This window comes from Varroa destructor, unplaced genomic scaffold, assembly GCF_002443255.2.
Source record: "Varroa destructor unplaced genomic scaffold, Vdes_3.0 BEIS01000004.1, whole genome shotgun sequence".
Taxonomy (NCBI): domain Eukaryota; kingdom Metazoa; phylum Arthropoda; class Arachnida; order Mesostigmata; family Varroidae; genus Varroa; species Varroa destructor.
The window spans coordinates 25,468,976-25,605,643 of record NW_019211457.1 but is presented as its reverse complement, the minus strand read 5'-3'; the positions used below and the strand labels follow the sequence as shown (position 1 = coordinate 25,605,643).

General features: G+C 40.2%; 7 protein-coding genes and 5 long non-coding RNA genes across 26 annotated transcripts; 8 read left to right on the top strand and 4 right to left on the bottom strand.

The window, feature by feature from the left end:
* Positions 1 to 3,766: 3,766 nt before the first annotated feature.
* LOC147756008 (uncharacterized) lies at positions 3,767 to 6,647 on the bottom strand. Its single transcript, XR_015326343.1, has 2 exons — positions 6,514 to 6,647; positions 3,767 to 4,218 (listed from the first exon to the last, which is right to left on the bottom strand). It is a non-coding gene; the product is annotated as an uncharacterized LOC147756008 (long non-coding RNA).
* A 35,812-nt stretch (positions 6,648 to 42,459) lies between these two features.
* Positions 42,460 to 44,871, bottom strand: LOC147756007 (uncharacterized). The gene is made up of 2 exons (XR_015326951.1): positions 43,895 to 44,871; positions 42,460 to 43,656 (listed from the first exon to the last, which is right to left on the bottom strand). It is a non-coding gene; the product is annotated as an uncharacterized LOC147756007 (long non-coding RNA).
* A 4,616-nt stretch (positions 44,872 to 49,487) lies between these two features.
* Positions 49,488 to 59,103, top strand: LOC111250073 (uncharacterized). 2 transcript variants are annotated; one of them, XM_022804712.2, is made up of 10 exons: positions 49,488 to 49,638; positions 52,160 to 52,363; positions 52,908 to 53,074; positions 53,350 to 53,476; positions 53,799 to 53,964; positions 54,181 to 54,361; positions 54,656 to 54,767; positions 55,301 to 55,570; positions 56,036 to 56,192; positions 56,866 to 59,103. In XM_022804712.2, exons 1-10 carry the CDS (start codon positions 49,618 to 49,620, stop codon positions 57,312 to 57,314), a joined length of 1,854 nt encoding a protein of 617 aa, XP_022660447.1. In that variant the 5' UTR covers positions 49,488 to 49,617; the 3' UTR covers positions 57,315 to 59,103. The 2 variants fall into 2 exon arrangements, with proteins under 2 accessions (XP_022660447.1, XP_086842159.1); XM_086986033.1 differs by lacking the exon at positions 49,488 to 49,638 and adding an exon at positions 50,558 to 51,306.
* An 805-nt stretch (positions 59,104 to 59,908) lies between these two features.
* LOC111249784 (putative G protein-coupled receptor B0563.6) lies at positions 59,909 to 78,859 on the bottom strand. 4 transcript variants are annotated; one of them, XM_022804086.2, is made up of 3 exons: positions 78,561 to 78,859; positions 64,590 to 65,853; positions 59,909 to 62,135 (listed from the first exon to the last, which is right to left on the bottom strand). In XM_022804086.2, the coding sequence occupies exons 2-3, from the start codon at positions 65,502 to 65,504 to the stop codon at positions 61,881 to 61,883; spliced, it is 1,170 nt and encodes a 389-aa protein (XP_022659821.1). In that variant the 5' UTR covers positions 65,505 to 65,853; positions 78,561 to 78,859; the 3' UTR covers positions 59,909 to 61,880. The 4 variants fall into 4 exon arrangements, with proteins under 4 accessions (XP_022659821.1, XP_022659824.1, XP_086842160.1 ...); XM_022804089.2 differs by having other exon boundaries at positions 78,606 to 78,859; XM_086986034.1 differs by lacking the exon at positions 78,561 to 78,859 and adding an exon at positions 74,467 to 74,548.
* LOC111249786 (uncharacterized) lies at positions 66,694 to 78,564 on the top strand. 8 transcript variants are annotated; one of them, XR_015325702.1, is made up of 4 exons: positions 66,694 to 67,225; positions 71,031 to 71,142; positions 75,503 to 75,541; positions 75,787 to 75,907. It is a non-coding gene; the product is annotated as an uncharacterized LOC111249786 (long non-coding RNA). The 8 variants fall into 8 exon arrangements; XR_002673085.2 differs by having other exon boundaries at positions 75,742 to 75,882; XR_015325706.1 differs by lacking the exon at positions 71,031 to 71,142 and having other exon boundaries at positions 75,742 to 75,882.
* Positions 78,860 to 79,474: 615 nt separating the features above from the next.
* Positions 79,475 to 87,920, top strand: LOC111249785 (uncharacterized). Of its 3 annotated transcripts, none has more exons than XM_086986036.1 (2): positions 79,475 to 79,596; positions 87,239 to 87,920. In XM_086986036.1, exons 1-2 carry the CDS (start codon positions 79,552 to 79,554, stop codon positions 87,809 to 87,811), a joined length of 618 nt encoding a protein of 205 aa, XP_086842162.1. In that variant the 5' UTR covers positions 79,475 to 79,551; the 3' UTR covers positions 87,812 to 87,920. The 3 variants fall into 3 exon arrangements, with proteins under 3 accessions (XP_086842162.1, XP_086842164.1, XP_022659826.2); XM_086986038.1 differs by lacking the exon at positions 79,475 to 79,596 and adding an exon at positions 82,300 to 82,329; XM_022804091.2 differs by lacking the exon at positions 79,475 to 79,596 and adding an exon at positions 86,984 to 87,118.
* An 11,706-nt stretch (positions 87,921 to 99,626) lies between these two features.
* LOC111249856 (uncharacterized) lies at positions 99,627 to 110,601 on the top strand. The gene is made up of 4 exons (XM_022804274.2): positions 99,627 to 99,709; positions 99,958 to 100,437; positions 104,346 to 104,882; positions 110,047 to 110,601. The coding sequence occupies exons 1-4, from the start codon at positions 99,701 to 99,703 to the stop codon at positions 110,407 to 110,409; spliced, it is 1,389 nt and encodes a 462-aa protein (XP_022660009.2). The 5' UTR covers positions 99,627 to 99,700; the 3' UTR covers positions 110,410 to 110,601.
* On the top strand, positions 107,424 to 108,199 carry LOC111248959 (uncharacterized). Its single transcript, XM_022802119.2, has 2 exons — positions 107,424 to 107,548; positions 107,726 to 108,199. Exons 1-2 carry the CDS (start codon positions 107,540 to 107,542, stop codon positions 108,125 to 108,127), a joined length of 411 nt encoding a protein of 136 aa, XP_022657854.2. The 5' UTR covers positions 107,424 to 107,539; the 3' UTR covers positions 108,128 to 108,199.
* Positions 110,602 to 113,794: 3,193 nt separating the features above from the next.
* LOC147756006 (uncharacterized) lies at positions 113,795 to 115,712 on the top strand. Its single transcript, XR_015325700.1, has 2 exons — positions 113,795 to 113,957; positions 114,101 to 115,712. It is a non-coding gene; the product is annotated as an uncharacterized LOC147756006 (long non-coding RNA).
* Positions 115,713 to 118,962: 3,250 nt separating this feature from the next.
* On the bottom strand, positions 118,963 to 124,920 carry LOC111249481 (uncharacterized). 2 transcript variants are annotated; one of them, XM_086986032.1, is made up of 2 exons: positions 122,081 to 124,920; positions 118,963 to 119,939 (listed from the first exon to the last, which is right to left on the bottom strand). In XM_086986032.1, exon 1 carries the CDS (start codon positions 124,677 to 124,679, stop codon positions 123,753 to 123,755), a length of 927 nt encoding a protein of 308 aa, XP_086842158.1. In that variant the 5' UTR covers positions 124,680 to 124,920; the 3' UTR covers positions 118,963 to 119,939; positions 122,081 to 123,752. The 2 variants fall into 2 exon arrangements, with proteins under 2 accessions (XP_086842158.1, XP_022659129.1); XM_022803394.2 differs by having other exon boundaries at positions 123,582 to 124,920.
* A 79-nt stretch (positions 124,921 to 124,999) lies between these two features.
* On the top strand, positions 125,000 to 130,185 carry LOC147756005 (uncharacterized). Its single transcript, XR_015325701.1, has 3 exons — positions 125,000 to 125,131; positions 128,162 to 128,334; positions 129,782 to 130,185. It is a non-coding gene; the product is annotated as an uncharacterized LOC147756005 (long non-coding RNA).
* Positions 130,186 to 134,092: 3,907 nt separating this feature from the next.
* LOC111249398 (uncharacterized) lies at positions 134,093 to 135,091 on the top strand. The gene is made up of 2 exons (XM_022803211.2): positions 134,093 to 134,243; positions 134,614 to 135,091. Exons 1-2 carry the CDS (start codon positions 134,235 to 134,237, stop codon positions 135,007 to 135,009), a joined length of 405 nt encoding a protein of 134 aa, XP_022658946.1. The 5' UTR covers positions 134,093 to 134,234; the 3' UTR covers positions 135,010 to 135,091.
* Positions 135,092 to 136,668: the final 1,577 nt, after the last annotated feature.

The window sequence follows — 136,668 nt, the reverse complement described above, 5'->3', positions numbered from 1 at the left end:
ACCTCAGGCTATTCCACCATCGGTAAAAGCTACGACAATTCCACTTACCTCTCGCCCTCCCTTTAATAAATTATCCAGGACGAATAAATGAGGCCCTACGAAGCGTCAAATAGAAATTTTCGGGCTGGCCTGCATTCACTCATGTCCGCAGTTTTGTGCTGAAGAAGCTTAGAGCTATCGAAACGCACCGCTGAATTTTCGCCCATACGTTTTCGGATTTTACGGAGCCAGCCGCACACTTGCGCTAGAAGAAAAAGGCTCGCGTGTCTAAAATACGGATTCTAGAGTGAGTGATCTTGCTTTAGGTAACCCATCTAGGTAGAAGCCACTACTCTTGAAAAATTACTTTAAATTTGCTATCTTATAGGTGCAACTGGTACGAATAGGTAAGTGGCCCGCACATTCACCAATTTTCAGCCGTTTTTTCGTTCTGCTTTAGCTTTACTTCAGCCTAACACGTGTGAGTTCCTGCTTTGCAATTTCTGGACCCACCGCCTCTTTGCCTTTGTCGAAATAAGAGAAAGATAAAAGGACAAAGAGGAATTTCATTAACAAAACAGTGGTAACGGATGAAGTTCGGAATATCACAACAGAAAGAAAGTCATCGGTGGCCAGATAACTTTCGATTACATACGTTGGTTAAACGGTTTCGAAAATGCATGGAAATAACATACGTTTTGTTCTGTTGTAGGCTCTAAATTTTAAATAACCTCTAATATCTCGTCTACGGGACGCAGAAGCCTGCTAAAATACGTTAGAAACCATCTACGGATGCACCACGCTCATTGTAGATGAAGGGGAGTTCGTTTCGCCAATCTCAATGTAATGATGGTACTTTAATTTAAACACGCAATCCGAAATGCGTAACATTGGCAATATTTTGTGAAGTTCTTATTGTATGCCCTAAATTTTGATATTAAATATTGAGTAATCAATGTGTCATCCGAGAGCTTTCGAAAATTTACTCAGACCGTCATGTTTCCATAAGATAAATTGACCCTAAAGGATAGTTCAGTCAATTACTCGAATCGATCGCTAACATATGAAAGCAGAGAATCGTGCCCCAAGCACAGCCAAGTGCTCCACGTACAGGGCAGTTGGGATTTGAACAGTGGGAACAACATGATGAAATTTGTGAATGAAAAATAACACGGTACTCAAAAGTTTCGTCTGATCGCCTATGTATAAACACCTGACTAGTTAGTTATAGGATGCGCTACGAGAAGCTAATACGGCTAATAGTCGTGCTTCGGATGTTTACACTTGGCTGCTCTATTGAGGCACTTTTCTTAACATGTGGTTGTTGATCCTCTATATTCACCGCTGATTGATGTCCTCAAAAATGGCAAATGATCCTATTGTGCTCAATCGGCCTAGAGCCGTGCGCCTATTCTTTGCTGCTTATCTCATAGTGAACGGTGCCCACGGCCCTGCAGTCCCGATCTACATCGGCTTCCTGTGATCCTATTTCCAATAGAACGATCTAAGCGGCGTCTTTCTCTGACTCTAATTTGTAAATGCGCTAAAAACGCTTTTCGAGATCGCAGGTCTATCAACCTAGTGCGGCCCTTGTATACCAGATGCCTGGCGTACACGCCATCATGTAAATCATAACCCTTATTAAACCACCTAACCGTTTGATCGTGCTCGATCTGTAAAATAAGATATAACGCCCTTTACGGCAGCGTTTAAGGCTTCGAAGAAGTTCTGCAAAGCTTTACGAAGCTCATGAATATTGTTGAAAGGACTATTCGACGCCAATATTGGTAGGTTACGACTTTTAGTATTTATGGGTAAAATTTCATAACAGAATGTCTACAGAAACCAGATACTGAGCAAGAATCATGCAAAGATCCATTCAAGCGTTTTCGCTTCAGCATTCCAAGGCGCTTGAAGACGCACAGGGGTACATCGAGGACGATCGTCATTCTGGAAAGCTTGGGATAGCGGTCAAGACAACGCGTACTTGTTAACTGTCAATTTAATGGACAACAGAATAAACTAACGGAAATAGCTGAATGCACGGCAGAAATTTTTTACCGCTCTGAAGCAACCAAACTTGTTTAAACATGTCATTACATAACAAGACGTAGCTATACCGCTGCGACGAAAAAAAAACAAGATACAATTTTTCGAGTTTCGATTCAAAAACTGACTCCTATTGAAGGAAGTCACACGATCCATGTCCGAAACCAGGCTTTTTTTCACGATTTTTTTCTATTGTTAAAGGATCGTTCATCATGAATTTCCGTCGTTTGGTTCCACGGTCACCAAGGGGTAATGTTAAGAAGCTTGTGGAAGGTTGCATGAGTCCCTCTGATACGACAGACCTGAACTGTGACATAAAAAAAATCCTAGGTCCGCTATAATAACAATACACTGGCCCTCACTTCGCTATTCGTATAGCAGTTTTTGTATAAAAAAATTCAAGGTTTGTGTTACCCAAACCTCATATTTACTACACTTAACCCTCTACGATTTTTTCTTATTTATGTGACAAATGAAAAGTTAAAAGGGTAAGCGTTTCGGCGCGCTAAGAGAAGTGAAAGAAAATTTTCTCACCGAGTTGAGACCTATCTCGGCAACAAAATTTTGAAATATTTTTGGGGATTGGAAACAGCAGTGGCATAAGTGTATTATATTTGGTGGAAATTCCTCCAAAAGGGGTAAGGCATGATATAAGGAGATAAACACCGTTTGCCTAACATAGAAAAGGGAGCTGTTTTTCGTACCGTGCACGTGTACTTATCTTCAGTTCGTAAACTTAGCTTGTCTACGGGAAGCTTAATGATCGTTAGAGAGAGATTAATTCGCTTTAGGGACTAGGAGCCTCTGATCCGAGACCCGCCAATGAGCAGCAAACTTAGCATCATAATACAGAAGGGTAACGTATTTAAAATATGAGCTAAGAATAACTGTTGCCAGTGTTTTGGTACTGAACAAATTCCGTTATGTTCTTGGTTGTTCGTGACAAACGATCTACGCTAGCGACAATTTCAATTTATGCCTAACAATCAGAGTATACGTGGGCTCTTGAAAGCATTCAATTATCCTGGTATTTTAGGCGGGTTCGTCTGCATAATAAAACAAGGAGTAAGTAATTAAGTTTTTTTTTTTTTTTTTTTAACTAATCACGCACTATGATTCGTCTAAAAAAATTAAACAGACATAAAAAAATTATACTTTCCAAGCGTGTCGGAAAGATTCGTCCAGCGACCGAGATGCGGATTTCAACATTAGCAGAGAATGATACAAAGAACCCATTCACTGTCACGAACTAATGGCACGGACATGCAGACCAGCTGGTTGTCATACTTGCCTTTTATTTAATCTATGCGCAGCATAGTATACGATACAATCTTCGATCATTTGTCGATACAATCGACAAATGAACCGACGGAAGTTTTGGAAAGTTTAACTTTCAGTTTAACGCTTTAAAATATTGTTTTTAATTCGTCCTTTATCTTGCGTAAAAATCTTGTCGTTTTCTGAGTTATTTACCATTGCACCGTTACGTCTCCGGTACGTATGTATCTGCCCTACCGACGTACCATCGTATAGAAGCCATTTGCCCACCGCGTTATGACTATACTGGTGCATTCCGATTGTATTGTATCATAAACGAAAAACTCTTTCTGATTTAGCTGATTCATAATACTAAAGGAGTCCATCGCTAGTCACGAGACTAAGGTTACATCTTAAACTAGTCATCATGTCCTCTTCTAGAATCGTAGAAACTATTTCTCGCCCATCTAAAACAAAGCAATGCTCAACACGAAAACTAATTTTATTAATAATTATTTAATGAATCACCAAGCAAAAAGCCGATTGTTTGACACTGCATAGCAGTAATACTATAATAGTTTGGTGCCAATATCTAAAAAAAAAAGACTGAATCAAAGGTAAAAGACCGAAGACTATCAGCTGAGCAATATCATCCCTATCACAGTTTTTTCCCTATGACGGTTCAACTATTATAGACTTGTCAGTTGTTCGTCGATTTAACGAACCACATATCGTCTTTAACGTTTCGAAGCGAGCAAGTTAAACAGCTGCTGTAGATCAAGACGGCTTTTGTTCTAGCCAAGAGCTCGAGCACAGTCTTTTTCTCGGCGCTTTTCTCGATCGAAAGCAGGTCGGGGCACGAAGAAGCGGAACTTCCTTATTTACTCTTTCTGTAATCAGCAGCCGAAACGTACGACAGTGCCACTGCCTATTCTGCAACGATACAACGAACAAAGCTATTTTGATTATTTGAGAATTTATGGTTCGAATACCCTGAAAACGTAAATAGCTAAACAGAGATTATTGTCGTTTTAGTATACACGAGCCCAATAACGTTCGACCATTTAAAACTATGTGTGTTTGCAAAAGAAAAATAACCATACTAGCTTCGGCGCGTTCAACATTTTCAATACGTACAAGATATATATACATATAAAAAAAAATTCCATTTCCGTTTCAGACCGTTCGCCCTCTTCTACGCCATGTCGCAGTTTTTTTTTGATCTACATTGTCAACAAGCAGAGCCTATTTGATGCATTAAATGTAAAATTATCTGTTAATGGATAGGTAGGACTTTACGATAACATCTGCTATGTAGTTGCATCAATGTAGCCAAAAATCTGCTTTATAGTCAAAAATACCTACTTTTGGCGAAGTCAAAATTGTTTTTTTCCCTGAATAACATGTACCCGTTTGGCCTTATTGAATTCACAACCGAATGCGTTCATCCAAAAAGTTCCTTGATGGACCTTTTGTCCTCTCATATAACACACTGTACAAGAGTCGCTTGGATGGGTTAGCGTTATGCTTGCCCCTGATGCATGGGGTGCGATCTTACGCTACTTTGTGAAGCTCTCGTAATGTGCACGAGCAGCAATAGCAAAGTCCTTAGGCAGGCGTGTCATGTAATGTACGTATTGAGCCGAAAAGTCCCTGTTTCTCGTGCTGCCCAAGAAAGAGCAGGTCAAGTTCCGCCAGATAGGGTAGGTAATAATCGTACATAGTGCTTTCCTTTTCGATAGAAGCTAACGGTAATGCAAACGCATAATATTATATCTGCCGTAGTTGATAGATCTGCTCATGAAGGCAAAGTGATGGTTTTGATGCCCATAGATTATTTAATGTCGAATGCATTCATGATGGAGAGGTGACATAAGTGTGTCTGATTGATCTAGATATGCATATACGAATCAAATTAAATAGGAACAGTAATACCATCGATCGTGAATTCGTTCTTTTAATTTTTACCAGGCTCATTATTTAGTTATTTTTGTTTGTGAGCAGCACGAAAGTGAGCAACATTTCGTAATTACTACCGTTCGTAAGCTTCGAAGCGTAAGCATTCTTAATCTTCGCCTCTGCCATTTTTCCCGCTTCTGTGTAACCAGCACTAAAACGCCGCTAACGTTCATAATTTCCGAAGCGAGATGACGTTACAGTTTCTACGGTGAGGACCAATAAGCTAAAACAATCATCATCGACCCAAGCGTAAAGAAAATGTCGAAATTTGCTGTCGCCGACAAATTTCTAAGGCAGATATTTTATGCGGCAGTCATCATTAACAACATTTACTGCGTGCGGTTTCGTTCATGTTGACGATCAATCATTTAATCAATCATTACAGTAATTTTTACACTAAAAGGAATTGCTGCTTTGAAGAAAAACAATACATCTACTCAAGTAAAATGTATTTTGTATGCATGTAAATTGCAGCGGAAACTAAAGTTCGCGGACTTCGAAATGGAATAGTCACGATGGTTACGGGGCTCTCGAAACGTGTGGAAAATAGTCCGCTCGTTAAGGCTTTGAGACCGTTAACTTAACAGCTGCAACGACCGACAATCAGCTTTCTGGATCGTTCGATATAAACGAGCGTAATAGAGGTTGTCCCAGGAATACAATTACCTCGAATTCGGTTTATACACCATATACACAGTCGTTGGAACTACTATAATTGAGATAGTTGGAGTGGGCACAAGATAAATAACAATAATTGAAATTGCATCCATATGACGTTTGCTTTGGTAACCCTAAATCTAAACCATTTTCGAAATTATGCCACGGCAACTAGTAGTTAGTTAATCACGCCAAACTCTATGACACAGGCCATTTTTGCGTCGACTATAGTTGCAGTGACACTCATATGTACGGTACCAGACGAGAACGTTCACGTTTTCCTTTAAGCACTTCATAACCTCGCAATATTCTCATGGAATCACCACCATTTTATTCTTTTATTCTATCTGACTATACACAATGTTGTTGCCACTGTGAAGCTCAGTTAACAATTGCAGAAGTACACGAGATAAGGGATTGTTTCTTTTCGTATCGGTTACAACCTTTCTGGTAGGATCAAGTAGGTTAAGTGAGTTCCGCCTTAGACGTATTCTACCAGTGGATATTTTCTGACGAAATCAAAAAGTAACTGCGTTCAGCAATTGCTCACCAATAGCGGAATAAGACTATGTACAATGTCACTTTTTCTACTCAATCAATACGAAATATTACCATCACTTGACTTTGCAGTTTTTTTTCTGAAGATTCAAGATAGATGTTAACTAACCCGATGCTGACAGCTCGTTCAGTTGTTTCGTAAAGCAGGCCTGTCGTCTGCTTGGACGAAGACGCAGTCTCTTACAAAAACAAGAACTCTTAGGCCATCCGAGGTTTACGCTGCCGCTGCTGCTTTGAAGCAACGGTAAGAACAGTTTCAGAATAGAGATGATGTTCTTAGCTCGTAGAGGGATTTTTCATCGAGAGCCAAAATAAGACAATAACAGTGTAGAGGTCTAAACACGATTTTTATACGCTAAATTAGCCATACAGCTTATTAACCATAATATAGTATAGTTTATGCTGCCAGTTGACGTTTAGTGTTGTGGTGGATTGAATGGTTTTACTGTTGACATAAATATGGAAAACAAGGCCACAGTTGAAACATAAAAGCAGTACCATATTCTTGTAGCGAATTGACTATTGAAGTACGCTGGTTCATAGATGATTACTGGGCATTTGAACGACATCTGCAAAGATCGAGAAGCATATTTCGAAACATACCCGCTAAATTATTGCTGTTTATTCTTTCTCTAGAAGTTACTTCTCTCAAAAGTAAAATAGAGAAACGTTTTTTTTTTCGCATAGAAGGTGGCTTATCTAACCAAGCTAGCGTTCCATTTGCAACGATTCTCACAACAGCCACTTTCGTATTAACATTCTTGAGATATTTATTGCAACATTACCTGGCTCACATTGTCTGACTTTACTGAAGCTTTTTTCTTCTCTGGGAGATTTTTCCTTTTGAGAGCTTGTGTTGCTGAACTAAACAATGCGTTCCTCAGAGTGCCACTCTACGAAAAGTTTCCTACTAGCTGCCATGCGCGTGGGTGATGCAAACTCATTAGTTAGCCTTATGTATAAGAAAATGGAACATTCATAGATTGTACTACAACAGACCCATAAATACTCACTTGGATAGCTGCGAACTCTTTTTTTCGTGAGATTTTAATAAAGAAGAACCAAACACTGTCGATATCTCAAAGTAAGATCTTCGTAAAGGATTCAAATGATTATTAGTTTAATGGTTGAACTGAAGGGGTTAAACGCTGTTAGCACTCAGCTTAGAGACTCTAACTAACCGCATTGCGGCCTTTCAAATCCTTTTCCTAAGCCAGGATTCTTGTTTTGGCCGACCTGTTTTTAGGGCTGACTTCGGTACTACTTAGTTATCAGGGGAGAAATTATCCGCTACAAATCTAACCAGATCTGGTTATGCTAATACTAAACGGGCCTTCTGAAAACAATCGCATGTTAATTTGGTAAGATGAATTCCCTAAAAGCGAGAACACTGTGGATAAGATTATTTTATTCATACCTTTTGAAACAGCCTCCCGCAAACATACGACGCATTATAACTTATAATTAAAATGATTAGAATTTATTTAGTTATTTCTAAGGAGCAAACTGCAAGTTATTGCGGTTGAAGTCTACCTTATTTGAACCAGCCAAATGTTTATCAAGCCTATCTGTGCAAAGTATAATATTACGCCGAAAGCCCCTGTCGTACAATTGCCCGCGGAGAAAAAATTTCAGTTTGTGCAGCGGTCTATTGTTGCTAGACCGAGGGCATACAGCCCGCGTACATATTCCACCGCAGAAATAACAATAAAGGGAACACACTCATAGTCCGTTTTTGCGACGAGATCTATCCTACCATACGGATTGTTATTGAGTTTTAGGAAATCTGAAGCCCGTGTCTGTGGGCTAAATCCAACTCAAAGGCAAAGTAAAAGTGTATTTTCTATAGAGAATTACATTGCTAGGGTCCGTTTTACATCGAAGTTGTTATACTGTACATTCAGCTAGTAGAAACCTCACATTCGTAAAGGGAAATATCTGTGCCTCTGATGATTCTGCATCAGCGCCGATGCGTGTGGCCAACGTTCGATAGTTGATCAAGTTCCCCATGATCGATGGCATTAGCCAACGTGTTATGCGCAGGCAGGCCATCAAGTATTTAGTCTAAGCTATGCATAGCAATACGAGCAAGTAAGGGTAGAAATACTGTTTATTCAATATCATCTGTTTGCGAGCGCGTGCCCTAAGCACTACTGTGGTTTCGTCGGTCCCTAAATTAGTCGGTTACTTACGACAGACGCTGCTTCTCTACGTTTTAACCTGAACCAGTTGATAGACTTCACTCGCACTTCATCTCAGTTGGCTTCAAGTCAACCTTGCTAAACGCCCATAAAGCAGGGACCTTGTCCCAGCAAGAGTACCAACATTTGCATGCTATTATCACCAGGGGCTGGTAGCTTTTAGTGCCTAAGCACACAAACACTCCTTTCTCAGTCTAAGGCTACGCGGGCCATCAATAAAAGAACAGTCGTTCGTATTCCAAGAGGCCTGTGGTTAATTTGGCACTCAAGCTGAACTGCCATTCCACGTACAGTTTGCTGGCCTGTTTAATGGGCCGGTTTCAACTTTTCCATGCTCTAATAATATTATCCGGGATTATTTCACTCGTCTTGTTGCAACCGCCTTCGTTACAAACCCCGCCCTAGAGTGAGTTATCAGGGACTGTGCAGCTCCGTCGGCGAATTTGAGATAGAGCCCCAGTTATGGAAACGATACTGCCATCTGAAAAGCCGCCGGTTGTATTTGTCGGCAGGCAAGTGCACGAAGGCACTTCAGTTACGAGAATACGTTGGGTTCGAAATTATTAAGCGTTTCGAAAGCTAGCCCTCAAATCCATGAGTGAGTACCCTTTCTCTCGATTCAACAGTTCAATAGATATAAATTTTGGGTCCGAACATGCAAGCTAATCACATACGAAACGAACGCTGTTTTCGAATAATAATAATAATAATAATAATAGGAAAAAGTCGAAAAAAATAAAAAAGTTACTCAAAACAAATTTTTTAGAAAAAGAGGTATTTGTAGCCACAGATTGATCGGCAAGCTGGTATTGGTGTCATTGTAGTAGGTGTTGAACAGCAACGAAAGTGTATTTTAATACGGCTAGAGCTGTTCGAGTGATTCAGTTAATCACGGTTGTACTAAGTCACATTTCGGCATGCAGTTGATAGATGATGATGATGATTTATCTTGAAACAGTCCCACAAGAGCGTCAAACATATTGTCAACATCGTTAAATATTGCCTCGAATACTCTGTTTAACCTAAACTACGAATTGTTCCTATTCCAACGCAAACCATTTACACAAATGAATATATACCATTTACCTAAACGAATAGATTGTTCTCTCTGGTAGCGTTTTACTCTAGTTCGTTGTCGCGACCCAAACTGAGCCCTGCTTGTAACGTCGTCATTAATAATTCTATGTTGAAAGCGAACAATCTCAACTTCTGGCGCGGTTGTCTAGTTTACTGGAACCCTGCCGAGCGAGCTTCCCAAACGACAGAGCCGTTTACAGTGAAGAAAGAGCACGTTACGACAACTGCTGGACGTATTCCACTGTAAAATACTGGATCCTTCCAAGGCTCTACACATACCATTTACATATCTATAACTCATGTACGGTATGCAGCATAACGTCTGTTGGACTGCCGCACTGGAAAAGTGAAAATCAGCTTTAGCAGGCAAAAACCATTTCGAGCTTCGAGTTGTCTTTGCTTACAGCAAGATAAGTGTAAGCAGTACAGCCTATGTTGCTCACAGCGAGGAGGTATAACGTGATACAAAGTACGACAGGATAATATTTGTTTATTTTTATCAACGTATATTCGTATCACAACTACATAGGCCTGCTGGATAAACTTTATTACCAACGTTGTTTATTTAAGCAGCTGAAATGACCTCGTTGAGTTAGCTAGAAGTTTTTAGTATTTTAATGTACCAAAATGGTGTCAGACGATCGATTGTCTGTCCCCGAAGCGGAAATTATGTATGTATGTATATATATATATATATCCTGAAGCAACGATCAACCCTGAAATGTCGTGTGGTTACAACAACAAGTTTGAACAGTGTCAACCTGAGGAAGTCGCGCAAAGGTTCTTTGCGTCCTGCTATTTTCCACCTAGGCTCATGTTTTCGACTATTTGCGATAGGAAACGATTGTTGAAGACGTTTAATCCTCACGCTGCAATGAGATTAGGTCTCAGTGCGACTAGGAGACGTTTGTGAGGCGCACAATGGTGCTCGAGCGTGATACAGCTTTCGGACAAGATAACAGAAATAATACGACGAGGAATCCTACAAGCTAAGAACTATACTAGCTTATAACTCGTTTTTGGGAATAGCCCGCTACATTAATTGTACTAAGGGCTTATAATAAAAAAAATTGACTCTTTCCAGGTATACGTAATTTTATAACTGCCGAGATACGTTAAATACGCGCATACTAAGATAATGTATGATATACCTTGCAAGATATGACTACTACGATGCCTTCGGGCGACTATGCTACAACTGTTTCAAAATTTCACGCTACGTATAAAATTATAAAGGTTCTATTTGTAGAGTCAAAGTTTCCTTTGCCATGATCTTTTCTGCCACTGCTGCATGTCGGTTTATAATTGTATAGTCAATTAATTCTTTCTGAAAATTACCACGGCGAATTCTGTCGGCACGTACTCGTATTTTCCTGCGACAACTACATGCCAGACAGTGTATCTCGTGTGTACATGTGTACAGGTAACAAGCAGCGTTTAAGAAATCGGTCGTCAGATCAGATGAGACTTGCACAGTTTAACTAAGTCGAAACTATGCTTATTACCAAATTACCAACCGGACCGCGCATGATTCCCTGTTTTTCGTGTCCTGATAGCTCCATCTGCGTTCCACTATCGGTCCACCTATATTACTAGTATATAGCATTGTATCACTGTTCTAACACAGACAGGCCCAGCGGAGCATAAGCACCCTGATATTCATGCGTATCGGCCATCGTTTACCGAGCCTGCGTTAAGCAGGACGGCTTTGATGGGCTTGCAGTAGCCTGACTGATTCTATCTCGATGGAGGCACATGGAGGCGATGAGGCGCGCAAATCGGTTATCGGTGTCGCTAGAAACAGTTTCCGATAAGCTTTTTGGTAAAATCACTATTCACGTTTTGCTAATTACTACAATATATATTTGCTGTGAAGTCCGATTGAATCAACGTTGAAAGTTTCAGTAACTCAATTTGGTAACAAGTGAATGATTAAACTATTTCTATATTATATGCTGAGAAAAAAAGAGCGTGCCTCCACACTGATCTACCATAGTCCGAGCAGTTTTACTGTGTCACACATCGTACGGTACAATGATATAGCGCTCTACTTCGAAAAGGCCTCTGAATAACCATAGATATTTGATTGCTCTGATCCAAAAGTGCTTCTATGTACAATTAATACTCATTCAATATACTCTCTCAAAATAATGCTGGACAACAGTGCGCTCTTCAATTTAACTCTTCACAGCGCATATTTTAAGTAATATTGTATTTCTTTATTAGCAAACAATCCCAATAAAATTAGTTAGTTTTTAAGAGTCACAATCGTAGAACCGTAGTTCCCATTTCCCTATTGTTGGATTCGTTTTGAAATATACAAAAGAACCCTTCAAAGGAGCAATGTCAGCTTAGTTTCGTCTTATTCGGACGCTTTTTTATGATGATTTTTATTATTTTACGGATGAAGCGTCTCCTTCACTGATCGCCCCCTACGATACGTTGAATTGAAAAGCAGATGCGGATCTCAGGCAAAGACTTTAATGAATTCCTACTTCGTTGACAAGGTTTCGAGACAATTCGGTTTTGTATGTAGATTGATCAAATGATATTGACAGGCGTGTCTCCAAACGAAGAGTCCTTACTTTGCTGTCACATCCTCCAGAAAACTTTACTTACGTCGGAAATGGGCCTACTGTTCGCCGACCGATGCCCTCTTATATCAAGCAGGCCAAATGATGTACTTATCTTAGAGTTTTCGCGTCTTCCCACATGAATAGTTGTAGCTTGTTCAATTGTGACAGGGCTAAATGTTTGGCTTTGAAAGACGCAAACAATTCGTTTGTCTTTTGCATGATCCTTGCTAGTAACGATACCAAAATAAATAAGTAGAAGTAGGAACGATCTGTTAAATTATATAATATATGTAGAGAAATAGGTTCGCCTTGGCTTCTGCGGTAATTAACTGCATCTTTTGGTTATCACACGGGTAATGCCAGAAGGCCCTATAGCTTTGAACTTCTAGATTAAAGATCGTTATTCAGTGCATGAGAAAACGGGTCTAGAATAGTTTCAAAGTTTGCTCTCTACATAGATTAGGGAAAACCCCGATAGTTATTTGCATAATGAGAAGACGAACGTCAGGTGGCGATTTCCCGAGGCGCAGTACAAAGCCTGTCGCATAATCGTGCACGCAGATTCGAAGGGCGCACGTGGTACCGCAGTATCTCGGATTTGTTTAAAAATTAAAGAAACTGAGTGTGTCCACGGCTATGGATGTCTTTTAAAATCAGCCTCTCACACCTTTTTTTGGTCGCAGATTTCCGCCCAATAGAATACAATATATGAAGGACAAAGGTTGTGCCCTAACAATTTGAAAGAAATCACATTCTTAGCATTCAGTTAATCCAGGATAACGCAGTCTAACCAGACGACACAATGGCACTTATATGCAATAAGCACTTCTCGCAAAAAATACATAAATTTTTTTACATAGGTAGGTAAATCAGTTTGGGTCCTGGATATTTATTAGACTAATTCGGTTGCGTATAGATACAGATGCATATTTTTCGCCTCTTTTTTTTATTTTAATAAGCTTTAATTATCAAGAAAGGCAGATCTTAATTCCGAGACAACATATGTTTAATCATGATTTATAAATGTAAAACATGATAAATTCTATATGATTTCTCGAATCGTGCTTATCTTTTGATTTTCAGTTAAGCAAAAACGTTACAACACCTTAGATTGACTTGGCCATTTAGACCCATTTACGGTGTAAATTGCACAAAGAGCCTCAACAACCAGAACAATCAACGAAGCTAGATTTCCTTATTAGGAATATCCTCTAGCAATAATATCAGCATGACCTTCACAAGCGTATTGCTTCGACCTTTTCAAAGGTTTTTTTAGCAATAACAACAAACGGATCGGCGTCAATACTTTTATTAATAATTTAAATATGTACTGTTTTCCAGTAGGTATTGACAGCTGCCGTAATCAAGACATTGTACTGCTTAAAGAGAGTGCGATTTACGGTGTATCTGCAGCGATACAGTCTTTCATGAACTAAAATTTGACTTCAGTTCAGAAGGATCATCAGCGAATCCGAAATGATGGCTAATTATCCGAATGAGACGTTTGCTGCCATCAAAAAGATTTGGCTCTCACTTATGCTAAACGATTTTGCCTTTCCGCCCTTCTGTTGGCGCTATTTTTTCGTTCGAAAATTTTTCAAATCCACTAGTAGTGCAGTGCCCGCTTAGTAGTTGAAGCTGGACTCATATTAAAATGATCTGTACGTTTGGCCATCGCGAATACCAAACGAGCGTACAAGGAGGCTCAGTGAACCACAGGGCACTGACAACATAAGCGGTACTAAGATAATCTTTAACATTTACATTGTACTATAAGTCGTTACGAACGATACATGGACAACAATCGCAGACCCGTTCACAGAGGACGTTACTTGGCTTACAAAAGCATTGGCCAGCAGGACGGGTCTAACAGTGTCGTCGACATAGCGTCCAGGAACTCCTAGCAGGAAGAAGCGCTAGAAAACTAACTATCCTAACAATGCAGAATACAGAAATCAAAGCGTTTATATATTCGACCTCGGCTGTAGCAGAGTGTTAAGTAACGAATAGTCGCCCTGTGCAGGCTTCGTAAAAAAAGGAACGACCAATATGCATTTTTGGCATCTACAAGCTGAGTGTCAAAATGGATCGATGACACGGAGGAATCGTATGTTCTATTTGGCTCGATCATATTGGCGTAGGTGTCGTGTATAAAAGGCATGTCGTATAGCCACTCATTTCCGCACGTATTAGGTCTCTTTTACGACAGACGCACTGCTTCAGGGCTCACCAAACACAAGTTTACCTTTCACGTACCTCTTTATATGTTACTGCCCTTAACAGCCCGAAGGGTTGGCTAACACGAGCTTGAACGCGAAAAATTACGCGAGCTAAAAAATCACTGTTATCTGTCTAACAGAGACTCCTTATTACGAATAGAGGGACGATTGGATATGAATTCGTGGTGTAAATAATTTACACAAGAACGTCTACCACAAATATTTTAAAAAAGCATGACCGGATGATTAACGGTTGGCTTAAAGAAACAGGAACGTTGTATAATAAAATGTTACCAACCATTATGCGCGCTCTAACGCACCGCCATAGGTAAAATGTCACGTTAGGAATAGCAGCAGCAGCAACAACAAAAACAACCTAAAATACAGAGCTGAAAAACCTGAAGTAGATCATCTGCAAAAAATGTCAAAAATACCGATAAACAGGTTCTCTTTTGTTGCACGGATCTATCATATTATAATATACTTTGCCAGTCGACATTTCAAAAAACCTCACGGACAACAGCCTACAGCTTTATAACTTTGTCGATTTGCGTCATTTTGGCCAAAGTTACAATAACAGCCAGACGTAAGCCCCTATCATTTCACCGTAGTAGATACACTCGTGGTGTTACTAACACGGTACGGTCATCACGACTGGTCACAGATTTTGTTCACAGCATCCGACGTTGCGCTCATAAATATTTGATCAGAGTCTGCAGGCCTCGGGCCTACCTGATCCGCAGCGGTCCTTAAGTGCTGAAGCAGCTGAATAGGGCTTCGCATCCAAATTTGTCGCGCCAGTTATAGGCTCGGCTATGTTGTTTCGCAGCTGCTGAACTCGTCATATGTGAGAGGAAGAAGTGCCTTTACACTTTACATATACATACATGTGTACATATATACATCGAAGGAGTTAAATATCTCAAAAAGCAGAACCTGCGTTACCGTCTTGTCAGTCCGTTTATTGTATCAGTGCCTTAGCAATCAGCGGTAGGGCGTAGTATTCCAGTTAATTACGTAGTGTATATGAGAACATGTATTTTAGTTAATAATAATTAAAGAAAAAAAAATATATATATACATATATATATATATATATATATAAAGGTTTCAGAGAGGTATTTATCTCGCATAAATTGTTCGATATTAGTTTCTATGTATAATCTGTATGCAGAAAGTGACTCGTAAACGTACATGTACAGGCTGATCAAGCAGCTGCTGTGCGCAATAGATGCTGAAAACGCGAGCGAACAATTCGTACACACCTTTAGCTTTTTTGCTTATTGTATAAACCTGGAGCGAACTATGAAATTAAACTTGCTTCCTTTGATTGGCCGTAGAAATCTATGGGCTCAGCCAATATAAAAACAAGTATATTTATCTAACGAAGTAGACGTATCTAACGAAGACGAATTACGCCGATTTGCCCGTTCAAGCAGACGGCAGATTTAGTGCCAAAAAGTGAATCCGACAGGCTTTGAAATTGCATAACTTTTAAACTAGTATGTGTCAAAGACGATGATTTTTTATTTCCTTATTTTTCACACACGTATCCCAACGCTCTGCCAGTTTCTGGACGATTGTAAACCCATCATCGGTGCTCTCAAATGTGATTCTTCTATCCATAGCTTCTTGAAATAGATTAGTAATGGCATATGCATACCCACTAGTTGCCTTTGTTAAAACGCGGACTTGGATCGGCAGAATAAGCGGGCTTTAGCCAGTGGTAAATATTGTTTTATACAATCAAGGAACTAACTATGCTATGGTGACAAGGTATACAGATGTCATCAAGTAACCAGGTTGCGTGTTTTCAATTGCCGTGCTCACGGTCCATGCGTCTTTTGTAAAAATTGAGGTATGGCTGCATTCGTTGTTTCATCTTCGCCGAGTACCTCACAGCAGCGGGTGTTCATTGCAAGTATTTCCATCAGCTTACGTCCGAATCTACCTGGCATTGTCACCAAGCTCCAGGGACATGATACTTTCCCATCTGGTCTCTTTCCGGCCCACTATATAAATTGAGTCATGTCTCGGCTATGATAAGTTTCTTTTTGACTAAATCTGCATCCCGCCCACGGATTATCATCCAAAAATAAACAAAACAGTAGGCCCTATTTTATTCGAACATGAATGAAATTACTAACGAGTAACAACGCACAAACGTAAACGGAGGCTTGACACCTAATAAACTGTTTGACGTATCTCATTTGCCACTTCTGAAACCTTTAATATTATACTCTAAAAGTCATACAGTACGTAGCTGAAGTGCATGCTGGCACTCAGTTCGATATTGTGATCTCGAGTGGGAAATACCTGCCTATGGCCCTACACCGTGCGAATAAAAACCTATCGCCTAATTAATATTTCCCAGATCGTACAGAGTTAGCTACATCGTTAAGGACACCGCGATACCAGCATTTAGCGATAAGACAATTCAAAGGCCTACCTACATGTGAGGCTCCGTAGCCTTTCTTTTCGGGTAACTGGCAACAGTCACCTTGAGATGTCAACGCGGCTACGTGAAATAGTGCCAGTTAATGAAACTTGAATTACTTGTCGCTACCTTCTCATTCGTAGCGCTTTCCCCAAAAATTCGGCCTATACAAAGTGATAAAGTGGGTCACGTTCATTAGGACAAGATCCGAGATTGGGACATGTTTCGGGTCAGAATGACGGGCAAACTAGTTTGTGGGCGTTTTTCATTCAGACCAAAACCGTACTTGACTAAATACTCTAATGACAATTTCGTTTAGGACAGCCGCTTTCTTTATCGCTTTGAATAAGCAAAGCAAGATAAAATACTTCATTCGACCTTTAAAAACGTAACGTGACACATGACGATCAAATGGCGGCGGACTTAAAGCTATTTATATTAGAACGAGAGATAAGATAATAATATTGACCATTTCCATAGCACGGATTTATATTTGTTTTCTTTTTTCTTCAACCAGCTATCGCGCTCCTAACAATTTTGTTTCTTTCTCTGCTGTAGAACTTACGTGACTTTTGACGAAAATAGAATTTCTATCTTTCGAACTTCTTTTGAGACCCGAGTGTCCTCCGGTTTTATAGGCAAGTACATTTGCTTGCCATAAAAAACAAATTTACGGTAGAGACACACACTGAGGCCGTCTTTACATGCTTTACCTAAACTCGCCTGTAAAGTAGGTCTACAGAGCATCTCAATTAGTACAATACTAATCGAAGTCACAGCGGACACAGTAGAAGATGCGTGGGATCGGCAAAGGAATACACTAACACGACGGTCTGCCGAAAAAGCTTTCTCAGATCATTTCTAATCTATACGTCTATATAGCGTCACGCAGGGTGGATTTTTGGATTCGACAGGCAACTTCGATATTGAGTGCATTGTTATCAGAAGATATTATATTGGGTCGTCCAAGGGATTAGTTCACTTCACCTAACTTCAATCAGAGCAGCTGGTATACCCTGGATACCTTTTACACTGGTGACCCCTGTGAATTTAATCACTAAGAGCGGGGAAAGGATACTTCACATGTGAACCACTTAAGCCATTTCTGGACGTCATGATACAATCATCGTCTCGGAAATAATTGATCTACGGACCGATACTTAAACTAGCCAAACATACGTATAAACTAATTATAATACAAATACACATTCATGTATTGGTAAGCAGGGCAACATTATCATATAACGCAACAAAAAACACATTTTTTTGCCCGTAATGAATTATCACTTATATCGTTAGTCGGGCTGCTCCCCAGACAACAACGTTATGAATCATTTCTATACGAGGAAATTCAAATTTCGCCGGTAGTTCGGTTAGCGTAAAACGTAAATGAAAAGCGGCTAGAAATTAAAACGACCTAATGTATATTGAGCCCCTACTACTGCCACAGTTAAACATTAAAAGCATATAGAAAGTACGAGACACATATGAACGTATATGGAATATGCGGCTCCGATAAGAGGCCAGCAAACAAACTGAAACTAACACGCGTCGAGATATGTTTAAAGCAAAACCGTGCCTTTAATGATGAGGTGGCAACTGTAATAAATCATCAATAAGACATTCCCTAGTTGGTCAGACTGGTTGCTTGCATTGGTTAGATTAATAATTAATGATTCCATATGACCTGTTCCCCTTTCATAGGAACATAGCGAATTTGTGGGTTTCACTTACACATATCGATGCTCGTCAGAGATTCTTGACAAATAAGCGGCCTAAAAAGAGGACTAAAAAATCAATGGGTACATTTAGATTATTAAAGATTCAACAATATTTCATCTTTCCAGCAACACGTATACTTTGGTAAAAACTAATTTCTGGCCAAAATTGTATTATACTAAATTGATATCTGCGTGTTCCCGATCCTAGAATCGATCAGCGAAGGGCGACGCCAATATATCACCTGCACTCAATAAACGCTCACTGTGCAGCCATACTTGTCAACGGATATATATACATATATTGAATACGAAATATTATTATGACTATCAAAACATGGATACTAACGTAATAGTTTCGCAATCGAAGCTAGAGCAGAGCAGAGCAGAGCTGTATACAGCGTGATATTTTTTATCTTCGTCTCGTATCGACAAACGCCTGTCGCGTCGTGCTATAAGCAATGATGATACCTATGTACAGCGCAACGAATCACGACCTATCGGTTCGTCCTTTTCGGTTTGTTTCAGGTGTCATCGGACATCGCATTCGTCAGAACGAACACAACGATGATTTGCACTACTTTAGTCTCATTTTTGTGAATAAACTGCTTGTGCACCGTGTCCTGATGCAGAATCGAGCCTGTTTTTTAGATCCATCACGAAGAATGGCGTTCGACAGAGTTATTAGGCCAAATGAATTTTAGCAGCAGCAGCGTGCGGTCTGAGAACGCAGTTTAGGAACGTGGGCCTAGCGGGATCCAGCCGGAGGAGCTGGTTCGCTGCCCGTCACTCCCAGGTTAACGAGATACCAAACCATGCTGTTAACGACACCTAGGTATCGAAATGGCTTTGTACGGTTTCAAATGAGGCCCCGGATGATTTATTAGCTAGTTTTTCTGCTGCCACTACTATAATCTCTCTAGTAGAAAAGGGAACTACGCCAAGGTACGTGAATGGCTTGACATATGGTTATTTTCTGATATCAAATTCGAAAATGGCTGACACCGCGAGTAAACCGTCTAACATTTACCTCCAATTCTAGGGTACCTACACAATACTGAAACGCGGCCAACACTTGCTAAAAGTGAAAGCGGTGTCACGAACGTTTTACGGGTAAAGATGACCTGAGAGGTGATCCTTCTAGTATGGGCGACCCGCAGCCTCTTAGCAGATTCAACTTGCCGTTCAAGCATTGAGATATGCTAGCGAGAAAACGACGAAACTTGCGATTTCGTCTTGCAATATGGCCATGTTGCAACTGCTATAGCAAAGACAGACAGTGATGGGTTTCAGAAATCACAGCTATTATATATATTTACTGTTCCTTCAGGCAGCCCAGTGCAGTGCTCGTGCTCGTGCTCCTGTTCCACCTTCATCACGATCTCAGTTTATGCTTTAACGTTTTCTTTGTCCTTTTTTTTCTTTTAAAATAAAAGGTAACTGTTTTTGTCAGCCAGGAGAAACCTGACGTTTGCTCCTGTTGTCAATCCGTCTACGGTCTGTCCGACTATAATTAGAAGAGGAATAATCGATAACTCGTTTAACATGACAACCTTCTTGTATTGTCACTCACCTTGTGCCGTTCCAGGAATTGTACTTAAAAAGGAAAACATAGTAACACCATTATGCAAATTAAAACCTAATTTTCGTGTGCGCAGCTGCTGTAGGACCCCTACAGCTTGTGATGAGGAAATCATTTAAATTACTCAAGAGTAGGTTAACTAAAATAACAGGGACCTGCAGGACATCATTAGCGAACGCATCCTTCTGTTGTTGTATAAACCGGTTCTGAAAAAAAAGTATAGTTTTATGAAAATACTATATATACAGCGAAATGGAGTATAATCTATAACTAGGATTTACCATGAACGAAATCATCTGGTCCTTTCAAAACTAATAACCTTAAACATGTCATTGGTGCTGGACGTTATTTACAGATATGGAATGCCAACAGACATATAAGTGTCCGCGCTAATAATATACAAGTTAAAACGTTTGAATACGTTTTTCGACATTGCAGTCTACCGTCTTGGTTAGCTTTGATTGTTGGCGACATCTGGCCATAAGTCTGCCATGCCCATGAACACGGCTAGAAACCAACTTAAGATCAAGCACTATCCCGCTACATCGTTCCGCTTTCCCTTCGCTATAGCTTAATATGAACATGCCCCAAGGTAATACATTACAAACAATGTTCTTGTAGCGTTATATCAATTAGTATCGAAGCAATTGATACAAACAAAACGATTCAGGGTGCCATTCCACTCTGTCTAGGAGTATTTAACAAATCACCTATATTCGCCAGCATAGACCGAATTGTCGTGTTCCCGCCGAACAATGATCGGCACGAGACGACGCAAATCTATTTTGCGTGATGATCCCGCTGTACTACCACCACGCCGTTGTTTAATAACGCTTTTTGCCTGCAATTACCGTGGTGGTAGTACGCGTCTCCATTTTTCAGGAGGAAAAAAAAAAAACGACGAAACGGTACGAATTTCCAACGGCCAAACAGCTTTCATCTGCCTAGCTTCGGCAGTAGAAAGAGAAATGGGACCTGCCACTGACATGTTGACCGATATTGTGACCAATGGACCTCTTAGTAAATGTTACTCACTAGTATGGCTTTCATGATACTTCACACAAACTGAGGCAGAGTTTTAAATCTCTCTTCCATTTTCTTCGTGTCTGTAGTAGAGATCCGAGTCCGGGGCTAAGAATGATAGATTTAGAATGCTTCCAATAGTTTGTTTCTACCAATCCGGGTATAAGAGGGAACTCTTAATATGTACGTCAATATTGCAAAAATGAACATTCATATTATATGACTAGGTTCTGTATTGGCTATTGTTCAGCTTAAGTAAAGGATAAGTTGAAAGTACTTTGTGACTATTACGTATACATGGAAAAAGCCTAGTTATATATTGTTCGAGAAGCTGAATTAGCGACCAACGCAGATTTTATACGCTGGCAATATGGGTAGTTGCGACAAATTAAATAAGCACCATAAATACGTAAATAAGAAATTGATTTATGTGAATCAGGTGCGTCAGCTGAAATCTGTCTATAAACACTGCGACTAACAACGAGTCACATGGAAATCTATGACAGAGTCTTTTGGCTTGAGCTCTCGTCGGAGAAAACATCTATCGCAAATTTTCAACGTTTCTATTGTTATAAGCAAGAACTACCCGCCAATACTAGAATATTTACGGCCATAATATCAGATCTATGGATACGATGAATGAAGAACCTCTACTATGATAGAAACTGCATGTGAATCACACCCGTATTGTTAAGTAACACGATTTACTTTCTGTGCTATACGTTTGCAATAATGACCCACTCCACATAAAACGAATAAATACAAATACCTTCGTTAATGCTACGAAGACAGGCTTAACCTAAAATAGCCTTGGCTACGAGGGCAAAGGTTGTGACCTTGAAATCGACCTCTATAATAATGAGAAATGGTGCAATTTTAGTACCTCCTCAAGGGGATCTTTCTCTCAAGGAAACTTTTACTGACTTCCAAGCAAAAACCATAAGTCAACTGTGACTTCACAGCCTGTAGCGCCCGCATTAATAAACATTGTCTACGCCGAAACGAGATGCTGGATTGTAAAAAGCCAGTTGGAAATTGCCCATAAGGGCCACCTTGACGAGGCCTGCTGCAACAAAGCGGTCCATCCGAAGCAATATATATAATATACTTGGCTGGTTTGTCGGAGCAGAACTTTGCATTTCCTTCGAAGGTAAGTATCTGTTGGTATCGTGCTAAAAAAAATCTGCACTGATTCGAGTTCCTCAAATCGACCTAGGCTAAAGTACCTGCCGAAGACACAAATTGCCATTTGTCGTAGAACCGCTGAAATAATATTTGCAGCATAATCAATTTTATCCTTTCAGAGATAGCCTTTCGATCAGTGAGCTCAGACGAGTAACTCGTAACAAACGATTCCTGGCCGGATCTCCTGTCCAGCCGCTAACTCGATGTTGACAAAATTAGCCCATGTATGAGTTTGTAATAGCCGAGTTATACACTCTACTATATTACAACCTGTTATTTCGTCATGTTCGGCAATTTGTACTGGAACAGAGATTTAAGTACTCGTAGAGAAATCGATTGAGTTGCTCCGGTAAACGAGGTTTGTTTTACCATTGAAGAGTTTGAACAAAGTAAGATTCCGTTACAAACGATCCTCTAAAGCCTCCAAGGCTGTGACTCTTCATTTAATTGACTATATCGGGCCCCACAATGGCATAACCAACAATGTTGCTTGCTACCGATGGCCGGAGTTCATCGATTTTCGTGCACAAGAGTTTCGGCTGTCACAAACTCAAGTATTTCTCTCAGTATGCTAATAAGACATTTATGCATAAAAATTTTCTGATCAACGCTTAACAGTCACCATCGATAGGCTGAGGAACATATATATATATATATATATATATATATGTTGTACTGTCAAGGGAATTTTGAAAACTAAAGAAGCAAGTAAGAAGAACATATTTATTCAGCTGATCTTGTTCGTCCTCGGTGCCGACCCGAAACTAAAATGTCGGATCATTTATAAGTGATATTAACAGAAGCTTATACATCGTGACAAATACCGTCGACATCATAACAACAAACGATCTAGTAATCCTAATTTGATTCCGGTTTTATACTATTCTAGCAATCACGCACGACCCAAACAAGACGTAGCGGGCGCCATTGTAAAACGTTCCGCTTTTCAATATTTTAAAAAGAATAATAGCTGTACATTTTGCACGAATTAGAAGCAACTATGCGCCCAAAACAATGGGTCGCCCAATAAGGTTCCCAAAAGAGCTCCCAAGTTGCCCTAAAGGATAGCACGTAAATAAGCTGACGTCGGGAACGCTGAGAGCTAGCCGACTAGCAAGGATTCTCTAGCTAAGGAACCCTCCAACTGAACCCTCTGAAATGCTGGAGAAACTTGTTTTCTCCTGAAACCAGACGTTTGGTAGGGAATGCCGGCATAACTATTTGGTGCGCGAATAGAAGGACTAACTATTTCAGATTTAAGTAAATGGCTAACTCAGCTGGTAGGAAATCGTACTTCGGTCTTGACTAGGTTTTTCCAAGGCACACTGTCACCATTAATTAGTATAGGCGAGGCAATAAGACAATTTGCATTCTGCAGGGTCGTCGGCTCAAAATATGTTTTGCCGGAAGCCGACAGTGATGGCTCTCACCGAGGCCGTGATGATGTGCTAGAATAGAGCGGGTAGCATAATCAGTTTCCTACAGGGAAGATTGAAAAAGACTACTAGGTAACCGCAATCAATGACAAGAGTTGTCTGTTCCATCTAACGCGTGGATGGCGAACAAAAAAAGCAAAATTAAGTTCACTGCGTTCAACTGCAGTTGATAGAAGAATACGGCCAAACATACGTTACGTGATTTTGTTGTTATCCAAGCTTTTGTTAGATCGATTGATGCTTTCCCGAAAGTCGCCATGTATCACACTAGTCCTAGTCAAACCGAGCAAACATGCAGAGTCACTCTCCAATGGGTCACCTGCTTTCCAAACATTTGCAGACCAGTATAGGTCGATACGTGTTGATTGGCGCATTTATTTATATTGATAATGATACGTTACGGCGAAGGACGTGTCATTATTACGGACGTAGGAACGTGCTTTTGTCGCTTGGTTTAGAGACTGATTTACTGTTTCAGGGTTCGGCCATCGATTGAAAGAAGAGTGACCACGATCGAATTGTCCTTCGTTTTGACCTTCTTAGGCATGCTTGGAATTATACGGAGCTTCCTCCTCTTCCGAGTTGACTAAAGTAATAAAACGCTGGATCACAGGTTTAGACTATTTAAACGATCGGCTAATTAGACCGCGTACAAGAAGAGGTAATATTTAAAAAAAAAAAATGTGTGCAATAAAAGACCGTCCTTTCAAGATAGTCGCTAACGTGAATTTAATTATAATACCTGTTAATGCATACTGTTGCTAAATAGTGCATCGTCGAAGTCTGCCCAAGGTTATATTTCGAGGTTCCATATTGTATATGTTCGCTCAAAGGATTTTTTTCGCTTGTGTACATGCTCGTCATGAGGTTCATATGGGGATTAACAATTAGGGAAGGTGCAAACCACGAACCCTTAGTGGATGATGCTATTATAATCATTTTGTATTATCCGTAGGATTTCAAGCCAGAAAAAGCTACAAGACGATGAAAGATAGCAAAAACAAATGACCTGAACATTTATCCCCCAACAACAAGACTGCCTAAGCCGTATCTTGAAAGATCCGAACTGATCTGTGATTGTAGAATTAGGTCAAATGAGCGTATTTATGAGCAAGTTAGTTTCAACTTTGTTTCGAAGTTACCAAATTTTCTAGCCAAAAGCTTATAGACGAAAGCCAATTCTCTTTCAGTCGTATACATATTTTTTGCCACGTGAATTCGGCAGAACAAATTCAAACGTATCGTTGTACCAATCATGGTGTCTGAAAACTGACTATAAGAGCCTGAACCGTTGGCACTCGAATATTATCCCACATTGTGCAAATCGATCGGAGGTCCGGTAAGGGTTGTTGACCTAGCGCTCACCATTACCGATGGTGTAAGGCTGCAAAAGCAGTAGATTACATTATAGTTCAGAGCAGAGCTGACGAAACGCCACGTTGATATTGATTTCAACCAGTGCGCAACCGTATCACTCAACCTCATGACTCGAAAACATGTATTAGATGGCGCCGCGTTCTCTGCCGGCGTCGTATCGTGATCTCGGTGTATATAGTCGTCACGCCGAACCCAAGCTTACAGACCTAGATCCTGGGAGGTAATTTTTTTAATTGTCTATCGAGAGGATCGAACTTCTATAGGCAATTTCATTAAAGCTTAGTTTTACCAAACGTTTCCTTTATGAACAGTCAAGGTACCAACAGAACCAAGGTACAGCTAAAATCATCAACGTGAGCATCATAACTGTGCAGTATTCCTTGTAATATGATTGTCCTTAGGCCCATATGAGGAGTGCAGGAAAAAGCAGACCTAAGTTTAGCATAGGCCGTGTAAATGTTGATCTGTATTTGTAAAATGGCATCAGCCTTAATTTGCACGACGTTGCAAAAGCCCAGCTTGTTAATAATCTGTTAACATGGCTATTAACGGACTCGCAATAATTGTAAAAGTTCTTTTTGCGTTTAAAGCTCACGTGAAAAAGTGCGTTGCATTGAATTCAATCTTCAAATTCATTAATTAGATCTAACAATGCGTATTGAACTATATTTACTGTATCCTCCTTAGTTTATGTTTAGAATTTAACGTTACGTATTTCTAACTCAGTCAGTCCGTTCAAACGTTATCTAGCAAAACAGTATGGCTTTTTCGATTAATTTAATTACACAACTACATGATTGGTAGAACGCTTGGTCAGCACGTGTTGGCAATTATTAGCGTCTCAATAAATTCTTCTATAGGACTAACATATGCCAATGGATATGAGACGGAGATGAGCGCTCACTGATTTTCAGTAAGTAACCACCACAGTCCCTACGCACATAACCCTATACGTTAACTCTAGTTAGACTGTTCTTCCTAATAGATATTCTTGCTATTTGCCCCTGGTAACTGGCGTAGGTAACTGCGCATAGCTTCCAATAAACAAATCCTACCGACAGGGCTAATACAACGGACGACGCGGACCATGTAGCCAGTTGCAACAATGATAAAATCGTCGGATCTGTATATCGGTCAGCGTTCGCCATGGGCTGCGCCTAGATTCTGGGGTTTGTCATGTTTATTGCCCTCAGCCGGCCAAACTAGGGTGTCCAAGATACTGGACCGGAGGAAGACCTCGGTGTAAATTACGAAATATGCAAATCTCATATTTGAAGTTAATAGTCGCATAGCGAAGCGCGAAACTTTTTGCGAGGTTCTCGTTTTTAAATTTTCTGGAAATCAGTAATAATATTTGTTTGATTTGGCACAGCCTAACTATGTCATGGTTTTACGAAAATATACGAAACGTCTAATGCACGTTAGACGAAAAGCACGCTGGCCATTATTTGTTTCCTATAAATTTGACATCCAGAAGGGAACCGATATTGATGATGGCTTCTGACGATATGAATAAACGCAGATTTTGGACACTTTTACTATTTATTTATAAAGGAAAATAATTTTATCACTAGATTTGTCTCTCGCTTAGAATAAAATTACTCACTAATGACGTAAATGCTATTATTAGCAAGGAGTTAGTTGGAGGAATTGTGCAGGCACCAACTGAAAAGTGACACGTACTGAATCACAACGACTGGGCTTTTCGTTGGACAACTGTTTACCATCCCCAAAAAATGATCCGGGCAGACGAAGCTGTTCGTTCTAGCTTACTCCAAATTAGATCATACCTAATTTCGGATCGTATCATGTTTTTGCAAGGATAATTCACAAGTCTGAGAAGATCTTCGGTTCATCTATGTAATTGTCATCTTCTGGTTTTCACCATTGACTTTGTCCTGCAGCTGTCCTATTTTTCATCGTCACCTTCATTCTTGTTAACATTATAATAAATTTATCATTAGTCATAATAATAATAAATCATGATCATCATAATTATTACAATCGATCATTTTGTTTTACTTCTATTGTTACTCTACCGTGTCTCCGCTACTTTTTCAAAGTAGCTACAAATTAAAATTGCCAAGAAATATACCTGTAAAACAAAGTTACTAAATCGCTTTAGTGGTAATTCATGCTTAGAGTGGGCTGCTTGGTCTTGGTTAGTTGTCCCGTCCAAAAGTGGTACCAGAGCACCATCGAAATAGTGTTCCTTCTATGGAACGACGGTGGTCGACTAATACACGTTACAGTCCATAAAGGGAATATATATATATACGAGCCGCGGCGAGTAAAACGGCCAATATTGCAAGAAAGTTGCCTTTAGAGTCTTTCAGTTAAAGTTAAAAACCTTTCAAAAAGACTCTCGACTTTGATACAGTATGCTGATGAACCATCTTTTTGCACTAGGTATCTACGACGATCCATAAAAGAGACCAGAACGGGTCTAGACTGAATAAATATTGAGAAAAATAGGTCAATTTTGGCTCCGCTCAGTCCTTAGTAAGCAACGAATTGACGAACTGGAGCTGAGGTGTCCTGATTTATTCGATCAAGCAACCAGCTGCTAGAAGAAGCTATTAATCTAATAGCGTACCCCATGTATATAGAAACATAAAAATAATTTCGAATTCCCTAACCATCAGAGCCTGATAAAATCTGACCGTGATAAAATCTGGTGGAGTCTCTTACGCTAGTGGAGGTTTGCCCATTTAACGAAATGCCTAGGATGCATGTATGCATCCAGCTTCCTTTATTGGCAGCTGGAGGTAATTTGCCAATAGCCTTATTCTCATACGTATACGATTGATGATCGCTACGCCATAACAATGTTTTTAATTTCAGTGTTTCTAGCTGCGTTGGCATTGCTAATTTTTAACTACTCTAAAAAAAACTAATCTTTAAAAAATGTTATTGCCTTTATCTGCATTGATTGTATAATAGTATTTACGTGTTGATAGTGAAATTCAAAGGAACAACATCCGACGTTCAACAAAATAACCCATTCGAAAATTCGAACCCAAAATTCGTGCGCTTACAAGAGAAAATTAATTTCAAATTTGACCACTGTTAAATTTCGAAAATTTTCACATGGGCACGAGAACTTTTTTCTTATTTAATAAGCTTCTCTTGATCGTTGAAGAAGCAGGATAATCAGTTCGCCTTTACACCGCAGCTTTTGCCATATCTAAAGTTACATTAAAAGGCAAACTGGAAACAAGTTCCGTTCATGGTTAACTTCTAGCGGTTATCGTTATGAGTTATATGAAATGGCCGCTTTGAGGGCTGTATGGGCGGAGGTGGGGTATATAGATTTGTATTGTACTCGGAACGTAAATTAAACTGTATACCATTGTCAGCCTTCTACAGAAAAGGGGGAAGAATGAAGTCACTTCAGATTGCAACTCGTACAAATAAGTACGAGTACAAGAGGATCACTTACCTGTATATAATGTAACGCTAGTCTAAAACTTGGTATTGTCGCACCTGCAGTACCGCGTGTACTTGTTGCCACCGAAGTACTTACTACACATGGTTACTTTTAGAACGACTGGTTTGCATAGCGATTTATTTGGGCAAGACAATCTTGTTGACATATCGGCCATATTGCAGGTAATCATAATCATAGGACAGAATTTATCATGGATAGCCACGATAGTTAGTGCGGATTACTACGGGGGATCCGTAGGCGTACCGGTGCTTGGGTTATTCAGTGTCCAGTTTTACGCTGGATAGACGAGTCTTAATAGACAAATAATAGACGAATCTTTGACCTATTCAACTTGGCTATAGTTCGAAACAGTTATAAAGCATCGTATTCATGGCTAAAATAACAATCATTGATATGAGACGAAATGTTTTTTCAGGTTTGTTGAATGACAGACCTCTTAGTACGAAATCATTAGTAATCCATATAGCCCCACCTATGGCCTATATAATTCCGCCTAGTAGGGCTATGTGGACTAACGGCACAAGTTTCTTCAATTGATGTTTTCTTGAAAAGGAGCAAATTGTAGTGAAGCCATTCAATTCAGACCATATAATAGACAAGTCTTTGGCGCATATACTAGCGTACTGTTTTTTTTTTTTCGCTCTCATGGCGCCGTTTATGTTCAGCGGTAGCGTTAAGAATATTTCAGCCCATATAACCGCATAGTCCCGTACATATAGCTGCTTCGATCTCATCGAAATGATCGTTCGCTTCCCTATCAAGAAGTTACAGTGAAGCGCTTAGTGGATAACGTAGCGAACTTATACGAATTTTGTTTTAAAGCGTAGGCTACACCCTCAGAGACGTTTTAAATAATCGATGCATACATAAACATCATAATTTTTCGGGTGGAACGACTCGGCCTTGACAAACACGATCAGTTGGCTATCAAAATGTACTTAAAATGAAATAGCTTACTAAGACACAATGAGACACACCATATGCGCAACGTGATAATCAGACGTGTGTGACAAAATAAGTGCGCTTTCACTGACCAGGTTCGCGTGACCCCGAACTCGCTATGGTAAATTATAAAGTTCTCGTTGTATCCGCTAGGCACTTATAAACACACTGTTTTTGAACGCCTACTGCTGCCTCGTATCTATCTTATTTACACCTTTTTCACGTATATTAATAGACATACTTGCGAGTCGGTAAAATAATATGAACGATACAAAATGAGAGACGAACTTCATCACGGTTTCGAGAGTTAGTTACAGCGTATACAAGTTCAAGCTAACGTTATCAATGAAATCCACGAGCTTTCACTACAGTCATTATCGCAGATCCTATTTATATACTTCTATTTCTATTCTTAATTTTCAACTATATAAACTTTTTCATTAGGTAGTATTGTTTCTGGAGAGTGATCCACTACTGGCCTGCCTTGTTCGTAAGCTAGCTTATCCACCATTTCAAAGATGCGGTTGAATTTATTTGTATTTACATATAGGAATTGTGCAATATAAGAATATGTTGCAATTACGTTGGATAAAAGGTTGTGATAGTTTGCTGTTCAGATTATAGTTGCAGATTACGACTATGCGACGTTAGTGTGCATATCTATAAGGCTGAAGTAATATATATTGGCCACGTAGAAATGGAACGGTTCGCATGGATCTCGACAAAATTATAGTTATCGTTAACGACCCTGATTGACGCTAGTGAATGGCCTATTTGCCGGCCTATTAATCGACGTTCTCGTAACAGCAGTATGATAATTCCAACGATTTTTAGAAGAAAGCTATTTCGTCCTTGTCATTTGAGCAGACGCACTCCTCACCTCGCGGCCTCGGATTTAAATAAGGCGCTTGATCGAGTGGGTGTTATCGCAGTTCGACGCAATGGCTGTCTTCATCGGCGTACGGCAATGAATCCGCTGAACATGCCGGAAAGCTAGTATAGACTATGGCTGAACTCGATTACACCCTATATCACTCGTTTCAAATCTATGATCTGTCGTTTATACAGACGCGAATCAGCCGCAGTGTCGTAGAGGTATTGACTCAGCTAGGAACCACTATCCCGACCTTTGTTAAAGATGCTGGTTAAAGAAGTTGCAATCAATGCTGCACCGAGAACAGCCGAAAAAGAAGAAAAGAACCCCATACCGCAACGTAAGATATATCCACTGCTTTTCAACTGAAGGCTATCACAAGTTTATGTGTGTGTCTCAAAGCTGGCGACCGTCGAAGTAGCGGCAAGGAAATGGAGCGTTCGACGACCGTTCAACACGCTGAATTATATAATGTATGATATACATGAGATGCGACCGAGCTGATTGCTTTTGCGTCGACATCTTAAGCCTGCAGTCTGGCTTTCGCTAAGCAGACACCAGCTAGAATAATTAGAAAGTGAAGAGACAAAGTGTGTTCGTACATCTTTCAGATTGCTCATACTACCACTGATATTACTGCATATGCAAAATTGATTCAGAATTTTCCGTTGTCTGAAAGAACATAAGGTCTGAATAGATCGAACCGACGACGAGCGAAGTCCGTTATGGCAACCTTGAGCTAAAACGAAGAATACTTGAGATAATATGTGAAGTTACCGGGTAGTTAAGATAGATGTCCTTGTTACTGCTACTGTTGTCCTAAATGAGGACTTGCACGACTTATATTTGCATGGCTGGTTTGTCACTATCGGAGAAGGCAAAAAGTTTTGTTTTGCGGCAAAACTAGCTCGGTAGTCACAAGAAACTACGTCTAAAGTGTGTTAACTAAGTCAACATTAGCGAACTGATGATAAATTGCACACATTGTCTGCTAATCACGTACCTAAATTTTAGACGAGCGCGAAAAAATATAGGGTTGCGCCTGTATCTGCAACGCGGTAAGTGGCGGTCGTATATAAAAGCAGCAGACTAAGTTAATTACTCGCTTGTTGTTATGAGAATTTGTCAATCGTGACGTATTTACGTTGGCCCGTGGTAGAGTAAAGCTGAATTTTTTTACAAGGTCTGAAGGTTTATGACACTTGCACCGATCAGATTTGGTCTAACTCAACGCTGGCTACTAGAAGAAGTTGCAGTTATGCTCATGAAAGAATAAGAATTGTTATGGTTACTCAGAAATTAAACAAGTGAAGGTCAAACAAAGTATAAAAATTTGCCGCTAAGACATCACAGTACATGAGCTCGTACACTATTTAACTAAATTTTTAGTTAATCACGTAACTGATTTCTATAGTGAAGGGTGTAGGATGAGAGGATTTGTTAGAAAAATGTTCCTCTGCATTAATTAGTCGGATGTAGACTATTCCCCTTCTGGTTTCGCTAGGTGCTACAAGTTGCATGCGTTCCGTCAAATTTTCCGACTGAAAATTGAGTAATTACGGCTACAAAAATCACTGAGAATAGGTTGTCTTCTGCTACTGAAAAAAAATTTAGCTCGGGATGTGCAGTTTGAGAAAATTATTTTATTACGCCCACTAGCAGAATCATTAAAATACTCGAAATTGAACTGTTAATATCTAACTTATAAGTCGTTTATTCGGTGCATGTATACAAACACATACATTTCATATCCCGGCATTTTGATTCCAATGAAAATAAAAATCTATCTTAACGAAGTAGTAGAGCTCGAAAACAGGTATCGCGTTGCATCAGACCGATCTGCCTGCTAGTCCGACTCAAGTGACGTCTTTTTGCGCGGCCCATAAGTTGACGACATTGGCCAGACGAATCCTTTAACGATCAATAGCTTAGCAGAGTAGCTGCTTATAAGTAGAAAAGTATTGGAGGTCATGCAAATGCATGTGTATATTGCTTGCCCTATCGCCGACCCATGGTTGCGAACGTGTTGAAAAGCCTATGCCGACGATTTTCGCCCCCTTCGCGTACAAGAAGCCGATGTGCGGCCTACTAAGCATGGCTGTTGGGGTGTACAATACGAAGAGTTTTTCTCGGAAATGAGATGGTATGCAAAACGGCTTTAATAGTAATATTTGCTTACTGACAAACCGTGATTTGTGTCAGAGAGGCAGCTTGGTATCTACCACAAGCATATGTATTGTATGTAGAACTTTAGTTGGGTTGTCAGGGTGACAGTGTAGTTAATATGCAGCTTACCACATTTTCCTTTGTTACTGAACTAAGGTTCAACACGTTTCGCGGGCAAACCCTCTAAAGACATTTACGAAAAAATTGCGGAAGATTTGATTTAATTCTTTTTTGTGCCAATATCTGTTTGCTAGGCATCAGTTTCCTTTTAGAGGTATATACGTGTAAATACTAGTGTCCGTTTTCAGTCTTGAAGTAAATTCAGAAGGTGATCCTTATGGACCATTCGAAATCGTTCCTAGAGCTACTTTGGAGAAACAGGTTTGTTTTTATCAAAGATTGGTCCGTCACAGTGCCGAAATCAGCATTGAATTTTGCCAACCTGCCTGTAGCTAATCTATCGAGACAAACTGAGAGCAACAAAATTTACCTTACATTGATAAAATGAATAATTTAGATAGAATAACGATAGGGCGGGTTACGAGCACTCGATTATCGATTAAGCTCTCTTTAGTCGAATCAGATCAGCATTACCCTTAACTAGTAATAGTAACGAACTGGCATCTGATGCGCTGATACTGGAACTTCAATCCGAAGAGCTTCCTAATGAATTATTAAGCGATCCTGTCGGGAAATGAATGTTTCTGCAACAGAGGCAAACTGGGCTCGTCAAAAGGGAAAGTTCACTGTCAAATATGCAACACTCACATAGATTCACGCCAGCCTCATCACGCAATTATAAAATTCATGACCTCGTGATTCGTTTAAGTCGTGCTGATCAGTAACTGTCTTGGCTAGACCCTGATGCGTACATTACGTCTAAAACACTCAAGTCAATCATCACCTATGGCTCTTCAATCTAAATGCTGTAGCCAAATGCCCAAAAATGATTCAATATCCTATGTACTGCTTAGCCCCGAAATGTATTTAAATGTGACAAAATTAGGTATTCTCTACTTATAAAATATGCCCGCCGCGAACGAACACCTATTATACTAAGCACGAGAACGAGGATATAGTCTTGGAGCGCCTCTTTCCATGCTGATTGGCAATGGCCTTTAACCAAAAATTACCCCCAAAAAAAAGGCCAGAACGCCTCAGAAGATTTTCTACGAATTGCTTTTATCAAGGTCAGCACGCATATTGTATTAAACATAATGATGTATCCGTCGAAATGTTTCGAATCTTCACTTCCGATACTGCTTTAGTAAAGTAGTGCTTCAAACGACCGGGTCTTTCCAAAGCAAGGTGAAGCCTATGTCTATGATACGACGCAGAACGCAGATCACACACAGAGTTGAGACAGATTACAGATGCAACCTCTTCTAGACGAGAAAAACACGATGTAGGACATTTTTCATTTTTCGTGGGTTTTAAGAATGCTCAGGGTCAGGTCGGTTATTCTTAGGGCCAAAATACGGGGCAGATTACGTCTACTGTTCAGCGCAGCGCAGTCTATAATAAAGGTTTCCAGTGCTTACATTTGGTAGTGTATATATTAAACATCACCGTCTATACCCAGTTTTGAACTAGAACCGGCACGTGTCATTAATTACTGTAAGCAAATACCTCACTAGTATACTATCAGGGGCATAGTGTGACCTGACCAGTGAACCGCTGTGAGATGTCAGAAACGCTGAGGTAATGCATTTCTTCCCATGCTTCGAAAGTAACCCGTAGAAGCCAATGTGAAAAAATCGAATCCGGGAATAAGGTGGAAAACCCGGCTAAGAGAACCCCAACTCCCTCCCTAGTTCAGTGGGATCAGCGATTCCTTTTTACCATCTGTGGTATAAACAAATGAAGATTTAGGGTGGTTTAGAGTGAGCAAAAAGAAAGGAAAAAGGAGTTAGTGGGTAATGGCCTAGACGAGGACAAGCCTAACAGCCGTGATGGAACCTTACATCCGGCCCACATAAAAAAGACTATGCCCTATCGATAAACCGTGTTACTAAGATTTTCTGTTAATATAGAAGGTTGTTATTACTGCAATATTGACATTTTCCATTCTATTGAACCTAGTTAGTCTAATAAATAGCTTAGGTTCGTACTCAGCCGCATGAATATCTGTTACAAATAACTGGGGAGCACTTTATTAGTGAAAAATACACACTTGCAATTAATTATTTAAATTCATTGAAAATATACTGTCCTGTTTTCATATTGATCTTAAGATATTTCCCTTGTGGGGTGTGGTTGAAACCCCCGATAGATTTCGCATGAGTAGTCCGGTGTGTGATGCGTTGGATGGCATAATAAAGGACGTGAGGAGAATTCGCGCAATCGATATTCCGGCTGATGATCAATGAGATCAACGAGTTCGACCTAGTCCTCTTACATTCGATGGGACCATGGGAATGGTTCCGAGGTATGTAAGTATGAACTAATGTGATTTCTGTAGCAAAGCTTCTGAGTTATATGCTTGTAGTAGCACAAGTTGAAGAACCTGCTTGGTTCCTGCTTGAAAGACCTGCTTGGTTCATTTGTAACGCCCCTACTATATATAAAACAATTGCCCTGAGTGTATGCCTTCTTCAAGGCGTATTTCATTGGTGTCCTTCTATTGAGGATAAAACACCAAAGGGCACAAGAGGATGCTCTACATTTTTCAAAAAAGCAACCTATTTCACTAAATATTAAAATGTTATTATTTTTCAGTAGGAAATATAGTTCGACTATGTATCCAGGGGCCTGCGTGTGCCCTCAACCTGCCATTGTCCACAGCTATACTAAAACTCTTAATTAGCCGGATCGAGAGGATTTCCTGCTGCTTATCTTACGTCCCATTTAAAGGCTTCAGTATTAATAATTATTGCAATCTCAAACTTCGCCCCCAGGTTAAGTATCATGCCTGGCAGTTACGAGAATACAAATTTTATTAGAACTACCCAAGTGATTCTAAATACAACATAACTATTTCTGAGATCAACAGCTCTTATTATAACAAGTTAAAAAATGATTCACTGACTCAATACAGATTTACAATGATTGGTTATCTAACCGGATATTTCATTAAAGCATTAATAAATTGAATATAATTATTCCGGTGTTGTTTTTATTGGGTGGTAGACGTCTTTTTGTGCCTCATCCCTAAATATGTTATGGTCGCTAATTTGGCTATACAACGACGCTCGTTCCAGCTTCCGACAAGGACATCAATTCGTTTCGCACCACCCATCTGGCTCGAAATATTTCTAGACTAAATCAGGTTTACCTGCTCGTAATCAGGTCAGAAATTTTCGATAACAGAAACAAGGAACCCGAGGCCTCTCGAAGAGGTTTTTTAATAGGACTTGCTGCAAAATTTGAAAACTATGTTTCATTACGTTAGCTATTAGCCAGGCTGGGTAAAAAATAATAATGAGAAGTGTTTTATTAACCAAAATTAAGTTTGGTTCATATTGCAGATAGCGCGTCTGTTTGGATTTAAGGTGGCTATACTATTATTATTACGTCAGCGTATATGGCAGAAGCGTACTTCGAGTCTTAGAACGAGGGCTTGCAGGTTTAGTATAAATAGATTCACTAGGGTCTATAATAGAAATCTATTGATGTTTTTAACCAACGGAAATTCGTTAGATTAGAAAAGGCTAAGCAACCTGGCGGCTTTTGTCTTATGAAGACAAAGCCCAATAAGTATTAAAAGGTTAGAATAAAATGAAATGGGTCACCAGATAAAACAGTTATTCCGATAGCTTTTCTACTAATCAATGTAGCAAACGTTATGGCCATCTCAAATGAAGCGGCTAAATATAACGTTTCTTTTTATTAAGTTATGGCCACAAAGTATCCCCAACACACGAGCGTCTTTTCTTGGCGTTTCGGTTGCTCGGGACGTAGCTATCATAGCGCTTCTATCCAGCAAACAAAAAACGAGTTTCTTGCTGAAAAACAATGAACACGTTGTCAATGGGGTAGATGATCTGCTACGATTTCCGAATTTGACCATTGTCGCTGAGAAAGGCTCTGCCAAAAAGATTCTTCGGTTATCTTCAGCTATTTACATCACAATCTTTAGATTCGAGAAGTCTCACCTTTGGACACAAGCTGCTACAAACCTGGACATTACTTTTGGTGGTACCATTGTCTAAAGCTTATTGATGTTTACATTTTGTCTTCATTGTACTATTCATTTGGTTCGATAATTCTATCACTGTTAAACCTGATGATGTTATCTACCTGGCTACAAAACCATTGTGGAACATTGCAAATCACGGACCTATAACTATACACTACTCTATAACTGTTGCTTTCTAGCTCTACTATGGGTTTAATATGTGAAAACCTACAAGTCGAAGCTACTGCGCTAGCCAATTAGGGAGCTTTTAACGCGTTTGGTTCAAATGTGTCTGAGGTTTCGGCATAACCATTACTCTTACACTGTATGGCTTCTGAACCTCGGAGCCAGGCTCATTGAAGCTCTCCTACTCAACAACCTTGAAAGTGTTTTCGTCCTTTCTAGCGCTGGGATCACACCTATGATAGAATTGACTCATAAAACTAATTTTCTATTGTTCGAAATCACTTTGACAGGTTTGACATGCAGTGTCTAAAATTCTCCCATATGGCGCTATAGGATCTTTTGCGGACATTTTCATGAAATGTTTTTTATTACCTTTTTTGTTGCGTCCCTACTCGACTACGTCTACTATTCGCGGTGGCGTTCGAGGACAAAAGTCAAGCGTGCTTCTATTCGATTTCAGTACGCGCTTACGGTATTTACCTCTGTCCTGTTGGTGCGTCATGCCACGGAAAATTGCGGTGTTACCGATAAGCCGGCCTCTAACATATTCTATTTGCAATAAACATATCTCAATCCGTAATGATACACGCTATTTAGTCGATAATTCTAGGATCTAGAGAGGTGAAAAACGCTACGATTTTTTGATCGGGTGGATAATTATTGTGCATTAACCTGAGTAGGTGAAAACAGTGTTCCGGTTTATTCTATGTTAGTCGCTTCCTCTGACAGATTGTTAATGAATGAAAGTACAAAATCAAATTTATGAAGATTACCTTGAGGTAAATGAATCAAAGATCGGTCAGAGATACATTTCATCAGCTCTAACGAGGCCATGGGCAAAATGCTAGTGATTTGGCGCTTCATGGCTCTCGAGTCTTTCCATCTGCTAGAATAACTCGAAACTCAGATTTCATGGGTTATTCAAGGGCGTACACACACTCGAAAAGATGTAGACATAAAAAAATAAGGTTTAAGCCTTTGACGGCAATGAATATGGCATGAATTTAGCCCTATATGAAAAAATCCCAAATCGAATTTTGGCTATTCATCAGTGATTATGGAAATCAAGCACCTGATAACGTAATAACCGGCCCAATAGAATATGTGGGTTATATGAATCTAGCTTAATATTAATCTATAAAACCTTAATTTGACTAATTTGTTGGTAATAACTGGTAGACGGCAAGACGATATGTCAGTTTAGTCGGTTCGTCCCTTCCCATACGTTGTTTGCTGTCGCGCGCGGATCAAAGAAGTATCCATCGATGTCTGCGACGTTTCACTTTCAGATCCTAAATTGGTTTTAAAGGGTTTAAATTGGTTTAAGCCTAAAAGGGCTTCTGTTTCTAAGAGCTGACGCCGGCGACGCAGGTCCTTGAACATCAATAATCAGTCGGCTAGGAGACAGACACGGCGATTTCAAGTTATGTTTAATTCTAGTACTATCTGGAAGAAGACTCTGACGCGATTTAATTGTTCGAGGTTTGCCGCTGTGAGATCCTCGAAAAAACGCCTATCTTACGCGTTACAATTGTAGCTATCCTTAGACGGAATTGTTTAAGTGACTGTAAGGGACGAACGATGACACGATTTAGTCGCGTATCCGGCCGAAATTGCTTTCCTGCATCTTTCGGGTATGTGCGCACTGAAACTTCTGCCGTTTACAGAGATGACATGCCCTAAATATGAAAACTGGAAGCATAAGCATGAACTTAAGCCTGTCAAGGTACAAAATGAAAATAACTGCTGTTTTGCTTTATTTTGTGGACTTTATCGTATCCTTCTTGCCTAAGTTTACCGTCATTCCCAATTCTAAGTGCCGTGTAGAACTAATCTAAAGTCTGTTGCACCCGGGGCCGGTTCAACTCGTATGTCTAATTCGTATACAAACAGAACAAAATCGATTAACTTTCTTGGTCCTCATATTCTGTTCTGAAAGAGCCTTCAACAAGGTAGAAGTAGGACTGAACCAGAATAGTTCTCTAAGCTGAATCGAAAACTAGTTGGAAATGGGCGAACACTAAACACAGTACAACATATTGCGTGGGGTGGCCATATAGCAGAGACGTCCTCGCAAACTTATAGCGAATCCAGTTCTTCGCAGACATCAGATTGCATTAATCCTGTAGAGGGGCACGCCTTGTTTCTCGGGAATGGGTACGTTGACATTAGCAAAACAAAGTTTAATTTCACTTGTTAAAGCACCTGATTTACACAACGTTCTTGTAATCCAAAGACATCGAAGCTTGAAAGGGGCCCGTCCTATGGTTACGCCTAACATAACCTCAATAGCTTTTGAGCGAATTTCCAAAAAATTGCGGTACGAAAAAATCAAGAATTGAATCCTTGCATGGTACTGGAATAAACATTTTTTTACATGGAAGTTATCGAAAGCTCTCGGTGAACTCAATCAAAATGCAATATAACTAAAATTGATATTTCTAAGTGAGAATTATGAGGACCTGATTGTTATATTAGTTGCCTATATAACAATTAGGCAAAAACGCGTTTGAAATGCAAATTTCTGATAATTAGTAAGTTTAGAAAGCTATTGTAAAGTTTAGTTTTTCGGGCATTATTCTCTAATTAATGTTCAATGCCCAAAACATTATTTAAATATATGCAACTATTTGTTAATAGAGAATAAAAGGCCTTAAGCCTTAAGCTTAAGTAGCGTCCCAAGATCAGAGTCAACATCAAAGGAAGCATATGTATATATATGTATACATATATATTTAGTAGGATATGCAACTACTCATAAAAAAAAAAGGGAAAGATAGAGAAAAATCCGCAGGCGTCGTTGACGCCTCAATAATAAAATAGGCTAGTAGACGCTAGAACAGGCAGACAACATCTAGAAAAATTGACCTGATTCAGATACGTACCTCAGAGTTCGCCAATTTAAAGTACGTGTGTTCCGGAAACGGAGTCGATCAACTAACGGTAAAAAAGCTTCGTATCTACACGGTAGAAATTTACCTATTTTCTAAAAACCAATGTATCATGGGAGAAACAAATTGGAGTAGATTGAGCTTCCTGGAAACAAGCTGGCAGAATAATTTTGGATGGGAAACTGGTTAAGTTAAGCAGGACAATTTCAACGGGATGACTGTTGGTAGGTATTTACAATAGTCTATGTTAGGTTGAGTGCAGCATCAATAAATCAACTAAATGAACCGAAACACAAGCGTGTGACGCCGCCCGCGGACCCGTCTATTCATTTACTAACAATACATTATCTCTCTCTACTATGCGAGTATATAATTTATATTGGTACACAAAGCTAACTTTCTTTGTTTGCATTACGTAGGCATATTTACGAAAGCATTAATTTCTTATTCTATATAATCCAGGCATATTTGTACATTAAAATCCTCTGAAATGTGAGGTTCTTTATCATGTCGCTGCATCTTATAGACATGTATCAACAACCGACCGTTTTTAATTACCATCGAGTTAGCTAAAAATGCCCATCAGAATCCTAACCTTCAGACCGGAGCGACGCCGTTTTACCATCTCCTAGTCCTGTAACAGCCTTTGGAACTGTGGAAGTCATACAATGCGGCAGATACGTTCCTGCCTACCCATTTACCTAGCGCTATGACAAGAACATTCGCGCCCATTCAAAGGCATAGATACGGACAACGTGGCTAGCACCATGAACGCTCGAACCGCTTGAGGATGCATTGCTGCAGATATTCTCAACGGAAATACATGAGATAGGTTTTCATTACTGAACACCAAACGTATCGCATATATCGTATTCCTTATCTTGAATAAGCGTTTGGTGCTTAAAAAACAATACGTCTATCTAATAACGAATATTCTGACTAAACTAATTATCTGAATGTTGTATAAGTTGACAATACAATTAGCGTAGATTGGAAATATCTAAAGCAAGCATTCAGTAGATGGACTTACCTACTTTTGGTAAGAGCTTGCTTGGTAAATAGCCTTCGTCAGTAATTATGCGAAAAATTTACACACGCTAATTCAGCGCTGATCTTAGAAGATTTCTTATTGTTTCATTAGCATTTATAATAACTATGCGTAGCATTCGTCGGATTCTCGTAGCGACAATTATAACCTAGGCCAGGACGTGAGGTATTGATTACTCTGCTTTACTCCACACACAATTTCATTTCTTTACGTTCCTTACCACCCCGCCGCCAAAAAAAGCAGTATTTTCACTGCCGATTCGTGTAACACCGGTACACCATTCCACGTACGAACTGGAATGTGACCGGCTGAAGCATCGTTCCTGACCTCAGGTGACTTGCCTTGTCCAGCATATCTTCTCAAAATGGAGAACATAGCAATTCCTGTTACAGCTCTGTCAGATAATAACATTCGAGTCACGCTCAGCTCCTCATGAAAATTCTGGGGGCAGCGGTCGACGCTTCCTGGGAAGATGCCCATTTCAGGCAACGGCGGTGAGCTTAATCTAACATTTTCCGTACGTCGAAGTCGACTTTTCTCTACGTACTTGCTCCTGTCCGAAGGACAGAGGTATCCACTGACGCCCTGCGCCCTCTTCTGGCATTGCAATGTGCCTAATCGCAAGGTCGGGTGCCAATTTAGCTTCGCTGGACGTTTGTTTGATATGTTAGGTTTGTACACCTATCCCTTTGGTCTAATTTTGTTTTCAGCATATGTCGTTGCGGGCGAGATCGCGTGTAAGTTTGGCCATTGTATGCGTTGCACTAGGCCATTTCAGCTCATTTCTACAATTGTAAACCAACATATTGGCAAACGCTCCTTCCACTTCTATGCTAGTCTGATAAAGCCCAATGCTGGAGGTTCAGCTGTAGATCCCAAAGCAGCTTGTCAAGTTGAATCACAGTGACATGTGGCCGTCTGTTGAAATAAGAGGCAAAATAAACCCAATGCCGTAAAAGTGATTCCGAAATCATACAAATGATTATTGGAAGTTAGCCTGTTAGGTGTCTTAATATAGCGTATGAACTTATCTTGGAAACGTTCGTGTGCCTTATGGAAGTCATACCGGCAGATAGATGCTACACTGGTCGATCCTTGACCAAACAAATATTTTCGCTTGAAGGAGACAGGCCTATCATATTAGAGAATACATAATAAAACTAACTAATAATATGATAATAATAATAGTATCTATTTGGTCCTGGTATCGATATTGTCATTAGCAAAACACTTTTGTTAGAAAGTTGTTCGAAAGGCGGCAGAAGAAATTAGGTAGAAACTTGATAGATCATTCACAAACTTCTGTATTCGCTAGATGATCAGATTATTGTGTTTTTTTTGTTTTTTTTTTAAAGACGACGCTTTTTTCTGTAAATCAATAGGTATCGGTGAACGAGTCAGCTGGCAAATTAAAACTTATACTACATAGAATCAATACGAATATTTCTACGTATTTCATCTCTGAATAGACTCTTCTAAATAGAACACTAATGATTCATTGCAACAAACCACCCAACGAAGTCAAATGCGTCTTTATTTCGTTAAATTTATATGATTTTCAGTATACGAATATTACGGTACCGTTACTGTGACTACCTGGTGAAAGTCAACATTTTGTCTAAAAATGACCGACAATGTCAAACAAAGTAAAATGTATCGTCAGAATTTAGCTAACCCTTTAAATTTGGCCTTAAAATTAGAACTGGCTAAGCATCCTACGAGAAAACGAATGATTAAATATATTATTTATTGCGATTTGCATAAAAATTTGTTTAGATTTATAAAGTAATGCACAACAGGATCGCTTAATTAATTGCATTTATAATGTCAATTTTAGAACTAAATTAAAGAGTTTTCACTGTTCGTAAAGCACACGAGTATTTCATAATTAGAATTTATAGCACAATTATATTTGGCTTGGACGCTACACACTTAAGCACCAATTAAGCATGTAGGCGTACCGTTTGGAAATCTCACTGATTGTATTTTAAACAAATGCCACGTTGAATCGTATTTGCACGATCATGAAGTCTAAGATCATAAAAATAACACGGCTACTTCGAATTTTTTTACGCGTCTTCAGACTAGCTAGGCACTCGTTGCCGAATAGCGAGTATAGAAATGCTTTGCTATCCTACAGACGGACACATCTCTTAGTCAGAAATTACCCGCACCTGCTTGAATTGTAATTGGTTTATCTTCGTTGAAGTGTGCTAGCATCAGTGTCTCGAGGAATCTCTTCGATTCGTGCAAAAGTTTGACGCTGTCGTATTTTACACGATGATTTTAGACAAGTTAGATATGAATGAGCCTAAAAGTCTCATTGCTCTTTTCCCATATTTGGCCGGTAGCATCTCTACTAAAGTCCATCTTCTTAAAATTTGCTTTTAGTCTATCTGTGCTAATGATGCGACGCGTGAACTTAGATTCTTAGGCACGGTTTGTTTTTGTCGATTGAAAGTGCTATTTGACATGCCCTTCCGAATACGGCCTCCAGACATCCCTAATGGTCCTCGATGGCTTTCTCTACGATGTGTTCTCTCCATGCAATCCTATCGTTTGCAGCCATCGCAAACGATATCTCTGAGCGCATCATAACACTGAATTGGACATCCTTCATATTTTCCTAAAGCAGAAGCGGTTTTCTGTCTGCACTGTCCTTCCAAGTCTGAGGTGCATGTTGATAGCGACCTATGAGTGTTCAGAAAATTGTACAGGCCTGACGTTTAGATCTGACAATTATTGACAAGTAAAATGACGTCATGTACTTGTACATAAGCACATGACGTCATTTTACGTATGTAATACTTTTGCTTTGCAAAGACGACATGAATGAAAGTGGGCATTGGATATCTAGGTCTTTCAGTGATTTTGTTGACTCTCTGAATGCTACTGACGAAATGCGAAGTGGCTCTATTATACGTCTCACCTTGTTCTTGACCTAGAATTTTACTAGCTGCAGTAACCCGTCCAGGTCCTCGAATTCATCTATCTCATGGGGGCCCAATCGACATTTTTCTTGTCCCACCGCTCCATTTACGTCTTCCTCCTCGCTCGACACTTAGTCTAAGGTCGAGGCATGCACTTGCAAATAGTATGTCTCTGTATTTTTGTCGATTGTTCAGAGTTTCACAATTTGTTTTGTTATTGCAATTTTGATCTTCAGCGCCGTCAACCCTACGCTTCTCACTTACACAGTCTAGGCACTGCTGTATCCTTATATGCACAGTAGCTTAATGTAGCTACTCAATCTTTTGTATGTCTTCAAAGTCATGGCACTGCACCTTGCTCCTGTATTGAGAACAGCTGTGATTCTCTGCGTTAGTCTTCGAGCTGCAGCTGGATATAGTTCTCGTTTGGGCATTCGACCTATCGTTCCTGATTGAATGAAATTGTTTTCTGAGTCAAATTTAAACTCTTGATAGCCGTCTGGCTGGCCTTCTTGCACTACCCTGACGATGTATTTTTGTTCCTGTCCCAACCTGCACATGCAAGTAAAGTGATTTCTTTTACTGTTTACGTTGCATGTTTGAACATTTCCTTACAGATGTTTACGTCCGCTTTTGTTGCACTGCTTTTCAGCTTGGAGTTCGCATGTTTATCTTACCTTGCGTTGTGTTTATATCATGCGCACAGCCGCGACTTATTCAGCAAATCCGTTATTGTATATGGTATCATGTAGATCCCCTTCAATCAGCTGAAGTACTCCATCGTTTCTCTTACGTGTCTCGAAGGCCTACCTCAATAGTTACATTACTATATCAGCTTCATTGAAAAGAGCCTTTCTGACCATATTGAGACTCGTGCCTCTATCAATTCGTCTCTGACAATGGTCGTTTCATAGTTCTCATAGGCACATTTCTTTACCTGCTGATTTATTAGCCCTCGCAATTTTTACTGTCTCGTTGGAACAAATATCTATGAAAGAATACATTTTGATAACACTTGTGTCGCCACGATAAGGCCTCAACAAGAGCTTTTAGAGATAAGCGAGGCCTTTTTTCGGTCAGGTGGGCTTTGTCCTCATTGTCGCGCAAGGCTACTCAAAAAGCGCCGATTTGCATCTTCGAGTACAGACCTTAATCATGCAAGCTGCAAACGGCGACCAAGTTTCTGTATATTTTTAAGCTGGACATAGCCGGTCCATGCCTTTTTGAAAATTGTTTAATTACCATATGGGCCACCTGTGGTGGTCATTGGTCGCCAAATGGTACAATTTTGCGACTGCAGTTTCGTTATTTATTCCTGTCAATAACCGTTATTTTGTTGCTTTGACCGCCTCTTGTAACTTCTCAGAATTCTAAATGAGCGCTCTGAGGTTCACTTCTACGCCTCCGGCTGCACCATGCTACAATACGCAACACGCAAAATGCAACTGACGTACGGACAACTCTCTGAAATCTAGTCTTATCGTCTGTTTTTATTCTCTCCAGCCATGTGTGCAAGTGGGTAGTTTGAGGATCTGAGAGCAATCATCTCTTAACAATTATCGAGAGATGGCATTCGTAGCAGGGTGGAGAAATGGACATAAAGATCCGGCCAGCTGCAGCCGACTTGCCATATGACTAGTATTTTACTCGAGAAAGTACCATGTCTGCTTTCACCACAAATCCCTTCGAGTGCTAGTTCGATTGACGCCGGCATGCAGACCTCAGTTCGTATAAATGCACCCCATATGCAGCACGAATCCCCCGCAATCGCATTTCTAGCCTTTCTGCTTACTTTATTTCACACGTGTTCTTGTCCGAGATAGTAATAAAAACCTTTCGCCGCCTGAAGCTGGTCGGTGCAAAAAAAAACTGCAAAAGGTATATGTGTAGCAGTTTACTTCCATACCCGTTTTCAGCGTTGGTTTTACAACATGCGTTAACTGGCATATAGCTGCGATGCACAGTAACACAGTAATGAATCCTTGCAGTCGGTTGGGACTGCTGTTTTAAAATACGGATCTAAAGAGTTATGCGTCTTTGGGGACCCTTTTTGTTCGCTCCGCTGTCTCGGTTGTCGACAAAAATTTTCCTCTTGAGGTCTCTGTTTTTTTCAGCGCTCTAACCGCATGTTCCCACTGATGTGGTATTTCTGTCAACGCAGTCATTCACTAGAGCCGACCTACAGGCGCGACGGTAAAAGGGAAAAGAGAAACGGCATTTTACGATGGTAAACAGTCAAGGGACTTTCCTTTTCATGGTTATATCTGCATAAGTAGATGGTATAAGCACAACATACGTACGGAAATCCTTCGATGAGAGGTTTGACGTGACAGCTTTCGTCATCTATAATAGGCATAAAAAGCTCTTATTTTTGTAGTGATTCTGAAGTAAATGGAAAAACGAGAATTATAGCACTTACATAAGTGATTCGATAAAATTTTATAAGTGTAAACCTTCGGAGAATTTGATCGAATGCGCACGGGCTTAATTTTGTGCCATAACAAACCTGATTTCTCGTTATTAAAATAGCTATAATTTCGTAAGCTAAATAAGAGTAAGATACTAAAAGTATACTATCCGAAAGAACCGATCTATGATACGCGATAATGAGCCATTCAGCGGATAGCATCGCCGTAAATTCAGATGGCTTCTGGCGTGCTAATAAACAATCTGAGACAACGATAAGCAGTTATGCTTTCAATATAGTTAGTATATAATCATATCATACCATATTATCTTTGCATAATACATGAGAGTGCGATTTCAAAAGACACGAAGTTAAGCCATAATTTTCCAAAAACAAACCTAAAACATTGAAATGTCAAAACTATTAGTCTCGAAATTTCATAGTGCTTTTACAGACTATTGATATATTTTATAGAAAAAATTGAGGTGCTAATTTCGGTAAGTTCAGATTCATTATACAAAAGAATTGAGCCAGAGACAGTGTGACAGCCAGCCACAACTATTTTTTTCATGCCCGACATGAAGTAAAGTTTGCTTCACAATAACATGCAACCCCCTTCTCTGTAGATATCTAAACAAGTTAATGAGTTGAAAGAGGATTATCTGGACCACGAAAGTGGATCGTATTCAAGATAACGAAAAATCCATTCCTAAACGAAATGAAATCGAAAGTACGGGTTACTTCATAGAGAGAGAAAACTAAAAAGTAGCCATAACAGGGGATCAGGTTGTCTGCAAGAACCAACCCTCTTCAGCTTTACATGAATATCTGGCTATGTTAAATACGAAAACAGTGCATTATTTTACAACTCCGCACTTTCAATGAAAACCTCAATTAGAGAAAGCTTTGTAAGTCAAGCCCGAGTAGCGAATTTTTAGGGAAATATTTGACCTATTGTCCATGCTATGTGGACCCGCTGCATGAAAACCTGCCCATGACAATAGAACTAGATCAATTTGATAAATACGACCGCAGTAATTCTCTCTGTCTCTGTCCAGTTCTTAAAACGATTTAGTAAATGATTAACGTACACTTTAGACTTTAATAAGGATGAAAGTCATTTAATCTTTAAATATTTTATTCTATTATTATTATATTAAGTATTATTATAGTTATTTCGCTTTTTAAGCATTCATTTTTTTTTTGCTGCAGGTGGTTAGTGACGGACCCGCTCTATGCATACCTCGCCTAATCTATCCAGATAGTTCGAGACTTTAGATCCTCAGCCTAAAGCATGGCTTCCTTGATGATTTGAGTTGACTAGTCAAAAAAGTATACGGACATGTGAAGTGTTTATTGCTAAGAGATTGAAAAAGCCTAGGCTTACTACGATTCCACTTCGGACTGTCGAAAGAGACAGGGAAGGACACGCAAACGGAAATGGAAACAAAAACAAAGGGCTTATTTTATTACGTTCGTTAAACCCAGTTGACATTTCTGTTCTTTCCCTAAGAATGTCATCTACAAACTGGCACATTTTCACTAATTTTTCTCTAGAATCTGAGATCATGAAGACACATTGGCCCTTTAGGTGACTTACTCAAGATTATTAAATGATATGTTCTCAAAATTCCGAGTTTCTTCTCTAGCTCATCTATTACGCGCATTAATGGCTTTATTGGTAGCATAATCGACATGTGCTCCAGCATTCGGTGTATTATCGTCAATTGCTCCCAAATATTTGATGTTATCAATTCGTAGGACTGGATGACAATGTTATTTAAGACTTATATTACCCACGTTCTTTTGCCTGTTGAATATTACCAGCTTCATCTTTTCTGGGGCTAATTCGAGGCCAGGGTCGTTGATCTAAGTGTCGACAATCTTACAGGCCTTTTTAAATGAAATAAAAGTTTTACACTACCTCTGCCTACTACTAGGCCATGAGCGAACGCTATCAGGTTAACCGAGCCTAGCTAGCCCTTTTTTAGAAAAGAAAGCCTAGCACTGAAGCCTTGGTTCTCCTTTAATCATACGATACATAGTGCCTTTGTGTATAATGGTACCTATAATTTAAGTAACTCGCGATGACCCTACGCTGCTAAAATTCCACCTGTTTTTTTCAGGTCGTTTTATTATGATCTATCATAGTATAGAGATGAGTGCCCTTCTAATGTCAGATGCCATTATGGTATATAATCCCCTTTCTAATCTTCCTTGTTTTTTCCGTTTCGACTCTTTCTACCTCCAATACCTCTGCGGCATCTTGATCGACTCATTTATAAACCCACATGGGTTATCTAAAATAGATTTTCGTGTTCTTCAATTAATATATTCGTTTCTACTAACTTATCAACTGCGTTTGATAGACGTGTCAGCCTATAGGCTAACAGGTTATTGATGTCTCTATCAGGTTTGTTTATTGATACATAACTAGCATACTTTTTGTTCGCAAGGAATAGCCCTGTCGCCCATACATCTCATCTACAACCTCAAAAAGTAGATCCACCTAATTAATACTTTACCAAGGCGCTGTCCGACCTTGAGGATGGTTACTTCTCAGAGGTTGCCCGAGTAATTTCCTCAGCCGTTGTTCGAAGAAAAATTATTAACGAGAGATATCATAAAAATGAAGCAATGTAACAAATTATTCGCGAAATAGACAATTTGTTCAGAAATGCCCAGAAACCATGCTGTATGCCTACGCTATGAGATACCTAACGGAATTTTTGGTGACAACAGAATGTTAGTTTGCATTCCTTGTACATACTCAGGCAGTGGTTGGCCTTATGAAGCTGAGCTTTCTATCCATGTTCTAGATTAGACCATTTAAAACTGATTCTTGAAATGCTGAATATAAATGATTACCAACAAACTCGAAGTCATAAAGTACTTTTATAATATGCTTCTGTATACGTATCTGTTACCATATTAATTTAATTAGCAAAATAAAGTTATACTTCTAATTCTCTCTGCGTAGTCTCTATAGTGTAGCCTAATTAAATAGCTTTAATGAGTCATCTAACTCAAGAGTATTCAAATAGTTAAGCTATCCTATTTATAACAACAGAGCAGGGCCCGCTTCAAAAAGATCTCCGTTGAAGACAAATTAAATGAGAGCGCTGTGACCGATTATTTGGCGCCATTTTTTCCGCGCGTCGTCTGCTAGTGTTGGTCAATAGGGTATTCTGTGTTACTCATCACTTCTGATTCCAAATATCCCTCAGTACATCAATACATAGCAAATGGCCGACTGTGTTTATGTTGTAGTGATTGTATAGTGCTGGTAGATTTTTTTAACAGAGGCCATCCAAGATGAGCGTTATACGTGGCCGGGTAAGTGTCAATTCGCTGCGAGTACGATTTAACGTCATTACTGCTGCTAGTTTAGCCGACATCAAACCCAAGATAGAAAAAAAGACATCTCCTTCACATTAGTGAAAATTCTATCCCGACGGTTCCGTTGTGTTACGTTTTGTGTATTACTTAGCTGATCCAATTATTACGTGGATTCGTCTAACTGGTGTTTAATTAAATACCTGCTATCATCAAGCGGTTATCTAGAAACAACCGATTCAAAGCGCATTGGCGTCCACTAGACTACCGACGTCAGCTGGGTGAAAACCTGATTGTTGTGCAAGTGATACGGTTTGCTTTTAGCATTCTCGAAATCACTAGTTTTGTTCCCAGTTATCCCAAGTAAGACCTGACATTTATATCGATTGAGAAATTGTATTAATATACTGTAAGCGTAGACAAACCTTCGAATCCACTCGCGGACCACTTTGGCGCCAAAAATAGGCGCTGGGTACAGAGCTCAAAGGCGTTCGATTTAGGCGCACAGTAGCACCGAAATGTAGATATACACTTAATTAATGCTGCGGCCTCCGTTCCGTTTGGCTCCGTTTCTAAGTTCGTTGGAAAGATTGGATGGTTAGTTAAGTCAAACTGACTCGGTCTGCTTTACTGTACTATCAGACCGCTCCACTCACATATCATTCCCTTAAACGAAACGAGAACGTTAACTTCTTTACAATATTTTTCTTCACTATTCATTCTTACACCGGATGTCATTCTACGAAAGTTCCAAATTTTCTCCTTATTTAGAAGCTTTCTGCCGCTGTCAGCGCCGCCGAAAAATCATCGTTATGGTCGATTAGCAAAACTGCGGTTTCTGCGGCACTTGCTGAGTGGCGAGACATGAAACCTAGAACCTCTATAACATTCGGCTTTGTCAGCACGCTTCCTTCCTGCCAGTCTGGTCTTTTTAATAAAACACAGTCGATGTAGTTACTTCTTTGTTTGTGAATACGCTATCAAGGTTCCAAAAAGGACAAATTTTTGTTGAGCATTCAAATCGAGAAACATGATTACATGCTTGTGCGCCTGAGGATGCTGTTTTTGTTAAGTTCTATCGGATTTTATGGGCAAGAACATATAAACTAGATGAACAGGATGGGAGAATTAGACGAAAATACACGTTGTGAGCGTGATTAGCCTCATAAATAAACACCGTTTTAATGGAGGGATCGTTTGAGACTGCAAGAAATGGATTACCAATTTGCTGGGCTTTTTATTGTTGCACAATGAAGTGGCCGAAAATCCTCCGCACCTGCCAATGGTGTCGTTGTGTGGTAGATCGAACGAAAATAATTTAACAAGTGTTTAATGATAGAAAGTGTGCGCTTCCATACAACCGGACTTAATGTTTTTATTAAAATTGCAGTGCGTATCAAGACGGGCTTCTCAGCTCGTTGGTCGACACTCTGAAAATCAAGAAGACGTTTTTATGAATAGTGATTCATTTAAGTCGGCAGGCTAGATTTGACGGCCACGTTATCACTTGACCGTGATTTCAATGATGGATTATTATATACGTGTCTTTGTTTGCATCGCAGTTCCGCAAAAAGTAGTGAATCTCACTCTGTTACTGGACGTGTATAGAACTCCATCGGCCAGCAACATGGATGTGGGCCATCGGAGTATTGATGTTGGCTTGTGCAAGTAGTATCATTACGAAATTCTTTCTGAAAAAATCGACGAAGTAGCCAATATATATAGTCTGCTGGTGTAGTTAGCAAGATACAGGATTAATGCTTAGATCAAGTGCAAGATATAATTTATCTTGTTTTTTTAGTGATGGCGCCTTTAATTTTACCGGAACATGTGATGTTTTTGTTTCATATGTATTCTTAATGCTTGTATTGGGTGAGGGTGCTCAACAATATACCACGTTGAGCCATTTGCATGTTTCACGCGGTTGCCTATTATAGAGTATCTCCGTTCCAAAAATCAATTATATTTCACAGTAATCTTTACTTCAACCGGTTCTGATCAAATATGGCACATTACTTATTTATTTACCATAACTTTTAATTAAAAAAAAAAACTGTAAACGCAAAGATAAATTAAAACATCAATTCCTGGTGATAATCCATTTTTAGCGGTGCGAATAGAGTTGAAATATCTATGAAAGTTGTAAAATAAATTTGAATAATACAAAAGTTGTTCTTTTCCTTTAAAACAGCTGTTATAAGCTGCCTAAATGGTTGTATAAAAATCCACTTTTTAATTGCTCCGGCCATTAAGCTTTGTGTTGAAAAAAATCTCTATAAAATAGTGTACCATTGTTACATAAAACGTTATCCTCAATGTAATCTAATTTCCCAGTCAAGTCCCAGTCATATCGTGTGTTTTACCTCCGAACGTAAAATCCTAAAGATTTGCTACATTTCCATACTTCAGTGCTTAAGCAAAAGATAGTCTAATTTTAAAGGGGCACATGAAATAAGTCAAGCATTTTATTATATCTTATATATTTTATTCTCGACCTATTTTCATAATACCTATGGAACAGGTGGCTGAAAGGTGCACTAGCCCGAATGAGCACGTCGAGTTAATTCGCGAGCTGGAGTCGCGGTACGCAGAAATGCTCAAACCGATCCGGGACCTAAACAAAAATTTTGCGGTGAGCCTTGACGTTCTAGAAAAATACATCCAGGAAGTGAAACAGATCTCTATCGACACTATCAATTTTGCCAATGCCGGTTTAATACTACAGGTTGGTATTTCGGGATATGCTACGTATCAATGGTTTGTTTCTTGAAATTTGAATTTATTGAAACATTAAACGCAAATGACATCCAAATGATTACAGTTATGGTTGTTTTCATCTTTCATTATCACGTAATTTTAATAGCAGATCCCCATACTGCATGCGTATTCAATTTGTTTTATTATACAGTCAGTTGGCCCACGTATTGCCGGTTGCTTGTTTACAAAGACCATGATTTTCCTACCTTTATGTTTTGTAGGGGTTATTGTGTTTACCACAGACAATAAGCTCAAAAACATTATAATTTAATCTCACTAACTTGTAAGATCTATTAGTTGCTTACTGTTTCATTAAAATGATCTCATGAAAGAAACGGTACACCATATCTTTATAGCATCGACAAATCTGATACTGTATTAAATTTGCCTTAATGAGGGGTTAACGCATTCCTCACGAACGATGAATACAGCCTTACCTCCCAATGTACTAGGGCTTACTGTTTTGTCCATTACATTAATGTGTACATTTAAACCGGTTTTCATTTTTTCAGTCGAGTAAAGAGGTGTATGCGCGAAAAGTTGATTATCTCGAGAAACTCTTTGAAGATCTTCAGAAAACAGCGTACAATGTTAAACGAAAAGAAAAAGATAACGAGGACAATGCTGATGAGAACTCAAAATCAAAACGGACAAGAAAGAGGAAAGCCATGGTTGACGGGTAATTATGCCATAATGGGGCCGAAAAGGCAACGTTCTACTAATTATAAACAATAGGAAGTCATGTCCTTAGTGTTTTCTCAGCCTCGAGCGATGAGATTTATACTTTGTGGTGGTTTGCATGTACACAGTATTTTCATAAGCCCCGCCTTGCACGAGCATTGCCATAAAAATAAAGTAGCTTAATTATCAATGCTTACCCCCAGAAACATTCGTGTTATTTAATTGTACCTGATATTAAATATTTCTTGCTATCATTAATATTTCTAATTTCAGTTTGGATGAATACAAACTGATATCGCCTGATGACATACCGCAGTTGGCGGATGGTGATGAAATGAATTTTAACAACGTCGGCTTAACTTATATTACACAACTACGTGCCTGTCTGCTCAAACCCGAGGTAAATTTTTCAAAAATGTTTTGCACTGAATTGAAAATTTTACATTATATAGATTTTTTTTTGTTATATTAAGCCCTGATCTCCATTAATTGGTGTTATAAGTTTATTCGGTCTTGACAGAAGTAGTCAGCTTGCATCCCTCCTAGCTGCTGCTTCGTTTAAAGAAGTATTGCCAATATCACAATACCTATAAGCCTTGTTATTCTTAATGCCAAAGCCCTAAGAACCCTTGTATTGTGTATATCAATATAAAATTGATCGTTTATATTTTCCGGAAGCAACTATTGTCTGGAAGTCCTAATAAGAAAACTGATTATTATAGGTTTCAGTTCACGTTGAACTACGCGACATAAACGGCGATCTGATAGGTCGCAAAAATGATTTCCGAGTTAACTGGCCGGTCAACCAAGACGGGATGCCCTGCGATCTGACATTATGTTATTACGAGGAACGTAAACGAAATCAGTCTTCGGATCTCATTTGTGGTGGTAAATAAAAGAAGAGATAATTTCAACTCAAAGTAGTAGAGCTTGGAAAGGTTTCCAATTCCATTATATCGCTGTTGTTAGGTTTTAGCTAAGATATTCTATAATAATCGGTTATCTTTTTCTGCCTAACATTTTGCGGGTTGATATGGGAATGGTTTCTGAAAGCTGTAGTCTTTAGCCTAATCAGCTTTCTTTTTTTCTAATTATTATCTGCAGATTTGTCTGATCGGGTAGACGATAGCATGTGCCACAACGACATGTCAGCAACTCCACCTCGAGATTCACCCGCTCAGTCGATGTTTGGACGTTCTGACCTCACATCAACGCCATCTGTTCCTCACATCGTGGGACTTACGGATCCATTGCTGAATTCTACTGAAACTGGCACGATTGCATTGTAAGTTTTAGTTGCTCAGACAGGGTATTCGGATCGCATTCATTTTCTTCGACCTATTCAGGTGACGAAACGAGCAAATTTTTTTGCCGCTGTTGACGTAGTTGCCTTACATATTCCTGTGATATGTTTCTGGAAAAAGGAGTTTAAGTTATTAACATATAGAACGTATACCAGTACGGTCAAAAAGTTAGTCATATTCGTTCTATATAAAATTGCCTATTCGGAATGTTGGCGGTTTCTGCCGGCGTTAAGGCGAAATATATTGTAACTTTATATCTCATTATGAAATTTTAGTAGTGAAACCCGACGAAAAACCCGAGGGAAAAAGCTTCCAACAGAAATGACCCTAGATGAGTTTCTGACTGGGAAGAAGCGGAGAAGCAAAAATGAAACATCTACGAAAAAGGTATTTGAGTCCTTTCATTTTCACTTATTTACTATGAAGTTCAGGTTTGAGAAGAACATTCGGAAGAAGTAACACCCATTGTGAAGTTAGAGCTAAACTGTTACAATGGGTTTATTAAACTTGTTTTTGTAATCGAAAATGGCGGGTATCTGTAGTATATCGTTTGACTGAGATTGTACCTAGATTTGAATTTCGAAAGGAAGTGTGAAGTAATGTTCGTTGATTTTCTGAGGAATTAAAACAGTCAGAGCAAGTAAACTAAAAAAGACAAGGATCAATTGTGTATAAGGCACATTAACGAAAGAGATAAATAGACTAATAGAAAAGACATGACTAATTCCTGGATTTTAGAAATACCTGGAATGAGTTTTTGTTCTGCAAAACGCATCGTACTTAATTACTGTCTTGAGATAACCTGAAGGACATTAACTGTCTGAGTGAATAAAGAAGTGGCTTGCTTAATATTATGCTTTTTGTTAGTGTGATTAAAAAATATTGCGTCCTTTTGCAAATTATCATTATTACAACACCAGCGGCATAATAAACGCAGTGAGAAAAAAGCAAAGGAGCTTGAAGAACAGCAAAAAAAAGCAGCAGAAGAAATTTCTACAGTTAACTGCGTTGCTAAGGGAGGCGTGAAGGAGGAAGGCGTCGTTCTTTCATTGGAGAAGTTGGTTGAGGGTTCGTCAATGGTGACAGGCGCTTCTGACGTCTTCAGCCCCCCTGAAAGAAAACCGGAAGACAGCATAAATAAAAAAAATCTTCCGCCAACGAGTCCATTACATAACATCGATCACTTACAGGTTTGGATTTATATGAATTATATATAAGCTATGATGTGCTGTTTAAATAGATAGACTTTAGGAATGTATTTTTTGACCGTCGTGATGGAATAGACAGAAATGTTACTAAATATTTTAGATATAATGACAATGTTGTTTTAATTTGTGACAGCCTTAGGTTTACATGCGATGTTTGGCTAAACGGTGAAGCCTTCATGCATAACCATATTGGGATGAACGAGGATACATTGGCTGATAGCTTAGATAAGCTTTAGTGAACTAAGCTACAAATTCTATCTACCATAGTTATATACGTTGGAAGCTGATATGCAATGCGTTACAAACTAAGTTCGAACCGGGAGTTAGCATGCCATGTTACTAGTACAGTGTTATCAGTAGTATCTGCTGTAAAACAAATTCGTGAAGCTCATGACTCTTTAAATTATTATAATAGGTTTTTATAAATTGATGTGTTCTGTTTTTTAGGCGGATGTGCCCGAGATTAAAGACGATGCTTTACGTCACAACACTACAAACCACTTTTATGGCGATGTCGAGCAGCTCGAAAGTTCCTGTCAGGAGGATTTCGAGGTTAGACTGCAAAGTCCGAGCGAATCAGTGATGGAGTGCGCGGTGGACGCAGGTAATGATCCATTTTTCATCAGTGTCAAATGTTGTTCTCTTTTTGTTACTCCAAAGGTCTCGAATACATAGTTTTATAATGGCGTTCTCGAGCCGTCCGCAAGGATAAATGTCACGGTTTCATGACGTTGTAGCGTCAAGCGGTTCGGCATTTATTTATGGTGCATGTAAATCTTCCATACTAGGAGGCTAGTTTTGCGCGTTACCAATCTATGTATAAAGAATCAATACTTTGTACATAACCCGTGCTTCCAATCTGTGCTATAACTGTACAATGCAGTCATTCCTCTGGGAACAAAGCCAGCAGTGTAGCTTTGCTCAAGCACCTAAAAGAAGTAAGTTGCGATTTTTTATCATTGAGCATTTCCTGTTACTGCTTAGTGAAACGTTAGCAGTATATTATTCAGGATAAGCGCTCCAAAAGTTAGCCATATAGGAATAATTACTGATAAAGAGAGAGCTCTTTGCACAAGAGGGCCAATGCTCATTTCAATACATGCTGCTGTTATTACAGAAACTATTATCGATTTCGTATTAAACAAAGCGATGAGCACTATTATGGTACAGGAATCAGGGTAATTCGAGCGTACTGCTCCGTCATTCTCATCATACTATTGCACATCGAAGCTGTTCAAAGATCAGATTACTTAATTAATTATACTTAATATTGGCAGGTTGTTCCGACAACGATTCAGACGTGCCATGTCGAGGTGACGCTCCGCAATCATCAGCTACTTCAGATTTCCCTGAAGTTCATTCAACGGCTAGAACGATTGTCGAGGATGGCCAAATCTATAAGACTGGCATACTTGAGCTCGACCCGATGAATCAAAGGATACGAGCTTGGGAAGATCGAATTCTGCCCATTCTCGAGGAGCAAGCCAACCGAACGAAGTTCCGTTTACCGGACTATGCCAGTCGACTTCTGGGTGAACTGCGTGAAGGTGAAGTTGTCCCGTGTTCGAAGCTCGTAGCGAGCAACAGCCAGTACGAGGTATCACGCAACTTCGTCGCATTATTACATTTATGCAATACGCGGAACGTCGACATGCAAGATGGCAATGTATCGCTACTAAGCAGGGAATATCGACTCAGCGCAGAAGATATCGAAAGCTACGAGTAGCCGCAACAGTGGAGGGAACAGCAACCACATTTACTGTTACTTCTTAGGCATAGTCATTTCGTTCATGTCATTTTACATACCTCATCCATCCGTTGTGATACAACGCTGAGAAGTGCGCCGAAATGTCGCAGTCTTGTCTTGTTCCACTGTTTCTAGATCTTCAGCGAAGAAATATGAAATGTCCGTGAAATAGGTATTGTTACTATCGTAAACAGTCACAAGGCAATTTCCCCTGGATCGAACGGCCAAGTGGTTGTTTTCGATATGGCCCGATAAACTCTCCTCATTAGTTTGGTTATCAAATAGTAAAGCGTAAGGATGTGTAAATACATGTAAATATTACAAATTATGTTTTATATGTAATCATGTGCTGTATGTACTTCCAATATATCATTAATGATAACAAGATTTTCGGTTACTTAATATACCGATTCATTGCGTTACCTTAGTAAATTATACTGAGGGCTGCCTCCTTTAACAAATCTGGCGCAGCTTCTAAATGGTGACTTCGAATTGTTACCAGCCGGTGTTCAATAAAATACAGTAGTGCACAATATAAGCATATGAAACGCATGACGTGAAGAGCTTAGTTTTATGTGGTAGAACAAAAAAATATATACATTTTTGGAAAAGAAATAGACGCGAATTAATAAAACTGCGTATATTGGTATTATGGGCATACGTCAGAGTTTCGGCAAATGTAAACGTATTGGAGGTTTCGCTTGCAATTGCTTGCACTGCCTCATAATATCATGGGGTGTCTGATAAGGTGTTAATTTTAGACCAAGCTCTTCACAATTACCGAAACTGGAATGTGATTTCGGATGTGACATGTAATGACGCCAGGCTGGTTCTTGAAATGTTTCCGGTAAATTGACTCATTTTTTCGTTTGGAGACTTAGAGGAGGACTGAGTGTAGGGACATCAGCCATTTTAGACATTACCATTTTGTACTACATACCACAGCCATTACCGCATTCTACATGTTTAGGCAGTGGGAGGAATTGGTGATTTTAATTAAAGTACGTGCGTTAGATCTTCAAGCACTACGACTAAAATACCAATGACCCGAAGCGTCCTTCAAGAACTCATGCACATCTATAATGTGTTTCAAGTCATTGCTTTGTCTGAATTGAATGCGTGTGCAAGTAAATCACGAAAATATTGATTGAATGTAAAATGAAAGTAAAGCGAGGCATGATCTCTTATTCGCTTTATCGCTAATGTACATAAAAAAATGCAACTAAGTAGGCTCACATAAAGGAACGATAGATATTACGTAGAAATTTGCTGACACAATTTATTTTATGGTTTATAATTAAGAATTAGTCATTAAAGCTCATAAAAGGTATCTTGCGTTATTTGATATGGCTAGTTTTGTTCCTTTATTTGAGGTTATCTGAACTGGTTGTACTTTAACATGTCGCATTTTGGTGAGTTGTCCTTGTTTTACATACGTTCGAATTCATTCATACGACAACCGACCTATTTATATTACCCAGTGGGTCTGGCTATGCCGCCATGTGGCGTAAGTTGTCGTGTCTCAAATGATCGTTTGTTAAATGGCACAGCAAAGCCTTCTAGTCTTCTGGTGCTGGTAGCAAAGATGGCGATGATAATAATGAACCACGAGAGAACAAAGTGTTTGATATTGTACATAAGCACTATTGTAAATGAAAATGGCACCATTGCTGCTGCATTTTAAAATTTTCAGTTGTTGCCATTATGGCCAAAGATGGAATACGGTAATCGAGTATTAATAGAACAAGTGCTATAACGATTGCCGGGATCTGGCGTTCTTTTTCTTTACCTATTAACTTCGAATTTATGATAGACACGATTCGCATCTATCGTGTTTTTCGTGTATATTGTATTATTATGTAACATAATGTTAGATAAGAACATGTCCTTTAGACTTAAATAGCAGGCATATAACGGATTATATCATGCAAAACTAGTAGATTGTAAGACGATACAAGCTTATTCGGAGCTTATATAAAGCGTATTCATTTATCCGAGGCACTTCAACTCGTTGCACCCTCTATGCGAAAAGGTAGGTTTCAAGGCATCCATGCTTACATTCAATATTTAAACGTCAGTATGAAACATTTGCCTGATGCTATAAATAAAGTGGTTACAAAATACACAGGGGATGGGCACTCGGATGCGCTTTAGTTACGTACGTTTATTGGCTACCAATTTTCGCTTATAGGTTTTTCGTTAATCAGCATTACAGGGTCGTGTAATATTATGCTAGTGAACGCTAACCCAAGAATAAATACAGCATTTGAGATTGAAGGTACTAGTTAGCAGGACATGTAGAAATATTTTTGCTATGGAAGATAAGTCTATATGAAGGTTGCGGGAAGCGTAAAAGACATATATAGTTATTTCCTTGGTATTTTTTAAATTACTATAAATTTCGTGTATTAAACATTTGTGAACCTAAGTTTTACGGAGCATCGACGCCAAGGGCCTTCAGCCGTTACAACAACAAAAAGTAAAAGCTTTTTGCGATCTACAGCTTTCGCGCCTCTATCGCTAGATCACGATGGAAGAACTAGCTTTCATACTGAAAGTGACAACTCAAAACGTTCGTTAGCGTAAAGAGTTTTGCCTTTTATTGATATACTGTTGCTTATAGCACATATGCATATATACATATATATTTACATGGGTTTACATAGTTTACAGAAACTTTCTTTTGTTTCCCTTTCTTTCGCTTTTCCGGGGAGTCACGGATTGACCAGTTTTATTATCTAACGCTCTGTGCGATTTTCCATTTATGAAATCATCTATTTGTAGAATAATTTCTGCTCATGCTTTGTTTAGCAAAATAAGATCAGGTAACCCATCAGAAACAAATAAAAACGCGTTGCACATCTTGAAAACAAAGGGAGCATCATTACAAAGTCTCTCAGACGAAACGTTATACAGATTTAAATTAAAGTTTAAAAACCTTACAGAAAAACGTATTTGGCAACTTGGTCGATTAAGAAAAATTTCCTCGCTCGATAATTTCCATTATTCACTCTATCATTACCACGTTAGCTTGCAAAGCCTCTGACGGATGCTTATTTTGCCTATCTTGAACTATGATGCACTTGTAGGGCCTGGCAAAGTACAGGCAATTTCTCGTATTTACAAATACTTTTTTTCACTAAAACCTACAAATAAAGTAGAAATTGCACGTACCTGTTCCATTATATGTTTCAAAGGTGAGCGGCCGATAAAAGTGGTGAATGTTATTTGGTGACTTGCCCTTTGCGTTCGATCTTATCAAGGTTCAATCGTTTACCAGACCGTGTCCTTGGAAAAAGCTACACCTTTTGTTTAAATCACGTTTGTGTCTGTTTCAACGAACAATGCTTGGCTTGATGTTTACACTGGCAATTTACTACACGTTGCTTTATCTAGGTCTTCCGCGTTATTGTTCCTGAACGCCGCAAAACAAGTAGCTATCCGGCACACCATACGTATTTGAAAGCTAAAATATTTCAAAGCGAAGCGTAATATTTGATGTGATCGTTGAAATTCCAGAAATGGGCGAATCGAAACTAATATACAATGTTAAATAACTGTTTTTAGTGGCCAAGGGTGAATTAAATTTTTCTATGGACGGTTCGCTGTTAACTACAGTACATTTAATTGAGCCAACATCGAATTTAGTTGGTACAAAAATTAAATCGAATGGTGTGTATGGCTTGTATGAATGCCGTATGTTACATACCGTTTCTTGTATTCACTTGTTTAAAAGATCACATACCACTGAGCCACCGGATAGTAGGTTATACAAAATCAACAATCAAACTCTAGGACATATGTAGATGCACAAACGAAAATAACCCAGCACTTAATTTTCTTGCTAAAATATATATAGTACATTATACAGTAATATGAGTACTTCATTTTCTTTATAGCAAAATACAGGGTAGATGTAGTCCTGACTAAATATATATCCGATGCGAAAGACACCAAATCGAGAATTCGATACGACACTGCATTGAAGATAGAAAGAGGGCTGTTTCTGCACGTGCCGTTTGTTACTGTATTTCAAGTTCCGATGTAAGTTCAAGGTTTTTGAATCTTAATTGATAAACCGTTGCTGAGCGTAGTGTTCCTATCGCATGTTACGTTAATGTAAGTATAACTGTATGCTTCCTATAGAATAAATAATTATGGATGTTTCGAGTTTTACGTCCATGTACACCGCTTAAGCACAGCTTCGTACGGCAGGATTTTAACACAAAACAGAATGTGTCTATGCCCGATTTCAAATCTAGGTTCCCTAATTGCAGCGCACAAGCATGATACCACTGCAACATCTCGGGGACATTCCTATACAATGCATACACAGGTTGATGGGACAAATACATCTCGTCTCATATATAGCCGATACATTCAACATTCATCGCGAATGCCTTCATGCAATAAAATCAAAATCTTCAAAGTGTGTCCAAATATGAAGGACTGCGTGATAAATCTTTGAATCACGTGCAAGTTCATGAGCTTCAAAATGGCGCTGGAGCTCTTAAGGCCAACGATGTGACAATGTGTATGTTGCAGTCACACGTCGAGTGGCAGCCCATCATGTGGGGTTCGGCTGCCGCTTGGCGTCATGACTATTGAAGCGTTGTCTCTCGAAGGCGAAGTTCGCTCAGACGTTGAGACCCCGAATGCGGTTCGTGGGATGAGCCACAAAAAGGGTCTCAGAAATACACGGCAAAATGTGTCGCGGATCTCTGTTGAGCATAAACAGTAGACATAGAAGTTGGTCGCGAAGTTGCTAATTTCCATATCGTTAGCGAAGGCACGAAACACCTGTTGAGACGAAATCGAGAACAGCAAGTTGGTTACAAGCGTGTCCGAGGCGACTGGATTAATTGTCGGTGCAGAACACAGTTGAACTCATCGAGCTAGATGCTATTAACCTCGCTGAGCACTTCCAGATCCGAAAATAAATACATAGCCCGGAAGCGAGTGAAGTCTATCCTTCTTTCTTCCACCTCTTCTATTAACTTCTGCTTGCTACGTGTATATATTAAGGATTCCACAAGGTAATTGTCTTGTTGTGCACGGTCCATCGTACACAACGTGCGTCATTTCTAGTTATGAGTTGAAGTGATGCTCTTAAATGATCAGAATTATAAGTAGCCCAAGTTCCCTAGCTTGGGATATCGCTAAAGGCAATATAAAAGCCAATGTCAAGATTATCGCCTGACCTAAGTCTACTAATAGAAGCAGTCGTATCTTGCTCGCTGCTGCGAAATCACCATCTTACTGTAAAACTGTAACTAAAACAATTGACATTTTTTTTATGTATAATAGAGTTGTTGTTATATTACGGGCGATAGGTAAATAGCGAAGCTAGCCAATTAAGACCAACTGCATTACGTTTCTAGATATATCTAAGACGAGCTTTTACAAGGCCCCGGCAACCAAATATCGAACCATTCGGTCGGCGCCATAAAACGAATTATATTTCTATAAAATCAATTTGGCAAACTGTAATTAAGCTTGTTTGCTTACACAACTAAGAATAATAGTGTATTTTGAACGTCTAGTTAAACTTATATGTATACCGTTACTTTTAAAATGAGCAACTCCAGCAGATAGCCATGTGTAGTACTTGTAATTTGTACTCATATGTAAAGTTATCCACTTTGAAATATATGAAAGCCATAGCTAGTAGACCTAAGCGAAATAATCGACCAATAACCAATATTAGAGAAATGGAGTTGAGCTAAGAGTTGTTGCTTGTTAGGATTGTACGTTTGAACAGACAAATCTAATATTTGTTGAAGGAAGGATAAGGAAAAAAGGACGCACAGGCTAGGTTAATTCACTTTGTCAGAACAATTAACTTATGTTTCAGATTTTTCTAGCCATCGTCATGGCCTTCAGAATAACCAATGGTTGCTAATGGTGCACAGATCCAGAGTTTTCATAACCTCTAGTCTTACACATCTCTATATGAAAAGCTTTACATAGACGAAAAAAAAATGATGACCAGTAGGCGCAAATTTTCCTACAGCAGCAACAACCTGTATAATTATTTAAGACGTGATTTCCCTCATATATTTCAATTCGTAGAAGGGCTTATTATATATTATAAGAATTGGCTTCATACACAATACTAAAACTAGCAAAACTATGGCGATCATACAGATTCGATGAAATGTACAAACTGCCAGATTCTCAAGTGACGAGTCTTAAATGTGCAAGCCCATTAAAGTATGATGGAATGCTCGAAATTTATTTGTAGAGAATAAGAAAAAAAAATAGGAAATTATGTGTGAGACAGTTTTAATTTTGGTAGGAAGGTGTGTTAACTATTATGTCCAAGGAATTAATGAGGAATATCTGTTTTCGGCTTTGACAGTATACAGGACCTATTCCGTTCAGGACAGGAAGGGAGCTTACCAACGTGATACATTAGGCATATGAACAACGAGCCGCTGGTCTAATCATTTATTTACTTTAAAATGTTGTCCCACTTTACTTTTTATTATAATGTGTATTGCATTGACCTTCGTCAGACGAGTTGGTCGAGTTTATACTGAACAACTTTGACTAATGGACGCGGAAATGCTCCATTTATCTTGAACTATCGTAATAATATGGTTATAAATAATGCTTTCGTGCGTATGTGTAATATACTGGACATCTACGTGAAGTGAGCAATAATAGACTTGTATATGTGTTTTGTTATTAATTTAGAGTCATTAACAAATTTTTGTATATCTAGATACTGCACTGATTATTTTGGCAAATATGACATTCGCCATATGATTAAAACATTGTCACCATTTTCGATGCGGTTAGAAGCGAATATGACATTTTTCAATTTAATATATTTCTGTTTCTACTAGTAATCGCCTACAGGAACTTGACAGAATACTTACCGTACATTTCAACAATGAAATATTTTCAATAACTGTTGTCAAATTGATAATTTTACGACAGTTCTTAATAATTTTTTAATAAAAAAAAAAACGATTATCACTATAAATAGAAAAATGCATGAATGAATAAAGTAAAAACTAAAAGGATTTTCTTTATTAATAAGTCTAATTAAATAGCATCATCTTTCAGAATCGGGCATATCTTACGAAGCGTGATTACGTATTTCTGCATGGGCATTGCTAAGGCACCCACTTGCGTTTTCGTTTCATTTTCTCTATAATCTTAGCATTTTCGGCTTGCACGTATCTAAAAACAGCCAGTCAAAATATGAATCCTTTTTTATAAAATATTTTTTTCTTACTAACCTACCTGGTAAGTGTAATTGTTCTCCATACGATCACCGTTAAGGACGGTGTTAATAGCAGCTGGCGTCATGCAGACACAGAACATGATCACAATCGAGGCTAGTAGAATAACGAGACGGCGTTCTTCGGCGAAACGTCGACCTTCCGTTGATTTGACCAGGCTTTTTCGTTTTTTCGCTAAGCGTCGGAACGTCAGAATTATGGTGGTATTGAGCATAGCAATCACTATGACAGGGCCAACGCGAACAATTACTTCTTTGACGAAAAGGTACAGCCGATAAGCGGGATGTTGCGATACCGACAGACGGTCGCAGGGGACCCATTCCTCCTGACCTGTGTGCGGGTTTATCACTAAGGTCGGTTCTTTCTGAAACCCGACCGGTATATACAGCAAAATGGGTACTATAAACGATATACATATAGCTAAATGTGCCCATCGTTCGGTGTGAATATCTTTATATCGAGAAGGTAAGCACACGCTCCAGTATCGGTCAAGCGTGACTGCCAGTACAATAAAGATCGACGAAGTCATCGCCGAGTTTACCAGCGGCATTTCTAGATGGGCGTAGAAAAATGCTGCAACATAGGACTTCGGCTGGATACCGTGCAGTCGGAGTACGGAGAAGATAGCAAAAGTTAGAGACAGAAAATCGAACGTCGCCAGCCAGGTAAGATAGACATAGGTGACTCCTTTGAGATTTGGCCGGGTCAAGATGATGAGGTTTATAATGTTGCCTACAAGGCCTAGTACAATGATCCCGACTGCTGTGACGCCATAAGCCAACAATTTAACCGTCGCAATGCGTTCCTGGAGTTCCTCCAACGCCGCTCGATCAAAACCCGCGAAGTTTTTAAGAATAGCATCTTCGGCTGATGGACAGTAACTAGCCGTGTCTGCGGACCATCGTCTCCAACTCATCACCGACACTCCGAAACCTTGACTTCTAGTAACCTACACAATAATATTGACTCTGGTAGTTAAAAATAGGACAAATTCCACATTCACTTTTAGGCCACTAACTGTGTAGCCACCGTCTATCGCCTTGAAAATGACGGATAACCTGATGAACTTTTTTGTGATTATGAGGCATCATTAAGCGCGAAGCTTTGGGCGGGCACAAAAGCATTTCCTGGAAGAATGTCACATGCAAATGAAGCTCTGGGTGCAAAACGGGCTTGAGCTAGTCTACATCCGTCACAGTGTGACTGTTATATGTTAAAGTGCCGCAACTCAGGATTAGTCAAGCCGTAAAATGACGTCATTTCACCTGAAAAACAAATAGAAACAGGGGAAGATGAAGATGACTTAAAGAGGAAATAAGTGTACAATAGATCAAGTGGAGCCTTTATCTATATAGACGGATTTAAGTTGTCGCTTTATGGTATATTAAGTGGCATCGTTATCACGGTTAGCTGGCGTATGCCCTTCACTTGGCTATGAAGACCTACGCAGGGATTCACGCACCCCTGTAAATCTCCGTGTACAATGTATTCCACTACACACACTCACATACGCAAATATGTTTAAGATAGTGCGATCAATCTGCCAAGTGAGTCAACTTTCGAGGAACATCGGTTGCCAGCTTCAGCTGTTCCGTTGCTTTGTCGGTTTATGTCGAACGGTCGAACAATGCTTTTCCCGCCATTATAAAATGGCTGATGCAGTTCGAAATGAGCGTTACGTACGGCTACAGCGATGTGGACGTAACCCTATTGGAGCATTCGGGTCAGTATCTTATAGTTGTGTTTTTAATTGCGCTTTTTTTAAGCCGTCCATTAGCTGGCAGGCAGTTACGATAGGCGGCTCCACTGTGTTGCATAAATGGCTGGGATAAGCTTAAAGGATTGACACACGTGGTCTTCGAAGGAAATAATGTGGCGACAAGTTTATACGATAATAATATCATTTTTATTTTGACCATCGTGACGGGATGAAGTTCATACATAACGCTACACAGAATCGACAGATGTTGGCACCAAGTTAATCCGACCATTGCTATCACTAAGCATTGCGCCTGGTAAACGCGAAGAATCTCAGTTTCAAAGGGGACCTCGGAGTGGCACAAAATAATCAGTCGAGTAATCAGCAGCTAATTGGACGAGGCCAAGAGTTACTGTGGTCATAACGTGCTCGTAAATGGTCTGTTTGAATATGGCTGGTTCGATCATCGTCTACGTTCTATGTTAGCTTGTGGGTTTATGAGTTCTCACTGTGTTAGTAGCTGGTAGGTCAAAAAGTTGCTGTAAAAAATGAACAACGAAGGGTAAGGTGCATTACATAATGAAGAATAGCCCATCTAGCAGCTACTTCAAAGGCTGACTATTGCTTTCGATTATGGAGCCAACTACCACGACAAAACCTTCCCAGAGATCCATCTATTACTAATCTTGTTAGGAGTCCCCTTTGGGTCAGACATCAGAATATTAGCATGACAACTACAGCGAAGATCACCAACTGATCACTTTCTAGCCATTTGAATTGCTTATGCGATCCCCCATCCGCGCGAAAGCTTCGAGTATGGATCTCCGCGCAGAGCAGAACAACCTTACCGCTATGTGTATGAGACAGAACCGCTTTACGGCTGGCTAGAGAATAGTTTGTTTCATTCTCTATTGTCACTAGCTCATGCGCTGTTTGGGGTAAGCTATTCATTCAACGGCTGTTTGGTAAGAATTCTAACTGTGTTCGTTCTTTAGAATAACATACACGCACTGATACAGTCTCATTGGTTGCATGGCCCGATAAAGCAATACTCTATATAGAGTATTGCTTGTTTTTGGCTTGGTATTCCTTCCATTGAGACATGGTTAGTCAGGGATCGATAAGGGAATTAATTGCGGCCAGCTGCTATTAGATAAATCGACGGAGTACGGATAAATTTGACCGTTTCGTTTCGGTTTATCCAAGTGTGGGGCAAGTGGGAGAGGCCGGCTGTCAAAGATCGAATTCAAATGGGGTTAAGTAGTGTTGTTGCTATTGCTGTCACCGAGGTATACTTCAGCCACGCTAGAAAGGATTGGCTCTGTTGTCTGGTTATTTATTTGTTAGACTTCTGACAGAGTAAGCAAGAATTCCCTTAACGTATGGCACCACAATATCAACCGCTTAGTCCCATATACTACCTAGAATGAGCGTTTGCGTCAATTCGTCTAGTTTCGAATTAAAAGGTATCCTCCTATGGTAAATAGGAAAGTTTAACAGGTTGTTATAGTTATTATTAAATATTAAATAAGAAAACGGAATGACCCTATACGTGTAGGGGGTTAATGATTGTGACATCATCAACGTGTAAAAAATGTTACATACGCATACCCTGTTCATTACTTCGTTCGTATTATCACATACATCAGCTTACTTCAAAGTGTGCGTGTAAAACTGACTAATTTTCGTGGTGGAAACGATGTTGCTTAATGATAAAAGTGTGCTCGTGAGAAACTGAAAGTTTTCTTTAATGAAAGGACATTCATACTCATCACTACGGCAGCAATGTATCGAATTTAAGCTATCTAAAAGGTTCATTTAATCATCAGATTTTCGGTATACGAAAAACACATAGTTTCAGTTCCAGCATGGATTTCTTTACAAGGAAGAGAATAACCAAGCAACTATTTGAATTGTTTAATGATTTTCATTGCTTGAACAGCTGAAGGCTTTCAATTATGTTATCATTGTTCGGCTGCGTCATCTTGACAATAGCGCGTCCATAGACAACCAAGACGAACTGCTTGTCCTTAGAGAATTTTTTGGCTAACGCGCGGCTGACTGTCAGTCTCTACTGCCTGTTAATGAATCGGGCCAGATCTGAATCGTGAGGTGTTACTACAGGGATCTATCTGCTGGGCCTACTTTAATCCCCGCCAAACCGCGAAGGGCAAGGTCACGTGCTGTGTGTCAGCCCCGATATAAGCGCCCATATGCCATATTTCTTTCCATCGTTTGTTGACTTTCCCGTCTGTAGATGCATTTTAATGGGCCTGCCTGGGTTTTTTCAAACATACCTGAGCACCGACATGACAACAATGAGCCATGGCCATAATTTGCAACTGTAAAATTCAAACCAGCAATGGTAGCATGTACATGGTCATTATGGCAAAGCACTCGAAAGATATGTGCGTAGACCACGCCGCCCTTCATCTTCAGAGATTCTCCGAACGCCGTTTAGAACCAGCTATAATATGTAGCTTTGATAGTTAACAATATCAGAAATTTGGAGCTTTATAGTGAGCTGTTCAGGTCTCTGGGTTACTGAAGGCCAATGGCGTTCTCCATCTGCTTTTTAGATAGATGTGGTACTTAACCACATGTAGTTATTTCTAAGGAATGTAATCATTTAAAATCAGTTATTCGTACATACTTTGTTTACACTTTACGCATGTGAAAATTTTCCCGCTTCAACGAGTGAGGCCGCTGGCTTTAGTTCCGCGATGAAACCTGTCATCTTAGCTGCCGTTGAATTAATTGACTTAGAAGCTGTTGTCTACTAGGTAAAGCTCTTGTAATAACCTAGTGTTTCAATGAAGGTAAAGGTGCAAATTGAACAGATGCCTCTTTCACGCAAAAACACGTGTTCTGAAGAATCTTGATTGTACTATTTGTAATGCAATTTACATAGAGCTAACAATGAAAGAGTTAGGGGTCATCATCGTAGGCTTTTTAGGACACGATGCTTATTGAGAAATTGGCAGAAAGTATATGGTGTTTCCGTTAGCTACTAGAGGGTAAGGTGTCTTGCGGATTGAAGCTACCGGCTGAACTATTGTTTGTAAAGACGACGTTCGGATGTCTGTGTAAAGCAATCTATCAGGGTTGAGCTAAGAGCCGGGGAGAGCACGGTTACGATTAGGGACCGTCCCACGCCTCCCGAGTAAACAGCTGATGCTCGTAGAGGTTTCACAAAGTTCGAGGTGAAACCGATGTTTTCAAGTGTGCCCAAACGATATGACGACTTTTCTGGAGCCAGTCCATGTATAGTTTCTAACAGTCTTACATGTGTGAATATGATTCGGAAATCTATATAAGCGGAAAATATATAAACAGAGTTCCTAAGGTCCGTAGGTAAGGAAATACGTGCGAAATGAAAAGGTTTATATAGAAAGACTAGCACAGAGCGAATATCTCTGGGAAAAATTAACCTGTCACAACTATGTATGTATGTATGCATGCATTTATTACCAATAGTTAAATTGACAAAATTGTTTTTTTCTTGCCTGAAAACAATCTGTCTAAATCCTTAAAATTTTACAGGTTACAGGCTGTTTTGCAGAACCGTAACCTAGATGAACCTTTGATTTAGGCAAGGTGTTGAATAATTGATATGCGGCACGGATAAGCTTTAAATCGTTTTGATAGATGAATAAGTGCTGACGTCATAAGATGAAGTTTTCGTGGAGTTCCCGTAACCTTCCCTAGTACAACTTCCCATATATAGGAAATAGATAGTGTTAGTTGATTACTGTTACTTAAAAACATGGCACTTACTCGGCTATCCTGCCATTGTGAGGGTGATAAGCGAATATTAATCAATTGATTCGTAATGTTCGATAATTGTCACAGAAGGCATAATGTAGGGATTTTATAATTGTTTATGACCGCAACAAGACGGGCCTGTGGATTTGTACGTCGGCGCGCTGACGGAAGAAGCCATGCCATTTTAAATCGAAGTGAACTTGTCAACCTACAGGAAATCGCAATGATGTTTTTAAAACGACCTATTGATGGGAAGAAACTTTTGTGGTCTTCTTGACGCTACATTGCGTGCCACTATCAAATAAACTAATTGCTTCTATGTAAGAGCAAAAGATTTTAATAAAAATGAATAGCAAATTTATAAATGCAGTGGTCGACCGATTCAAAACCGACCGATTCAAAACAATTAAAAAATCTTACAGTGAATCACCACTTTCGTCGAATACGTTTATAACATTCGTAGCAGTAGTGGAACACGCATTGTATCTCTTAATCAGTCAACTCAAGTTCTGCATGAATGATGCTTTTTTTTTTTTTATCTGCAAGTCAAAGTCTTCGCGTGCCCCACTGAACCACTTTACATTCTCTAGACACATTTCAAACTTAAGATATCGACGCTTTTTTCGAAGCGTAATGATTTGATTCTATTCTACGTGTCATTTTCGGATCAGTTCTCAAGTTATTAGTGGAGAGAGAGAGAGAGAGAGAGAGAGAGAGAGACAATGCCATTGATCAGATTGATATCAATGTTGCTGATAACTGATAGCTTATCATTTTCTATAATATTATAATGCGGATATTGGTTCCAGTGAAGTCTCGATACGGCTGTGAAACTGCAGTGTACACACTCATCTACCGCAAATGCAATAATTTAACTTCGAATCGAGCATTTTTACGCTATAAAATCACATACAAACAATATCCGTATCAGTAAGTAAAGACGTCCTGTATATTATACTTTATTTGCTTGTGACCCAGCGCAACCCAGTTACGGTCGGGACCGGCCCCTCCGCCCCATATATGGATTACTTCAACGCATGCGAATGATCATTTACTGATTGGAACAGTCTTTGACGCGAACAGAGAAGACGTAAGTTTGTATCTTTCACCTTTGTCACTTTCACAGAAAGATCTGACATGACGTACGCCGGCCGTTTGTCTTCAGCTTTCCGGCTGTTTGTTTCCTTTAGTACGTAAATCAACAGTGTCGAAAGCAAGCCACCTCACAAGAACAACTTGTTATTGGCATACTAATGACATGATAATGGTTGGGGGCTCCTGCTGCTTCTACCAGCCCTTATCGCTAATTTAAGAATAGCGTCCTTCTTTAATCATCGTCATTTATATGCTATATTAAATTTAGCATTGGTCATAAGTACAAGTCGCTGTGACGAATCTGGCGGGGGACGGACCAGGAATCGACCGTCTCAGAAATGTTTAGAATGTAAGCATAAGTAGATTTAACGGCTCTCCTAGATTTATCTGTAGGTACTATCGTGACTGCAAAATATTACCCGATTGCATATCATACGTAATTATGCCATTAGCTTGGTCCAAAATGTTGTAACCCATTGAGCGTTTGTTCAATGGGCATTTGTAAGCGCCAATGTGTTTCGAAGGAAATACAACAAGATTCTTCGCACGCTTTAAGAACGATAACGATATATATGTGTATAGATAATAATACAGAATAGAACTGCGCATGTCCTATACAGCCATTTTTCTCCACCTGCAATACTAGTACAGTCAGAGTGTGTTTTATTCGTATCCGATCGCGGCTGTTACCCCTATCGCCATTGGCGCCGTGTCCGAATTTCTATGAAAATACATTCATTTTCTGAAATAGGTATCTCCCGCTATCGTTACAAACAGCATCGCAATGACCATCGCCACGTTGTCTGCTGGTCTGTCTACAAAAGTTTTTCCTCCTGCTGTAGTAGTCTGTAATGACAGTTGCCCCGAAACACCACTGGCAAATGTCTCTGTCGGGCTTTGGTCCGCTAACAACGCCGTCTACGACGTTGCAATCACGTGTAGTACTGCCAACGGTAATACTTCTACAGAGCAGCTAAGGTGAGGTGTAAATTTTAGTACGCGGCACCCGAACGAGTAGTCATAACAGAGGTAGCAGCAGTTGTGTCAGGCACAGAAACGGCTAGAAGCAATACGAGCAACCAGCTCGTCCGAGACTGGCAGATAGCCGCCTCATAGCTGGGCCACACGACACGCCAGTCTGCGTAACAACACGTCTCCTATAGCGTTTTATGTGGCTGCCGGCCTGGTCGACCGTAATCGGCCACAAGTACCTCCACAGCTTAATCGTCGGTAACCGGTTTCATCGTCGGCCTGTTGCCATGTAGTACAGTTTCCTTTTGCTTCTGGTGCCACCATTGCGACTGTTGTTACTGCTGCTCCTGCGTTATCATTTTGTTGTCATGTCGGGCCCGTATTGTCACGCTGCTGACTTCTCTGTCTGTGGACCTACTGCTGGCAGCTGATCGTTGCCTGCCCGCGTAGATCAAGGTCAGGGTTAGTGGACGACTGACTACGTATTGTACATGCATATAGTGCACACGTCATATAGTACAATGCTTGCCGCTCCCAACGGCTTTGGTGGCGTTGCCTCAATGATGAAAGTGGTCGTGATATTTTTATTGGTGTTGTTGTTGTTGTTGTTGTTAGCAATGAAAATGGCACCTAGTAAGAAACTGGCCCTCCCTTTCTCCTTATTACCCCTTTCTTTTTTGCCTTTCTTCCAACGACAACAAACTGAAGCGCGACACTATTGTTCTTACGATTGTTGGTGCTGATGATCGTGATTCCTTTATTGGTTCGTCCCGTGCCGCTTGTCCTCCTGTGTATTGACGATATTGTCCATTGATGACACGGCTATTGTCATAAAGAGATTGCCCCAGCTGTAAGTGCCACTATCCTAGGAACGGAGAATGGTCTCTCATCGGCCTTTCTCAACCGGTTGTTGCTGTTTATTTTGTATATACTACATATAACTGCGGTACTTTTTGTATATCTCAATCGTTTAACGGCTGTTATCTGTTAGTCAGGCTGCCACCCCAGCTATGGGGGTCCGCGTACAGCAAAGATTTATTTCCCCTGGCCTGCTTTTCATACATATTTCGTAAGTAAAATTATATATCTAAGCAGATAATCGCTTGAGTGTGGCGTGATGCACGCGTTTATATATGGGGTATAGATCAACATGCATACATCAGCGCGCGTTACTGTTACGCCGTTTGGAGGATCCGCTCATAAGACACACGGTCCTCTGTTTATCAAAGATCTATTCAGCTGTAAAAGAACAGCGGTCCAGGCCGATCTGAGACAGCTCCAATCAAATGAGATACTCCGTTTCTATGACACATGTTAGCTGATATTTGTAGACTGTACACCTACAACTACAGATCTATCAATTAAGAGGAAACCGTAAGCCGAATTAACTGCCGGTCATATTGTCATCCAATTTTCCTTGTTTGGCGTAAAAATAACATATATCACTAAGAAAATGAGAGAAGAACTTCTTGTCGGAATTTGTTATTATTAGTAATTTTTTGTCATCGCGTATCGTGGCTTCATAGTGTTCCTAAGCGCGAATAGGCCCTTATACGTGAGCCGCTACATTCTGAGAGGAAGACTGGAAAAATATTCATACATGGAAGTAGTAGTTTACAGATGTAGTCTCTTCAGATGCTTATAACTCTGTCCAGGTGAGGCTAATTAGTAACAAATTGTGTGAATAGTTCTATATTTATGAACAGATAAATGATACTTTAATTAACTTAACGAAAGATGTCAGCCGTACATCATTAGTTGGGCATCACAACGTAATTCAAACAGAGTAACGTTGTGGTCCTTTTCGGCCTACCACTCAGTGCACCTACTAGGTACACAATGACGAACCTCTTTTGGGTGAAACAGAACGACTCTAAGAAAACCAATATGACAATACAATTAATCGTATTAACGTTAACGTATCGCCTGCAATCTCCATGTTCTTGGTGACCATACCGTTGATTGCGCTCTAAAAAATAACCACATTTTACCATCATGCATTGGTGAGTGAACATTGAAAATGGTCGGGTTAGATTATGTGAAAATCACTGAAACAATATTAAATGACCATAGCTAATTTGAAAAGTTCTGTACAAAAATTATTACCCTACCAACTGCTGGCCGGGGTCACCCAAACGTTCTCATGATTTAGCAAGATCCGATTTCTCAGTGCATTTTGATATCTATTCCTTCGCTTTACCAGACGAAGACGAAAGCAAAAATAATAAATTAGAGTGTATTAAATAACCACAAACAGCTTACGATACCTGCCAGGACTGTGTTTCTAAGCACCGAATTTTCTTCAAGCAATACTTTTCGTGTTAGAATTAACTCCGTCAAATCGCACCTGTTCTCACACGTTTTCCATCTTCCGGAAGCCCGCTTCCTTTTGCTCGGCGTAGACAGATGGCCACCGACGAAGCCGCTAGTAATGCCTGCACTCCTATGGTGGTAGTTGCCAACCGTGCAGGGGGCGCTGAGCCGTTTGCAGAAGCCATTACGTATCAACAACGATTTGACCACTATGATATGATATGATAACAATATGATGTTGCATAGGTCATCTCGTATCGTGGCAGATTACCGCTTCGCGAGCACGCGATGCTGCGAATCGTTTCGGCGCGTACATTACCGATTCGTGTTAATTAGCAGCATTATAATGGTTATATATAATAATAATGGTTAGTCATGGTTCCGCCCACAAACACAACTTCTAGCTTACGTCGCCACGCTGAAAATCGTTGAAGATAGGTCATCTTGCACCATCCCTAACGTTGCCCATACGTTGTGTATATTCTGGTAGAAGTGTCTGCTGTACAATGTCGTCTTCCGATTTTTTCTATTATTCATGACTATAATCAACGTACGGTTTCCAGCTAAAAAAGCGTTTACTCATAATCTTGTAACTTCGAGCGGCAAAAGAGGCCTTGGCAATATTGTTTTTTCCTTTGTCTTTGAATAATAATGATCTAGTGAAGCAAAATGACTTTGCAAAGCTAAACCTCAAGCTCATTTGCTCATTTATGTATACAATCTGCCTCCGCATCTCTAGTACATAATTCTCCCCTTGAGATACAGACATCGATGCGGATCGACTGAGCATGACAACAGGACCATTGAAAAAAAAAAGACTGGGCAAGCCTTTCGTTTCTTTAAGATGTTTTATATATCCAAATCGTTAAGGAACCTTAAGGATCAACATCTATGTAGAATAACTGAATGGCGCGAAAAATCCTCGAATTTAGTTTTTTTTTTTCGTTTTTTGATCGATAACTTTACAGTAGCAATTCGCCGTTTCGAACTTTAAGTTCGAGTTAATGTTGGCCCCATTACTAAGGTTGAACCGAATAGTAAGCTTTAACATGTTAGACTGTCAATTACAGCCTTGTCGCACGATGATACAACACGTCCAGGAATACGCGGTACGTTTATTTCCATCCGTTCTTTTAAATATTCGCTTTTGTCGTGGTTTATTCAAACATATCTATTCATTTTGAGATATAATGCAGCTTCTACACGTCAATTTTTCTCGTCGTTGCGTATATGGTTTACCACAAAGCTAGCATAGATTATAGTGGACGTCAATTACTGTACAAAACCTAACTATCTGATCACGTTTCAGCTGAGGTGCTTAATCACTCTAAATATCTGCCTTTCTTGTAACCAGTTCATTTCACCATAAACGAGGTGCTAGGACCTGCACGGCCTGACGTCACAACGCCCTTTCAGGCATTTCTTCCTCAACAACGGCATGCTAAAGAGCTTACTCTGCTTTACCAAAACGTCGCCTTATACTTGATTTGGTTCTGAAGCTAACGAAACTTGGGGCAATAATTTTTCAACGCTTGAACCAACGCAGACCCAAAGTGATATTCTCTTATTCTGACGTGCGTTCACACAACATATACTGCTGCCCACCAGGCAGCTAGCCGACGTCGTTTACGTTTTGAGACGTCTTGTGTTTCTTAGCCCTCTCTTAGCTTAGAGACACGCGCCGAATTCGCGGCTACAACCTCCATACAGTCTACTGCTTTATCATCTTGAGCTATGCTGATCGTATTCGCTGAATCACGCATCGGAAGTAAATGTCTTTCGCTGTGCTCATGGGGACGGCCCTGCTATGCGACCCAAGCAATTGTTTTCTAGCCCAATTGTAGCCCCGTACTAAATCGTGTCTAGTGGGTATTGCAAAATTTGTCGGGACGGCTTCACAGGAACGACGACGAGGTCTAAAGAACGTGCACGCATGAAACTTGGTTGCTATCGCTCCAGATTTAATAATAGTAACTAAGAAATTGGTTAACGACCCTGTGTCGTTATGTGAGCATAATTCTTGCGTAATATCGTACGACAAAACCTAAGTGCCTTAAGGAGTGAACGTGCAGTACCATGTATGTTTGAATAAAAGTATACATTGTCTTTGAACTATCCAAAATCGGCTAGTTCGAAAGATATCGAACTCTCGAATCAGGTACAAGGTCAAATTTTCCACAGGCCCATAACTTTCGATAGAGTTCGGGGATAGTTTACCTGTGGCTGTCACACTCATCATAGTCGACTTTGCATGTATGAGCCTGATACCTAAAGGCAGCAGCGTGTTTGTGTATTTCTTGCATATGAAGGTACCGACAGAAAGAGCGTTCAGCTGCGCCAGAGCGTCGAAGATAGGCGAGGTTCACGCCATCACTCAGCTCGAGGCGCGAACGAGCTTGTACAAAAACTTCGTCAACAGATTCAATAAGAACGTGTTCCTCGCAACGACAGCTAGATAGACGTGAGAGAACGACTGTTATCGTTAATAAAGACGATGGAGAAAATTCTTACTGTGGCATGCTAACGTTAAATGTTACGGTGAACGGGAGGATCAGGCTAGGGCTTCCCTGTATGCAATTTATTATATGTGTCACTGGATTGATATAGGCATATATAATAAGTTACGCATGGCAGGATATCATCACTGTAAAAAATATTCGCTTGTCAAATATAAACATTTTATTAAATTTCTCTTATAAGCGTTAATATGCGTACATAGATTTCGACCGGATGTATACCAGTAATTGCATGGATCGGTTCACAATTGTGAAATCTAGTAGAAGAAAAGTACCAAACAAATGGCCGAACGACTACAAACCCACCTAACTTGACCTGGATACCACAGATACAATATAACTGAAAATGAAAACCAATACTTTTGGGGGGCAAGGTAGAAACTAATGCATGCACGTCCCTCCCATAAAGAAAACAACGAAACACGTTTTGACGCTTAACAGAAATGCTAGGCACCTAGCCAAAGAACAAGTGAAGGCCGTCGGAGTAATTTTTACACGAGATTTTAGTACTTCTATGGTTGTACGTGCTCTTTGTTTAAAATATAAATTTGAAAAAATCCATCCTCTTTAGTAGGCTAAACTACGAATTTGCTAGCGGTTTCGTTTTTACGTTAACCAAATACGACCATAACTAACTGATGTAATTAAATCAATAAGGGAAGTTGATTTTTTTGTTTACCGTTTAAAATTGACAACGCTTATAAAAACGTATCCATTAAGAACAGTGGCGCCCCACACCTCCTGATAAAACTGAATCAAAGGTACTACGACTTAGATTTAGCGACAATTAATTTTGATGCTTTAGTATTATTATTGTTTGTGTTTTGATTGATTGTTCTAACGTACGCCAGTAATGAACATTGCATTCGATGACTGGTCTTGTATGAAGCATCACACCAGCAGGAAAAAAATTAAAATTTAGGTGGCAAGCTTAAAATGTTCGTTAAAACAAGTTTTTTGTTTAGAAAACACTTATTAGATCAGTCTGTTTCATCAAACGTCTAATAAGATGAGCAACTTATGAACGTTTTAGGACTAATCTCTAGTTATATGAAATTGTATATCATATAAAAAATACTTTTACTTAATACTTAACACCGACCTTTATACGACCTTTAAATAACATACAGTGCGTCCTTTGAAATATCTTTAGAAAAATCAACACACGCTAGGCCAGATCATAATTGTCCGGTAGTTTTGATCCAGTTACATACAACATGTTTAGCGAACCTAAAATAGGCAAATATCTAAAGAAACCGTTGCGAAACCTTAAAGTCTTCGCCAAATATTCGATAAGAACCTACTTTGAGCCTCAAGGTTTGTTTGCGTCTATAGGACCTTTTTCTGCGTTGGTGTGATGGCAAGGCATCCGCCTATTCAATCTAAGGACACGTAAGTCTTAGGTTCGAATTAGTAGCGTAGACATGTTCGTTTTGTAATGTTAATGGATGTCAGCATCCCAATGCACTTCTGGGTGTAAAACTTAAAACACTTTAGCTTTAGAGTCTACACCAGTGTCCGAAAGCCATGTCCTCATCAGTTCAACATTATTAGACATTACAGCGATAAAAGTTCCGACAGAGTTAAATTGACAGATAAATGGTCAACTCACCGTCTCCTAATATTTAGTTACTCCAACCGTACCCACAATGCGTACCTCAGCTTCGCTGCCGTCTTGCGTAGGATTCAGGCTCGGTTTTTATGTCGGCCTCACCAATCGACCCGTTCCAATTAGCCTCGTTGACTTTCATATGTTTCCAAAATCAGCCACTAAGAACAACATCTTCACGTGTCAATAGACACGTCTTACGAGCACGTTTTCACCTCCCGGCTGTCTGTCACGCTACCATCTCCCTTAGACCTCTCAAAGCGTCGACTTGGGCCAATTTGCCACCACTTAGTGAGCATCAGCCATAATAGGGCAGGATCACTTACGTCTTCTTCTATCACCAATGGCCGTACAACCACATTATGTAATGATATTATTATGGCATTCTAGTGTGGTTCCGCTGCTATGAGCTGCCGCCTACGAAGCCACTCATTCAGGCCCGTTTTACAGTCAGACTCATATCGCTTTTGCTCAAACTAGCAAAATGCTATATGACAAGAGCAAAACCATGGCGATGCCGGCCACTGCGATGACTTTGCTGATGGTAGCAGAAATATCTGAACAAAACTTCTATACGGAACTAGATCGCAGCCGACTGACCGGTTTACAAATGGATAATCGCGCACGGAGCGTCAACAGCGGCTCCTGTAAGCCGTTAGCAGTTTTGCATCCTTTCCACAATGTGCGATCGGGTTTAGAGTCGACCCGAAAGAAGCGTAGACCACGTTTGAGTTCCAGCAGCCGACTCGTTAGGCAGAGTAACAGGATAGTATTTGAAGCAACAGCAGCAGGCGCTGTTCCTAGATAGTGATCGCCGGCCAGCCATCACCCCCGCCGGCAACGACTGTGCCTGTTACCGCTGAAGCATGTGACTAGTCACCATCTGAAGAGCATTAACTCTCGAGTAGACAGTTTCTATTGCCGGGAACGACGGCGCTCCACCTCCATTTTAGGTGCTTCGCTTGTAACAGTCGTGCAGTTCTGCGGGTGCAAAATGACTCGTGCCGCGGACATCGTCTTGGCTCTTGCTTCGGTCAAAGTATGTCTGCTTGTATTGCAATTTCCTATCGCTTCCGACTCCCTATACCCTGGAGGGCGCTACGTAAACAAGCCAAAAGGAGAGAGGCACAGGCACACACACACACACAAAGCTAAGTGCAACAGGCATATACAGACTGACAGGCGGAATTTATGGAATAGGCACGATATGGATAGCTCAGTAAACTGGATTGCTGGCATTTGGCGCAGAAGCATAGAACTCGAATATTTGGCCAACTGCCGTGCTCGCCCTAGAGCAACCTTAAAATCGTAATGGGGGGCAAATTAAATTGGAGAGAAGAATAGAGACAGACAGAGAACGTGAAAGTTGAGGCATGTTGAATGATAACCATCCGTATCATTGTATCCGTAAGCTGTCACAAAGGCACGATGATTAGCAAGGGTTTGCAGTGGAATTAACTGTTAACGACCGAGTGAACAGCGTGATGAGATTCAGGAACCAAACCTAAAAATAATCGTTGCTTTGAATCAGACCTAACAGCTACTTTAAACGCCTCAAAGCTGAAAACAGGGTCAGTTTCTTCTGGTTTATGATTGAATGAAAGAACTTCTTGAGGAATGATTTTTTGGAGAAAAAAAAGAGTCACACATTTTGGAAAGGTATTTTTGGTGAATTATGACTATTATACAGCAGTTGCTATATTACGGACGGCTAGATAACATCATAATTGATTACACTGTATACTGACTTTGAAGATTTCAATGCTCGGATCATATCTAAAACCTCCCTGGGGCGAAACGGTAAAAAATTTCTCGGTAAAAATCGAATTAGTAGAAAAATAGTTTGATAAATAAGGCAGCTTGGAGTGATACCTTTCGATAGTTTTACTAACGGGACGCTGCCTGGGTCGATCATAGGCACTTTTCTTCTGATGTGTAGAAAATAGTTTTAGCAAACACACTCTAAAACGATAGCCAGAATACAGGTTCTAGTTACCATATAGATACAAGTCGTTTATATGTATATAGAATTTATATGGGGGATACAGGGGAAATCGCAATTGGTACAATCAGCCTTGACGTGTGTTTTTCAAAGATTGTCTGAATCCGTAACGTTAGGCAATTGTGTAATAGTTCAATCCTTACAAACGAGTTACACAGTACCAACTCACCGTTGATGACTATGATAATGGTCGTATAATTGCAGTGCCAGTGATAATTCGAACAACTTGGACATTCATACCTTTACTCCGTGTTTTATAACCCATAAATGGGCCATATCAAATACCACACAAATTAAGCAAGTGAGACAACGTCGGTCACACGAGTACGTGTTGATGTATTAGGACAAACGTCATTTTTTCATACGTTGGCTAATCGTAACTTAATAGTAGAACAGGCAGACAATGTTTTATGTTTTACTACTCCAGTTCCTTCTGCGTTACTTACCGTATGAATGAACGTATGTATCCATTTGCCGTTCTTGAAACTTACGTGCAGTAGTACTATGGCAGTAGAAGTATATTTGTTGAGAAAACCGCGATAATGATATTTTTTTGTTCGTTATTGTTTCTCAGTCTTATTCGACCATTTTCGATTGCATTGGCTGTATAGTTTTGCTTGGGTAATTGTAACCAGGACGATGATAGCCTCTCGTTTTATAGCAGGCCGTCAGCCTGCATCATGCCAACAATGGTCTCGGACTGACGCAATGGGAATGTAGCATTTTAAGGCCAGCCACAATGAATAGTCGCTGAGCGAGAAGGCCGACTGAACGTTGAATATCTGTTCTTAGATGGCGGCAGCTGCGATCTACTTCGCTGTTGGTCTATTGAAGCAGAGTCCTAGTGATCTGGTAGGTCTTACTGTTCCACCCCAGGGGAGACCTGCGTTGTTGCTTTTCTGTCTTTCTCCGTTTGACTGTTCCCTGGCCAAAGACTGACTAAGAGCTCGAGAAACGGCCCCCTTAGTAGGAGCAAACGTTCTTTGCGTAGATTGCACGTAGAAGAAAGGCGCAAAGAAGCGAAAACTTTAACGGGACAGGAAAAGCTGAGATATTTCTTACTAACTTATATATTCACATACGTTATATATATATATATATATATATGTACATATATGTGTACACATATATATACGTACGAGCCAATCCAATTAATGGGAAAAAACACGACAACGGTATACAAGCTTTGGACATTACCCAGAAGATATCAAATAGCAGAGCCCGGTTATAAACAATAGTCGCTCAGAACACGCAAAAGTACAAGTGTGACTATTCTCTTCTATACATTCGTAACAATGGCTATATATCGTTTTTGCCGCCTCGCCTTTAGCCGTCAGGTCATTTCCTTAAAAGGTCAGCATTTCTTGCTGCTTAAACGCTGTTGTTTTCCACCTTGATTTCCCTGCGGGCCCCCGAGCAGAACCAAATTGTCCCCGGATTATTCGGAGTACTGTCGAGCTGCACCAACTACGGCGGCTACCACGGTTCTCAGATCTTATGTACCCTCCTGTTGTAAGCGGCTTCAGGCCTCTGCAGTTGACCCTGTATCGGTCACACGTCAGAGGCGGTAAGAATCGTGCTGGAGTGAATAAGGACAAGAGCAAAAACAACTCTAGCTGCGAAAACGCACCATATAAAGAGAGGCTGTTGGATGTCCTGCTTTTTGCGTTGCCAACAGTGCTCGTAATGTATGCGGCTATAAGTAGATGAATTTATGTCTGATGTGTTAAAATGTCTGTCGTTTTGTGTGTCTGTATGTGCGTGTATGCGGTGAGTATGAGCATGTTTGTGTGTGTAAATATATCGTTATGGGTTTATTACTCTATGCACTATTCTTTAGCTATCTAGGGCAAAATTGCTATTTATAGAAACAGCGTTATGGAGAAAAATGTGAGACATAACTATAAGAACGGGACAAGACGAATCGAAGATAAACTGCAATTGCAACAGTTAGTAGGCTACCGTGGCGCGTGCTGACGCTCTGATTGTTGTTTTCAAATGGATACGAAAAACTGAAGTTCTTCGAGCCACTAGTAAGTTCGGGTGATACGGACACCGTTACTTAGGCATCGTATCATCACGTGATAGAGTTTTTACTAACTATTGAAGATGCTATTATATTTTTCGATTATGTAATTGGATGAAATATATGCTTAAATCCGACATGCTCAAATTAGATATTAGAACAGGATGGAGTACAAAGCGAGCTGTTAACTGGCAGCTCTTCGCAAGCGGCACAACCTTCCGAAGTTTGGGTGTATAGATACAACAACAAGCAAAAGTCAAGGTCGGTTTACCGCTTGGAGCGCCTGGCCTCGGTTTTCACATAGCCAGTCTGATGAATGCAGGAAAAAATTCGCATCCGATCGGATTCCTCATAGATATATGTTTACAAACATGAAAAATCTCTCCCAAATACATGAAAATGGGCAAAAAAAGACAAAGGAAGAGAATCTGGGAACTCTATGTTGCATCGTCTTGCATGATATTATCGTAAGATGCGCAAGGCGGCCTCCCGGTGAGCTATTAGGCAGCATGAGCGAAGCAGGTAAAGGTAGAGGCAGTCAATAGTAGGAAGTTCGCAGAGACTAAGAGAAGTTTACATCTCCGTAAGCCTACAGTTAATGAAAGCCTCACTTGTCTGGTCCTGTTAGTGAAGCCGAATAGGAAGGACTGTCAATCAAGCAAGTGCCACTTGAGACAAGGCAGAACCAAATAAATTATTTACTTAAGCATGATGAATTTCCGAATAAATAGAGGATTGACAAAAAAATACACCATTATTGAAATCCTACCACAATAGAGTTTAGCTTAGATGGTACCGCGCCGTTGTCAAGACTTCACACATAAGCAAACTCATGGAGACAATGCTTCCCAGTCAGTTACTAAATGCCATTTTGGAAGTCAACTATGTTCCAGCAAACAATATTTCAGCCTATGGGCGATTTCTGCATAAAACAACGCTCTAGATGTCACAAGTGATACTGATGGGGCGAAGGACAAAAATGCGGTTTATTTAAATATCGACGGATCACGCTGTTCCGCAAGTCAATTGGCTCTACGAAAGATTCGAACGAATTACGGGATTTTTAGATAATTATAGAAGTTCTACAGACTTTTGATAAGTTATCTTCATGACTGCAAATAATATTTGAAGAGTGGTGAAGTTCGAATCGAGCTCAAAATTAACTGGACTATAAATGGGTTCCAAAATGAGAAACCCGGTTTCCAGTCCTGTTAATTATGCCCTTGTAGATGTGAGCAGCACGACTGCTAGTTTAATCGTTGGGTTATAAATGAAGTGAGTACTTATGTCCAATAGGTTGAAGACTCGAAGATAAGAAGCCTGACAATAGAGCCGTGTAAATAACATCACCTTTAACTGCAAATGATCCCCAAAAGGTTAATATTACCTGTTTAAAAACCCTCCCTATAATAAGTGATTTGCAGTAAATTATTCAATGCTCTGACAAAAAGGATACGTTTCAACTAAGGAGATTAAACTGGAAAACCTTAAGGCTACTACTAAGGCTACGTATAAAATTATATGGTAAATCTTACCTTCTATGGCAATGCATGATCTTGTGCGACTGTACAATGCATGTGCGTGTGTCGACTGGGTATATGAGAATTTATGAGAATGTTGACAGGTAAACAAATAGGGAAGACACAAATAAGCTGCTATTATATCAATAAATTAAAATAAGAAGCCAATGTAATGCATTCAATACATATGATAGTGTAGAAGAAGTACGGGTAGCAACCAATGGATTAGAGAAGACTTGAAGCCAAGCCTCATGCACCGACCGAAGTCTGCCGAATTTCTAGTTGAGTTTGTTATGTAAAGCAGTACAAAGTCATCAAGGAAGCGTCGTTTGTCAATCAGGTATAACTACATCGATGAGTATGCAGGAGACTGAGTTTAAGCACGGCATACGACCCGCTCGAGTATAATGAGTAAAAGGTCTTTAATGCGAGCTCTCATAAATTCAACGAGCATTATTAATTGAAGTTGAAAGGAAAACATAGAGCATTATCTAAAGACGGCCGAGTACTTGTCTTTGCCTGGACCCCCGCCTTCAAGGATAATTATTACGAATTCAAATTTTTAAATTAAATATATTACACTTTCGAATCGTGGCAAGTAATTTCATTAATTATTGATAAAGTTTTAATAACTTCTATTTTCTCACTTTCTAATGACGTGATGGAAATGAATAGGAAACTTCTATATTACTAGATATATATATATACTTATTAGATATATAGATACTAGATAAGAATAATTATGAATTTTTAATTGCGATTAACGTCACTATGCCGCATGTTTTGGGCTACACAAGTGGGTTGCAAAGTGCTACGAACCTTAGCGCCATTCCATCCCGCCAAGAGGCCACTGGAGTCCTCTAAGTCTTCAGAAAACTCGTAATGAGAAAATCGTATTTCGTGTACACTCGTGCCTTCGTACACTTCGGTGCTTCGGAGAGACGGTCAATCGGACTCGCCCGTTCAGATTAGAAACGCGTATAGCTTTCGAAAAACGTTTTCAATTCAAGATGTAACTGGTATTTACTACCTAATAAAACAGTCAACATTTGTCTTATAAATAGCTTAACTCTTTTAAAACTAAGGCAATCTAAACGGCTAGATTTTTACTTGCAACGTATACGCCATAGAAAATGTTTTCAATAAATTTCACTTCAGCAATATTGCTTAACCCGGACGAGACGTTAGCCAGACCCAGTCGGGTTTCATTGTGAAAACAAAAAAAATTGCAAAATAAACTAGAAATACTTAGCCTAAGTGGAGTAATAACTATATATGTAGTACTTGTGAAAACAAAATGTTACATCAATTCAAGCACGGTGTTAGGTGGGAACTACACAGGGAAAATTCTGTGATATTGCGGCATTCGCACGTCGTTTTACGTGGCTAGTCTACTAATATCTCTGCTGTTAATACTGTGTTAGCATATCGTGGACTTTTTTGGCATAAGATGTGGCCAGAACATTGTAGACTGCCAATGTTTATTGGAGGTGGCGCTGCAGTACTCTAGTATTGATCATAGAGACGCTCGTCATTTAATCCGCCACATTGATCCAAGTTTTTTTTTTTTGTTACTTTTACCACTTGCGCTGCCTAGTAGTTAAAAGCTTGGTCGATTCGTAACCAAGAAAAAGTTGCGTCCACTAGCGAAGGGGAGATTCTAGCAATAAATTTGAAATGGTAGTTGATTGCGGCTGGAGTGTTTTTCTGTATCTGTAATAGGCGAACGGTAACACCTCTTTGGATCTACGAAGCGACTTGTTGTCACTTTTCGTTAGCTCGTATTGTTGTAAATAATCATATTTGACAAATTTTGCCGTTGAACATTGACAATATACACTGGTGAACGAACGAACGAACACGAGCAATGTCTACCACCTTTCTCAATATCTACCTTAACTGCTTGCCTTCATATATTTGATCACGAACCATTATATTTTCATATACTTCGTTTTAATAGCAATAATCATAAACATAATGGTTGGCAATATATTTTTTTCTGCTTCTTTACCTTTCTATTACTAGGTCTTTTTACTTTAGCTTTACCTACGTAAAGAGTCTGATGCATACTTTTAAGACTAAACGATTAAATAGAATTAAACACTATGATTACTCATCACAATATCTACACTGTGAACTATGACTGAACTGAAAAAATCCTGATAATTGCAGCCTTATAGGGATATTATTAATGCGTTTGCAGACCAAGATGGTCTAAGCAGCCGAATATGCCACGGCCGATTATATTTGCTTAGTATACAAATTAGGTGGGCACTCAGAACCGTCCAAATTGTCCGGGTAAATGACTTTGCCCAAGAACTTCTTGCCAGGCGCAACTATTGCACCAGCTTACCTCTGCATCTTATTCCATCTGTCTGCCTTCGGCGAAGCCTTCGAAAGAAGATGTCCGTCCGCCACTGCAGTGCCATCAGTAACCTAACATTTAATTTGTTTCTCTTGCGGACAACACATTGATCATGTTTATTGCGTTGTCCGCCAAAAAACCAAAGGTTTACGACTGTGATTCGCCAATCCCGTCCGGCTGTCTTACTATCCATTGTGAATTGCCCGGTAGTTGATGCGTGTGCATCTGTCGAAAGAGGCGATGGCTTCATCACGTCAGTTTTTTCCGTATCTGCTAATTTAAGTATCTTTTTATAGAATACGCCGTCTTGGCCTGTGGCTGAAGCGGTTCTAGGCTCCGTGCCAGAATCCGTACCATTGTTGGCACCCACGAGTAAAACCGAAGAGAATCCACGTACGACAAACGGAGTGAGCGTGACATTCCCGAAAAAGCGCATTGTCACTAGATGGATACGAGCATAAATTGGTGAACTTTGGAAGCCTCGACTCTGAGTACTGGACAGGGACAGAGTTAAGTATGTTCCATATGAAACGGGCGTGCTCCAAACGAGGGAAGGGTCAACATGCAAAAGTTTGTCAGTATATAAAAGTCGACATGCGTTTGAGCCAAGCATCACACGCTCGACAGCTCGATTGCATCATGTTCACCGTGCGTAATCTTGTTTACAAAACTCGACTGCACGTCGCTCATCATCTAGCGAAAAGCAAATGGTATAGTAAAATCTTCCAAAAATGACTTTAATGAAATATCTTTTTTAATATTTTACAGAAGCTTACCCTGGTAGTTGTGTCCGCCCTCGTTGGCGCCCATGCCGAAGGACTTGCAGAATACGATTATACCGTACCCGCATACGGCGTTGCTTTAGCCCCCGCTTATGCACCTGCCTACGGTTACACAGCAGGTATCGCCGCCCCGACGGCAAAAGTTCACGCGCCAGTCGTTTCTTCACCGTACACGATGGTATCCAAAACAGTTCCCGTAGAACCGGTTATTCACAGAATTGCTGCTCCCGTCATACGACAGTACGCCACCCCTGCCTACGGAGCGCCTCTTGCCACCCTCCGATATGATCCCGGCGACAGAACTGCGGTCGCTGCTTCCCTGGCCGCAAAGGTCGTCGCCCCCGTTTACGGGACTCCTTTGGCTGAAAAGATCCCTGCTCCTGTCTACGAGGCCCATCTAGCTACCCCTCCTGTTGCTAAAGACGCTGTGCCCGTTTATGGAGCTGCTATTGCCGCTCCAGCATATGGCCTTGGATATGGTTACGGACCCGCTCTAGGCGCTCCCGTGACGAAGGCGGCAGCGCCTGTTTACGGGGTCGGTTATGGGAAGTACAAGTAGGTTCAACTCGTTCTGGGCTGTTGTTCCAGCTAAGAAGTAAAAATCTGGGATACTTCATAATACATCATCAGTCTAAGTAAATAAATTCGACGTTAATACCTATTCGTAAGCGAAATGTTGTGATTTACCGACGAAAACGGCTTCGTCAGGGGTACTGCAACGTCTATTTGATACTCTGCTGATATGCATTTGGTTTTCTATATTTTTTCCATATATGCGTAACTAATATATGAACAGCAGTAATGGATTTATGACGACGCGTATGCGGTTTGCTGATAGCTACTGATTACCTCACCATTGGCGCTAGCATCTACCAATAAAATCGAATATTTTTATATCCTTTTAGCCAAGGCCGAGAATTGGTGTCCAAATATAATAGAAGAAAAATCTAGATTGATATTATAGTCGTTTAAGTCTAATTCTTTTGGATAATGCTCCTTTATGTTTCTTTTGTTTTTGCGGTTAATTACAAACGAAAATCGCTTTTGGCGACGTTCAATCAATTTGTAAAGATCGCTGCATTTTTTGAAAGTAACCGGCCTGAGCGGGAGTCACGTTTCGCCAATGACAACACGATACGTAGTTGGCAGCCTCAGTGTCAGGAAACTTATGCTGGCCGCCAAAGCTGTTATGGGCTTCACTATTTCTCATGCATTCTACTTGCCCTATGGTTAAACGCATGCAAAAATGTTTTCGTATATATTAGTAACTTTACTAACTTTAGTATAGTAGCTGGTTGATCATTTAGGTTATTGACCCTGTTGTTCAGACCGATTAGTATCCATGAACCCAGTGGGTTTTGCTATTTACGCGGAACATAGCTCAATAGGGGACGATCGGTAATTAATAAAAAAAAAAAAAATATTTCGTATAATAAACTCAGCACGAGATCTTCAGGAGTGGCTTTTCTAAGTGGAAGTGAGTAAATGAACCGACCTGTCTTATCTACCTAAAGCTGATCGCAGAAGCAAAGCTGCTTTGTGTTTATTGGTAGGTTTAATGCTTTACTTGCAACCGTTGAGCAATGAATCCTGATATTAATTAATCTTATTATATGTTGTTATTTAGTTATTGAGCTGGGGAGCCGTGCGTGCTTTAAGAGATCGCGCACATCCCAAGGCTAGACCATACGCACTCCACTATGGGACGGATCATAGCAAAAATGGTTGACCTTCTGTTGTAGAACGTCCGTCATAACGCTAGCAAAGTCCGAAGGGCTCAATATTAGATAGGTTGTCGTCTTGTGAACTATAGAACGCCAAACTTTTAGCTACTACTTCGAGGCATTTAAAAATAACCGAGTGTATTGTATGCGTACAAGATACGTGGATTAGTATGAAGCAGAATATTGTTAACGTAGAGTTTTTCCAGACATCTTATAAGCTCATTATTTTTATACAAAAAAAAAAAAAAAAACTGTTTACCAAAAAACATCCCGATATTTTACCTCGTGCGAAATGTTACTCATGGCATATTAATACTCATGAGTTACACATTAGAAAACGACAAAGTTACCACCATATCGATATGCGTCGCCCACGTTGTTTATGGAAGCACTTAATTTTTTTGTGCGCTGCCTTAGTAGCTAGCGCTCGATGGCCCCTGAGTAGGCGGAGCCAGAAAGGTCTATTCGCTGTTTTCGTGGAGTTTCCAATCGCCCTTGGCCATGGCGTCGCACGTTGAAGTTGAATCCTCTGTTTCTATCGTTGTTCGCTAAAGTTCCACAGATCGCCAGTTGCAAAATATACCATTATCATAAGTGTGATAACATAAAAAAGTCTTCGTATTTTAAGAATCTACGGTGACCGAAAAAGGAAACGTTTAACTCAGTGCAGTATTTTCCTTTATGTGTATGTAAGTACACATTTTTGTTCCACATTTGTCGTCCGTCGGATCCTATTCAATTATCTGCTTGTAAATATAATTGTGGTTGTAATATAACAATTATCATTGGGACAATATGTTACTGGGACATTTTGTCCTAACCAGCAACGTTAGCGGCAATTGAATGGTAGCAGTTAGTCTTCAGGATTAGCTGGTCAGACTGCATCAGACCCGTCGACCGGCGAAGCGTAAAACGGAAACCTGTGAATAAGCCACAAAGAGGGCTATAGTATTTGATTTTCAGATCCCGTGCACCGGCGTCGAGTGGTTGCTTTGCACGAAATCGCTGACCAACGTTTGACGCTGTTCAGTCGCTGATAATGTCCCCACTTTGTCGTCAACAGAAAATTGCCCGAAAGCCCCAAGGGTCTATGTCGGTCTGGCCGAAAATGCCCGTCACATCGGGAAACTGCCCAAGGGTATCTACATAAATCGTATGCGTATGGTTTAAATTCTCACGGCATTACACGTTAAACCCTATTCGTACGCGTCCAGCTGTACGCTACATCGAGCAAGTGTTCTGAAGCCGACTACGATGACTGCTTCTGATACGCTACATTCATTGAAAGTGCGTTGTTTATCAAGTTATTGGATTTGAATGATAACATTATGTATTATATTCTCATTAGAGTCAATGGAATGATTATTGTTTTTTTCGTTCAAGTGATTTGTGAGTGGCATCGTACGGTATCACCACGGACGCACAACAGCCTGCGTAATTGTACGTTTTTGGACCTGTTTTAAATGCTCTTATTGTCTAATCATGTTTGTGTAGGGAAATCCCACTGACAGCCGCTACCCACAGCAACGCCGATCTCGATCCTTGCTTTAACCATACGATCGTATTCTGTTGTATCTTCGAAACGCACGCCGGCCACATTTAATATCTGTCGAAATCTTCATCATAATTTGCCTTTCGTAATATTGTAGCAATGGATAAATAGTATAATAATGCAATGATGCTTTTCGTGACTGCAAGGTTACACAGGTTTGATAAACACAGCACGAGCGATACGCCTCAACGGGAGAGGCAGTCTTCGTTCAGTATCTCCAGAAAAGAACGTGCGAGAAGCATGGGAGGAGGGGTCATGATAGAAGAATATTGGGGGCAATAGATGACCCATTGTGTGGCCAAGCCGGCCAACAAGACGCGTGGCTGTTTTTACGCAACAGACAACATAACCTCGCGTAGAATATGCATGAGGACCTGTGGATGCGTGCGCGAGATTACCGAATAATTCTTAATAACGACTTAGTTTATAAACGTACGACGATAACACCACAGTAGGAATGATGCAAATTACGCACTGGCTACGTGCCAAATACGCCTACTTAGATTCTGTGTGCTTGTACGCGTAGAAATTCAGCCGTGCTATAAGGTAATCGCTTCGTTTAAAGTTAGAATACGCATATTCAGTTAGTATGCATGATCTAAGCACTGCAAGACTATTGCTCCTTCGCGTGTGCCACAAACTTAGTCTACGTATTTTCACTCCATAGACGAGATTAAGTTATAACTACATTTGACCAAAATCAAAACCGAGCACTATTTTCACAGACGAACAACATAATAACATCTGGACATAAACCCAACGCACCTTTTCAATGATCTACGTCAAAACGTATTTCAGCAATAACGTCAGCGAGGTACGCATAGTTGACAAGGGTGTGAATAACTGTGATTTACTAAATAACAATATTGATCCAAATCTGTGTGGAGACCGAATATTTCAGACTGTTACATATGAAGAATCCTTTTCATAGAAATAGATTGATGAACTTCAGTATGAGGAGATAGTATCTCAAGTGTTTGTTTATTAGCGAAACACTCGCAAATAAAGAACGTTGTCGAGAATCACAATATCTCTCCTTGCTATTTAGCATACTGGATTTTATATAGGTACATTTATACAAAAACTTATCAAAGAAGATAGTGCGAGAATTTCGAGCGATGCTGTTACGCGAAAAAACGACCTACGATTTGGGGTATTATCGCGAGTTCTATAGGTCATAGTGTCACCATCATAGTAAAGACGGACACAGTAAAGATTACAGATTTCTACCGACGGGACATCCCTTCGATTATTAGGCAGCGTCCTGACAAATCTATTGATTTTTTCAGTCGACCACGCCGAGACGTAAGCATTTTTAGTAGGTAATTATTTATCATTTCACGAATTCGTTAGTTGTTCGCAGCCGTTTGTCGTAACGGCAGCATGGCAAAAAATTACGTTAAAGACGAGCCTATTTCTCTTACGTTTTCCTTATGTATCCATGGTAATTACACTTTCCTTCCTGTTACTGTGATAACTTAATTTAAGGTATTACAAGATTATTAGAAACGAGCTGGCAGACTCAAGTGAATCCTTGTGAATTTCAAACGACGAGGATCGCAACTGACTGGAACTTGTATGTACTGGACGATCTTCTACCTAATAAAAGGTATAGCTATATTCACACCTCAACGTAAGTGTATAGACCTCTCTGTACTTTACATTGCCGTATGTTAAATAAAGAAAAATCAAACTTACTAACTATTTTTTGCAACGTACTAAAGCTCGAGCAGATGTTGTTTAGCCACATGCCTAGATCGCTTTACTATCTCTTTCCTATAGACCATATATCGTATCTACTGATCGTACTTGGACGCTTCCCGAGCTTCTGATTTTTACGTACTAACGTTAACACCTCAATACTTTTGTTGTTCATTTCGTCCGATTAGACTCTCGTGCTACGGAACGTCAACCGAATGGCCGAGGCGATAAGTAACCCTAGCAGTAAACTGCGTTAAAAGAGAAACTCAGTGGTTTCGGAGCCACATCGAGCAGCGGAAGATGACATCATCACTAACGACGTCGTTGTAAAGATTCTTTTTAATAGTGCTCTATGTTTGCATCTGCTCAAGGACACGACGGATCTGATCTTCAATAGCTAATCACGGATCTGGCAAGTGTTGCGGTGTCTATGAAATAATGAAAAGTGTCCTGCATTTTGTAAGATTCAGTCCCGTCGAGTCGTTTTCGAGTAGGTCACTGTCTTGATGGGCACCCGCAACTTTCATTTTTAGCAGATCTGCTTTCCGGCAAGCTCCCAGATAAACCCACTTCGTCCTTATCTAGCACGATTGTCAAAGCAACAGTAATCGCCAAGAACTTCGCCCGGCCGTCATACGAATAAGCACTAAGTTCGATTGTCTCTTGTCTGATTACCGGCAGCAATGCTCGAGGACTTCGTAAGACAAGTCTTGGCGGCATTGACGGCCGTAGGAGCGGTTTCACTACACGACACCTCAGGTTGCCGCACATTCTGTCTCTCTTATGGTGACTGTCAGCGAGTTCAACGCCCGCCTTGACCAGCCGAATTCAACACGGTTTACGGCCCCCTAAGATACACTATAATTATTGGGTAGTTAATTTCACTACGACATTGACTTTCCTAGGACATGTAGAAAGTTCGGTTATCGACATTTTTGCGACCAGCGTAACCAGAAATGAAATAAAGTTTCAGGATGAATACTATTCTCGGTCAGAGAGCGCAAGCATTCGGCTTCACATAGTGACAATGATAGACCTCACTCCAGATTGCACCTACGCGGATTGTCAAACGCTAGGCTCCATTGCAATGCCCAGATGTAGAGAAGCTTACGGAAACGCGCACGCGACGTTTATTCTGTAAATGAAATGATCAATATCGAACCCTATGCGCCGCATTCAGTTGAAATCCACCAACCTCCAGTACAGCCTTTCCGATTACTTCAGAAGCATAAGTCGTGGTTCAGTTGTGTTTGCCGCCTTGCCCGAATAGCCCACATGGTCTCCAAGCTTAAGGCCGAAGTATAGTTCGAGTTCCACCCTTTTGTCTCTTTTTAATACGATCTGCCGGAAAATGTCTTGCAACAATGCCTTGAACAATTGGAGACCTGTTTTATCACCGTTGCACAACGTCATCATAGTTAACGTATCACGGCAGTTTGGCGGCTTATTCTATTGTCTCGCCGACCTAATAATTCTCGGAGATGCTCGCGTCAAGCGATACGATTCCACCTGCGGGCCTTTTTTTTTTTCGTCAAGCGTGATATCCTTCAACAAGACTTCACAGTTCGGGAACCAATGCGAGGTCTTGGGAGGCGGCACAACAAAAAAGCGACCGATCCAAATGAAATCCGCAATAAGCAGTTCAGGTAGTCTACTGTTCTGGCTCATCATAAGACGGCATTATTTAATAAGAGTCTATATACTGATACATTCTAGCCTTGTGAAGAGATGCTTTCCTGTTAGTGATTTCTAAAAGAAAAGGCCGACCCGACCGCGTCGTCATCACGACGGGATAGCGAAGGGCTTGTTTTAAACTGCTATTTGGTTTACTAACTAAGAAACTGAATAGTTACTTGAAAAACGTACACACCAGCCCAAGGGAGTAACATGAGTTATGGGCAGAATATTCCACAGAAACGGCATGTAGAGTCCTGACGGCGGAAATCCTAACCACGCCACGCAATATGTTATACGCGGTGTTTATCGACTCTAAAATAACCTTCGACTTGGCGCACAGAGAAAAGGTTACAGTCACAGAGGTGTAAATCGGTGACCTATAAATGTGCTTAACCTCCCGCTATAAGAAATTAGAATAACAATCGACGACAGAGTGGCTGAACTCCGACTTTTCACACAGACAACTAATGTGGCTCAGGGGCGTAATATGTGCTTACTCTTTTTCTTCATCTTGGTAATGGAGCTCCCTGATCATATGAAGAGGCCGCATAGATCAGTCGAAGTCATCTTTTATGCGGACGATTCGGTGACGTACGAGTCTAACAGGTTCCAAGTGACGAAAGTTCTAGTTTGGCACCACGCGGCAATTACAGATTGGGAACTAGCCGTAAATCTTGCGATGAAGGTTAGAAAGGGGGCAGGACGGCGACCGCTTGTACTAAGTTACCTTTTGCCTATACAAAAATTTCTTTGGCCTCATCATTGAAAGGTGCAGGAACACGGTGTTGGCTGCATAGATCATCAAAGCGCCTCATCGCTTGTTCCTCGCAAACGCTGTTTACTTATTCAAGCTAGAGGTAGCTTGGATCGCAACGTACATATTATGCGTCATTTAGGAAGATTTCAAAGTAAAGTATTTTGAATAAATAGATCGCGTCAAAACCTATTTAATCAAAAGAGCGATGGAAGTACACATAATGATTCGACATCGCTTCGCGTGTCTCCTAACCGACTCATAACTAACCGAAGACCTACGTCGTTGCTTTGAGTTCACAGCAACGAAAACCTTCAAAACGAACCTTATGAACCAGGAGCGAAACTTCAGGGAATTACTAGGGACTTTTTTTTACTTCGAGTTCGATGGGGAACAGCCGGGTGGAGAGGGATGAACCGACTAGGCAAACATCTCATAATTTGGCTCATGTGTTTCATAGACTCTGCAGAAATCCAAATTCCCACGAGCCTGATGATACATAGAGGCGCAGACGTAGAAGAAATCGTGATAGGTTTGATGACGCTGGTTGCTGTCTTGTACCACCGGGCAAATCTGTCACACTAATCTTATCTATCCAACAAGGCTCGTATAATCCATATAACACGAAGTGTTTTGTACGCCCATTGTTTTATTGGGATTTCCTGTTATTGACCTATGAACTTTTTTGACTACCAGCAACAGTGACTAAATAGAATTTGTTAAAATATTTACAGCAGTTTTCTGACAGCGGAATCTCGACTCCTATGATAGTGCTTGCCTATTTAAATCTATTTTAAATCTGATAGATCACGCTTTCCTTGGCTTTTATTTCCATGCCGGATCGTTCGCGAGGCATGTCAGAGCGAGGCTCTAATGCCATTTTTAAAGGTGATAGTATTTCTAGTTTTTCTCTCTAGATTTATATATATCTGGACGTCTTGTATAGGTGTGTGTATATTTGTTTGTTCATTGGTCTGATCTGTAGTTGTTTTGCTATTGACGCCTCTGAAACTTTTACAGTAGATACCGCATTAAAGCAAGCAAAATATTTTCAACGAATGTTAGCCACTTGAGTGCTGCACTCATGTTTTATATGGCAAGACAGCGTTGCAGCAAGAGGTCCACGGCAGTGATAACGGATCCAAGTACTCATTAATAAGCGAGGGCGCAAACTGCACCCACTATCAATATGTCAAGCCATCACTAATAGTGAATAGATCAATGAATAGATTGTCATGCCTGGCTGACGACTTCACGGTCATCCGGTTGTGGCCCACCAAACAGCGACGCATTCGAAGCAGATGCTGGTGCTGGTAGCGTGTGACTGTGTTGGCAGTGGAACTGTTGGCCATTTATGGTAACAATCAAGGAAAAAAAAAGAAAAATGCGGCCGTATACCTACGAGCAGGCTCGCTAACCAGGGAAAGGTAGACCGTTTCAGTCTGCCACAGAATTATAGCCCGTCTGGTCAACTCCGGACATCAGCAAAATTGGCTTATTCTAAAACAGGTCGACCTTCTTGTCGTGGCAGTGTCGTCAGCAAACACAAAGGTAAAGTTAGCTGGCAATAGTGGATTATTAGCAGAAGCAAACAACGGAGCAGTATCGATCGTACACACAGTTGGTTTAACAAAGGCGTCCGGTAACTTCCGCCCTCGGATCACTCCGTCCACGAAACAGCTCCTGCAGAGGATCGGACTGCGACCATCAGTAAAAATCATCATCATTACCGTCGTCGTCGTTGCGGTCTGCTCAAGTGACGATGCGAGGCAATGCGCAACCCGGTACCTGATGATGGTCGAATCATTCGATTTATACTATAGTCACTGCTACAACTGCGAGTAGTAGCGATAGATCATTATTATTATGTAGGTAATGGCCACAATGGAACGAAATGCACTATATTCTGTGCAATCGCGGTAGAAATGACGACGAGAAAAGTCGACGAGCCCAGCCGGCCCTCACAAGTAGCCTGTCTAGAGCGTCAGTCGTTGCTTGCGCGAAGGCAACATAGCGGATCATGAACAGAAACAGAAGTTGTCTTCGTCACTCACTGAAACACACACGTTTTGTTACCCCACCCGAAAATTGACTCGGTGATACACGGAGCCAGCCAGCCAGCCAGCGAGCGAGTGAGAGAGAGCTTCAGAATCAGGAGACGAAGATAAGTCACACAAGCGATGAATACAACTGAAGCTTCGATATTCATGATGATAATATAATGATTGTGATGATGGCTGAAGGTCGAATGCACATGAGCGTGTCCATAGTGGGCTCCGGTTTACGCTGTTGATCACCTATATACTGCGTATGGTGGTTAAGAGTTCTGTAATTAACTGGCTGCCGTTGATCGACAAATGTTGACAGGATCCAGCGACGCCTGCAACGCAATATAATAACAACAGAACAAGAAGCAGCAGAAGTACTGCAAAAAAAGCTAGCGAGGCCGACGGCTCGATAACGAAGGATGCCATACCCGCACAGACATGCTTGTTATAATGACACTCGCCAGTAGTTACATTTAGCTGTTCATAATGGCCCCAATCATATTTAATCAATAATAGAAGACGACAATGAAGAACAATTGCATTGTTTTGGCTACCTAGCGGGAAACGATAGTTGTTTTTTACGATAGTACAGTGTCAATAGGGCCGAGCTTAGCTTAGGCTCGATTTCCAAACATACTGCACCCATATCAAACTATATGGTTTCCTTTTGTTTACTTCTTATGCATCAATATAGTATCACATCGATTTGGCTGTCCTATTTCTCGGTGCTGCATTGCATTCACAAAGTAAATGGTTTTTATCACCGTAGCGTCGGCGACTGTTTCTGATAGCCTGCCTGTTCGTATGGCAATACTGACAATGTTCTTCTGAGCTTTCTTGCAATAGAATAACTGGCTTCAACAGAACTAATTACAAAAAGGCGATTTTTAAGTATTGAAACCTTTTCGTCATGTACGATGGTTGCCTGTTTCGTGGTCAGATGTTTCAAATATAAGAAGAAAGAACTTTATCGATACATAAAGAATCCTATTCTAACGCTATTTTATTGAAAAAGCAAAAATTACATTTTTGCGGCCCGTAGCGGGAAAAGCACCGGACTGATAGCTACCATGCCTACCTGATTTAATTATTCTTTGAGACTTAGTAGTTTTTCCATATTATTTGAACTTTGTTTGACTAACATGTTTGCCACTGTACTGTATCCTACGGATATGCCTATTCAGGACTAATCACGACGAACTTTTAGGCCATTTTTCCCGTTTAATGGAGAGAAATCAGATTTCTGGCTTCACAAAAGAACTTACCCCCAAAACTATCGACTCTAACCCTATATAGGTGCATAGCTTTTATTTTGTTGGCCAAGAACACGATAGCCTTAGGTAACTCTTGCCTATGTTTCAGTTAGACTGACAAGCCCGTTAACGATAGGCGAATAATCCCTGTGTTTTTACGGTACGTAGCGTTGTTGACATAATCGGGAAGACCTTCTAGCAATTACGCTCACTTGAACGTTTACACGATTCGACAACAAAAGTTTATTATATAAGCGAAAGGTCTGCTAGATCTGGGAAACAAGTGAAAACCTTTCGCAGGCTAACCATTGCTGCGGAACTTCTTCGCCACTATAGGCTGCACGAAGCCTCGGCAATTTTAGGCTTGAGATCGAGGCCGGCATTATTATACAGGTAGTGAATAGCAAGAATTTTTCGACCGGTGTACTAATAATAACGTAAGTGTACATTTCCTTTTTGCGATTGAAACCCTTTACTAATTTTCTCTAAATGTCTAGTTATATTTAATTGTATGACCATATTGGTTTGTTTATTAAATGAGAATGTTTCGTCAAGCTTTAAAGGAGTATGCAAGTTTAATAGGCTTCAGTAGACACGGAGGGATTTCACCGCGCCGCGGACAGTAAGCAACGGTTACAAAGATATTGAATATAGGTTTACAAAACATGATATAATCTCTTAATAGATTGACATTCTTATATCCACAGAGAGTGAGCTAAAAATATAAAAACCACTTCATATGTACTTAAACTTAGATCACCTACCGATCCTACCTAAGCGTTTACCGTTCCCTCTGTAAATCTGCTTTCAATATGCTAGCTTGACCACTTGGTTTTGTAACGATTACGGGAGTTTTTGCATGTTAAGGATTTGCTGTTCCCGTACCTTAGACGTACGTAGGCCTCACGTGCGATCTTATATCACATTCATAACATAGAGCAACATTATCAATTACAATGCCTAAAAATCAGTCACATCTACGACATAAGCGTTCGCGTTATAATTGTTTCTAGTTGGCAGTCTCCAGATTTCGGCAGACAAAGGGTCTAGAATCTTTTTATGAATGGTTGCTACTCTTTGTGGTCTCTGCATTTATTTAGTAAGTCATTCTACTATGGATGCATTGTACAAGATTAATTCCAAGTACAAAGCTTAACTGAAGTTAAACTTTGTGTATTGGTTATAGGCTAGATTATTGAAACTATCGACGAATATTGTACTTTTTTTAAGTACAAAATCGGCCATAACAATGGCGTTCCTACGCCTCACGATAGATGATTTGGCTAGCACTATGAGAGCTAGCTCGGGGGTTTAAGATAGACAAGCTAATAATGTCGAATCTCAACAACAGCCTAATAGAAGAATACACGATGCGAAAAGAATACACATTAATATGGCTTAAATACTGTAACTAAGTATATACTGTGTCATCATCTTCTATAGTATCAGTCTCAGTATTTCTTGAATCTTTCAACTGGGGGAAATTTTTATATGGTCAGAGACCCGCTTTTACCTTCCGATGTAATTGAGCTTCCAGTTAGATCGCATGAAAATTTCTGGCGACGTAAATGCGGCAATGACCCACCCACTTAGCTCAATCGGGCCCTAGGCGGTGTCAGTATACGGTCGTGGGAAAGGATTTGAAGGAACCATTAAGGATCGTTGTATAAAAGCTCGTCATCGTAAAGGCGGAATCAGTTTGTCTCGCAGTCAGCTAAATATAACAATTAGTCTACAACATGTTCGCTGTATGTGCCAAACGCTCACCGTATCCACACCCATTTTGTAATATAGGATAGTGTTTAACCCAGTGAGCGTAAAATCACTTTCGTTCTGCTCCAGACCACCCTGTTGAGAGGCTCTGCCATTAAGGCAACTAGCTGTTGATTTCACCTACTGCTATTTATATGTGCCCATCGAGTTTTTTTTTTCGAAATCATAACATGTATTCTATTTTTCTCTATCCTGTTTGTTTCCCTTAATATACCTTTTGTAGAAAATTGCTCTCGTCGGCCTCGCTGTCGCTGGAGCCCGCGCCACTCACCTTGGCTATGGTCACGCTGCCATTGCCGGTCCAGTTTATGGCCATGCTTTAGCTGCTCCTGCATATGGTCACGCTCTCGCTGCCCCCGCGGCCACTTACGGACACGGATACGGCCATGCCGCCCTCGCCGCCCCCGTGGCTAAGGTCGCCCATGCTCCCGTCGTCTCCTCATACTCGACCATAACCAAACACGTAGCTCATGCTCCTGTCGCCAAGGTTGCTGCCGCCCCCGTTTTTGCTGCTCCGGCCCACGGCCATGCCACTTACGGGTATCACGGAGCTGCCCTAGCCGCCCCTATTGCCAAGGTTGCCCATGCTGCGCCTGTCTTGGCTGCCCCCGCTTACAGCTCCTATGGAGCTCATCTTGCCCCCCCTGTGGCTAAAATAGCTCATGCTGCTCCCCTCGTCTACGGCCATGGATACGGACATTATTAAGCAGTTATCTAAAGGCAGACTGTGATACAATTTGTAGATTTGTAAAAAATGAAATAAAAATACTTATTGTCGAACAAACGATGACAAATTTGTTGTTGTTAACAAAATAGTGGTAAGTAGAATATATAGGAGCATGTTTCGTCGGTGGACCGTCCTCAGTAATGGAGTCGTCTTGGCCAGCTTGTTGCAGAGCTAAACATTTGTGCATAGGTGCAATTAAGAGGAAAACTCAATTTATGCTCAAGTTTTCCATAATTTAACTTTATAAAATGATATATGTAAGAACGATATTTTTACGTTGATTTGTGGCTTCCAGACACGGAGATCTTTAATTTACGGAACTTTGGTGGCGTAAGAAGCACCTCTTTAACGGAGCACCTACTGCGCACATAAATAAATTTCTGAATAAAACTAACAATAATAATTAAGCACTCTAGGTAAGACGCCTATCAAAATTATCATCAAAATAGTCGATTCTTTAAAATATTATAAAGCCTTACTCGAAACAGGTCGGGTACTTGTAGAAAAACAACAGCACGATATTGACATGGAGGCAAAAACACGTCGTTGTATTTTTCTAGAAACTTTGAACGCCTTCTCAACACAAAGGGAATAAAGAACATGATCTTCGCCGAAGGTATGGTACAATGCTGTTTTTAGACTATTTAAAGATATTTTTTATTTATGTCTGAGGGATAAAATAACCATAATTTCAATGACCAGCCAACTCCATTTGTGCCGAAGTAGCTGAAATTACATGTTCTAAATTAATAACCCTAAAAAAAATGAAGGGGATGCGGGAGAATTCGTTTCTAACTTTGACAGGTGAGGCACTGAGTCATTCACTCCATTGTAATAGTTGAACACTAAATAAATAGTTTTCAAAATGATGTTCACACAGGAAAAATATGGTTTATTAAATCAAGGTAAAAAAAGAGGACCCCTAATAAAACGACAGAACGGTCGTTTGCCTCTACGGCTATATAACTAACAGCTAAGTATCTGAACTAATATCGCAAGCATCTAGCTGATAGGTTAGAGCTTCTTAAAAAATGTAGATTAAAATTAATTAAACAGAAAAAATGGGAAACTACCAAAAAATGGGTCAATACTGGATTATTTTACTTCTCTATCCAAACGTCAAACAATAAGATTAAATGAATCACATACGTGTTTCGGTAATAATGTTATATATCAATAACGTTACGAAAGCTCTTGTTATTATCAGCTGAAAATACAGGGTAAATATACAAGATGAATATATAGCTAAACATATAGGATGAATAAAAAAAATATTTTTTTTTTAATTTATCTTGAAATCGTTAAGTTTTAGAAGGCTATAATAACATGAAAAACATGTGCTGAAAACATGAGATTTGCTACAGCTGGCACCGATCTTAGAACCTCGAATAGATCCCCTTACAATTTTCATTAAGAAGGAGTATTACCACAGTAGAACTCTCGCCATAACCTTATAATCCTTTTTATATTTGATTATATAGAGAACTATAACTCTTATAGCGCTAAACTTACTTCATTGAAATTGAAAAAAAAAAAGTTGTTTAAAGTTTTTTAAATCGAAAGGAAACGTACGATATTTAAAAAACCTCGAGCATTTAAGACATGGTTAAATATTTCAAAATATGTTAATAACTTTTCGGAAAACAAGCAGAGGTTCTAGTATCACTGAATGGTGAAATAAAAAAACATCTTCACAAAATAAGAATAAGTTAAATAAGGTCGGTAAACATTTTCGATATACATTATTGTTGATTTTTATTAAGTATAACAGGAACTACTGCACGCTATCATAGACTGTGCCTACATGTCGGTAACGAAAATCAGTTAAGGTCTTAATCAAGTTGGAAAAGCTTTAAGTTCTATATAAGAAAAGGTATAAGTCTTATTTGAAATCAAAAGATCTACCGAATTGATTAAGACCCCTTCCTTATAGGCAACGATCAAACTTAGTGTTAAGTTTTAAGAAGGACAACTTAAGAAGAAGGTTATATATATATATATACATACATATATATGTAAATAGAGCAAACTTTATTTCATCAGGAAATGAGGCATGAGTTCGCTCACAATTTACGCCCATATCACCTTTGTCGCTCTCTAAATTGTATCGTTTTCCCGATGAACTAGATAGATAATAGTTATTTCAGAGGTATATGTAGCTAATTATAATTACAAAGACACCGGAAGACACAATAAGGTTTGAAGCTAAATAAAAGTAGGACAACTCCTGAAAGTCCCATGGCGTAGTATACAATTAGTAGATATGTTCGATAAATTACTTCATTATTACAGTTAGTGAATTACTGGTCAATGAAGTAACCCCTCTTGGTCTTCTGAGAAGCAAATGTTTTGGCCTAGTTTGAAAACGTTGCCTACACGATTCTATATTATAGTTTATTTAATTATACTATATATTATATTCTGAGAATAGTTATAGCGTTTATAAAAATACAATCGTATTGATGAAATGTATGAGCTAAGGAAATTTAATTTTAAAATCGGTATGCCTGATTGGTGTCCAATCCGATGCATAACGCTGCTTCGTACTTAAATCATAGCGTATCTCGTGCAGATACACGTCATCCGTACCCAATGAAAACCAACTATCCCACATATGATGGGATAAAGCCCATGCATTTGTCCTGCCCTTTATTTGCTGCCCGTATTTTAAAAGTCAGAATCAATTACTACTACTACTACTACTACTACCTCTCTGTCTATGCACTGAGAAATTTCGAATATGCAGGAGTGATGAAAAACTTGAATCTGCTTTTTGAATCCTCTACAAATAGTGGTGTACCGTCCAAGGAGATACACATCTTTGTGCAGCAATCGATGATGCAGGAACTAATCTCTGATTAAGATTCGGCCGTATATATAGTGATATATTTGAAAATATACATATAAACCGCTCATATGCCAGCGGCCATAGTTCTAAGTTTGCTAGCAGCACAGAAGGGGTTTCGATCTAGCGTGGTACTTCACGCTTTGAGAAACTTATAGCTCGTAACGTATTTTTAAATAGATCACTGCTACGGTTCGTGTAGAGTTTCAGGATTAACCTAATACTAAACATATCACCCATTATAGTGCGATCCGACCACCTCGACTAAAAATGGTTCCAAACTATCGTAGTGTGTCAGTGTCAAGCATTCGAAGAACTTCTTGGTATGAAGCTTATTAAATTTGTCATATCAGAAGATGGCACTTAAATTAGTTCACTACTTGAATAGAATGAATGAAGTAGCACGGACAGGCGTAATACCACCGAATCTATTTTTTGCACTTCGTCTTGTCGGATGACGGTCTCTCCTGCTTTCGCATTGATGCCATCATCCCGTTAGCCGTCCAGTACACATCGTTGGTGATGCGCGCCGAACGATATAATCGTATGTGTTCTGCTGATCGGATTAAGCTGTCACTACGTTTCGTGTATCGATTGCCCGCCCGAATTGACTGTGCCCCTGAACCTTTATCGGGCAACGGTTCATGAGCTTCGAGTTTTCGTTGTATAAAAATCTATCTAACAGCAAATATCAATACCAGTTCGTCTCTTTGACATAAAGCAATACAAGCAAGAATCAAACAGATATGTTCGCTGTATGTAACGCACGGCTCCACACTCAGCATGCAACGTGCATAATTTCTATGCATGAGTCCATTCTATGGTTATACGCGTACGCCATTGCGGGCAGCCTGATCGTGATTCAACGAATGATATGTTCTTATTTCAACTGAACTAGTACGACAAGACTTCAATTGAAACAACATGTCGTACGAGGAAGTGCGAAAGCGGAATACGATTTGGAAAATCAGTGAATCTCGACCGTAATAACTGGCAACGACTAACTTTAAACGGATTAATAACAATTTGCTTTTTTAAGACTAGACGTTTTATTGTGGATTTAGAGAAAACCGCCTCGGGATCTATTGCCGCTCCCCCTTACGCTTTTGGGTATGATTCCGCTGCCACCAGCGCTGCCGCTCACAGTGATACTCCGGCTGCTCCTGCACACGGTCACACTTACGGAGCTCCCATGGCCGCCTACGTACACGGATACGGCCTGGCCACTCTTGCCACGCCTGTGGCTAAGGTCGCGCATGCTCCAGTCGTTTCCTCGTACTCGACCGTAAGCAAGCACGTGGCTCATGCCCCTGTTGCCAAGATCGCTGACAACCCAGTTCTTGCGGCTCCCATCTACGGCCAATCGGCCGCCTACGGACACCAAGAAGCTGCCGTTGCCGCCGCCCCTATTACGAAAGCAGCTGCTGCCCCTGTCCTTGCCGCTCCCGTTTATAGCCATGCCGCTGGCTACGGATATCACGGAGCTACCCTTGCCGCCCCCATTGCCAACGTCCCTACGTCTGTCCTGGCTGCCCCTGTTTACAGAACATATGGAGCTCACTTTGCTGCCCCCGTGGTTAAGGTCGCTCATCAAAGCCACGGACACTACTAAGCCGGTCGTTGAGAAGCTAACTGTAATTTTGTAAACAAATGCAATAAAAACATTTGTGTTAACACAAATCACGCGAGCAATATAGTAGATGGATCTGAAAGAAAAATAGAACAATTTACGCTAGATCATCTAGAGCCATTGACGGATAAAGAACGATGAATAACTGAAAAACTACACGTTACTAATAGACTACCTTTGGTAACGATTTATATCAGGGGCTTCGTTATCTATGCTTCTAAGCTGATCGAATATAATCAAATAATAATAAATTTAGGGGCGACGATATGATTTGTGGCTGAAGATCGATATTTTATTTATCGAAGATGAGGGCGCTAGTGGCATGCATTTACCGAAGGTTGGTAAAAAGATTGATCAATAAAGGAGGCCGTTAATGAAAGAACGGTCTGATGCTAGCGCCATAATTTCAACAACGAAAATCGGGAGCTATAAGGCATTAAAAGAGGTGACTATATCTTAGGGCGTTAAACGGTCAAGTAAGTTTTTATAGTAACGGAAGCTTTAACGAAACCGAATACGGTTGATGCGCTCACTGGCGACTCAGTATGAGGTTCATCAAAACATGTGGTATCACATCTCAATGAAGACACTAGAGACGAAGCTGAAAAACATTAAAAATGAGTTCCTCATGAATTAAAGAATCCTATAGCGAAGCGATTACTAACAAACAACCACACTGTTATTAGATAAGTAACTTAAGTTAGTGTATGCCACCCATTAAGGAAGGATCGGGCTCGAAATGAAGCCGGACAGGTGAGGAAGTTCCGTATGAATTTGACTACTTCCATATGTTGGAACACGCAACAACTGACAACTTTTCATTGAAGCAAGCCATCGATAATGAGATTAAGTATGGTAATGTAAATCACAAGTACGTGGCCATCAAAAAGCTTTTAAACGGCTGGCCTTAATATAATCATTCTACCTATACGGTTTAAAAGATATTCATGCCTTTCATCCGTTAAATAGCTTCGAACCATTTAATAAGACATCTAGTAGATAACCTAACAGAAAACGAAGTAGCAGAAAGGCAAATTTCTCTAGAGCTTATTATTGGCTAGATAATGCTCTCACTTAAAAATGTGCTGCTCGGAATGGTATTTGAACAAACCAGAGATTCTGTTAAGGATAACTGTGAGAACGTGTAGTTCAGTGATACACGAGTTCACGTCTACGAAAAATAACTATTGAAGAACAATCTTCAAACTCAATGAATTTGTCAAAAAGGATATCTTCCGTAGATTCAGTAGCATCTGGCTACGTATACGTCAAAATATACAAATACAATAAAAAGACGTTACCAAATTCAGTTTTAACGTATCATCCATTTAGGTGTATTCGAACGTAAGCAAATAGCAAAACGTACGTCTTAGCTGCCGCAATCTTGACATATAGCTGCTTTCAAAATGGTTTCGTTAGGTTACTAATTCCCACTTTCAGAGGAAGCCATGTTTTTTTTTGGTACTTTTCATTGTGTTCATATAAATTTCAAGAGGCAACCTTGACAGAAAGAATAAACATTCTATCGAAGTTTCCACTCTGTAATACACGTATATCTATTGGCAGTTTTGGAAGACCCATATTCTAGTACTATCGTTGACCGTAACTGTTTTGTACGTTAAACGAACGTAAGCACGTATAATGGTATTTCTTAAGATTCAATCTTCCGTCAATTAACAAATTTAAATATTGTTTTATTGTTCATTACTATACTTATTTTTCTACTCCATCATATTATTCCTTGGAAAAATATGAATAGCCTATTTGGCCTTTTGCCAACCTGACACCCCAGGTCGACACATTGGATTACCGCTAAAAAGCGTTTTCTTTGCTGGGTCAACACTATTTTATTATATAATTAATGGATCATTGAACAAAATTGAACTAGAGAAGAGTTCATCAGAGGATTTTGATAGTGAAACGATAAAGCCATATTAAGAGTAAGGGTGTTTGCAACCATACGCTTGCATACATACGAACTGTGACCACCGTTGAGGGACGTCAGCGTGACGTGAATTCGTAGCGTGAGATGATTTTATCCTCTCTCGAGATCTACTATCAGCTAACGTCGACTTCTGACAAAGGCGATCGAGTTCAGACATTCGAGTCGATAATAGACGTGTGAGAACTTTATATCCGCATGTAAAATGCGTGTGTTACTTCAACACTGGTCGGTCTGCTAGACAAATGCGCAAGATAATGGGTATGGTGGCGCAGACTCAGATTTCAGATCGGACATATGAATCAAGTACATATCTTGGGAAAGGTTGGAGTTCTGCTAGTGCTTAACAAACTTCTCTATGCTTTGACATTTAATGAGATGCCGTATGATAGTATGAATTTGCCGAACGAATATATCTTTCAAAGTTTCCACGACGTTTCGTCTATTAGCTATAACGCCGTCCAGGCTATGCCAGTCTGTGTTGGGTCGCTAGAATCTTCTGTAACTGATAGTCACCCATCCGGTTCAGTAACGTATGACGTCGTCCATTACTTTGGGGCGGCGGTAAGAAGATGGCAGCCCTTGCCAGTGCAAAGTTAAAGTATAAAAGCTGTTCAGCTAACATTCAGAATCACTTGCAACAAATTCTAAAACATTCAACATGTTTGCTGTAAGTACGCTAATCGGTGATAAACTGACAACGGACAATAGACCCATTTGAAAGTTGTGTCCTATAAGTATGATGGCCTCGTTTCATTGTATTTGCTTGTTGTCTCTAATGTGAGTTATCCTTACCATGGGTTGAAACTCCTGTAAATGCATATTTTTTTTTTGCCTGACGTTATAGAAGCTCGCCGTCGTCACCCTCGCCGTAGCTGGAGCTTACGCTGGAGGCATCGCCGCTCCCGCCTATGGCCTTGGATACAGTGGCGCTGCTATCACCGCTCCCGTCTATGGAGTCGGGTACGGCCACGCCGCTGTAGCTGCCCCCGCCTACGGCCTCGGATACGGCCATGCCGCCATTGCTGCCCCTGTGGCCAAGGTCGCCGCTGCCCCTGTCGTGTCTTCGTACTCAACCGTGACCAAGCATGTCGCTCATGCCCCTGTTGCTGTTGCCGCCCCCGTTGCTAAGGTAGCCGCTGCTCCCGTTTTGGCTGCCCCCGCCTACGGATACCATGGAGCTGCCGTCGCCGCCCCAGTTGCTGTCTACGGCAGCGGATACGGGCTTGGCTATGGCAAGGTCTATTAAACGAGCCAATTGCTGTACGGTCAGATAATCATTGCGATAGTCGTGTACAAATAAATGTAAATTTAAAAAGCATATGTTGAACTTTTCACTTATAGAGAATTCACAGTAGTAGTAAGTAAATGAAACGGTAAGCGGAAATACTCCATTTGGTTTTTGTCAAAGGTCGCTGGCATAGTTGAATCCCCTCACTTTATGTCAAACATAGCAATCATCACCGATGGAAATTTCAGCGGGTTTGAAGCTTTTCTTTTTCTGATCCAAGGCGTGAAGTGTCCAGCAATTATGAGTCGTATTATACAAAGATTCTGAGATTTGATTAACGAAAATTGATACGACAAAGCGCAACATAACTTCGCGGTGTCGTTTATCGAAATTTTGTTAATTAATTAAGTGCACAGTTACCAAAGTTTCATACGTGCTAGCCTCATTCGTATAGTATTCTTTAAGCACTTCCTAGAGTGACAGGAAGGATGGCGTCAATTCAAAATGCTGATCCAGGCACTCGAGGCAGATACAATTCATTGTATTCGCTTTTTGTCTGTCCGTAGCAGCATTCAAAACCTCACATTTGAACGTATAGATCGCAGCTAGAACATTTAGATTCTGTAGGTCGAAGGTGACCTTTAGTCTTGTCTAGAACAAGATAGCCCTTTTTAACCTGCTAAGCTGGCCACATAGGGTTATTATGATCATTTTTAAGAATAATTATTTGTACGAATTATATTTTGTGTCCAAAGTTTTACTTGTAGAAGAGTTTTTTTTTTTTTTTACCGCAATAACCGCAATAGGCATCCTTTTTGGACAATTTTTATTCGTTTCAGATGTTAAGCCGTGATACTGAATAAGCGTTCAGAAAAGGTGCGACCTTAGACGCACCTTATTTTCCTTATAAATAATGAACCCTGCTAATTATGTCTGCGTATTTGAGTAACGCGGCAAGACTACATCTGTGTCCCGGGCAGTCGACTCTTTGCAGATTTGATCGTATTGCTTCGACAAGTTGGGAATGAGTACCGTCTAGATTTTGAAGATCGAATCGTCGTAAACGCAAAACGCCCTCGAATACTTATTCCCAAAGCCACTTTGCCATTAGCGCCGGTGATTGAAAGTAGTTTACCTTTGAAACGGGTTAAGGCCTGCACGCTTAGAAACCGCCGAAGTTATATCGAGGGAGGGAAGATTTTTACAAACTCACTTCTTTACGTCCGTACAATCGACGAAGATATCACAATTAAAATTGCGATACGTGAATTTATGTCTAATCTATAAAGTGTGTAGCTCTTTTTGGACTAAATAAATGAGAGAAGCTTCTGTGCGAGGTCTGCCAAGCGTAATATGACATCTTGGTCGTTCAATTGGTGGCTTTCGGAAATGGAACAGAATGTGATTTACTATATTTCGGGATAGGTACAAATCAAGAAGCATATCTTATTAAACCAAATTTATCCATATACGTATGATAAGTATGCGATGAATTAAGCCCTCAAAGATGCATCGACCCGATTTATTATGAATCCAATTTGTAGAACGATTAAAAATTTATAGCTTAGCTTTTGGCTTACCCTACTTTTAGCGGCGATGGTCAGTGACTGGTTAGTTTTGGCATAGCTAAATATTCTGTGTCAGTTTAGTAAGCGTTCAGTGGGAGAGGATATGATGTGCGGCATCCGGCAACAGTAGCGCCCATCCGACCACTGAGAACAAGAGAACCGTATAAATATCCGTCGTAAAAGTTCAAGATTAGTCAACTTGCAGACTACGTCTTCGATTCATCATCATGTTCGGCGTACGTGTGATAAGTTTTTGCATTATCAACCGATATTCAAAAGGTTTTTCTTAAATGGAATGATACGCTTCATTTACTATATGATCGTTTTCTGTGCCAATTCCTTTTGACATTGTTGTTTGCTGGTATACAGACGCTCGCAGTTATCGCCCTCGCTGTGGCTGGAGCCCATGCTGGAGTTGTTGCCGCCCCCGCCTATGGTCTTGGATACGGCCATGCTGCCCCCGCCCTCGGAGTCGGGTATGGCCACGCCGGTATAGTTGCTCCCGCCTACGGAGTTGGATATGGTAGCGCCGCCATTGCTGCCCCCCTAGCTAAGGTCGCCGTTGCCCCTGTCGTTTCTTCGTATTCGACCGTAACCAAACACGTGGCTCCTGCCCCCGTCGCTATTGCCGCTCCGGTTGCCAAGGTCGCCGCTGCTCCCGCTTACGGATACCACGGAGCTGGCATCCCCGCACCTATTGCCGCCTACGGTCATGGATACGGCCATTACTAAACGCATTTAGACCCAACACCTGAATCGAAAGCTCCTGTACCTCCTTGCGGCCATTATTAAGCACTGGTGGACTCGACTAGAGCAAAGTGATCTGTGAGACCATTTTTAGTTTCAGATCTGGCCAAGAAAGAACCTGTGATTTGTATAAATAAATGAAACGAAGCAATAACTTTAGTGGCATGGAAATCGAAAGTTCTAGGTGTACTCCTTATTGGATGTATGAATCGAGTGCAGCATACCGTTAGGTTATTCTGTGTATACAGAGTTAATTTTTGTAAAGCTAAACAAAAAGGGTCTGTCCATTGCTGATATCATGGCAGGCACGAAATGTGACAATAGCACTAACATATGCATGGTTTTTTACACAGGACTAAAGCTCTTAATACCAATACTTCACGACGGCACTGATCGTTCAGGCAGATTCATTTCTGTTATAAAGCAGACGGTAGGTTATTATAAGGGCAAGCGCATGTTTCAATCGACAACTACTATATAATACAGTTTTGTAACTAGAAATCGAGCCGGTAAAAATATCTGTTTATAGTCACCAACCAAATTATCTACTCAGCGTTACCGTAATGAAAATTATAGGACCGCTGGTCACTCAAACAGCAATTCAGCTATGATAAATTACGCCAATCTTGGAAGTTTGCAGTGAAAAAATCGGCTACTTTGAAATTTGGCGGTGCAGGATGAAAGGTTTGTATTGTTGCCAGCTATAAAAATTTCAACAAGTACCTTAACAAAGCATAAATCACTAGCAGTGCACGAGCTTCATGCCATATGCTGTTTCGTGAAGAACTATCGTAGCTCAGTTAGCATGTATCAGAATTATAAGCAAATTTAGGAAACCAAAGAATGGCCGAAGTTCAGGCACTTTTATACTAAAAATAAACCAATCGACTATTTGAAAAAAGTCGTATGACTCTGGATGACAAATGAGCGGCTAATACTTTTGCTCAATGTTTAGGGGTCATCACATCCTGTTAAAGGATTACTAAAATTTGCACCTAAACAGACACTTCTTTTACATTGTAAAAGCTCTTTTACCTCTGAATTTCGTCAAACAAGTACCCTTACCGATTTCAATGTTTTATAGTAGATTTTCAGTATATAGTGATTGTTTATTCAAAAGATGTTATATCAGAATGTTTTCATTTTTAATAAATCTTTGTCTACTTAAGTATTCAAAGTATCTAAAACAGCCTGGACGATCGATTACTTTTGTAATTCGTTATATCTTAAACGCGAAGTTTCGTCACAAGTTAATTTCAACTGGTTCTATGAAGCCCCAAAGTTCACTTCAAAGACCCAAGAACAACGATACTATTTCAAAGTTATCCACGTATAATAACGTCAAAAGTCGCACCGTTCCAATGGATAATTCTAACTACCTAAAGCATAATATAGCAATCTAGCATAGCAATGTACATTTTTTAGAAGTGCTTGCTTTTTTTTACGTATATAATCCTCAGCATTATAGGTTCTCTAGATAAGGGCCGCTTTGATACATTTCTTTCTACTTCTTTATACCATTCGTTGTAGCTGTTCTGGACGTTATGGCTAGATGCCCCGAGTTTACCCTGGTCAGCTTCCAGAAGTCGTTCATCTCGATCGCTAATTTAACAGGAAAACTTACCGGGTCTCGACACTAGAAAAATCGACAGATTAAGAGTTCTTTTTTGATATTGCGGATAGTCGTGCATGGCTGCTCTCCGTTGGTGGCGTGACTCGTCTGGTTAATTCCAACAACGAACCAGACTCTAGCTTACGAGGTAACACACGAAATTTTCACGGGATCTTATGTTTATGTATGTTATATTGCCTCACAGCTTCGGATACTAGCTTACATACCTTAAGCGTCATTCCTGAGACGATGACCCTACATTGCTTACAAGGACTGTCTATCTCCAAGCTTCGCCTGATTAAATCTAGCAACTTGCCTCATATAAGTTCAGCTTGTATAAGACTCTGAGTGACCAATCGGAAATTTTTGTTATAACTCTGAAGTCAAATGGGGAAGCTCTTTCCTATTATCTTGACACCATATCTGAAATAAGGTTTAGTCCACATCAATTCACAAATTGTTCTCACAACGATACCGCTACAGCAGGTACATCTATTTATCGCGTTGTCGCTGTAATATTTTCTTACTGTAAACTTTGTATTGCTATTTGCAAAAGCGTGTAAAAATTAAAAAAAGGTAGGGTAATCTAATAAATTTACAAATTTTCATTCTGTTTTATTTGTTATAAGGGTAAAGGAAGGTGTTCATCAGATATTGACTGCTGTGCTATGTCTATTTAGCATTAATCCTCTGCAATCTGCATGGTATCGTGGTTCCACCTCGTGATTTGATCTATAGACGCCTATATTCCCATTAAAAAAGAGTAGTCCATGAAACCTCATAGGCGCGCTGAACCCCCGGCAGATTTTTAATTAACTTAACTTATTAAGTACAATGAGCATCGCAATTAGTAGCCAATAAAGGACTACATCAATATGCAGCTTGTGCTGACTCTGGGAAACCCAACGGCACAGTAACTTTTTGATTGTCCTCATTGCTACCAGGACCTGGGTGGCGCTTAATGTATATATCTAAGTAGACTTAAGTTGGTCACTACATTTCGCAACCGGAGTAATCGTATGTAGACATAACATATAACCTACAATTGCATTGAACTGAACTTAGTAATAAAAGCTCACATCACATACTCGAAAAGTGCAATAAGAAGAGTGAAGATTATAATCTAGGTTTGTTATCAGTAGAGAAGCTGAAATTGTCTTACCCCCAACTCACTTCCCTACCTCCATGGGTTGCCATAAATTATACGCTAATAAGTTTCACTGCCGTCTCGTATTGCTTCAGGAGACTAGACCCGAGTGCAAAACGAGGTACGTTGACGCTCGTTGTCTATTTTGAACGAATTAACTTGTTTTTAAGTCTAGTAAATCATCATGTTACCACTGAACCGTGACAGAAACAGCCCTGGTTGTTCTGCTCATGCCAGTAGTTCGACGAGTGAATCAATATATTACTCATCATTTAGCTAACGTTACCTATAGGTTTCAACGTTTACAAATTCTGTCTTTTATCTTACTGAATAACGAAAACTATATTTTTTATGCAGAAAGAGACCATATTATTCAGTCTGGTTTGCAGATGATGAGCTTAACAGATAGGCGTGTTCGTGCAAACGATTATCGGATCGAGAATGCGCCGTCTGCACAAATGAATTCTTTTTTTTTTTTTTTTTTTTTTTGATCAATAAACGCGGCAGTCATCAATAGCTTTTCTTGCAGGAAGATAGAATCGGGTATATACATTTTCTGTAAATAGCGATGAAATCTAGCATTTTGGATTCGATTCGGCTACCCAGCGCGTATGATATTATGCCATGCATAGCTAACCAGAAGAATAGCCTCATTGATAGGTACCATCCTCACCAGCGACGATCTTCTATAAAACTTCGACGCTGGATACCGAAAAGTTCAGTATTAGTTGTCTACCATCAGCTACAATCGACAATCCAATCAAGATGTTTGCAGTATGTATCTTTTCTGTTGACTTTCTCAAGCTTCATTAGTAAATCATAGACTCCGAATGTTATACACTATTGCTCGCAGATAAGAAACAGTAAATCATACATAACGCAATCATTATTTAGTGAAGATATTATTACTAATACAGAAATTCGCTGTTGTTACTCTTGCCGTGGTTGGAGTACATATTGCCGCCTCCGCCTATAATCTCGGACGCGGTGGCGTTGCCCCCGACGCTAATGTCGCTACGATTCCTGTAATGTCTACATACTTGACCGTGGCCAAGCATGTGAATCATGCCCCAGCCACCACTGCCGCCCCCGTTGCTAATTCTATCCTGGTTGCTTCCTCCTGCGGAAAACACGGAGCTGCCATCGTCGTCCCTGTTGCTGGCTAGCGCCATGGATACCGGCGTTTCTAAGCGGTTCACGTCTTGATAGCGGAACTGTGATCTACGTAATTGAATGTGTGCTTATAAAGCTCTACAGGTCTTGTAGACCTGAATTAACGTTGATTCAGAGGCGTACTAATTGAGTGCAAGAGGATAACGCAAGTGGATATTCTATGAACGGGTACAGCAGAATTGGAGTGCGCGAAGGCAGAAACTTGAGGATTTTTACAGCCGAAGAACAGGAAATATGCTGCGACTTCTCTGTTGTGGAATACGTATCTCCAGGATGTAGTAAACTAATTACTTGTAGTTATATCAGTGCTCGGCTTGGTTTAAAGTGAAGTATAATATTGGGTATTGAGTATTGAGAATTTGTGGGTGGGGCTAAGCTCCACGTGCGGCCCAAATGAAGTGGTACCTCTTGTACGTAAAGAGTTACCCAAACTCTTTTAAAAATACTATCCAAAGTACTAAAATCTATCTAAAATTTGTTGAATACCGAGCAAACGATAGTTCCTAAATTGATGATCGATTCAATGACCAGTAAAATCTCTTTATTTGTGACCCTTCTTTCGTCTGCGTCCACAAATGCTTGTCATAGCGCTTCCCAATTTGTAGCTGTACAAACTGTGGTTACAAACTTACTGTCTCCTTTACACGATGTCTATAATAAATTAGAGCAATACTAATAGAACGACTTGTAGACTTGGAAAATATTTGCCGCCCTATCAGATCGAAGGGTGTTACTTGAGCTTGGACATAACTTCGGCGCCATTAAAATGGTATTTCAACCAAACCAAGTGAGTATCTAGGACAACCAGAGTTCATCGATGAATTGGGTTAACGGATCACAGTGCGCGTGCTTACCTAAACATCTTGTTAGTAAGTTATACTGAACAGATGCGACGGCCTTAATTCCTGCTCCTTAATATCAATTAATCGTGCACCAAATTTACGTTGAACGTAATTCTTGATCGATCGTAGTATCGTGCAAAGGCTCTTCACACGTTACCACAAACATTCTTCGCTTAGGGTAATTTCTATGCATCCACTTGGGACGCCTAGCCGAATGGATCCTGTTTGTCGTAGCTCAAACGTTTGAATAGGGTAACTAACTTCCATTATATTGACATAACTTAAAAGCAACATTACACGTTTGTACTGGAAGAACCCTCCTGTTGCTAAAGTAAGTCACGCAGAAATGTGGAAGTGCAGGGAAAGTACAAGCGCGAACCTGACACTTGCAAATAAAGATTGACAATTTTCAAATTCAGGGACAACGCCACCAAAAATACGGGTTTTTAAGACAATATGGATTTAACACTAACTGAAAACCTGAAAGAAGATTAGTGATTCATTAAAACTTTAACGAAGTTTTGTCTTTTATATACGAAGCGATACATCGATATCTTCTCGATCTAACATAAAGGGTGACTAAACCATTTGTTAAACACCAGAGGCAATAACCGCGATGATTTGTATGTGCTTTTATTAGAAAAGAAAGGATTTACGATGCCACATCCGAGTCGTTACCTTTGCCTAGCTGTTCTACTGGACTCGAAGTGCTGATCATCAAACTTCATTAGATATATTCTGGGCGTCTCCTAGCATTTTGTTCTGTTATGTGCTTTTGAAACGTGGAAAATCTTAGTAGTTCACTTAGTTTTCTATACTCGTATGACATAACGATGTTATTCTTTCAGTATCCATTACGTTTTTGACCGTAGCAAGTTTTCTCAATTTTTCATTACTGTATACCGTAACCGTTATAGTCAAATTTAAATTTCATGCCTTCATACCCCTCAGATACTATAATTTCTGCTAATTTTGTTTTTGTGTAAGCAAAGCTCATTCCCAAATGTGACAGCTATGTTATAATGGTCTAATTAATATGGAAACAACTAACCAAATGGGCCGACAAATAGCAGGATCAATCATATTTCCAGAACACCCCAGCTACAGATTCAGTGCCGCTCGACTGAAATCGAGGTATTCAATATTTCCGACACCCTACACATTGTCTAATCGCACTGATTTGGGCGTTTCTTATCCCTGGAAGATGGGGTGCTCAACGCCCCACGGACGACGTTCATTTAGGTCAACGTGTTCAATGTAAGAGCTACTTAGAATGATCACGTTGAGACGAAAAGTAAATTTTACTACTCAATGTTGGTTTTCATTGCCCTCGCGCCGCGGCTGGAGCCTGCGCTGAAATTATCGCTGCTCCTTAACGCGGTGGCACGAAAACTGTTGCTTTGCCTACAGGGTCGTATACGGCCATGCCGGTGTAGCTGCATCGATTGACGGAACGAGATGTGGCCACGCTTCATGCACGTGGCTTGTGCTCGTGCGGCTGTTGTTAAGGTCCTCGTCAACAGACATGACGGAATTGCTATAGCCAGCCTCGTTGCTGCTTACGGTCATACATACGGCCATTACTAAGCACAGGTCGAGTTGAACCAAAAAATATACCTCGTATTTGTACAAAATTTATTTAAATTAACAATATCTTATTATAGGAGCAATATTCTTTTGGACTACTTTCTAGTTATTCGAATGATTGCAATATACCAGACAAAATGGCATGCTATCCCTTGTTGGTGATTTAATTCATTTGATTTGTTGACATCGCAAGCAGGGTACCATGAACCATGGTTGGCGTAGACATCAATAGTCACCTGTTGACATGTCTGCAGTTGTCTCGTACATACGTTAAAGCAATCCTATTGCCTTTCTGCAGCTATCTAATCAGCGCGTTGATAAGCACGCGCAACATTGATAAATCCGATTTATATTACACCTAATATATATATATATATATCCTCTTGCATCTATCTGATTAGAACAATTCTATTTTCTGAGAATCCTTCGACCGCTTTGTCTCGGTGACTCGTTTGCCTAATGCAGTCTCCCGATTACCGAGGGATTGACTGCATCTGATTCAATTTGTAAGGTCATTTAAATCAATCCTCTATATTAATCACGTCACGATGGTCACACTTTTTTCCCTACGGAACTACAAGATATTGATTTCGTTATCTGCGCCAGCTAGCGTACTTTTCTGCCATAATTATCACGCCTTGAGATTTCTTTTCGATCGATCAACGACTGGAAAATTATCTAATCAGGACTCTAACTCAGGCACTATCGTTCTGTTGCCTTTTCAATAGGTCAGCCCACCCCGTTCGTTCCCCTGTGAAAATGTCTCGTTAATCCGATACACTGTCCCATCTCGCTTTCGCAATGCAATTTACTTTTTCGTTAAAAAAAAAAATGGGAGATACGGTTTCGTAAATATTTCATAGAGTTCTATGTATAAGTAAGTTCTATTATAAAGATTTAACGAATATCTATTAATTGTTCTATCTAATCTATTACTGGCAAATGGTTAAGCTTATGCTCGAAATCATCAAAAATCTACCTCGGAGAAAAATATACAAAACATCATCAAAATCAAGCAGTCAGCTGAAGTCTAGCGGCAATTTAAACTATTATCTGGTAAAAGATCAGTAAATAGAACTTTAACGAACTTTAGATAGCGACCATTATATCTTTGTACATCGATGTAAGTAAGTTCGGAGAGGTAAATTAGGTCTCTGTCTAAAAAGGACAAAGGTGATTTGCGTTTAGCTAAACTAGAAAGGTTCTATAAGCTGAGGACTACCTGAAAAAAAACCCATGTGGCCCAATGGCAGTGCGATGACGAAGCTATCCAAGAAAAAGGGCAATGAAGCTATCATTTTTCACGTCAGTAGTAGAAACATAGGGGCATTAAATCGGCCACGTTAAAGCTACCCTGCAAGAGCTTGATTAGAAGGTTTTTCTGCACCCACTGTATGTTTGTGGTTTTCGCCGATAGATGATCACCTTCTTCTGTGATCACTGGCAATACATTGACAATGTAAAGGGACTTGACAACTGGGTCTGTTCAACACAAGACATGGAACATAGTAAGTCGATAAATAAATCTGTTAAGAAATGGAAAAAAATAACGGCAAATACGCATTGAATAGATTAATAATAATAATAATAGAATTCGAGTGAAATGCTATGTAAAATATTTCTGCAAAAAAAAAAAAAAAAAAAAAACGCTATTACTCTTTGTCCTATACATAATTCTTGATTTTTTTTCTGCTACCGGCCAAGCGGTTGTTTTTTTCGGCCATCTTTAGCATTGTGCCAGATTTTTAAAACTATATCATATTTTGAAAACTTCCTGTAAGCACTATTTCTTGAAATCAGAGCAACTATCAAATGCATAGTGTCATCGAAAAGAAAAGAAAAAAATACGTGAAAACTGAAAACAACAGACAACGCGCCGCTGTCAGAGTAAAAATGTTTACAACGCTGTTCAGATCCTAATCAAACGAGGTATGAGCGTCATAAGACTACACAACAGTTTAGCGGTATCGGTGAGAGATAGCGTTTTGGGCCATACCTTTTTCAAAAGGTACTCACGCTCACAGAAATTCTACGTAGCTTTAAAATGTATTACAATTGTAGCAGATAAAAATGAAAAAAATTTAAAAAAAAAAATCAAAAATACATTGTTACGCCGAGGGCCGATATATGATAACGATAAATAATTGTTCGTTTATCGAAGAAACGATATTCGAGGCTTTCCAATGAGATGTTGTGACTAGCATAAATCGGCTTTTATTTAAATAAAACAATTTTTTTCTGTATCATTACAATAAAATAATACATTTTGTGTGATATTTTTTTTGGGCATCACAAAGGGTCTATTGAAGTACATTAGTAACGTATTTGCTGTTTACCTGGTTCTTGAAAAGGTTGGAGTTTGTGTGCTTTTCTATTATTTAATCAGCGCACACGATGTCATATGGTGACCGTATTTAGACTGATAGTGTGATTTTTGAAATGTATTCAAGTTAATTGCTTATGGTAAAACGACCAGCAGGTGTATTTTGGTGTACAACAGCACTAATTTATGCGAAAAAAATGATTCGCTTTCTAAAAATAGGAAAATTAGGTAAAGACGGAGAAAAGCTTTCGAGGACGCCAGACTCTAGATTTCTATAGATTTCATCACAGAATGATTATATATTTTTAAAGGCGTTTTAAAGCAAGCTAATCACTAGATATGGAATTATACACGTCATGCTGGACGAAAAGGCTGAACGCCGAATGAAAACGTACATACGACGTTGTTAAACCAGGTATTACATATATCAAGTACATCATACACACACAAATTTCAATATAGGGAAAGCCTCTTGTAAAATTTCTCAAGGCCGACTCTGCACTCAGCCTGACGCGATATAAACGAAATTCAAAATTATGATTCGTCATCAACATAGGACATTTAGCGTCAGACGCCTCTGTTTAGCTATCGCCAACGGCCAGTGTTGTTTTTTATGCGTTGCGGTTCGGAAACCGATCCATTTCCGGTGATTCATCATGATGGTTGTGCTTCTGGCGTTTGTGTATCGCACTCACATGGCAACTTTCCGTATTTCGATAAGCATCCGTTCATCTCTGCTTGTTGAAGGGGCACATCAGTTACGAGGGTGGAAGGCTCCTCAGAAAAAATGTATGATAGGTAATATCCGTCTGGAGGACATCGATTTGGTACCTGCACAGGACAAGTTATAAGGTGACATCTATCGCATTGGCTGTACGTAAATCAATACGTTGAATACTAACGACACTTTACTTTGTGCAAATACAATTCAAAGTTATCATTAATATCGTGCTTCACTGATACTTTTCAGAACTGCCCTGTTATTATGTGCTTTCGAAGTGGCTGCCAATGCCGAAACTATTGTTGCTTCCGTTTATGGCCTCAGATACGGCCACGCCACTGAAAATGGCGCGGCTAAAGTCCTGAATAAGCTCGTGCATGCTCTGCTTATTTCTTCGACGATCACCGCGCACGGCGCCTATACGTTTGTCGCTAAAGTTGCTTACGCCACCTTTGACTTACTTATGGATACCATTGGGTTTATCTAGGGCTGTTGCTATTTACAAAAACGTGTACGATCACAGCTAGCCAGACGGACTTGGCTACGGCAAAGCGATTTAGTCAAGGAAGAAAGACTGTCGATGTTTGTAATTTGTATATAGATGAAGAATTTGTAAAGGTGAAATACACGTGAAGGCGCTGGTTGTGTGGATCATGAATACCCGTATTTGATAAATTCCACCCTGTACATCAATACGGTGACCTGAAGGACCGCTAATTCTGTTTTGAAGATATTCGAATATATGTATATATCTATAATACTTATATATATATATATATATATATATATCCGGAGCTACAAAGGTAAGGCGTTCAAAGTCCTCCAAAAACTTATAATTTGTGCAATACGAATCATAATAGAAAATGTGAATTTCTGGCTTGAAAACTAAAAAAGAAAAACAAAAAACTGCTCACGTCAATGTGAGATGTCAAAAAACTTGGCTAGATACTGCAGGAACAACGAGGCTTGAGGCAAGATGTCTATCAACTTTTTTTCGAAAAGAGCTCGAGCTCAGATACAACTTTTTCTGTAAAAGCATTGAAATTCTTGCTGGACCTGGTGTGCTTATCCTGAAGCACGGAACCAACTGTGATCGACACGGATTTTATTAGAGCATTATTATTATATTATTTTATTAAGCACTATTGAATCTAATTTCAAAAATGTTATTAGTTAGTATTAATACTACATAATGTATAATAAAAATGTAAATCATCGTAAGACAAATCCTATGGACAGCTTTTGATCCAGATCCATCTACAGACTGCAATTTTTTTAATAAATGTCAATAGGCATTTGTCGATCTTGCAGAACGTATTGGACTATGCACTCATTCTATGGAGACATTCACTAGATTGACAGCATTGTGCAGCACACAGCTGTTTAATTTTGTCTTGTAATAAAGATACTACAAATAAATAGAAATACGTCGACTTCATACATAATATAGCAAGTATGAACATAGCTTCAAACGTCTGGGTCATCGGTGCGACAATAGCGTCAACTCTGAAATCTGATTCAGCTTTAAAAAAAACCGGGTAGAAATTTAAGCTCGCTTATGATTTCGGTCAGGATTTCGCAGAGGCATAATTTTTCGGCAGATAAATAGCTACATATGATCCGTCAAATACGATCTTACGCCATATGTAACGAAGGAACATGATCGAAAAAGAGAAACCATCTTATATATAAATATATATGACAGACTAACCTCTTCAAAGAAACTATGCCCAAGGCAAAGTGCAGCTTTTGGTGTTCGAGATAACTAATTTTGGCGTTGATTACCCCCGTAAAGTACGACAGGACGGAATGCGATACGAGATATAGCAAAAGCTTAATGCCATAAACGGAAGCTAGCTTATTGATAAGTCGAATCTCGGTCGTAATTTGACTAGATTTTTTTATGTTTGTATTTTGTAGATTTACTGACGCATCGATAATTCAGATCATTGCTGTCCTCGCACAACTGAGCGCCGGGTTTGACGGGAGAGGCCGAAAAATCGTCAGAGCTACCATCGTCTTATAAAAGCACTCCGTGTCAACTGGAAAAGCACAGTTCACGTTCTGACCCCACAAGGAGTTTTCGACATGTTTGTCGCATGTGTACTGTTGCAGCTATGTATAAGCGCGAAAAAAGGAATAGATCCGCTAGATCTTCGGCTGCGATTTGTTAGTGCTTGAATAGGCCACATCTCTCCTTAGTAGCTGAAGCAGCAGAGAAGGTCTTGCTCCGAAAAAACGAGAACCTTACCTCCCCTTGTTACTTCGTCGTTCTCCTACTAAGCGCACACACAAACGCACTAGTGAGCAGTGTTCGGGAAATTGCAGCATGCCTTCACGATTATTTGTAAGAAAGATAATGGTGACTAAACGTACGGCATCAATAGTTTGCGTTCTTATTGGCTCGCGAATTTCGTATGGTCGCCTTTGTCATTACTACTAGCTTGGCCAGGGCGCGAAGTGGGGCCGTTGCTGGCTACGGTCTGGGCGCCCCCGTTTATAGTCGCCTACTACTATCGATGACCCTTTACGCATCGCTGCTATTGCTGCTTCTGTCGTCATACTCCACCATGACGAAGCATGTGGCAACTGCCCCCGCTGTTGTTGCCTCCGTCGCTATAGTCGCTCACGCGGTTTCCGTTCTGATCGCCTCCGGCTGCGGCGCAACTAACGCTACCCCCGCCGCTTATGGCATTTATTATAAAGCTCCGGTCCTCACCTCCGCCCCGGCTATCGCTGGCGGTTATAGATACAGATCGGATATCGCTGCAACATTTGCCGTCCCGGTTGCCACAGTTGCTCATGTTGCCCTCGTTGCTTACGCCGCCCCCGTTAATTAAGAGAGCCCACGCTGCATCTGTCGTTAAAGCATATACCGCCCCTGTTGTCGCTTATGGTCATCGATATGCACCTGTCCGGTAGCCGGCGAGCCGTTTTGTAATCTAAACGTACCACATATTATGGACATGAGGAGGGACGTAACAAAATGGAACTCGTTGGACCTATAGGTAGCCGAAATCGATGGGTAGGTTCCTGATTCATCAATGCAGAGCCTAAGGGACTACCGAAAAGGATTACCTCGTGGATGTCAAGTTCAACTAAACAAATGTCATTTCATTAAAATACAAATGTCTATCAATAGACATAACCTCACGCAAGGCCACACTAAACACGCCAATAGCCCTGTGGTCGAATCAAGAGTGACGTGGCAGTAGAGGGCTGCCGTGCAATACTCTAATCAAAATTCAGAAGGAAGAACGAAGACGACTACTTGTAAACGTTTTTAATTTTATTATCAACAGCCATCGCATCGTTACCGACTGAAGACTCAGTCAATGCTTAGTTAAATGTCCATAAATTACGTTCGATAAAATTGCGCAAAACGTGAATCACTGCACATGTCTGTAATGTTAGAACCTTGCAACAGTGATTCCGTTCAACAGTGAAGAAGCTGGACGACGTCAAAGGGGATTAAAAGATTTTTGTTTCCAGCAGAACATTATGCCTAGTTTCCACGATAATGAAGTTATCTAAGAAACGTCGTCAAGACGAGTTTTTATCAATGTACATATCACGTACCTATGAAGTCTGAACGACATTTTTATGTACGCCATAATTAGAAAATGTATGCTAAATAACAACGGCCCGGTCGGAATTGCCTCTTCCGTGACGTTCAATGTTATCGTTTGTTGTTAATAGTCGCAAAAGTGGACCAACCCCAGGCAAAGAAAGAGTACCCATTATACACTTACCTACAGAGCTATTATAAGTTCACGCTTATATGTTCCAGTGTGTGGGTTTGTATCTTGGCTAGCGTAGGGCCCAATAGAACAATAGGCGACAATAGTCCGTACGTCGACGCCAACTAAATCATTATAGGGACAAAATCATGTTTCCGTCTTCGCCACATGACCATCCTTTTTTCAAAAAAGACCGCCATTTAAATTGCGAGTAGAATCGAGTTTAGCGTCAGAGCAATTTTTGGCGGTATCATTCAGGTTTTTATCGCGGTGCGGCGACGATTCAGTCACGTTGCTGCTGTTATTACCAGTGTCGCTGTTATCAGCTATTGAACTTTGACGAATGAGTTCTACTCTAAACAATCGACCGATATCAGCAGCCATCTGTTTTTCGATGCTCATCCCGCCATAGCCTTCGTTCAAGCACGGTATAGTTGATTCCGTAATCTGGAGTGATATCCAGAAACGAGTATATCCTTTAATGGAAATTTCACACTGTACGGCTATCGCGTTCTCTTCACTGTGAGCAGGGTCGAAGCTCACTGCTTGTAATGCTCCACGGATAAGCCCGCAGCAATATCGAGAACAGAGACCAACATCACCTTTGACAGCGCCCGCCGCCCGAACTAGCTTGCTTCCCCAACGGAACTCCGAATCGTCAATGCAGAAACTATCATACGTTTGGTCACTTCGTTTAGCACGCTTGAGATGCTCGGCTTGCTTTCCGAAAACGGCTTTCCAAAAGGTTCTCTGAATGAATTTAGCTAACTCCTGATTATTAGGGGCCAGCTGTAGACCTATTGGTAAGAGATCAACTATGCATCGACCTGCCCTCAAGCCGATATCCTCTAACGTCCTAGCCGATTGACGTTTGGCGAGTTCCGCTAACATTACGTCTAGTAACACAAAAGCAGGGTCGGTTACGCAGACACGCTCTGCAGACTTCGATTTCGATACAACACTTGGCCTTCGAGATTCATAGGCCGGCGGGCTAGGTGGCGCACTAACATCCTTGGAAGAACTGTTTTTCAGAGTTTGACGAAACTGAGCGCCAATACGTTCTTTGAAGTCCTCAAATGACCGTAGCGAGCTAGAGCTAAAGATGCTCATGATTTCCTCTGTGCTGTACAAGACCGAAACTCGCAATTCGTGTAAATGGGTAACAAAGTAAATACTAATTGATTGGTCGTACTTTTCGGGTCGACACAATCGTATCGTCAGAAACAAACGGGAGCGGCGTTAGAGGAGACTTTCGAACTGCTTGTACTCTTTTGGCCCTTAGAAAAATCAAGCGTACGAGTGAGCCTGTGTAATGTTTTACTGTTGCCTAATGGCCAATGTAGTTGAGCCTGTTGGTCGTTGCTGTGTGTCGTCAAGTAAATACTCAATGTATACACCGGTCTCTAAATGACGTCAATCGTACAAATGACATGCTATGCACCATCACAGATGTTGGCTTAGTGCAATGACGAGATCATGCGGGACAGTTTTGCACGTTTATCGAAGTGTCGCTGCGTGAGAGACTTCAGTAGTGCCTTCCAATGCGATGTCTGCTTAATAAGGTACTATGATGAAATAAAAAAAAATTTATCCGATTTCTCTAAGTTCAAGCAAACCTGAACATACTACATCGTGCCGAAATAACCTGTCGATAATACACGTAATACGTGTTTCCGTCTTTCTTTGATGCGTTTATTAGCCATCGTTGTTTTGACGACTGCTACTGTATCTACTTGGGCAAATTTTACGTTTGACAGAAAACTCGCATGGCCACGCAACGACAATGACTGGAAAGAAGTTCTGCCATCGATGGCTTAATAATTTTCTGGTACGCTAGATGTACGAACGTATGCCGTTCACCAAGGCATGCTGAGCATAGACTGTCGACGAGTTTTCCCATTACAAGGATTCTAGACCTCATGACAGGCTTTACCTTGCATTTCACCTGTTATTGATGTGACACACTTGGTGGAACCCGAATTAGATTTATATCTAAAACCTGCTTAGATATAAGAGTTACTGGTGTAGTGAAGGTGCCCTTCAATGTTTCTCATAAAACGCACACCGTACAATGATTGCTATTATAAACAAAATACGTTGATTAAAAATGTACGCCGAAATATAATAGGCTTTGTTTGGCTAACTTGTGGGATCTGACGGATTAAGACCTAACTTTTAACATTGGCAAAGATTACGGGATTCGACGCAGAAAATCTAGAGTCCATTAGATGCACTGAAACAAAAGCAAGGAAAGATGTAGCTGTAGTGTTATTATTTTCGTGGTGGGGTGGTACGAAATATCGATTTCAAATAAATTATGCAAAAATAGACTGCGCTGACGTTCTCATAAATCAAACTAACGGTAAACTAGAAATTTCTAGATTAAAAATTCTGTTGCTTTATAAGCTAAATGCTAATACCTCCTCGAAATACGCTTATGGGTGGAAAGGTGGATTTCTTTACCAAATAACTTCATATTTCGCAAATTATATGAAAACCCCTAACGAGAATAACGTTAGAACGGAACACGGCTTCATTCTAGCTCACCTAGTCGCCTGTTACTTAGCAAATGAACCTGAAGCCGGTCAGAACGCCGGGTCTCTTCGTGTCAGATACCTATAGTGTCTAGCTGCTTAAAGGTCACGCTGATGAGTAAAGCGCACTACGCCACTCCCTCACGGGCTGTAGAATTGGCCACTTATACTAGGCCAAAATCAACCGTACGCGTCGCTTCAAGCGTGCGGTAATCCTGCATGTTTCTTAATATATTTCTGGAACGGACAACGCTGAAGTCTCGGCGTTTGTGCCTACCAGCATTTTCCATTTGTAGGAACGAATTGTTGTCGCCTGTGAAAATCTCGAGTAGAGATAATGTACATAGAGAGCTCGGACACCAATGCCAGTACTCGTAGGTTAATGAGTAATCATTGTTGTTTGAATTCTGAGTTGGCCGCAAAGTATAGTCATAGATTTTGCGCTTTACACTTACGTAAATGAATTGAAGCAATATTTAATAAGTGAACGGCAGCAATGCAGATAAAGAGGGAGACCAATTCTTTTAAATTCAACTTAACTAGTTTATCTTATGAAGTTATTTCCATTCAGGTTTGATAGGCTTGCTTTAATCGCGAGTAAGTTTGTCGAATTGTTTAGACAAACAATTATGCGGTGCTTTTCACATATAAGAGGAATCGTGATCGGTCGATGCGTGCCATATTTTGGAGAGGACTGCAGCCTGCTCTGCGTCCTACATTAGAACGAGAGTTGGCCTTCTTTTTTTCATATGTACTGTCGCATTTAATTCGCAATAGTCGTAAGCGGCAAGGTTACAGTTACGCCATCTTCATATAAAATCGATTTTTGCTAAATGTCCGATTGGAAAAGGCTCGAACATTTACTTCAACGAAATACGTCAACGACAGCCAAGCTGAATAATACATACTCGACACCTCTAACTAACGCTGAATTACCATTGACACAGACGTACAAATAAGCGAGAACAGCCGTATTTACTTAGGCGCCATTTTCTATTCATAAGGGAAGAACAAGCAAATCATTCGAGACCATATAGATCATTGTTGCAACTACCCCAATTCGATGTTCAAGATTGTCGTTGAATGTTGTTACCATCTACTAAATGTGCCGATGATAGAGACCTTGCCTGCAATATGCTGAGCATCAGCTTCACTCAAGGATGTTGCTGAAGTTTTTCAAGACTTTTATGCCGTATGCATGAAGAGTTAGCAAATTGTATGCCGGTTGTAAGTTTTATAATCGACTGCTTTTCTGGACGTTGAATTAAGGAAACTAAACTTCTGTGAACTATGAGCTATCCAAGCGAAGTTGAACTTGTGTGAGGCAGTTATGATCAGAGCAGTTCTTTTAAATCACTGCATGGGTAAACCGTAGTTAAACGTCAGATCTGTCATACGCAAATATGAACTCGGTTCGATTGATCTGGCAAATATGAACGGACTTCCGCTGAACTTTTTTAATGATTGTTTTTATTATGCGCTAAATAAATATTTTTCGTATATAGTTGTTTTTTTCTTTCTAATATGATTCGTATCTGTTGTTCTTGAAACATGCCAAAAAAAAATAATTTTTATGGCACTCGAAACAATTTCGCTACCTATTTGATACTGTCTGTATGCTCGCATGCCCCAGAGCGGTTAGTTAAATTTAGGGAAATCAGAAACGTAACGCAAATATACTCTGGACGGAACTGATGAAAATGGAACATATTCCATCTTATGTAATTAATCTTCTTTTTAACTTTTTATAGCCAGGAAAATTACTTTGATGGGCAAGGTTAATCTTCTGAAACAGCAATCGATTTCGTTTGAGGTTAGCTAATAGGCTAAGCAGCATAAAGCTCTACGAAACTGGATAGCTACCTATAATTTTAAAGGGATCATTTATTTTAAAAACCCAGTTAAGTTCGAAGACTAACAGCAGGGAGGGCTCATCTTCTATTACTCAGAGAAACAAGTAAACAAGCGCAGCTAACACCCACTGATATGACATATTTTCTTCGAGCAGCTTACCCCTCGAAAAATATTCGTTTCTTTTTACGGCCTGCGGTTTTTCAGCGACAATCCAGTTCAAGTGTACAGGAACAAGCTCACCGTGGATCGTGCAGTCTTCGTAGACGAGAACAAGTTTAGGCAATAGTTAGTGAGTCGCAGCGATAAGTATACCGATGTGACACATTACACGCGGGAAGCCTTGTATGTCCGGGTCCACACTGCAAGGACCTACTAAGGTAAATTAAGGCCATCGTTTTCATGCAATAGACTAGCGTTAAGAACCTGACCAAGCTTCCTTCTAAGCGACACCTCATACAGCTATCGAAATTAGGGTGTACAGAGATGACAGTGAACATATGTAGGTGGTATGGCCGTATGCTCGCAAGAGATTGTTCAGTTGACTAGCTAAATACTAGACACGGTGCCTAAACTCCGTAAACGTTCTTTACCTATAAACTTATGGCTGAAAGTATATATATCTAACAAAACTAAAGCCTCACTCATGTTTCACTCGGAGATTATCACCGATGCTAAATCAGCGAAGTCTATTGATGTAACACAAATTATCATCGCGCCTTTCTTGCAGCCTTCGTTTATCTAGTCCTGACTGAAGTACTATTATTCGAGAAACTGAGCTCATTGAAAAAAAAGTCTGGGACAACAAGATATTAGTAACCAAATATATTCATCAGGCCCAATCTTTAAAATAAGTTACCGAAGATCAATAACAAGTCACCTGTAAACCCGTTTCAGTGTAAAATCGTGTGCGATTTAAAACAACATCAGTTAATCGTTCCTAACGAGTTTAGCAGGTCAGGTCATCTTAACGTACGGCTATTCAACGTGCAGTATCTTCTGCCTTTATGCTTCTGCTGCCCCGCGTCCAAAAACGAATTCATCATATTTGGTTAAATTCATATTTTATTCTACCTATTCATGTATTACAGTTTCCCTTAATGATGGCAATAGACGATGATAGATACTTAATTCATCACGAAGATATAAGATTCTTCGCTTGTGTACTATGAGCTAGCTCGAAGCAGAAAAGATCGGCTTAGGGATGGACCTATAATTGTTGCTATCGCTAGCCCTGTTGTCGTTATCGTATGCTGTTGTAGTTGCATCTGTGTACAACCTTGATTCATCATCTTGTTTTAGCCATAGGGCAACAGCTGGTATCGCTGAAGGCGGCACACAGCTTCAGCTGCGGTGACAACAGCATTGAGATAAATCTTCTGGCCTGGGCGATCTTTTAATCATAAGCGGACCCGCCTAAATCAACTAGGCTAAACTGACTGTTCTTTCAGCTTGTCAACTGACCCACCGACTAGAACAGTAAATCGGATACGATGCCGATAGAAAGAAGACCATGGTCCTTGCACTACGTTTCAAAGCACTTGAATTAATCATTTATTAAAACAGTGCCAACTAATCACCGAGGGAAAGGATAACACAAACGTGCTCGTTCTAAGCATCGCGGTACAGATCATCTATTATTATCATTATTATAACCTGTACTCTAAGCGAGTGTGATTTTCTCAAAAAGAAAACGTCCCTGAGAAACAAAACAGTAGTCTCGAATATCTGATACAAGGTCTGTTCTCTGTGGCCCCCAATATGACCCATTTCTATTCTTAAACCAGCATTGACCCAAGCTCTTTTTTTCCAATTTCGTTTTTGCAGAAACTCGCCGTCGTCGAACTCACCTATCGTGGCCGAAGCCCACGCCGGCTAGCTTCGATACGGTTTTGCTGCCCGCGCCGACGACGCTACGCTAGTTACGGTCTCGAATACGTATAGCGCGACTGCCACTGTCCCCGCCTACGGATTGGATTCTGTTGCTACCGTCGTCGCTTCGTCCTATTCTACCGCGGCCAAGCGTCGCCGCTCCCGTTGTTGCTAAGGCCGCTGTTGCATACGGGCTTACGGGCATCGACATGGAATTGCTGTTGCTGCCCCCGCTTACGGTCTTGAATACGGCCACGGACCCGGAATACGGAAGGCGATCTGCTAAATACCCTGAACTAATCGGTAATATAAGGGATGGTGAATTAATTATGTAATAAATCATCAACTTTTGGATTTGTTGTTTGCAGTGGATTTGATTCATAGTGTACTTCGATTAGAGGCGGGCTTGACCTGTTTCGCTACTGTGACTTTTATTGCCTATCTAGTTTCGTAAATATAACATTTTTTAACCTAATGCTTTAGTTAACCTTCATGCTCACTGCATTTGTATACATCTGAATTGCCAATGTTTCTATTGCAAGCAGTAAGTTGTATTAAATCTATGAATGCATGCAATAGCAAAAGTAGCTAACATTTAGAAAAATATATAGTTTTTTTTCTTTAAAAGTTTATGCTACCAACGATACCTCTATGTGAACCATACATATACGTATTTTTCTATATAACAATTTTGATACTGTAAGTACTTGATACTAAGTAGCTGATTTTAGTATGCCACATTATATCAGCCCGTTGTCCGGAAACAGAATAGCTGCTAATGGTACAGGAAACCTCTGCACCCTACATCACAAAGGGCCCTCTCTTGATATACTAGTGCGCTTATAAAGGCATATAACGAATCATGATAATTTTATTCCAATATAATGTTTCATGACTATGACTGTCCCTTACGTACAACTACCTAAAAACAGGTGTGAATCAATGATTTTAAGGTTATTTCAACTTGCATGTACTCTACAAAAATAGAATGTAACGCTTTCTTTTTCGGGGTATCCACACACACCTATCTACATTGAGCAGTTCTCTATATATATACGGGCCACAAAGTTGAATCTTATGTGCACGCCCAGCTTTTTGTAAGGAATACAAGGATAGCCATGAAGGATCAGATCAGGAATCGCAGAAGTAACAAAATTATTTTCCTTTTAACCTCGTCCGGACCTGAAGTAGGTTCGTTGTCAAGAGGCGTGTGCCTTAGCTCACGAATTCCCGCTTCTCTCTTTGAATAGATGTCTTCATTGCGACTGAATCCGAAAATCCCAATGCTTAGTCATTTACCCCCCCCCCCCCCACATACCCACTCCTTCGGAGGTCCGAAAAGCTTTCAACTGACAACAGCAATCGCATGCTACCTGAATCATATAAGAGTAGCAGGCCACCTGAGCTGGGGCATGAAGCCATAAGCAGGTACCGGCTAGCAAATGGTGTTTGGGTGTTGAAAACGATCAGGAAGTCGTTATACGCTTCAGATTGGTTAGACCATACGTTACTTCCAAAGCTTTCCAACCTTAAAAGGCTATTATACGGATCATATATAACCAACAAGAGAAACTAAGCAAGAAGGCGAAACACGTGGAGGTAATAGCCGACGGATAGTAATCAGTATGAAAATGATCTACCCGTGTTTTGAGATGTCGTGCCTACTACTAACCTACCGCGTCAAACGTTACTGCGCGGTAAAACTTTGTTGATTTTTAATAGAAAGCGTCTGAAATCGGCCGCTTGTGTCGTCCGGTCGCACGATGCTGCCGACAGAGCAGCAAACTTTCCCCTACAGTTAGTCTGTCATTGAATCCGATTTCTGGTTTTGTCTACCATTCACCCCGTTATCTATCTGCCGTCTATACCTATTTAAACGCAACGTTTTTCAAAATTATCCGAAACAGAAAATTGCCTTCGTAGGTTGACGATGCCTATTGACCTTGGCTTCCGTCGGTTGTATCCACTATTCATATACGACTTTAAAGGGATCCAACTAGGGTCATCGTTTCGGTGTGGTATATTTGGACATAAAAGAATAAATAACTGCCTTACATGTGAAGCCAAACGACCGTACACCGTCGTCAATTCAGGCAGATATATGGCCTCAGCGATGACATTAGGTAGCTTGTATTCCAATAGCCTTATATGTATATATGATCTATCTTGCCCAAAAAAAAAAAAACAATCATATGCTAGGTGCGCATGAAGCCCCAGTTTCGTAACCATAGCGGGTTCAACTGAACGCCCCTAACGATATTTTTTGTCAAAGAATTTAGTGACTAAGTAACATGATTTCTTATAGTTATGAGACGTTCGTTGTTAGTGACTTTCCAGCTTCTACGGTTAGTTAACTGCGAGCACATGCACAGCAACGCTATTCTAATCAAACTATTGGCGTCCCTGTGAGAACGCTATCCTTACCCGATAGATTCTTAGTCCATCAGCACGCATACATAAATGTATAGGTACATTGTGCTCAAATACATTTACTTGCACCAGACGTTTTCCTAATCGAAAGTTAGCTTTGAAAATAAGAGCGCTTCTAAGAAACTTTCCGTCACAGATACATGTCCAGTCACGATTTGCGTTACGTATTGGTTGCAGCTTCAAATTTGATGAAGTGTAAACGTTTCAGCCATTGCTTCTAATCTATTTCTATCCGTTTGTAATACAGCTGAGAAGGAGCCCCGGCGATTTACGAAAACGCCAACATCAGTTGACTAGAGTCTCAACGAATGTTGGCTTTCGAACACCCCTTTGGCCACTCTGAGTTTTAATTCTGCTGGTATGGCCATAGTTAGCTCTACTTCAATTGGCTGACATCCTCGATAGTGGAACAAAGTGTATCGATGCCTAATCTCGAAGCACTATCATCATCATCATCATCATGTGTGCCCAGGTTTAATGGGTTAACACATTTCCAACGTAGCATCATTGCAAACCCCGTCGCGGACGGTACGTGTGGCAAACGTTCTCTTTTAGAATGATTAATAGGGTTTTTGTTATACTTACTTTAAGTGCTGACTTACCATTATCTAATCTGGACAATTATCTGGTTACAAATCCAAACGGCCTGCGCGCTTAGAAAAAGCTGAATATGCTCAATAAAAAAACAGCCTATAATTGTGTCGTAATTTGATAGATGAACTAAGTTTTGTTACAGGCATTTCGTTAAACAACGCGAGAGAAATTACAATAGCCATATATCTATCATTACCGATTCGTCTTAAATGTCTGAATGCTATTGTCAATCAAAAGCTTTACTTTGACATAATTGCGTTAAGTCGTATCGTCTAAGTACCTTGACTTCGGTTCAGAACAGCAGATTTGACCCTGTTCACTTTGGCTCGAGATATAACCAAACAACGTCGTTTTAGTAACTTACCCCATTGTCATATCGGCAGTACGGGACGCACGAGAGTGTTGCCCGTATTTTCCAACGCCAAATGAAACATGGCTGCCTCGGCCTCGAACGTAGATCAGGTCATAACTTACAAAGTTTGGTAAGCAGATACGTTAACATTACGGGATAGCTGGGACAATTTGCCTTCTTCTTTACCAAGATACTTTTAAACGAAAAATGGTTGATGAAGACGGTGCGAATTGCTCGCTCACGTTTAAGCCCTTTAGTTAAAATCGTACACGTCCATATTTCTTTCGTATTCGTGACTGTACCTAGCCTACCTGTAAACATGAAGTTCTTGTAGTTAAAAATATACGCAAATAGATTGAAGTATATTAATTTAGCATAACTGTTAAGACGAATCCATTTTACGAATTAGGGAAAATGTCCAGACACGTTTCGGTACATGATTCAATATATCACTTCTGCGGCCTACGCTGAGAATATCTGAGCACGCAAGGTAGGCCAAGAGAGGTCGAGTCTGCTAACTTATGATCCGAATACTAGCTCAGACGTGTTTTGTCAATTCGTACCTAAAACTATTATCGAAATTTAGCAACTTTATGCGACACAACAAACAAATGATCATTTTCGCAAATATAGAACCTCAATCATTTTGCACGATAAAAATTCAAGCGGAGTTCGACGTTCTCCTTGTCCTTGACGTTATTATGCATCTCTGTGAAGAAGTGTTGTACTGCGAACACTGTTAATCGCACCTTCTACTCAAGGCAGTCTAAGATGTGGCCGTTGGTAGCGATTTGTCGGCGAAAAACCCCCAGCTCTTTCCATTCCCTATTTTCACTTTCCGTTAAAAATTTTCTTAGGCAACCATTTTCGACTTTCAACCAGAAACTAACAGAAGGTTATGTTAGCACCGTTTAAAACTCATCAGGCGAGGGTAATGCAGCCGGACAAGGCTTATAAAAGCTTCCACCTGTGAGTGACAAATCACAAAAGGTCTAACCACAGAGAAGCGGACTTACCTGTTAGCTGTTCATCATGCTCGTCGTGAGTATCGCCAAATATTTTTGATGTGAAGCCCCTACTATCGCATCGAAGCGAGCAAAGGCCTTTGTTGTTACTGTTCGATTACCAACAAAGTTGTCGACAACCTATTTCCTTACTTTAGCCTACCGCTTCTGTCCTCTAAATCTTCACGTACTCATGTATGCAGATAGATACGCACGATTTCTTATAATAATAGTTTATTATTTAGCTTGTACTTCGGTTTGCCTGTTATAGACTTCGAATTTTAGAAGCGCTTTAGTCTGAGGCTTTTGGACCACTAATTCGTGTCTTAAGCAATGTCGTACAAAACAGGGTAGATCAATCGTCGCTTAATCGAACTAGACAATAATAATACATTTTTCGTTTCAAGTTCGCCTTCATTGCCGTGCTGGCAGCTGGAGCTTATGCTGGAGCTCTCGACAGTTACGGCCTCACTCCCTCTGCCTATGGCCACGGGTACAGCGCTGTTCCCGCCTACGGACATCGATACGGCGTTGCTGTAGCTGCCCCAGCCTATGGCCACGCCCCTGCCTACGGGGCGGCGTACACTGCGCCCGTGGCAAAGATCGCTGCCCCTGTAGTGGCGTCTTCATACACCACCGTGACGAAGTCGGTTGGCGCTCCCATTCCTGTCGCTAAGGTTGCCGCTCCCGTAGCCGTCGCGGCGCCTGCTTACGGCCATGCATACGCAGCTCCGGCGTATGGACATGATTATGGGTACGGGGCGGTTTATTCTGCCCCCGCCGGATACGGCAAACTATATTAGGCAGAAACCCCAGGGATGATAACGATGATCTAAAGATGGCATTGTAAGTTAGCGCTGACAATAAATGGCAATGAACGTTCAATTTAGTGTTATCCTGTGTTGTGTGAATATTAACTGTGCGCGCAAGTGCAATTCTCAGTCTTTACAGTATAGCCGTCTGTGGGGCATACCAAAACATCAGGTTTTTGTTTTTTTTTTTTTATTATTCGCATTTTAAATGGATTTCTCTTAAGGGTACGATCGCTAGGTGCATTCTTCTTTTCGGCGGGCAGAGTAGCCGCTGCGTCCGAGTTATTGCCTAAGAAGGCCACCTATTTTTAGTCACATAAAGCATATCTATGCCAAAATCGTATGCAGATGGCTTCGGTATTCAGTTGAAGTTATCGCTCAGCGCACGATTCCGGTCGCTCATTCAGCAAGCGATTTACCCGAACTTCGCAACTTATTCGCATCAGCAGGAACAATCCGTCTTTTGCCAATGTCGGCATGCCTTATGTTATCGTTCATTATCGAAAATTTGTTGCTTTTCTTCCATTGTCTCATGCCCGTACATTGTCTTAGATGAACCCCTGCTTCTGAGCTAACCCCAAATGACTTTTTCGTTTAGTCCGGAGTGTACGCTTACTGCTAATCTAGCTATTATAAATGCTCAATCTATAGGATCGACGCGATCTCACACGAAAGACACCGCTCTTTTTTATAGATCATTCGCAGGAGAGAAGCGGTCGTTAGTTTCCTGTGATTGTTCGTGGGGTCGCCGGTGCTAATATACAGTAAGATTTTCAACAAAAATAAGCATATGATCGTGCTGATCGAAGTGCGGCAATCTTCAACAATTACATGTACAAGGCCCTTCCAGAAGTTGTAGATGGTGATCGGACTTCTTTCACGTCGGAATCTCTACATTGGCCGCGTATATCTGTTGAAGATGAACATTTACCAATGGGAAAAAAAAAAAAGCCTGGAAAGTTCAAATTTTCAGTTTTATTTTTACCTGGACGGGAAAACGACGACTGGCAGTTAGCTTTTGCCGAAACGCAAGGGAAACCGTTGTAAGTGTTACAAAGAGAGCCCTAACCCTTTCCAAAGCATATCTTCTAACTGTGAATTTTTCAATTTAAATTAACAAAGATAATTAAAATTTTTGATATGTAGATAATATTGGGTTCTAATTTTCGTAGTAGTTCAAACGTTATAGATCGACGCTAGTAAAGCCTATCGAAGTCGTAATCAAGTAAATTGTAAGATTAACCTAAAAGCACTAAATGTAGGAGCATTATTTAGAAACTGCCAACATAAATTTGTCAGATACGTTATTCTGAAGTAGACAGGTTAGCGATTGGATTTACGAAAAAGATCGTTGGGATGGTACGAAAACGGTCAGGAGATTGACTTTAATTACCGACTAGTTGTTGTTGGATAGCTCAGCAATAACCATTGACTGAGTTAGCTAACTTCAAACAGATTCGCAATTGTAGTAACTTTTCTTTATAGCTGACACTCAATTGAACTTTTTACGAAAAGCCGCCAAATTTTTGTTTAGCATTACTTCGAAAATAATTATTAAGAGAATCAAAAGCAAGCTGAAGCTGCCGTTCAACTGAAAATCAGAAACAATCTCTAAGGGAGAAAATTGAAGACAGCATTCGAAGAGAAGGA

Coding starts and splice junctions, on each gene's coding strand:
- LOC111249784 (XM_022804086.2), bottom strand. CDS start 65,504: ATGAGTTGGAGACGATGGTCCGCAGACACGGCTAGTTACTGTCCATCA. Junction 62,136..64,589: donor AGAACAATTACACTTACCAG/GTAGGTTAGTAA, acceptor TCGTCTCAACAG/GTGTTTCGTGCCTTCGCTAA.
- LOC111249856 (XM_022804274.2), top strand. Junction 100,438..104,345: donor GCCATGGATACGGACATTAT/TAAGCAGTTATC, acceptor TGCTTTTTTAAG/ACTAGACGTTTTATTGTGGA. Junction 104,883..110,046: donor CTCACTTTGCTGCCCCCGTG/GTTAAGGTCGCT, acceptor GCTGGTATACAG/ACGCTCGCAGTTATCGCCCT.
- LOC111249481 (XM_086986032.1), bottom strand. CDS start 124,679: ATGAGCATCTTTAGCTCTAGCTCGCTACGGTCATTTGAGGACTTCAAA.
- LOC111249785 (XM_022804091.2), top strand. CDS start 86,987: ATGTTCCATATGAAACGGGCGTGCTCCAAACGAGGGAAGGGTCAACAT. Junction 87,119..87,238: donor TCGATTGCATCATGTTCACC/GTGCGTAATCTT, acceptor AATATTTTACAG/AAGCTTACCCTGGTAGTTGT.
- LOC111250073 (XM_022804712.2), top strand. CDS start 49,618: ATGAGCGTTATACGTGGCCGG. Junction 49,639..52,159: donor TGAGCGTTATACGTGGCCGG/GTAAGTGTCAAT, acceptor CCTATGGAACAG/GTGGCTGAAAGGTGCACTAG. Junction 52,364..52,907: donor ATGCCGGTTTAATACTACAG/GTTGGTATTTCG, acceptor TCATTTTTTCAG/TCGAGTAAAGAGGTGTATGC.